This window comes from Polypterus senegalus, chromosome 18 (assembly GCF_016835505.1).
Source record: "Polypterus senegalus isolate Bchr_013 chromosome 18, ASM1683550v1, whole genome shotgun sequence".
Classification (NCBI taxonomy): domain Eukaryota; kingdom Metazoa; phylum Chordata; class Cladistia; order Polypteriformes; family Polypteridae; genus Polypterus; species Polypterus senegalus.
This window is the reverse complement of record NC_053171.1, coordinates 46621714-46744213: the sequence shown is the minus strand read 5'-3', so window position 1 is coordinate 46744213 and position 122500 is coordinate 46621714. Positions and strand designations below refer to the sequence as shown.

Sequence of the window (122500 nt, the reverse complement as noted above, 5' to 3'; positions counted from 1 at the left end):
TTGCAGGTTAGGTGCAATGGTGATTCTAAATTTTCCCTAGTGTGTGCTTGGTGTGTGTGTGTGTGTGTGTGTTCACCCTGCAGTGGGCTGGCACCCTGCCTGGGGTTTGTTCCTGCCTTGCGCCCTGTGTTGGCTGGGATTGGCTCCAGCAGACCCTGTAGTTAGGATATAGCGGGTTGGCTGATGGATGAATGGATATATATATATATATATATATATATATATATATATATATATATATATATGTATATGTATATATATGTATATGTATATATATGTATATGTATATATATATATATATATATGTATATATATATATATATATGTATATATATATATGTATATATGTATATATGTATATATGTATATATGTATATGTATATATATATATATGTATATATATATATATATATATATGTATATATATATATATATATGTATATATATTTGGTGGTTGATTCAAAATGTGTCACACAAAGGACGTGTACTAAATCTGCACCAGTACAGCAGTGGGCACTCAACATATCTCTACTACTGTTTTATTACGATGTTCTGCTAGTTACATGTTTCTGTTATACATAATAACATTTTTCTTCTTGAAAAAAAATTATGCATTTTTGGCTTGTTTTCCATGGGCAAACATACTAAGGAGGCTATAGGAATACTCCACCTAAAAAATGTAATTTCATGGAGACCAGAGATTACAAAGTTTATGACACAAAGTTTACAACATAGCAGGCTTGAATGGGGGCTAGCAGGGGTTACTCAGTCTTTGACACAAGTAATTCTCAATTAGCCCAGACTCAGTACTTCTTTTACTAAGTATTGTTAAATATGTATGTGTTTGTGACATTTTCAGCATATGCCTGGATAACTGAGATGTGCATTATGGGAATTTTTTTTTCAATAGTTTGTTGTTGTTCAATATTTGACCCCTGCTGGTCTCCTTTCAAGCTTGTTATATCATACACTTTGTGATCTGCATTCTCCATTTAAATATGAAATATTTTTTTTTTCTTGGCCATCACTACAAATGACACGGGGTAAGTAACAGTCAAATATTTTTTTTCGGTGGAGTATTCTTTTAAGGGAGACATCAGCCTATCCTCACTGACTGCATTGTTGTAGATGTCCCATATCATGGTAGCGCACCAAGCCACACAAATTCTAATGTATTTGGAAGGACAGTGCTGATTCTGGAGTTGGGGCCTAAGACTGAATGAGAATGGACTTGTGGAGATAGGTTGGGACAAAGACTCATTAACAAGGTGGTATAGGAGCCACATATCTGGGGGCATCAATGGTGGAAGGGAGCCTGTGTTGTGCGGTTTACGACAAGAACCCCTCCTAGTCAGATTGGGCTCAACTTCTTAAACAGGCAGGCCTAGAGGCAAAGAGGTGACATGCTTGTTTTACTGTAGATACTGTATGTTGTGGTTTTGTGTGATCGCTTCTCCCGTCTTTCTGGTCTAATAAAGCTGCCACTTCTCTTATCAGACAGCCCTGGCATGCAGTGATTAGCAGAGCAGTCCCACAGCTCTTGAACCTTTGCCTGGTCACATTCTGTGTGGAGTTTGCTCTTTCTCCCTGTGTGTTTCTCCAATTTCCTTCAAAGTGGTGCAGTTACATTAATTGGTAACTCAACGTAGTCAAGGGTGAGTGTGAGAATGATTGATTGTGCACTGCGGTGTGCTGCAAGCCCATTGGAGGGTTGGCTCCTGGGATAGCTTTCAGCCTCTGTGACCCTAAACTGAATTAAGTGGGCTCAGATGGATAGGCTTGTGAGATTTTTGACTTTGTGTTCAGGACTAGGTTGGTACACAGAGGTACCCTTGGCACAATACATGACGGTTGACTTTATTTAATAGTTTTACGGTGCTCATAAAAACCCTACTTACTGAAAGGCATCATTTATAATTGCTTTATTCATTTCAGGGTTCCATTGTTGTGGGCATTGACTATGACTGCAGAGAAAGGATGGTGTACTGGACAGACGTCGCTGGGAGAACAATCAGCAGAGCCAGTCTGCAGGTTGGGTCAGAGCCGGAGATCATTATCAACTCGGGTAGGTGAAGGCTTCATGGAGATTCAGGAGCCAGATAGGTTTGTGCCTGCATGTGTTGGCTGGGCAGAGATCAACGATCTTAATGTGGCATTGCTCTGAGATCAAGTGGGTATTTCTGCTAGTTTTGGAGAGAGGGTCCGTAAGTAGTTCTTCCACCCAGCACAGGTCCAGAGTCAAAGAGGCAGCAGCTGGCCTCGACTTGGTCTATCTAACTGCTTTTATGCACTTCATAAACTGAAAAGCAGCTCTACTGTTCCAAGGCCAGGAAGTCAATTATGGGATTCACATTTCGTTAGTTTCAGATAAGTGAAGATCACATGCCGCATCTAAAGGATCCTAAAATTGACACTTTTTGTTGAAAGGAATTAAGAGTGCCGCTTTGAACCGTGTAATTCCAGCATGCTTCAGTGCTTATTACAGGGCCCCTCTGCCTGGTGTCTTGTGCATTTCCGGGAGGTGGAAGTCAGAGATATGGGATACCTCACAGAGAGGGGCTGCACTGCGCTCCGTCTGCTGTTTCCTGTGTTTTAAACACACTTGAGAGCAACTGCTCTCACTCTGCAATTTTTTTTTTTCTGTCGCAGCTTTTAATAAATTTAATTTGATCTTTGAACTTTTCCATCTCTGATCTTAGGACTCCTAAGTCCAGAAGGGCTTGCTGTGGACCACGTGCGACGAAAAATGTTCTGGGTGGACAGCGGTATGGATAAGATTGAAACTGCCAGACTGGATGGCACCGAGAGGCGTGTTCTGTTTGATACTGACCTGGTCAATCCCAGGGCCATTGTGGTGGACTCCCACAGAGGGTAAGTGCCAAATGAAAACCCATGGAAGCCTTTGAACAGTCATGCCCACTCTGACTAAATTAAGGCGGTGGGTATTGCTGCTGGCTGGTGTTTTGGTTAGTTGTTGCTTGCAGCACCAGGCACAAAGTGTGAAGTAGCCTAGGATTGGTGCCAGGACTTTTAAAGTCACCAGCTGCCCAACCAATGTTGTTTTCCTGCTGAGTTGACCGATGGTGCTGAACATCAGCCTCCCCATCTCACTGGAATAAAACATTGAGTTACAAAAACTGGATAGATGAACCACTAAATGTCAGTTCAGTAAAATTCATTTGATGTACCAGTCTGTAGTACAATTACAGTCTGCAAGAATAAGCACTTCAAAATGTATTGGCAGAAACACCAAGTGACAGAAAGAGTGCATTCAGAAAATGTCTGGATGGATCAATACATTTCAGATAGAGAAGAACACAATCTGAGGAAGTAGTGTTCAGGAAACTAGAAACTAATTTCCCCCTGGGATTAATAAAGTATCTATCTATCTATCTATCTATCTATCTATCTATCTATCTAACTGTCATCCAATACCACAAACCTTCACTCTGCCAGGCCCGTCTAGTTTTAAGAGTTGCACATCAGACATTTGGGGCTCTTCATCATCTGCATGTGGGGTTCAGCAATGTCTGTTTTCCCATATGCCTTGCAAATGCTGCCTTTATAGAGCTAATCCGAGGGAGGTTCAAGACTCACTGCAGCCCACACTCACTCAGTCATTCAAAACTGGGCCATCACCATCCAGAGCAGCGAACATTTCTGGTGATCTGTCTACTGAGTTGTGGAGGGCTGGCGTCCTGCACAGGGTTTGTTTCCTGCGTTGGCTAGGATTGGCTCCAGCAGAGCCCCACAACCTGATCTCGGATAAGTGGAAGAGGATGGATGGACCCCCATGACCCTGTAGTTTGGATATAGTGGGTTGGATAATGGATGGATGGATGGATGTCTACTGAGTCTGCCCACCATAGTGGCAGATCCTGCCACATCTCTCCACAAGCCTCCTCACCCTCAAAAAAAAGTGGACTTTCCACCAAAAACTCAAATCTTCCATCAGTTCTCTTTACATGTGACCTCCTGTTGCCAACACCAGCGCTCGCCTAAAGTACTAAATGGTGGAACACTCATGTAAAAGCTGCTGACACGCTTGAGTAAGATCTGCAGTCGGGTTGGTCTCTTTTCCTGTAATTTCCATCCAGGATTACAATTAGCCATTACATAGTATGAACACAAATCTACTAGGTAACGCTGAAATTACCAGCCCATCATTAATAAGCTGAAATCAAATGATGAAGCCATTAAAACCTTTATCAAGAATAAAACAAATCAACTGGAGTCATCTGTAGTTATACACTGTAAGATATTATAGCAATACAAATGTGGCAAAATCCAAACAGTGGGGTCGAGTATAACATAAAATGGCACACGTTATTTAGGAAAGATGGCAGAGTATCTGTTTACGTAAAGCAGAAATGAAACCCGTGCCTGCTTCAAATGGGGACGAGCCACGTCTTAGTGACGATATCGGGATGTCACTGGAAAGCACCATGAATACAGGCCTGATATTGGCCGTGTGCTGAAGACCACCCAGTGCACAAAGTGTTTCAATATGCAACATTTTAATAATGCAGGGTGATTCAAAAAGATTCTTCTGATTTCAAAATTATTTATTTCACTTACAAATCATTACAGTACAATGCAGTAAACTGTAAATGATTTAGGTGAGCATAAAGTTTATGATGTAATTTTCCAAGTGCTCAATGTGACCTTCTCTAGCTGTATGGACAACATCAACGCGCTAGTCAAATTCATCCCACACTCGATTGAGCATGTCGGGTGTCACTACTCACAGCTCTTTCAATGTGATTTTGGAGATCATCCAGTGTTGTTGGGAGTGGTGGAAAATAAACAGAATCCTTAATGTACTCCCACAAAAAAATAAAAGTCACACGGCATGATCTCTGGTGATCTTGAGGGCCAGAAGCGGAGTGCCAAATCGTGGGCTCCTTAACGGCCAATCCAGTGATGAGGGAGCTCGTTGTTGAGAGATGCTCGAACTCCCTGGTACCAATGAGGTGGCTCTCTATCCTCCGGTGACAGTCAGAAAGTCTATGACCCCCTCTTTCAATTGGTAAGTGATTGGTTCCTGGGCGCCTCACGATCGTAAAAATATGGCACTTTGAAATCGGATGAATCGGGTTGAATCACCCTGTACTTACAAAGCAAGTTTAGAGGGGGATTTTATAGCATTGGAGGACTTTACTAACACAAATAACCTGGGGATAAACTTATAGCAGAGCACAACAAGAGGATGTCCTCTTTGGGACTGATGAGAGGAGAAGGTGTGAAGTGCTGTGCAGTGGACGTCGATCTTCAGTCATCAAGTGTTACGTTCACAATGGCTACTCCTGAGAGGACGATGGATTCAGAGCTTACTGAGTTCAAGCAGACGCGTCACACAACAATTCTGGGCCACTCTGAGAACACGCTTTGTGGCTGCTTTAATCCAAGAAGCTCTGGATTCTCCTTTAAGGAGTCTGCATGTGACACGCGATGGCCGTAAATGTCCAGTTGTACCGACAACGCACCAATCAAAACACAGAACTCGCCCTGTCAACTCTGACGGGTGAAAAGTGCAGTTGGATTTCACATTGTGTGTGGCGTCGCTGAAATAAATAAATGAAGGAGTAATTAAAAATATTTTAAGACACATTTAATTATTTATGCTCACATTATTTTAGTATTTATATATTGTCATTTTTACATTTATTTTTTAGTGTGTTTGTTTTATTATTTTCAAAATGGGGCAGAGTGGTGGCTCTGAGGCTATGATCTGTGCTGGCAATCAGAAGGTTGCTGGTTCGAATCCCGTAAAATGTGAGAAGTGACTCCACTCTCTTAGGCCCTTAACCTGCTTTTGCTTCATCCTGGGTATGACGTTATTCTACAAGCAAGGCCTCCAAATTACAGGAATGGCACTCCAGCCACCATTAAAACTCTCACACTGTTGCAGTGTGGTGCTGAGGTGTCACCCGCTGCACTCGGGTCCCAATCCAGGTGGCTTGCTGTGTGGTGGATGCGGAAACGCGTTTTCAGCACATGCTCCCAACCTCACTTTGTCCAAAATATTCTTCCATAGCAGACGGGCGAGTACTGAATTTTACAAATATGATAGAATTCAACGAGGAACCTATAAAAATATCAGAGCAGAGAGGCTTTCACATGAGGTGCCACATGAGAGGCTTGTGGTCAAACTAAAGAAGGCATGGCGGTGTGTAGATGGGTAAACTCAGGAAGCTGTAGTGAGAAGAACTGTTTAGGTGAGATTAAATGTGGGCTTGTGGGGGATCAGGGGCCTGATTTACAAAAAGAGGCTTGAAATGTGCACATATTTGTGGCAAATCTGACACATTTCAGAGAAGCTGAGAAATGTCGACACCCTTGATCAAGAAGGGAAATGCAGCTAAAACAGCAAAATGACACTCACGAATATAATAATTCAAATCACCAAGCCGTTACTATGATGTGCATTGATGTGACACACATATTAAACTTTACAAGTGATGAATATGATGTACATATTATATTCATCACTTGGTCCATTTGTACTTTTTAGATATTTTTGTCATATCGCTTACCTGTTGTCTCTTCTCAGGGCATTGGCCGACAGGTCAATGGTATCTCAGCCAAGCTTCCTTCTTTCATGTCCGCATGCTGGGAGCCATTAACTGACCAGTGAGGTGTTACATTCAGTTTTTGCATGCTGTGGTTATACATACATTAAAAAATAAAAATACAAAAATGTTTTTGCAGACATTAAAAGGCAATCTGTACCAGTGTCTTGTTCTCCTATTCTAAGGTAATCAAAACTCTTTGCTGCAGTCATATTGCAATAAAGACGCGTGACGAGAATGAAGCTGCTTTTGTTAACCATAAGCATTGACATTCCACTAACGCACAAGTCAACTGTGATGCCAAGATGTGACTGCCCAATGTCGTGTCCTCATGGCCAGGGTCACCCTGTGATTCATTTCTTTTGAGACATGGTGGTGCTGTATGGGCGGCATCGTGGTGCAGTGGTATTGCTGCTGCCTCGCAGTTAGGAGACACGGGTTCGCTTCCTGGGTCCTCCCTGCGTGGAGTTTGCATGTTCTCCCCGTGTCTGCGTGGGTTTCTTCCGGATACTCCAGTTTCCTCCCAAGGAAAGACATGCAGGTTAGGTGGATTGGCGTATCTAAATTGGCCCTAGTGTGTGCTTGGTGTGTTTGTGTGTGTCCTGTGGTGGGTTGGCACCCTGCCCGGGATTGGTTCCTGTCTTGTGCCCTGTGTTGGCTGGGATTGGCTCCGGCAGACCCTTGTGACCCTGTGTTCGGATTCAGCAGGTTGGAAAATGGATGGATGGTGCTGTATGTGGGATCTGGATTGTGTCTCACATGGCCTGTACCATTACACGTCATTACATGTGCCCGGTGGTAGCAGCTACCCGCTCAGATGCTGGTGGTTTATACCTTTTCCAGAAGCAACATGCAGAGGAAAGGTGTTATAAGTCCGCACATGATCGTGTGTTCTCAGTGGCGGAGCACAGCCAGATACTTTGAATGCAGGTGGCGGGGTGTCGCTGCCTCAGGTGGGATGCTATTTTGCCAGCCAGTGAAGTTCTGCCGCCTCGTGATTGCATATGTATAGGGTGGTCCAGATCTAATTATGCAATTTTCATTATGCTATAACTTATTAAGTTTATTACATAGAAAATCACCCGAAAAGTCACGGACCATCGAGAAGTGTGCGAACTTGCAACATGAAGAATCGTCTTCACGCCGAACTGGAATCGTCCCCGCATAAATCAAAGTCATCCAGACGATCTGGATCTGCATAATTATATCTGGACCACCCTGTATGAGGTTGATTAGCATGCTTCATCGATGGGTGTTTCAGGACGGCTTTCGAGGCGCACTCACTTATGGATTTTTGCAAGGTGATCGTGATTTATAAAGGGAAAATTGCGTAGATACGTGCATAAGCCAAGTTTTATAAATCAGATTTTCTTATTTGGCGTACACATTTTCTTGTTTTTTTGTTGTGTATACTGTATATTTTCACTCTCAATTTCATATGATGTTTTATAATTGAGGTGAGGCCCCAGGGTTTCTACTCTTTTTCAATACAGTGCCTAATAAAGTACTCACCCCCTTGGAAGTTTTCACATTTTATTTTGTTACCCTGGATTTTTTTTGGCTTTTTGGTGATGATCAACAGAACACGACTCTTTAACTTCAAAGTGACCTAAATGAATTACAAATACAACACGCATAATAATCGAGACTAAAGATTGTCATGGATGCGTTTACTAAAAACTGACTTAATGGGGGTGAATATTTATGTGATCGATTATTTTGTATTTCTAATTACTTTAAGTCTCTTTGCAGCGATCTCTTTTCCCTTGAGGGTCTTTTTCTGCTGATAAGTGTCAAAAAAAGCCAAATTAACTCCACTGAGCTTCAATGTTGTACAACAATACAACGTGAAATCTCCCAAGGAGTGAGTACTTTTTATAGACACTCAGCCTTGCTAAGTGTTACCTGCTAAATTGTCACATTTTTGCCATTGACAATAACCTGGAATGAGGTCAATCATTACAGGGGGTCGTGGACAGCATTCAGGCTTGGGCACATTTGTAACAGGAGATATTAAACGTAAGTAGATGTACGATATCACATGTAGGAAGTAGACATGTTAGATTTAAATACACAAGGGCAGGTGTGAAGCACCCCTCATGAGAAGGACCTGGGAGTGAGTGGCAGTGGGCTTATCGCCCACCACATCCAGACAGAGTACAGAAGTGATCAATAAGCTATGCGTCACGACGTGTGGAGTACACGCTCAAGTTAAATCGCGCACTAGTGAAGCCTTCAGAAATTGTTCACCTTCTGTTTTGCAGTCTCAGGCGTGATTTCTCTATGTAACAGATATGGCCGTGATAAATGCACTCAAAGACACAGCTCGGATCTTTCATTTTCAGTGTCCCTTTATTGCCATCATGAGCTGACAGATTCACAGAGGTCCTGCACTCAAGACAATGTTTATTAGCACAGTAGCTGGCCTTCTGTTGATGTTCATGATGGTCCACTACATACCATCCATCCATTATCCAACCCGCTATATCCTAACTATAGGGTCATGGGGGTCTTCTGGAGCCAATTCCAGCCAACACAGGGCGCAAGGCAGGAAGCAAACCCAGGGCATGGTGCCAGCCCACCACAGTATAAAGGTCACTCCTTCTTGGAGTGCTCCAACCCCATCATTTGTGGAGCTACTTGGACTTGAACTCAGGACCCCGAGCTCACAGTACTGATGGCTTAGCCCCTTGAGCCACATTAGCGCTCTCCACTACATACCAGCCTGTCTAATTTATTAATAGTCACATTTGTGCATACGAGGTTCATCCCAGTCAGATTATCTGTACAAACTCATACTGGATTTGGATTATTCATAAAAATTTAAAAAAAAAAAAAAAGAGTTGAAAATGTCACCTTTAGCTGCAGTGTGAACATAACCGTAAAGTGATTTGGAGAAGTCAAGTGAGTAGGAGCGACAAGTTTCGTTGAGGTGAACAGCCCATCCTAATCGAAGCAGACAGAGCACCGCCAGTCTGGTCAGAGAGGTCCTCCCCACTTGACGTCTTACTTGATATACAGTACGTTTCTACTGGTGTCTTATTAAATGTGACACACCAACGGCCCTTTTGTTGCTGGAGGATGACCTCTGACTCCCTTTGTCCTCCCTATCCCTTCCAGTTCCTTAACGCTGTTCACAGGCCACAAGACGTTAGTGTGATGAGCATAACGGAATGTCTCCTCGTTTGATGTGGCTCTTTGAAATGCACACGTGATCAGCACACAGACGGCTGAGAGAGCCTGTGCATCTTCCTCTCCTGCCATGGCTGGCTGGCTGGCTGACACGCAGCAGTTCCCCACTGAAGCACGGCACTCGTCTTGATTACACACTGCCGCTGGCTCAAACGTTTCCGTACCACAATGCAAATCAAAGATAGCAGCCAGCGAGATTGGGCTGTGCTAATGGAATCCAGGCAAGCGTGTGGTCCTGATTAAATATGTCCACCCACGCCTCGCTGCAGCATGTAAGCTTTGTGCAGCGCTGTTAGCTCGACTTCAAACCGGGAAATTGCCTTTCATCAGAAACGAGTGCAGCAGGATGGGTCCATCTACTTCTGATTATTCTTTACCACAGAACATCCACAAAAGAACTCATCTGCCAGGCTCCTCGAGGGCCCAAGTGTAACACCAAGGTTCTACCTCATTTTTATATGCTCACCATGAAGAGTCTTGTCTTAAATCTGCTGTGATGGCGACATCAGCTAAACAGAAGGAGCCAGCAAGTCTGTGGGTGCAGGATGGCACCTCCTCAGGCCAATATGCAGACGAGACTGGGAAGATGTTAGGACAAGTGGTCTGCTCTACAGCTGGGGGTTCCATTTAAGGAACTGTCCAAATGCTCCAGGATGACATTATTTGGAAAGGTCCCTGAAGCCTGTGGAAAATATTACAGCTCAAGCAGAACCATCTTCCTAAGCAAGCCCAACTCCCTCAGTCCCCTCAAAAATGGTTTAACATCTCTACCCCACAGAGGCACTGCACTAAAGATGAAGAAAGGAAGCCATTTGGTCCAGTAGACTTCCCCATTATGATGCAGGCTAACTCCAAAATCCCCTGGAGGTGATTCACTGCAATAGAACATTGCATTGTGGGAGTAATTACATGCCAGGGCCCGTGCACATTATTTGTGCTGTAATTACCTGGCGCTGGGGACTCCAGCAGCTGTTCAGTTGAATTTCTCCAAGCACCAAAATGGTTGATCACATTTTTTGACAGAGCAAAGCAGGTAGGCGTTTTCTAAAACATAACTTTTAAATATCCGCCTTTATATTTTAGGAACCTGTACTGGACGGACTGGAATCGGGAAGCTCCAAAAATTGAAACATCCACTTTGGATGGCGAGAACCGACGAGTACTGGTCAGCCGGGACATTGGCCTACCCAACGCCTTAACCTTTGACCATTTCCGAAAACAGATTTGCTGGGCGGACGCAGGTGGGTGTCTTTACGGTGCTGATAAATCGGAGCCCACTGCAAAGGCAAGCAGTGACCTTATGTTTGAACAGCACACACAGTCCGATTTCAGATATTTTAACTCCACACCTTAGTCTCCATTCTGGGGGTCTCTGGCATTACCCAGGTTTGTTCACAAGTAGCTTCTTAATCACAAGCTCACAGTCACTAAGAACACAGATTAGCTTCAGTTTCACAAGCAGACCAAGCACAGCCTCATTTCAGATGATCAAGCCAGAGTAGGGGGGCTGCTACACCTAAGACATAAAGAAGGTGGCTGGTATGTTCTACTTTACTTGTTAGGCCAGATCCAACGTGGAAAGAAGGCGTAGTCAGACTTGAATCTCTTGGCACGTTTGACGACTAATTAGAGAGCCCCATAATTTGGAGGCACAAGGCAGACTGGCTACTCCAATGGATCTTCAGCCAAGCAAATCTGCGCAGCACTCCCAGAATACTTAATGAACAATCTGGCCGTTTATTAACTTATCTTAGACTGCCAAGGCTGAGCAGCCTTTTTTTTTTTTCTTCTTTTTCTAAGAACAACCAGTAAATTGCAACACGCTGGAATTGTACACCTCACATTACATCAGCAAGCAGAAGGGCTTTTCCGATTCATTCTTGTCAAGTACTAAATAACAACTTCAAAAGCTTTGTAGGATGGGAAATAAACAGCGGGTCACTTCTGACTAACACACTAAGCGGTATGAGATTTGTGCACGACAGAACCCACGTAGGCTATTATTTAAAAGCAGAAATCTGTGCTGGCAGAGCAGACGGTCCTATTTGTCACAAACAGCTAGCATCTGACATGAGTCTCTAATTACTGTTCTTCTCTTGCTCTCTGATGAAAAGGCACCAAGCGACTGGAATGCATTCTACCAGATGGCTCAGGAAGACATGCGATTCACAGCAACCTGAATTACCCCTTCGGTATGACCGTCCACTCCAACCACTTCTATTACACAGACTGGAGAAGGTACGTGTCCGGCTCGGCTCTCTGCAATCAAGGCTGGGCCCTTGGCAAATATTGTGTAAATGAAATGACACAGTCGGTTCAGCTCTCCACAACTGACTAAGTGTGTTTATCGGAACTTAACATGCAGACAAAATATGTCCTGTTGTTGTCTCGTTATGAGCCCTCCTCTCACCTTTCACAGAGATGGTGTGATAGCAGTCAGCAGAGAAGCCAGCCAGCTCACAGATGAGTATCTTCCTGATCAAAGATCTCACCTGTATGGGATCACAGTCGCCCTGCCACGCTGCTTTTACGGTAAGAGAACATCAAGCGCCAGACTAAATGTGGGATTGGGCTTCTCTTTTTCTCGCTTGCTGTTCAAATTCACAAGCTGTCACATTGTATTGTAACTTAACTGGAACTCAACGCATGTGACAATTCTCAGTAAGGACTGGTTGGTCACCCAATAACACGGTTTGACTTTTGTGAACTGTGTGGACATCACCAAGCTTGGTTTCTACTAGGCGGATTAGAATATGCCATGTTAAAAAATGACAGCTCCTTACTGGCCGTGTCTGAAAGGGAATTTCTCTTCCACAGCACCCAGCACCGGTCAACAAAGCCAGTGCCATTTGGAAAGCCCCGAGTGCAGCCAATTAACGATTCATGCCCCGTACCCTCTGAAATAAACAAGGGTTCAAATTGATACCCGAGAAAATGCTGGCATACTGTAGCATTCACAAACCCACCTGATCCAGTTTTAAATACTGCACGATTAGTAGAATTATTGTAATTACTTGTTTCAGCAGCAGACAAACATTATTGCAAAGAACTGCATGGCCTTCATTAATTAATTTGTTCAATTTTATACATGCAGAAGGAATTCTGAACATAATCCAAACACAACACACCCTGGAGATGGTGAAGCTGGCACCAGAGCCTGAATGAAGGCCCACACGGGCCCCACTTGCTCCAGTCTTGGCACACGGAGCACTTCTGGTCGGTCGGTCAGCTTCATGGCCACGCGTTCAACAGAAGAAAAACAAAAAACAAACTGCCAACGCTAGCGATTCTCTGATCCTCTCTCTCCGGTTTAACCGCACGTCTTAATTTATATCCGTATCTTGTTTTTAACTTCTTTAAGGGAGAAAGTGAGGCAGACGCTGGAGGACAGAAGCATGCACAGAGCTGAGTCTGCAGGAGCCAAGAAAGGGGGCAACGGACCGAAGAGGCCCCCACGGCCTAGCAGCACTGCAGACATCAGCAAAGACCAGCAGACCCAAGGGGGCGTCTAACGAGATACCAAGACACAAATGAACTTTTCAAACACAACTTTTTTTGTATTTTTTTTAAAAATTTGTAAATTACTTTTTTATACCTCATTTTACTACTGTATTTTTTTTTTTTCCCTAAAAGACAAAAGGACCCCCCCATTTAAAATACTGCGGGGCTGTGTCACCTGAAAACAGCAAGCAGAATCCACTCGAGTCGCTTGCACTGGAGCACAGGGAGACCATCGACACGAGCGGACAGGGCAGACTGACAAACAGCCTGTGGATGAACTGGGTTTCCTCAAAATTTCTTCCTGCTTTTTCCCAGCATTTTGTGTCGGAATATATTTATAACATTAAAGATGCAGTTCAGGGCTTGGAGCAGCAGTCTCTTTCTTAACACGTCAGTAATTTGCTTAGGTTCTCATAATAAATGGGCAGCACCCATATGCGCCCTGACTCCATGGTTTCTGGGTCAAGAACTGAACACACATACTGAATCTGGGACGGCCTTTCACTGACAGCAGCCTAATATCTAGAAAGGGATTTACTGTATGTGATCGCTTTGGTTATTTTAAGAGACCGCTTGACCGAGGTAATACTGGAATACAAAAAGTGTGTAGCAAGATTTACAAAGGCGCCCAAACAGTCACACTACCCGCCTCGGCCTTCTTCCATGATGTCACATTTTCCTAAAAGCTACTTGGCCTTCACACACACAAAACTCAACCAGAAACACCAGTCTGGGCCTCGCAGTCCGACCTTCACCGGTTGTTCACTTTGCTCCGAAACCCAACACAAATGCGACCTCTTGGTGATGAACTCTCTCACTGGTTCGGTCCCCCTGGTCACAGCCCCCTGCAGCCCTTGAGGACTCTCCATGAAATGTCGATTGGATGGGTGAAGCTTGTTACGGGTTGAAAGATCTTGAATTTCAGTGGGGTTCTCTTTCTTACCTTGATAAAAAGTTTACAAATCTGTGCTTAGACTGGCAGGCTTTTAGCTTACAAGTCCCTTGTCACTTTAGAATGACAGGATGGTCAACACATCAACATCCCCAAACACGATTTTCAAAAATCATGCACAGCTACATGCAAGTGACGACGATGTTCATTTCTCATGTTTGTGTGGAGCGTGAGGTGGCAGTGTTTAGCCTCACAAATGGAGTGACGTGGCTTCAATGCCTTGCCCAGACACCATGTGGCGTTTATACGTCTACTCATCCATTTGCTGGGTACCACGTCATACTCATATCCCAAAGATGCCCGTGACCCTAAACTGGCTCTTGGTGGGCGAGTGTCCTCCAATCCACAGCTAGTCCTGGTTTCCCATGAAAATGTAGCTTCAGAAAATGGATTTTACAAAATAACCAAAACTCCAAAGTTGCAGCCCCGCTGAAATTGGAATGGCTTTAGCGCTCAATCGATATCCCTCTACATCAACCTCAGCTTGTACCCATCGCCCCACCCTGGTGGAAACTGCACTTTAGGGTGACAGAGTTGCAGCTTCATTCTGAAGTTAAAATGCATGAGGTGTGGAAGTTCTGGTGTTGGGCGCAGTGAACACACAGCATGGCGCTCTCAAGTCCACGAGCTGCGCAGAGAAACGTATCACTTCAGAATAAACGCTTAAAATTGAAAGAGGGCATTGAGTTCATGCGGTTGGTTGTGGACGCTTGTATTTTCGTGGACAGATTTGCCCCCTTTGCTGACAGCACTGTATACTCAAAGGGTCCAACACCTCCCATTGCTGCTTTAAAATCGCATTTTGAGGGAAGGACAGGAAAGTTTGGTTTCCTCTTTTCCTGCAGCTTTCTTACCCTGAAAGTACCCATCCTGAAACGGTGACCGGACTATGTCTTTAAATCATCTGCTCGTTTGGTCAGTGTGAAGCGTATCTGTAAGAACGACATTTGTGCTCTCCTCTAAATGCACAGCCGTAACCCTAACTCTCAGATCAGGGCCAGCATAAATGCCCAAGCGCAGTGACCTCAGCAACAGTTCAGAGTTGGCACCCACACAAACAAGAGGCATCAGCGTATCACCCAGGGGCCACAGCAGAACAACAAAACCCAACACTACCAAACAACCGGCATTTGGAGAATATGTCCTCCATTTGCGTACCTCCTATGTTAATAACGCACCTGCTCTTCATGGCCACCCTTACAGACATAGTGATGTTAACTTAATTAGGAACAGAAATGGCCTCCTTAATTCTGTTTTTTTTTTTTTTTTCTTTAATTCTTTTTTTAAATATTCTTGGATGGTCAACTGAATTTTCAAGTTGGCTTACATGTTTAAGCAGCCTTTGTCATTTACAGGGTTAGTTTAAAAAAAGTGAACTGGACACCATGGAGGTTTGGGGAGTGTCTCTCTCAGTCAGTCACAGTACGAGAAGCAGATCCCGGCCACAGGGGTCTTTAGGTTATCATCTGCCCACTTTACCAAGTCGGTGGTCAGTCTTGGGGTCGGCTATGATGGCTTGCACAGCCACAATGGCTTCGTTAATCTTGGTTTGTAAATCACGGAGTTCTTCTATGTGCAGTAGCCGCAGTATTTTTGCAGCCTCATTTAAGGTGGCATCTGTGAAAAATAAAGGAAAGAATAAAGACGCATTATACTCTGGAGAGCAAAGATGGCTGAGAAGACAACACACCACTCCACATTCAAACCATGAACTGTGGACAGCACAACAGTCTACACTTCATTCAAGATACATTTCACATTTAAAAATGTTATTAAAAGCTGTTCAGGCTTGTGCAGATATAACACAAGGGGCTACCATGGAGGGAGGAAGGCCACTACGTGCTGCAGAGACGTGCAACATTAACAAATCTGACTTTCTCCATGAACCCCAGGGGTGATTTAATTATATTTAGGGTGTGAGAGTTCAACGAAAAAGCAAGTCTGCACTGACCCCGCTCAGTCTGGGGGGCACAGCGTTGCCACTTGTGGGCTGCTGCAGCAGTAAGGACTAAAAGATGACACTACAGTTTAAAGCAGGGGTCCTCACTCACAGTCCTGGAGGGCCGCAGCGGCTGCAGGTTTTTGCTCCAACCCAGTTGCTTAATAAGAAGGGCTTATTGCTCAAGTAACACTTCTGCTTCACTTTAGTTGTCTCGCTCATTAAGACTTTGAACCCTTATTGCTTATTTTAGTCTTAAACTGCTGTACTCTCGGTTTTTAATACTTGGAAGGAAAGTGAAGAGAAAAAGTGAAGGACTGAGAATTACTCCTCCATTTTAGCCTTCAAATCATTAGGATGATATCCTTAGAATGGGAAAGAAAATCCAGGATACGAGAATGACCCGACATGGCAGAGTTAAAGCGCTAACAAGCCATGAAATTAAATTATTGGCAAGAATTGCTTTCTAATTAAGCAACCGGGTTACAACAAAAACCTGCTGCCACTGCGGCCCTCCAGGACTGTGATTGAGGACTCCTGGTTTAAAACAGGCGGCACATTTTAGCACCAGAACAGCTGCACTTCACTTCACAGCCAGGGTGACTGCCAAGGCCAGCAGGGGGCACCACCCTGTGGTCCGTGTGGGGATCCCAATGCCCCCAGTGCAGTAATGAGGTTGCTGGGCTGCAAAATTGGTGCCAACCTTCAGATAAGACTGCGGTCCTGACACTCTGCGCTCACAGTTGATCTCTGGCCAGCCTTCGTAAACAGTAGGCAATTTTCTGACGCCCTGGCTAAATTACCAACCACAGCCTGGTTATCCCTCATCTCCACGTTCAACCTTCAGCACATAATAGCTACGGTGTGGTGGCGCACTGGTGGGCACTGCACATTGGTGGTGTTTGAAGTGGTTCCTCACCGTCTATATAAAGCACCTTGTGTATGTTAGAAAGGCGCTAAATAAATATCACTATTCATGCCAACCCATTGGCATTGTGATACACAAAGATGTCAAGAGTGTTCTGTGGTCAGCACTTGTACGTTCATAAGGACATTAGCACTGCGTCTACATCTCTACTTTTCCACAGAGGAACTGGACGGGACTCCAGTTTGTATTTCTACAACATCTCTTCAGACAGAAGTCCATTACTTGTTTGGTTATCAAACGTTATTTGTCTTTAAAATGAAAATAAGAATTCAGCATCCAAACAAAGACCCCAGCCATGATCTCTAAATGTTTCACGATGAAGACCACTTTGTAAGGACCCCACAGACTACCTGCAGTGGACAGAGGCAGTCTCAGTTATTTTACCACAGGTGTTAATGTCAAAGTGCTAACATTTAAAGCCATGGTGGCCGGGTTTAGACGTCAGAGTCGGGCATTTCCCACAGCCAAGAAGGCAGGCTGGCCGCACTGATGGGGCCAAGTGGAATGGAGGGAAATGCCTCTGTTGGGGTGGGATGTCCGGGCACACGTCAGGACGAGTATGTGGCACAGCAGTGAAGATCAGATGGATGGAGGGGAAGTTTGGAGAAAAGGAGAGCGGGAGTAGATCTGCAGGAAACATTCCAGGGGGTCTCATGCTGTGCGCCAGTTGTTGTCAAGTTGTTCCTACTGGCCTGAACAATGGTGGGGTTCATGCTTGAGAACAGAGTTTGGGCAGCAGCCGGACTGACAAACATATATGAGCAGACCCCTCAACTTGCATTGACGCAGACAACGTTTTTCTGTTCAATGCACATCCACGTGACCCAAATAAAGGCAGAAAAAGATAAGCGGGGGTCCACTGAAGAGAAATGTTAATGTCCACATAGCGGGCAAAACTTGAGTTCCTGGATGTCTGCACGCAAAGAGAGGTTGGGTATTATCGGAGTCAAAGATGTTTGTTGGAGACATGAAGCATCACGGTGTACGTTTTAGCGTAATTTATTTATTTATTTATTTTTTAAAATAAAAGCCTACTCTTGTGCTTTACAATGGAGGTGAAGGGTACCAGGGTCCAGATGAGAAGGCACATTAAAAAAACGTACTCAATTTGTCCATTTTTCACACCAAGAATGTTATTAAGTATTGAGCGGAGATGCGAGATTGTGCACATGCTGTAAAACGACATATTGATGACATTATAGCAAGTGAAATGTAAGCCACTATAGTGAGATTCAGCCATTTTAAAATTAGACTGGCTGTTCACCTTCCTCTGCGGGGCACAAACACTCTTCACTTTGAACAGTCAGTGGTCTCCAAGTGCTGTCACTGACATTACTCATGCACAATACGCCATTGTGAATTACTCAACTAGACAATAACCAGTGGAAAAATGTCACACCATCACTCCCAGCCATTGTGCTTTTGTACATAAGAAGCTGTATGCCAGGAACAAGGGGATGAAGGATGGAGGTTAATGCACAGCATACAGAGGACTTCACTCTGTTAGAGACCCACACATTTCCAGCAGTCAGCGTTAAGACTGCCAGTCAAACAGGCCGACCAATAAACAGTCCGCAAACACACAAGAACAACTTGCCGACCCTGGTATTGTGAGGAGGAGGAGGAGGAGGAGGAATGGCTTCTCTGTGCCATCACTTTGCCAGTGTTAAAACACCTGCACTGAGCTGGCTAAACCTACAGGAATACATTTAGTTTTAATCGCGTATAACGTCTGCTTAGTTCTTGTCACTCGACTGATTGCACGCGACACGTGAGCTCCACTCCTCTTTCAACAGCTGCCACTAAACTAGTGAAGCACACGTGTGCACACAGATACGAACATCTTTGAAAAAGAACAAAATACTTTTGAGGACCATGAATGAACTCTTCATGATTCAGTATGTGTGTTATGGGGGAAATGTTCAAACTCTACTAATGATGGCCACTGCGACAAACAAGAAACAGATCCTTAAGAAAACAGCATCAAGAATCTGTGAGAAGTTATTATTTCTAATTTCATAAATGCTGAAGACGTATGTGATATGCCGTGTTACTTGATATAATGTATTAATCCGCAAAGAGAAATTGTCTTTTCGCGTGAGCTTTGGGGATCAGCCATTGTACAGCATCCAACATCGATTTTCAGGTTAAGGGCCCAATGGAGTAGAAGGCCTTCTAATCTTAACAGAATTTCAACGGCCATCCTTCCAGATGCCAGTACAGATCCCTGGTCTGAGAGCCACCACGCCGCCCTATCTGGTTCATTTAAAAGATTTTGCCTTCATGTTTGGGTCCCTGGACCCTTCAGTCCCATTGTAAAACTACAAGAACAAGTTTTTCTGAAAAATTTATTTAAAAATAAATATATGATCGTACTAAGTAGTTCTGCAGTGGTCAACAGAATAGAAGACAACTCACAAATGCAGAGTTAAAAATCTGGTGCCAGGGGTGGGCTGGCGCTCTGCCCGGGGTTTGTTCCCTGCCTTGTGCCCTGTGTTGGCTCCAGCAGACCCCCCCGTGACGCTGTAGTTAGGATATAGCAGGCTGGAAAATGGATGGATGGATATCTTGTGCAGAGTGTGGACTGAACAGGATACTCGGGCACAAGTGCGATTCGTCGAGTGTCTACTTACGGTACCTTGACATTCACCATACATGTTCATTAAAACTTTAAACATTCCCAGGATGCACAGATTCATGAGCTGGCCTCAAGTTACATAAGGCAGAGCAACAGGTGTTGGGTGGCGGCTGTAACTCGGACCTCCTCGGGCACCACATTAAGCTGAAGCAAACAGTCACTGTTCGTGGAGCACTTCTTTTCAAGTCGAGGTCCCAGTTCAAGGGCAGGGCACAACAGTGAAGAAAGGAAAACAAAAAGGCAAGAAGACAGCTGCCTTTGTAACGCAGCGGTGCAGGAGCCCTCCTTGGCTCAGAAAGGATATACAACACCAGTGGGATTATTGCGCTGACAAAACAAAACGCCAAGCAGCCGGCCCTGTCTGTGTGGGATGGGATGCAGCTGCCACTAAAGCTGGAGGTGGGAGAAGGCCCAGTTACAGGGTCACACACACAACACACTTGTGAACCTCTGCTAATCAGGCCTCCAAATGAGATGCAGTGAAACTAGCAGGGAGCGCTCCCTATTTACTAGAAAACGGGCAGACTGGACCATCAGCCCTCGTTGAAACTCACTATGCCCGCCCGCCCGCCCACACACACACACACACACACACACACACTTAGTGAGCACTTCACAGGAGATCCACTGACTTCAGAGTTTCAGCAGTGTAAAGACTGCACTTTGCCTCTTACCTCCTGTATCAAAGCCAAGGATGTGAGTGTCCAGAGAGACCGGTAAACCCTTAGGAAGGAGGAAGAGGAGGAGAGAAAGAAATAGTGAGGTTAAAACCAAATTCTGGCATTTCTACTTTAGTTCGCTACCTAAAATGAACAGCCATGGCAAAGACTTAAAAGCACAGAGGTCTTTTGTAACACTGGACTTTAAATTATTACCATGTTAGCAAGGTCTAAACTTTGTTGTGCAAACAGTACCCACCACCCCACGCCACCCCACCCCACTCAGAATGCCAGACTAAGGCCTAAACTGCTACTGTGGCCTACACGGCTCTTTGTGTACCCACACAGGATGTGACAAATCAAACTACCAAAGTGTACGGCAAAAAAAATTCACAAAGGTCCTCTCTCTGCTTCTACGAGACAGTTAAAGCTGCCAAAACAAACCAAATCAAAGGCTTGTAGGCCCCCAGGTATGATAGGTTTGGACAACGCAGAAGACAAACAGGTTTCAGATTTATTAGCCATTAGGTCTGGAATGCGGAGGGCCTTTCACCTTCAAAAAAGATACAGAGAATCCAAACTGATGCAGATAAACGCATGGCTGACATAACCTGTACTGGTAGACACTCACACCAACTGGCAATGCAAAATATAAATAAAACAACAAGACAGGGCCTCATTGACAACACCGTCTTCACAACCAAACCATTCTCCATGAAGACGAGTAGGATCAACAGAGCTAGTTTTTTTTTTGTCAACAACCACCACCTTTCAGAGCCACCAACTGGGAATGCATCATCCTGAACAAAGACAGCAAACTTTGGTGAAATGGGTACCTCATGGGAAAGCGCCATGAAGCCCACCAGTATAGAAGAGCACAGTTAAGGCAGCAAACTGAACTCTTGCCAGACTCAGTTTCCTAAAGCCATCAATCGACATCATTCTTGACAATTTCCCACACGGCCACTAAAACTATCTTAAACACATAATGGCTTTCGAGAAGAAAGCTCAGGAAAGAAAGCTGGAATAAGTAACCAACCATATATTAGGGGCGGAGTGGTGGCTCTGAGGCTAAGGATCTGCGCTGGTATCCCGAAGGTTGCTGGTTCAAATCCCTGTCACTGCCAAAAGAGATCCTACTCTGCTGGGCCCTTAACCTACAGGGCTGACCCTGCGCTCTGACCCCAAGGGGTATGCGAAAACTAACAAATTTCTAATACGAGAAATTGTAGAAGGTGAAATAAAGAACACCTAAAAAAAAAAAAAATACCCAGAAAGAGAACTCCACTGACCCAACATACAAACATTGGGGCGCGCTCTTTCAATGCCAATCCACAACAGTGAAGGTGGCACGGTCCTGAGAACGAGTGGCGAGGATGCAAATCACTCACTTAGGCTTCTCTTTTAAAAGGCTGAAGCTTCTACTTGTACATCATATTAGAGGAAAAAAAACCATCAACAAATGATTTGCGTAACGGCACCAGTATCACTAAAGCTGTGTGCCAATGGGTTTTAGTCGCCCCATTGCAGGCTCCTCTATGCCAGCCAAAGACATCTGTGTCAGCTCTCGAAGACATTAACAGAACTCTGTTCCCACTAACAGCCAGCAGGTGCCGCAGTTCTCCCTCACTGGAGGTCCAAACTGAGTTTCTAAGTTGGTGATGGTGCTCGAAGTAGTCAATAAATACCTGCTATCCAACAACAAGCATTACAACTCTAAACAAGTCCATGCATCCTGAGACAGAAGAAACATGAAAACAACGCCAAATGCCGAGGCAAAATGACTGGCGTTACACACCACTAAAGTGCACTGCTGAACCCTGCATTTGGCCAATGACAAACACGCAGACTAGCTGAGTATTTCATTAATAAGTAAGGCAGAAGGCTTCTGGGAGAAGCTAATGAAGTGGGAAGCATCCCGTTTTGTAAAGAAATGAAGCTCCCTACGGGCTTAGGAGTCTCTTGAATGCTTGTAGGCTCAAAACGTGACTACTGAAGAGACTACCCTTCCTTAAAAATACGGAGATGCCACTGCATTAAAATCAATTAAATTTGCAGAAAAAAACCACACACACACACAAAAAAAAAAAAAAATCACTCTAGAAGCTCCCACTGACTAGAACACTACAATTTTAAAACCACCCTCCTTACTGCCACACTAAGTAAATTTCTATACAAGATTTGAAATGCTGGACACTAACAGAGTTTATTAGAACACTACACAAACCAAACTACTTTATAATTAATGGGTGTGATGCGTATAGCACCAATTTATCTATCCTGACAGGTCCAACATAAAAGAATGACAAGGACCTTTGAACTTTTTAGAAGTCATGACGGAGTTAGGCCAACAGCAACAGAACGCGAGGACGGCTCCACTTCTCACCTCTTTTGATTGGCTTGCTTTTGAGATGGCTTCCTGTGTCAAACGTTCTTGTACCAGAATACGAATAGCCTGTACGGGAAGAATTGATGCAATAAGATTTAGAGAATGAAGGAGCTGGCCCAAGGACATATCCAACATTACAAATACACAAAACACCAAAATGGAATGGAGGCCCAGCGATCCAGTGATGCCAGTGCTTTCGGCTCACAGCCCCAGTGACCCAGTTTTTATTCATAGACTATTTACTGGCAGGTTAACTAACCACCAGAACAAATGAATATCTGCATTATAAGAACCAGCTTCAGCTTCGTACCCAGTGCTGCCTGCAGACTTCACTGGCTTACCAAAAATCCCATAATGCAACGCAGGGGCTCACAAAATGGATGGATTAAAAATGAAAAGGTTGGCAAAATGTACAACTTCACTTGAAGCAAATGTCACTTCAGTAAAGGAAGCCACCTGTGAAATTGAGACACCACCTGTGGAGCATTTATGTGCACAACACCCATCCACAGCTGGCCGAAACACAGATTAGAATTCAAATCAAGCTTTTCTTTCTTATTAACACCGACAGTCACCTCATACAAATGTCAGATCTGAAGGACTGGTGTTCCAAAATACTGAAATATAAAAACAATGAACAGAACTGAAATTTAACAATCTTAAGAAAATAAATTAACAATAAATACCAAAGTCTATCATACCCAGGAATGCGTTCGACGTCCCACGTGTCTTGTTGAAGGAGCACACTAAACAGAATGTCATTAAAACAGCAACGGTAAACCAGGACACCGTGAGACAGCGAGCAGTCTGCTTCAGGGAGCCATTAAGGACAAAGACCTTACAAGATCTACTGTAGAACAAACACTTCACTCCCCTTGATCACAAACACACAGATTTCTCCATCTGCAGTGCTTCAAAGACACTTTTCATAAAGATCACAAGAAGTTTAAACACTAGAATTACCAGAGCCAACGAAAAAACTCGTAAATCCGTCCCACCTTAAACTGCTTCTTAAAACCGTTCTCACCTCTCCGCCAGCATCTTTTGTTAATCTAAATGTGCTGATAAAAGAAAAGCTGCAAGTAGCCGGCTATTCCATCCCACCATCAATTTAGAACGTGCAGAAACTTCTCCCAGCTCATTGCTTGATTGATTTTCTGGGAGTGAAGCGGAGTTTAAGAGTGGAAATAATAGATTGTTACTTGGAACACACGCATTTCATGTCTGTTCCGTTTCTACAGTAATCTGTGTAAGCACATTGTTAAAACAAACGTTTTTTATATTCTAGTAGTAGATGACAAAAGGTATATACTATATAATGTATGAAGCCTGAAGTCCAAATATCAAAAGAAATATTTTCGCAGAAGGTACAAATCTAACACAACAATTGCGCTTTTATTCAAAAATATAACCGCAGAAACAAAAAGCCGGCTTAACATGCGACTTTGACAATTTATTATTATGATTTCCTCCGTGGCGCAATTGACTCAGCTACCGACTGGGAATCAAAAGGTCGTGAGTTCGATCCTACACCTCTCCATTTTGAGAAGCAAACTGCTCTTAGTCTTACTATTTTGGAATAACAACATACATTTGATTTCAGTCTGTAACAGCCGGAGAATTTATGATACTTGTAAAGGTTAGCTTTGTTTTTTTAGCCGAGTTATTATCTCAGCCACGTTCACAAGCCCAAATACACCCCACCCCGCATCTGACCCTGCTGTTTTCACATAGACGCGCTGTGACAGAGGTGAACTCAGCTCCCTTCTACATCGGAACAAGAATGCACATACCATTGCTTGCATACTAAAGTGTCAGCAGGCACTTTTCGTGGCATTACACAAAGTTTTGCGCATGCCCTCTGCACACTACTTGTGACTTTAGGCTTTAAGAAGTAAGTAAATAAATAAAGGTAAATCGTGTCATAAAATGAATTCTTCAAAACGTCACATATATTTGTCTCTTTCTTTTTTTAAAATGTACGTTGATCACCGCCAGCATGTTGAAGCATACGGCATGTGGCTACCTGCATGTTCTTGCGTGCACTGAATAAGAGACAAATATACAGTCTGACTGAGAGAATCAGACTGAAAAAAAGCAAACATTTAGAAATGCCATACTTTTACAGCTGATCGGACGTGGTTTGTTTTCAAATAATATTGCATTTGTGTGATGATGTTTTCACATATATTGTCTCTTTCTTTTAGGTGTGTAATAGAAACCACAGCATAGAGAGAAATGCAATATTATTTGAAAACGAACAGCGTTAATTATTTGGCACGGACATGCTCAAAAAATACATGTGTAATGTCACAAAAAGTGCATGCAGACATGTCCGTGCCAAATAAATAACATTCAACGTTTTGAAGAAATCATTTTATGACACGATTTACCTTTATTTTACTTACTTCTTAAAGCCTAAAGTCACAAGTAGTGTGCAGAGGGCATGCGCAAAACTTTGTGTAATGCCACGAAAAGTGCCTGCTGACACTTTAGTATGCAAGCAATGGTACGTGCATTCTTGCTCTGATGTAGAAGGGAGCCGAGTTTACCTCTGTTACAGCGCGTCTATGTGAAAACAGCAGTGCCAGATGCGGGGTGGGGTGTGTTTGGGCTTGTGAACGCGGCTGAGATAATAAAAGTGACAAAAAAAAACAAAGCTAACCTTTACAAGTATCATAAATTACTCTAGCTGTTACAGACTGAAATCAAATGTATGTTTTTATTCCAAAATAGTAAGACTAAGAGCAGTTTACTTCTCAAAACGGAGAGGTGCAGAATCAAACTCACGACCTTTTGATTCCCAGTCGGTAGCTGAGTCAATTGCGCTACGGAAGAAGTCATAACAAACGATTGTCAAAGTCGCGTGTTAAGGCGGCTTTTTGTTTCTGTAGTTATATTTTTTGAATAAAAGCGCAATTGTTGTGCTGGATTTGTACCTTCTGCGAAAATATTTCTTTTGATATTTGGACTTCAGGCTTCATACATTATATAGTATATACCTACATTTTGTCATCTACTACTAGAATATAAAAAACGTTTCTGTTTTAACAATGTATTTACACAGATTACTGTAGAAATGGAACAGACATGAAATGCGTGTGTTCCAAACAACGATCTATTATTTCCACTCTAAAACTCCACTTCACTCCCAGAAAATCAATCAAGGATGAGCTGGGAGAAGTTTGTGCACGTTCTAAGTTGGTGGGGGGATGGAATAGCCGGCTGCTTTGCGGCCTGATTTTTATCAGCACATTTAGATGACAAAAGACGCTGGTGGAGAGCTGTGAACGATTTTAAGAAGCGATTTAAGGTGGGACGGATTTACGAGTTTTTTCATAGGCTCTGGTAATTCTAGTGTTAAGGCTCGTTCTCTGTCTGGCATCTTCTCGAATGACAGATATTTCACACCTCCTTACACTTTTTCCTTCATTATAGAAGGAAAGTAAGGTAAGCATGCAGTTAATTTCGATAGATTTGATAAATCCTGGGTCACTGATGTGAATCTGAAAAAAAGGGAGACCCCACAGAAAAACAGTAGCACTGAGGGGCTTTCACGTGGCTCTTGTATAATCGCACTGTGTGGAAACGGGCGCATGCGTGCACACAGTTTACACCTGAGGCGCAGGGTCCTGGAAGCACAGGCTAACCCACTCGAGCTAAATGGAACTCCGCTTCTGACTTCTAGATGTGACTGCACGGGTGTCAAATTAAACAGCATGCCCATTTGTTCTCTCTTGTTCAGCCATGTGACCCATCACTGCAATGTTCAATTCTTTTATGACTGACTGTCCATGTGTCCACATATGCAAGAGACTGACATCCACGCTATCATGCCACCTCTCTTAGGGCTATATTTTATTTGATCTGTAAGATTCAATTAATCAAAACTCTATATTGAAAGAGTTGAAACTGAATAAAAAGGTAAGTATGAGCAGTGAGTCTGCAGATAGTGTCTTAGTGATGACAGCTGAATTTTGAGATGAAAATCAATCGTAAAAGCCAACAAAAGGAAAAAGACAGATGGTAATGTGGCATGAATTGAAATGTCAAAAGAAAATGAAGGGACAGGAATTGATTTTAAAATTAGATGTCTACAACAGTGGTTGCTGTATTGTCCAGATGCATAAATAGGTATTGTTAGAAGAGGGGAAGAAAATGAGTGTAAAGAACCAGGTGACATTTTTTTTAAATTATATATAGGGAGGTTTCTGGGTGAGTACAGATTAAAATACAGCTCTGCATGCCAAAAGAGGCAATTTGCCACATGCAAAAGTCATAAGCACTCTTAATATTTCATTTCACCACTAGCAGGTAATACCAAAGACGACAAGCCAAACCATCCAAGTGAAACAGTCCCACATACAAATGGCACTCACCTTCAGCATTATAAGATAGTCATCATGGCGCTGAATTTGAAGAAGATTTGCCAAAGCAAGCACGCCAGCCTTGAAATCTGGATTATTAACTAAAAGAAGTAAACACACAAGTTTAAGAATATACATGTACAGTAAATAATCTCATTGTTATTTGTTTAAATACGTATATGGAAAGCCAGTATGCGTTTCTTCTCTGTTGAGTACACAGTGAATCCCTAGACTCCCACCCCACACACATATAGTAGACTGGGCAAATCGTGGTCTTTAAGTGGCATCACACTCAGTGTGTAACTCTGAGAAAGTCATCAGGCCTCTTTCTGCTGGTACTTGCGCTACACAACATCACACCAAGTGCCACACCAAAGGTATCCAACTATTACAGAGAAACATACCAGGACCTGAACTTCACTTCTGACGTTCAAACTGAACTAGTCAGCGAGTCTGTGTTAACCCTTTGCCAAGTCAATCATGCTCAGACATTTTTTTGCTTTTTCCTCAATTATTGAGACTCCCATTAATTCTGAAACAAGACCTTGCAAAAGGTCCTCGGGAAACATTTGCATTAATCGTGCTGCATACCTGAGAAACTCTTGTAAATGAAAGTGGCACATTCCAGTTCTCACTAAAAAGCATATTTAGAAAACAAATGCAGGACTTCTGTTAAAAGTACACTTTTAGGTGGCAAATTGTACCTAGGCAGTAGTTAACCGTAAGTAAATTCCAATCCACCAGTGAGCTCCAGGCTGATAAAAAGCCACACTTTTTGCCAGCAGTTTAATGGAGCCACCCATCTTGCAATATTTTCCTAGGAGCAGACCTATGCCAGCATGTCCACGTTTTTAAATAAAGCCATATGATTTATTGTTTTCATAGCAAGTTGCCTAAAGTAGCTAGGAGTCATTATCTAAGAAGCAAGAGATTCCAGGATGGACTTCAGCATATCATACCATCCCAGTAGACGACAACATTTCAAAGAGTACTGACAGTTACCATTAGAGTTGTGTCCATCATTATCAGGCAGCAGTGAAACTAATTTCTGAAGATGCTCTAACTGAAAAGATTGAATGTTAAGTCTGATTTACTTTCTTTATAGAAAAAAAAATGAACTTACGAGGTGTGGCAGAAAAGTAAAGAGACTGATTTTTTATTTACCAAAGTTTTTATTTTTTTCAAACATCAATGTTATCCCCTTCAAAGTAGTTCCCTTGGGCAGGTACAAACTGATGGAGACGTTGTTCCCACTGTTGGTAGCAGCGCTGGAAGTCTTCAACCGGTATGGTCTTCAGCATGTCCGAAATGGCGTCCTTTGAGGACATTTTTCAGTTTAGGAAAAAGTCACACGGACTGAGGTCAGGTGAATAAGGGGGCTGGGGAACCACAGGAATGCCTTTTGAGGTCAAAAATTCTGTTATGGAGAGGGCAGTGTGACATGGGGCGTTGTCATGATGGAGCATCCATTTGTCTCCAATATCTGGTCTCACGCGAATGACCCTTTTTCTGAGCCTTTCAAGGACGTCTTTATAAAAAACTTGGTTGACAGTTTGTCCTGGAGGAACAAATTCTTTGTGGACGATTCCCCTTTTGTCAAAAAAACAAATCAGCATTGATTTGATCTTCGATTTGCTCATTCGAGCTTTCTTTGGTCGAGGAGAGTTTGCAGTGTGCCACTCCTGACTTTGCCTCTTGGTCTCAGGATCGTATTCAAAAATCCATGATTCATCACCTGTGATCACATGACTAAAGAAATCTTGCTCATTAGCGATTCTGTCAAGAAGATCAAGACACTTGTTTTTTCGATTGTCCTTCTGCTCAATTGTGAGGTTTTTCGGCACCATTTTGGCACAGACCTTTCGCATGTGCAAATGTTCAGTCAAAATTTGATGAACGGTAAATCTGTTCAAATTTAATTGTTCACTCAACATTCTTAATGTTAAACGACCGTCTGATCTCACAAGAGTGTTCACACGTTCGATGTTTTCATTGGTTTTCGAAGTTGAAGGCCTCCCTGAACGGTGTTCATCTTCAACGTGTTTTCTGCCTTCCAAAAGTGATTTGTGCCAGCGAAAAACTTGAGCTTGGGTTAAGATAAAGAATGTTCCCCATAGGCCTGTTTTAACTTTTCAAACGTCACACTTGCCGTTTAATGGCACAACGTTGCTCCAAATTCCGCTGTTCCATTTTGCGTGGCACAACCAAAAACACAACTTCGCTAATAGCAGTCACAAAAATCACGTAGTTAACGGAAGGAGTTGAAACTCGCACTGAGCTATGCAAGGGTACTGATACACGTGCTCTATCAAGGACAACAGCGCAGCGTTGCCAGTCTCATTACTTTTCTGCCACACCTCGTATGCATTTTACATTGTAACTTATTAGGAGTAATCAGAAGGCATTTTCTAGTAACCGTGCTTATTTTGAATTACAGCAAGCTTGTGGCAGATAGTAAAGCAGTTCCACACAATTTTTGACATGATGTGCTGTGTCAAGACTGTCGAATTTGTATTCGTATAGACTAGGGGCATCTCAAACCTGTAATACAAATGAGGTTAACCACATGGTAACCATATGTAGTTAATAAAAACCGGAAACATCTCAACAATTAACTCAGACAATGAAATAGCAAGCCGTGCCCCAAATGTAACATTCAATTATTTTTACTTTGGAAAAGTACTGTTACAGTACAAGAGTTCACATTAAAAATACTGAACGGATAAATCTGTATACAAATCTTTTGACATGCAGAAAATGATGACTTTCAAGGGGAGTGAATTCTTTTTCATGCCACTGTATGGAGACACATTTATGCCTGCTTAGGGCACCCATATTTACTGCTCTAGAATTCTGTTTATAGCTGCCTAGGCCTTATCAGCTTTCAGACTTGTGGATGCTATCTGGAATTTTATTTTACACAATCTAAACTGGAAGGATGTTTGTACAACTCAATGCCACTTATATAACTGTTTAAAAAAAATCTTCAGACTAAACGTGAATACATATTTTAAGTATATGTATGTCAAAACCTTGTCAGATTTCTCCTGTTGTAAATCTGCTTAGATACTGGTCCACTGTGAAGGTACGCTCTAGCTGTCAGTGTGAAAAGGGTCACAAAGCAGTGCTGACGTTTCATCACTGATATTTTTGGCATGAAAGCAACTCAAGAAACAACATGGCAAGTAAGTGCAAGACTATCTCCTCTCACACTGTATGCCAAAGCAGCGGCACATGTGCTTTACAGACCACCAGAATGATACATGTGACCGAGCAAAGAGTCGTCAATGAGAAAAGTATTAAAGTACCTTGATGCTTGTAGAGCTCTCTTCTAATAAGATTCCCTAAAAAAAATAAATATACTGCAGGAAACACACTTCCTGAATTTCAGATCATGGCTGAATAAGGGTTCCTATAAATATACCGTGTATCTAATAAAAGGACAAAGAAGCTTACCATCCAAGTTTATGAGAGGATCAGAAGATTTTACTGTGTTAGCATCTCCTGCCTGTGGAACACAATTCTTGTATTTGTCCGCTGTTTCAGAGAAAGAAATATCTTATTAGGCAGATATATATGCCGTATGATAACTAGAATAAAGCTTTATCAGGACATAAGGATTTGCAAACAAGATTATCAATGTAGTAGTCAACGCTACATATAAGTTTTCATTTTAGACAAACCTATTTTATAGCAATTTTACCTCGTAAACTTTAGAAGGATATGTACATATACACCAAATTAAATGGTAAACAACTAAACTCTGTACAATAAAAATAAAAACAAAACAAACCAAACCACACACATTCCCACCATACTGCCTTTATCACAACAATGGACCTCTTCCAGTATCATTCTGTTGAAATTACATATTTCATTTAACTTAAGGGGAGACTCTCCATAAAGGTTTAACACTGACATTTACTCAGCAAGGGAAATCAATTGCAAGACTCATTGAGGTCCCAAAAAACAAATTCAACTTATTTATTTAAAAAGAACAAGTCAGGTAGGCCGAACATTACTGAACACTACTACCACCTCAGACTTTGGAAAACGGGGAATAATCAAGTTTTAGATCTAAAATTGCTCAATAATAACAGCAATCTACTTTTGGACAGGAATATCTATATGTGTGTATTATATTTACAGAGCATCCAGAAAGTATTCACAGCGCATCACTTTTTCCACATTTTGTTATGTTACAGCCTTATTCCAAAATGGATTAAATTAATTTTTTTCCTCAGAATTCTACACACAACACCCCATAATGACAACGTGAAAAAAGTTTACTTGAGGTTTTTTCAAATGTATTAAAAATAATAAAACCGAGAAATCACGTGTACATAAGTATTCCCAGCCTTTGCCATGAAGCTCCAAATTGAGCTCAGGTGCATCCTGTTTCCCCTGATCATCCTTGAGATGTTTCTGCAGCTTAATTGGAGTCCACCTGTGGTAAATTCAGTTGATTGGACATGATTTGGAAAGGCACACACCTGTCTATATAAGGTCCCACAGTTGACAGTTCATGTCAGAGCACAAACCAAGGATGAAGTCAAAGGAATTGTCTGTAGACCTCCGAGACAGGATTGTCTCAAGACACAAATCTGGGGAAGGTTACAGAAAAATTTCTCCTGCTTTGAAGGTCCCAATGAGCACAGTGGCCTCCATCATCTGTAAGTGGAAGAAGTTCAAAACCACCAGGAGCTGGCTGGCCATCTAAACTGAGCAATTGGGGGAGAAGGGCCTTAGTCAGGGAGGTGACCAAGAACCCGATGGTCACTCTGTCAGAGCTCCAGAGGTCCTCTGTGGAGAGAGGAGAACCTTCCAGAAGGACAACCATCTCTGCAGCAATCCACCAATCAGGCCTGTATGGTAGAGTGGCCAGACGGAAGCCACTCCTTAGTAAAAGGCACATGGCAGCCCGCCTGGAGTTTGCCAATAGGCACCTGAAGGACTCTCAGACCATGAGAAACAAAATTCTCTGATGTGATGAGACAAAAATTGAACTCTTTGGTGTGAATGCCAGGCATCACGTTTGGAGGAAACCAGGCACCGCTCATCACCAGGCCAATACCATTCCTACAGTGAAGCATGGTGGTGGCAGCATCATGCTGTGGGGATGTTTTTCAGCAGCAGGAACTGGGAGACTAGTCAGGATAAAGGGAAACATGACTGCAGCAATGTACAGAGACATCCTAGATGAAAACCTGCTCCAGAGCGCTCTTGACCTCAGACTGGGGCGACGGTTCATCTTTCAACAGGACAACGACCCTAAGCACACAGCAAAGATATCAAAGGAGTGGCTTCAGGACAACTCTGTGAATGTCCTTGAGTGGCCCAGCCAGAGCCCAGACTTGACTCTGATTGAACATCTCTGGAGAGATCTTAAAATGGCTGTGCACCGATGCTACCCATCCAACCTGAAGGAGCCCAAGAGGTGCTGCAAAGAGGAATGGGCGAAACTGGCCAAGGATAGGTGTGCCAAGCTTGTGGCTTCATATTCAAAAAGACTTGAGGCTGTAATTGTTGCCAAAGGTGCATCGACAAAGTATTGAGCAAAGGCTGTGAATACTTATGTACATGTGATTTCTCAGTTTTTTATTTTTAATAAATTTGCAAAAACCTCAAGTAAACTTTTTTCACATTGTCATTATGGGGTGTTGTGTGTAGAATTCCGAGGAAAAAAATGAATTTAATCCATTTTGGAATAAGAATGTAACATAACAAAATGTGGAAAAAGTAATGCGCTGTGAATACTTTCCGGATGCACTGTATAAATCAACCTTCATGCTCCATTACTTCTAATTGTAAACTAAAGAGTTCACCAGTTAAACATAGAAATCAGATTTGTGTAATTCTAGCAGGAGAAAACCCTCCAAATATTCTCACACTATTAATGTAGGACAAAAGTAGAAAACTAACTTCTTAGGTTTTACTTCAGCCTCAACCCTCAGTGGGGAAACAACAACACTGCCACCCTGTGGTCATAACATAATGATTATTAACATTTAAAGTGGCCTCCAGATCATGACGATGATAAAAAAAATTGAATTACATTTTTAAAAATCTGTGAAGAACAAAAAATGTAGTGGTATAATGTGGTCATAGTGGAGTATCATGCTAATCAGGTAAGTTGCTGAAATGAAAAAGCAGTTTATTAATTTTTTTAAAGCAAAATATTTCCAGATGATACTTAAATATGAAACCAGTCACAGAGAAGGGAAAAATACATTTAATTATAGCTAATTAAAAATGAGTCTCAGATCAAGTTAAATGCCATATGTACAGACAACAAGTATTATACCTGAAAAACCATAATACCCATAACCAAATTTTGAAATAGTCTACCGCAGCTGCAATGATAAGGATAAAATGCATCTGTCAGGAAGGGAAAAAAGAAAAAAGCCAGATGTACGAAGGATATAGAGGGCAACACAATGGCCCAGTGACAGCACACGGACTCCACTTTCGCCCGAGGTCTGAATGTTACCCCAGCAATCAACCAGGTATCCTTCCAATATGAATTGGCTTGGGCTGTGCAAGTGCACAAGTGGGCCCTGTGATCAACTACCCAAAGGTCTGGCATTGGGTCCCTTGTGTCCAAAACTGTCTACAGTTCACGAAAAATTGTATAAAGTATGAAAAGGGAGGAAAATGTAGGAAGGGTCCTTAGCCCAAACAACACTGCATATGCTGAAAAAGTAAATCTAATTTCCTTTTATTTTTCCTACATTTACAGTATATATACACACACTCGTATATATCTACATGCATAATTTACATATAATATTCCTAAAACCACTTAATACAGTGCAGTGTCACAGGGGACCAGAACCTACTCATGCAGCGGGTGGATATGGCACAAGACCAACAAATGGCCTACTCACTTACAAACCCACACTTACACTTTTACAAATTTGGAATCTCCAATTAAACCTCCCTGCATGTCATTTTGAGGATACACATTTATGGACAAAATAACTCCAAAATTAATTACCAAATCCAAATAAAACATAGCAGTTATTAGCTAAATCTTAGAGGCCTGCTGATTCTTAACAAGACTCCAACAGAATTTACTCTACATAGATCACTTTGTGCTTTTGCACACATTCCTGTAGAACAAATGGGGAAAGACACCCTACTCCTACCCTGCCCACTCTCCAACAACACGTAACCCTTTCATTGTATTCAGCACACGCAATATTGACCTGGAATATTTTACTTCTAAAAATCAAAACTTTATGTAGCGCAAGTCATATGCTGGGATTTTTTTTAGTTTTCCATTTCTGAAGAAACTCTCATTTTCTTCTTCAAGAATAATATGATTTATATGAACTAAAGATTTGTGGCAGTAGAAAAGTTCAAAAGCATCCAAAGGAGAAGGCGCGTTATTCTATTGCTGCATAAATGGCACATCATATGAGCCAACTAAAATCTATTGCACAATGCATGCTTTTTATCAAGTAACAAATGCCACGGCAGAATTGAACCAACACCGCCTCTACTACTGTGGACATGAACCCACAGAAAATTAATTCTGAACATCATACCACTTCACGCCTTCAGAGGTGAGGTGTGGGTACAAAGCAGTTCGCTAGTGCATTACAAAGCTTGAGCATAACCTCGCTGGACTTATACTGTACACATCAAACTGTATAACCTAACATTCACACTGTCTAGAAGTTGATAGTGTTGAATCCACCAAGACTCCTAAATCATTCTCAAAGGTTTACTTTCGATTTTCAGACCTCCCATCATGTTTTCAAACCTAATATCTATCTCTATCATTATATATAATTTGATACTATCCGTATGTATGGTATTCGTGTCAATACCTCGACTCAATACAAGTTAGAACCATGCAATGGGACTCTGCCTCTGTAGTTAGAACATAACGTGGCAAATGCGGGCGCAATATTACATGATTGGCTAAGAAAGACGCTGCTGAACGGCCAAGTACAGTAAGTCGGTGTTGGTTCAAGCAGATAACAGTAAGTTCGGTTGGTTTTTGGAACGTTGGTTTGGTGGGGCGTACTTTCCAGGACTAACATCATTGACTGACTTAAACCCTTCAACAGCTCTGGAACCGTAAGTCATTTAGAACGTATCGCCATTTGCTTGGTATATCGAAATCCATCTTTGGGCAGTTCAGTTTTGGCATCCATCCTTCTGACATCTATTGGCAAACTGAGTAATGACAGCTGGGTATTAACAACGGACATTGTTTAAATTTTTGCCAATCTCAGATCTAAAATGACCACGCCAACATAATTATTACTCCGACTCTGATTAGAGTCGTAAAATACGGTTTGTTTTGAAAATTTGTTTGCGGGAAAAAATCAAATGAGGTGCACCAAAGAGCTGAGTTCACGTCTCGCAGCCCCGTTTAAACAGGACTCTTCATTACATCGGCCGAAAAGGTCTATTTTAAGCACAAATCAGTGCCATGGTAACAAAATAATTTCAAGGACATAAAAAACAATTCTTTGCAGAGAAAGAATGGATTTCACAAACGTAGAATTAATTTTTATTATACACATATATATATATATATATATATATATATATATATATATATATATATATATATATATATATATATATATATATATATATATATACACACACACTAGCAGAATACCCGCGCTTCGCAGCGGAGAAGTAGTGTTTTAAAGAAGGAAAGAGAAAGAAAAGGAAACATTTTGAAAATAACGTAACATGATTGTCAATGTAATTGTTTTGTCACTGTTATGAGTGTCGCTGTGATATATATATATATATATATATATATATATACAGTATATATATATATATATATATATATATATATATATATATATATAGTAAAATACCGCAGAGCGATGTCATGTGTTAAAGAAGTTATGAAAAAAAAAGGAAACATTTTAAAAATAATGTAACATGATTGTCAAAGTAATTGTTTTGTGTATTAGGCGGCAGCGTCACGAAGTTGTTTTCGGTAGCTGCATCAGAAAATGTACCACGACGTCTGACTCGCCTCCTTTTTAGTGTTTTCTCACAGCTTGGATTGCTGCTGTCATATATATACACACACACACATATATATATATATATATACACACATACATATCTTCATATCTACATACATATCTACACACACAAATTATATATATATATGTGTGTGTGTATATATATATATATATATATATATATATATACACACATACATACATATATATATACACTTACATATACTTGTGTGTATGTTTGTATGTGTCTATATGTGTGTGTATAGCTTTGGTCACTGAGTGCAAGGGAAAAATAATAAAATATAGTCTATAAGTTATTAAACAGTAAAACATTAACGTTTTAAGAAGTACAGGTACATTGAGCACTACTGGAGTGGTTGCGGGTAAACTACATTTTAAAGACTGTGTAACACAACAGGTAAGTAACTAACAGCAGCTAAAATATATATGGATCATCTCTCGGTAGTAGATCCCTTTTGAAAGGCGCTACACGACGGCTGTGGTATAGAAATTACATTTTCTATGTGAACGTTCAAATTTCTGCCTCTGGTAATGTGCCTTACCGGCAATTAAAGAAAATTATTTTTGTTAAACCTGCTCTTTGGCCCACTCCACTCTGACATTACAGAAATGTGCCATCAAACATCACATCCAAACTGCAGTCTCTGCTACTATATAATGGAGAGGGAAGGGAAGATGTCTCAGCAAAAAAATAAATAAATAATCACAAAATGTTCTTGGGTTTTGGACTTTACAAATAAAATCCAACATTTCGACTCCAAATGTAATACCAGAGTTAACAGGCCTGTCTTCCAACTGTAAAAGTGAGAAGTAAAAATGTTGTACTTAAAGTTGTATGGTGCTTACTGTTAAAAAAAACTCTGTATAAATATTGTTTAAGTCAGAAAGTTTTTAATCTTTTGCTGCTGAATTTTATGTTTTTTTTTGTTCATATGAATTATTTATGAACACTATGAAATCACTTCTGGTTTTTTTTGGTCTGGTGCCTGCTGACTTAATGGTGTGAGAAAATGAGATACTGATCACTCCATCGCGGATTTTAAAAGTAAGCATATCTAAATATATATCACGGATTTTTCGCTGGTTTGCGGACTTCTGCAGACAATGGGTCTTTTAATTTATGGTACATGCTTCCTCAGTTTGTTTGCCCAGTTGATTTCATACAAGGGACGCTATTGGCGGATGGCTGAGAAGCTACTCAGTCAGAGCACGTATTGCGTATTAAATAAAACTCCTCCATGATATACAATATGCTTCCCTCGCGGTACTTCGCACACTTAAAAGCTCTAACAGCATGTATTGATTTGATGGTTTGCTTTTCTCGGTCTCTCTCATTCTCTGGGGCTGTTTGCACACTGGTCTACAGGATACGGACGCTCCTCTAAAAAATGCTGAAAGACTACCTTCAATTTGCTTCCTTCATTGTGCCGCTTTATTGCGGTGCTTCGCATACATAAAAGCCCAACAGCCCTATTGATTTTTGATTGTTTACTTTTCTTTCTCTCTCTGACATTCTCCGCTCCTTACGCGCACTTTGAAGATAAGATATGTTTGCATCCTTTTAATTGTGAGAAAGAACTGTCATCTCTGTCTTGTCATGGAGCATAGTTTAAACTTTTGACTAAAGAGTGTTATTTCATGTCTAGAGGGCTCTAATAATGTTAAAAACGTATTTAGAAGGTCGTAAACAGGTTTTCAATGCTCTAACTGCGAAAATATTGTTATATTATATGTTATATGTAATATTATTATATTATAAATAAAGAATCCTACTTCGTGGAAATTCATTTATCTGTCTGGAGCGGATTAACCGCGATAAACGAGGGTTTACTGTATAACTGTGAGGAGAATATTTATAAACAGTGTGGGAGAGTTTATAAGGGATTAAAATATATAAAAATAACCAAACAAACATATGGTTTGTTTTTCGCGGATTTTCATCTATCGCGGGGGGTTCTGGAACGCAATCCCTGCAATCGAGAAGGGATTACTGTATTTCAAGGTCATCAATTACAAATATGATACTATTTTTGAGCTTTTACTAGGGATACCACCTCTGTCAAACAGTAAAAAAAATAAATTGATATTTCAATTGAGGACGTTTAACTCAAACCACTTACACCTGAACACCAGTAAGACCAAGGAGCTGGTGGTGGATTTTAGGAGGCCCAGGCTCCTCATGGACCCTGTGATCATCAGAGGTGACTGTGCAGAGGGTGCAGACCTATAAATATCTGGGAGTGCAGCTGGATGATAAATTGGACTGGACTGCCAATACTGATGCTCTATGTAAGAAAGGTCAGAGCAGACTATACTTTCTGAGAAGGTTGGCGTCCTTCAACATCTGCAATACGATGCTGCAGATGTTCTACCAGACAGTTGTGGCGAGTGCCCTCTTCTATGCAGTGGTGTGCTGGGGAGGCAGCATAAAGAAGAGGGACGCCTCACACATGGACAAACTGGTGAGGAAGGCAGGCTCTATTGTAGGCACAGAGCTGGACAGTTTGACATCCGAGGCAGAGCGACGGGCGCTAAGCAAACTCCTGTCAATCATGAAGAATTCACTGCATCTACTGAACAGGATCATCTCCAGACAGAGGAGCAGCTTCATTGACAGACTGCTGTCACCATCCTGCTCCACTGACAGACTGAGGAGATCGGTCCTCCTCCACACTATGCGACACTTCAGTTCCACCCGGGGGGTAAACGTTAACATAATACAAAGTTATTGTCTGTTTTTACCTGCATTTTTATTACTCTTTAATATTGTTTTTTGCATCAGTATGCTGCTGCTGGAGTATGTGAATTTCCCCTTGGGATTAATAAAGTATCTATCTATTTAGACTTTAAATATTTAAAATGAAGCACTAACTGTATTATTTAAAATATCGGACACAACTATTCTTGCTTATTATACACTTTAACCTCATTAGCATTATCTCTTGTTAATTCAGTCTTTTAACTTTAAATTGCAAGATATTGCAGAAAAATATTTTAGGAATTTTGAAGGTTTCTGTTTCTTAAGTCTATTCTTTCAAACCTTGTATTTGTGTGTCCAATGGTGGCTCCGGCATTCTAAAACTAAATAACAGAACAAAGGCTTTCAAGACACTGCATGGACAGATACACACGACTATAACGCTTTGTGTTTGCATCCGCCACCGCCATCCAAAAATGTTACTAGCGAGTCAACAATGGGCGAGTACAAGGGTCTCTGATGAGTCTGTGACAATCCAAGGATATGATCAGCTGGCCACGCAGGCACACAACCCAAACACTGGATTAATCAAGCATGCTAGGAAATGGATGGAAGGGTTTAGGCAACAGGTAGATTAAAAAAAGACTTTCATACAATGGATTATACCAGTTTTGTCTTTACTAAAATGATAATTAATGTTTTCTTAGGACACAGGAAACCTGCTTAAATTTTATTTAACTTTACTGGGCAGGCAATATTGTTTAATGGTTAAGGCTTTGAACTTCAAAGCCTTTGTGACCATGAGCAAGTCAAGTCACTTCACCTTTCTGTGCACCAACTGGAATAGAAGACGACAAACTAAAAAAAATGTTTTTAGTTGCCTTGGATAAAGGCAACAGCCAAAAAAATTAGTAATAATTACAAGCTTTGTGATGGTGCTTTCTATAACAAGTACCCGACTGAAAAACAATTCACAAAGAGATCACTTTAAAACAAACACAGCAATCCTAAGAACAATTTTCAACGAAAGCATTAAATACAAAAGAAAAAAGCCAACCCAACAAGAACAAAAAGGCACATTACCGTTGTCTCCATACTCGAAGCGCACAGCCAAACCCAGCAGCCAGTCAACGGTTTCTTGCCGTTCTTGAACTGTAAAGGGGCAGTTCACATCTTGCATATACTGGAAGGCAGGCAAACAGAACACAGCACATGGTTACTAAGCCTAGTCCAAAAATATATATCTAAGCAGAGGTACGGTAAAGGCGCAATGTAACGATTATACACAATGAGTTGTACCTTTTCAAAATAGTTTGGCCATTCTGCGCTATGAATGTTTCTTAAATTGCCGCGATCCTCAATCTTGTAGTGTCGAATTTTTTGATCTTCTAGCCAGACAATAAAGTTTCTGAACTCTGTTTCATCTGTCAAAGACAAGAGAGTTAACATGTGAGATTATACATTGAACACTGTACCTCTCCTTAGGTGTTTGGCTTGACTGTCACCTTTCCCGCATCTTGGGACCCCAAATCGTTTATTTCTGATCAAAGCCATTCAGTCAACGGGAATACAAAGGCTACGCTTTCAACGGCCTATTTTACTGAATAACCCTTTAGCCTAGACACAGCAACACTCCAGTTCTTACTTTTACAATCAAACCCTGAAGGATTGTGGTAATCCAAAGCCGCCAGTTTCCTGCGAAACATCTTCGGACCCAGTCAATAAAGTTAACGAAATTACAGCACGAGCGTTCAGGCAAGGCGTGCAGCGCTACATCAGCAGCTTTGCAATCAGGGCGCACAAGAAAAATCGGTGCCCCTTTCGTGATTGACAGCTCAATCAACCAATTAGCCTTTGGAAGGGTACTCGGAAACGGAAACTGATGGCCACCGACATTTTCCAAAAAGTCAGAGTGGCAACTACTGAGCCAACATGTCGGAAGTAGCTCGGCAGAGGGAAATCAGCCATCTTACATAAGTGGTATGTAAAAGTCAGTTCTGGTTTTCTTTCTCTCTCTCTCTGTGTTTTAATCTTACAGTGAGCGATTTATTTACGTATTTATCGTATGGTGTTTATTTTTTTCCTTTATGACGATAAATCCCCTGTAGTTTTTTAATGATGGTAAGTGTTTTATTTAGTTGAAAAGCAACCAGATTATTTTTAGAAGCTATAATGTTCACACTAGATATCCAACTCTCAGCAAAGACCTGCCATTAAATGTGGAAGATGTCGCCAGAGCCCCTTTTTTAGGTTTTTATTTTAATTTCATATGGTACATATGGTTACATTTTAATTTTACATTTGGCCTGTCCGCTCAGAATCATGGTGCAGCGGTAGCGCTGCTGTCTTACAGTAAGGAGACCAGGGTTCATGTCCTGGGTCTGTGAAGGAGTGTGCATGTTCTCCCTGTGTCTGGGTGGAATTGCTCTAGGTGCTCCTATGTCCTTCCACAGTTGAAAGACATGCAGGTTAGGTGGATTAGTGTTGTTAAATTGTGTTTACCTTGTGATAGACTGGCACCCCAGTTCAGGTGTTGTTCCTGCCCTGTGCCCTATGCTTGTTGGGATAGGCCTTAACTTCCCTGCGACCCTGCTTTGGATAAGGTAGGTTTAAAAAATAAATGAATTGGACGATCATCTGCAAGTAGAGAAGATTTCTAACAACTGCCAGCTGCTCCAGGCCAAGTTCACCAGAGCAAGTTCAGTACAAGATGCTAAAAGGTAGCTTTAAAAACCCCAGAATTGTATCATAAGGCCTACAGGTACCTCTTGCCACTTTTAATGTAAAGTGCATAAGTCGGCCATTAGAAAGAGACTGCACAAAGTAGATATACATGGAAGGAAATCTTTGCTATGTCTAAAGAGCATCAGGACAAGACTAAAGTTTTGCCTATGAACACCTGAGCAAAGATCTGGACATCAGTAACAATGTGCTCTGAACAGATGAGGCAGTTGATAGAGTTACCTGGCCACAGTACAGGAAGATATATTTGGCAAAAACCAAAGGCAGCATTTCAACAGAAGGACCCAAAACCAAGCGGCAGTGAAAATATTTTGATTTGGGGCTGCTCTGCCGCATCCAAGCCTAGGCAGCTCACAGTTACAGAATCCACTATGAATTCTCCATTGTACCAGAGGGTGCTTGAGGATAACATGAGACCATGTGTAATAAGTTTGAAGCTGAACTGAAAGTGGACCTTGCAACGTGATAGTGACCCTAAACATACTTAGAAATCCACTATGGACATGGTTAAACAGAAATGGAGAGTTCCAGAATGGCCAGGTCAAAGTCCGGATTTGAATCCCATTGAGATGATATGAGTTCTTGGGTATCCAGGGTTCAGTCCACCAAGGCACTTGCCTTCTACTGCTGCTCAAGCCCCAATGTATTGGACTCTTATGACTCATCCTAAAGGTGGAATTTAAGTGGAATGCCCTCTACAGGTTGGGGATGGGATGTTGCATAAAGTGAAGCACTTAAAGTACAAACCGGATTCCAAAAAAGTTGAGACACTAAACAAATTGTGAATGAAAACTGAATGCAATGATGTGGTGATGGCAAATGTCAATATTTTATTTGTAATAGAACGTAGATGACAGATCAAACGTTTAATTTGAGTAAATTTATCATTTTAAAGGACAAATATGTTGATTCAAAATTTCACGGTGTCAACAAATCCCAAAAAAGTTGGGACAAGTAGCAATAAGAGGCTGGAAAAAGTAAATTTGAGCATAACGAAGAGCTGGAAGACCAATAAACACTAATTAGGTCAATTGGCAACATGATTGGGTATAAAAAGAGCTTCTCAGAGTGGCAGTGTCTCTCAGAAGCCAAGATGGGTAGAGGATCACCAATTCCCACAATGTTGCGCAGAAAGATAGTGGAGCAATATCAGAAAGGTGTTACCCAGCGAAAAATTGCAAAGACTTTGCATCTATCATCATCAACTGTGCATAACATCATCCGAAGATTCAGAGAATCTGGAACAATCTCTGTGTGTAAGGGTCAAGGTCGTAAAACCATACTGGATGCCCGTGATCTCCGGGCCCTTAAATGACACTGCACCACAAACAGGAATGCTACTGTAAAGGAAATCACAGAATGGGCTCAGGAATACTTCCAGAAACCATTGTCAGTGAACACAATCCACCGTGCCATCCGCCGTTGCCAGCTGAAACTCTACAGTGCAAAGAAGAAGCCATTTCTAAGCAAGATCCACAAGCTCAGGCGTTGTCACTGGGCCAGGGATCATTTAAAATGGAGTGTGGCAAAATGGAAGACTGTTCTGTGGTCAGACGAGTCACGATTCAAGTTCTTTTGGAAATCTCGGACGCCATGTCATCCGGACCAAAGAGGACAAGGACAACCCAAGTTGTTATCAACGCTCAGTTCAGAAGCCTGCATCTCTGATGGTATGGGGTTGCATGAGTGTGTGTGGCATGGGCAGCTTGCATGTCTGGAAAGGCACCATCAATGCAGAAAAATATATTCAGGTTCTAGAACAACATATGCTCCCATCCAGACGTCATCTCTTTCAGGGAAGACCCTGCATTTTTCAACAAGATAATGCCAGACCACATTCTGCATCAATCACAACATCATGGCTGGGTAGGAGAAGGATCCAGGTACTGAAATGGCCAGTCTGCAGTCCAGATCTTTCACCTATAGAGAACATTTGGCGCATCATAAAGAGGAAGGTGCGACAAAGAAGGCCCAAGACGATTGAACAGTTAGAGGCCTGTATTAGACAAGAATGGGAGAGCATTCCTATTTCTAAACTTGAGAAACTGGTCTCCTCGGTCCCCAGACGTCTGTTGAGTGTTGTAAGAAGAAGGGGAGATGCCACACAGTGGTGAAAATGGCCTTGTCCCAACTTTTTTGGGATTTGTTGACACCATGAAATTCTGAATCAACATATTTTCCCCTTAAAATGATAGATTTTCTCAGTTTAAACTTTTGTTCCGTGATTTATGTTCTATTCTGAATAAAATATTAGAAGTTGGCACCTCCACATCATTGCATTTAGTTTTTATTCCCGATTTGTATAGTGTCCCAACTTTTTTGGAATCCGGTTTGTATCTCAGGATCTTGTTCATGAGTGAGGGATGAAGGGAGCTGGAGATGGAGAAGCAAATTCTGTAGACATGTGAGCAGTGAAGTAATTGATGATGAAGAGAGCGCGGAGCTGAAAGACAATGCTCTTGTGCTTTACTGGTTGGTCTGTGTTCCTGCCTTCACCTGTGGTCACAAGAAGGGGGTAGTGACTGACAGAACTAGATTGTAGATACAAGCAACACAAATGAATTTCCTTCGCTGGGTGTCTGGGTTCAGCCTTAGAGACAGGATGAAGGGCACAGACATTCTAGAGGAGCTCAAAGTAGAAGCACTGCTCCTCCACATTGAAAAGAGCCAGTTGAGGTGGTTTGGGCCATGTCTAACCGCGAGGAGGCCTCATTGTAGACCCAGGACATGCTAGAGAATTTATATCTCCTAGCTGGACTAGGAACACCTCAGTAGGGTTCAGAAGAGTTGAAGGAGATTGCAGGGAAAAGGGACAATCGGGCATCTTTGCTTAAACTGCTACACCCACACCCTGGATAAATAACAGAAAATGGATGGATGCTGTGGGGAGATTTGAAATGGACTGTGCATGGAAGACCCCCCTCAAACGTCATAGAGCTGAAATAATCCTGCATGGAAGAGTGTGAAAAATGTTCTCCCAGTTTAAACGTTTATAGGGAAAGCCTACTTGAGGGGGTAACACGAGCTATTTGAGTCAAGGGTTGACTTTTTTTCCCACATAATTCTTCTTTCCCCAGTCTAAACAGCATGCCAGTTCATTCTGAATTAAACACACTGTTGCAAACCCAAATTTTCATTGGTTCCTCCCAATTACACCAATTTTATTTAAGGATACTGTTTAAATGATTATCACATCTTGATACGTCCAGAATTGTGAAAAAAAGAAAAACAAAAAAAAAAAAACACACATTTCTCATGAGGTCTCCTTACCTTTTTCACATTACTGTAACTCCCAAGTTTTTTGTATCCACATTAGCTTCTAATTAAGTTGAGACGCTTAAAATTCTCTTCCTGGCGTTCCTCCCATTCATTCATATTATGGGCTCATGAATGCCAAAGCTCCAGCTCACATAAAGTTTGATGTCATTCCTGTTGACTATTAAAAATAAATAAATAAAACCACTGCTTTAAACTACAAAGACCAGCAGCTATGGAGAAGTCTGCCTACGGTGTAAGGGATGTCCCATTGGTCTTCATATTTAAGCCTCGGTTTGTTATTTCAGTATATCAGCAGGTAAGAGCCAGTGACATCAAAACTTGATAACATACACCAGAATGGTCAGGGAGTGGTTGTGCTGTCTTAGTCAGCTGAACATGGACTCGTATGATTCGAAGGCTCCCAAAGATTTAACTTTCTTTCTGAGATTCTATCAAGATGGAAGCAACATTTGAGGTTATCCCACAATTAATTGACTATATTCTTAACTGTATTAATGTCTTTACTTTGTTCCTGATGAAAAATTAAAGCTAAATAGTTACTGAATTGTAAATGTCCTATTAGATGAAAATCTTTTTAAAGACATAAGAAATACTCATTAACAAAATGGCGAAAACTATGCGGTTGATGCGGCTCTAAAAGGAGAATTCTCACAATTACCCCACTTGGGAGTAGCTCTTATCTCTCGTTGTTATCTGAGTTAGATTCCCTTTACTCATCCATTCTATAATAACACGCCTAATTAGTGACATTTGATGTCAATGTGTGCGTCTCTCTCACTGTACACATTGTTACACTGTTGGCAAGAGAGTTGTACCAAATGTATTAAGAACATTAAAGACACTGTATAAATACAGAGTAGTAAATATTATTGAAATGACCTACCTTTGTTTCTTGTTCCAAAAGATACCACAGCCAAGTCATGCATTTTCACCACCATTTACAGAAGTCTGGCTAATCTCCCAGCCCTGTGAACACAGTTTACTGCCTCCTGGACGTTCTCATTGCTCTGACGGTTGTAAGCAGATTCTCTCTAATTTTGTATTTTTCTCAGTAGAATAACTACTATTAAGGTTAATCAGCAGAGCCGGTGTTTCTGTCTTCAATGGTTTATCCATCGTCTGTCACTGCTAGCAGCCATACAGCCATCTGATATGCACTTAAAGTTATGCATGTATGTCAGCTAAGAGGATTTCGTAAGAAATGTAATCACTACACACTGTCGAAATAACATCTCTTTGTCAGCCATTTTCTCAAGATGGACTATAAATACATAACTGAGGCAAATTATATTCTATTTTATTCAGGTGTAGCTTTGGAAACTGAAGGGAAGCCTTTAGGCTCCAAAGTGGAAACTGTCAAGATTCAGCTTTCTAACTTTTCCAGTAATATTCTCTTCAGAAAAGGAGTGGGAGAAAATAAACCTAAGAAGGTAATGATATGCACCAAAAGGATATACTTTAAGAGAATATGTAAAGATGTAGTTATTTGATGTTTTTATCTTCCATGATAGTGTATCCTAGTTTTCAGTACAGTTTCCCTGCAGTCCATGTAATTTCTTCATGGATCTGCTACACTTACTAGACTGCACAAGCTGCACCTCCATATAAACAGCTCTGTGGTTTAGAACTAAAACAGGCATTGCCTTGAGACTTCAAAGTGCTTATTAACATGCCCATGTGGCATGAGACATAAAAGACAGAAGATGTCAACACAGTAGCTCTACAGCAAGGAAAGCTAGAAAAAAGTGTCCCTTCTCATGCTTCAATTAACAGTTTTGGAGCAGAATTGATGCAATGTAAATCTAAACACAAAATACATTACAGCTACAAAGTACAAGCAGTGCGCTGCATCCTAATTACTGAATGGGCAAAAGAAAGCCGTAACAAGTTAGAGAGTCTAAAAGTGCTATAATCCTTCATACAATGTAGTAAAAATGTATTCCTCATCAGCAAGAAACACACACAAATCTAGAGGTACACCTTGAGTCTGCCAATATCTTTGTCCATCATAAAGTAAAGGTCTGCACTCTACAGACAAACAGCAAGTATTCATTGCCACGTGCTGTATCATGGGTTTCTCTGTAATGCCAACAACGGAAATTCAGTAAGCCATGAAATCCCTGGTCAACATTCCTTCACTGTAGACATAAAAGCACTGTTGGAACATGACAGAAAAGGAAACTGGTAACAGAATGTGTCAAATTGTCATTAGCGAGAAGATGATATAAGTAAAAAGTTAGCCTCCATCTTAAATTAAGAGAAAACTGCTCACGATGAGTACTGGCCAAACCATGCCATCCTTATCACATATAATCTATTGTTGAGGCAAATAACTTTCAGCTTTCACATGAGGATTGCAAACCATTATATACTGAATAGCAGTGGGCATAGAAAACCATCCTGCTGACAGGTTGTAAGCCAGAAGAGGGCTTCTGGGACTGCAGGAGTGTAAGGTAGAATTGGCTATTCTGTTTTGGGCCAGGGATAGGCAAGAACTCTGTGTATTTGGACCGGTGTACAAAGGCCATTTAGTTTTTGTGAGACCCAGCTGCACATGGAGAGAGAAAAAAGTCAATTTAAATTAACTAAAGCCTAAATATAGGACTCTGAGAATAAGAAAGGCAAATGATTAATGTCAGAGATGACAAACTGTTAGAATTTGAAAGAGAACGTGAGACGTGCAAGAGTGTTTTAGTGACATAGCTTCTATAACTTCTAGCCAGCAATTTTATGTTGCAACACAGAAAATTTGCTTTTAATTCATAGTACGTGTGTGGATGGGGCTTCTTGGGATCCCCGCCACATAATGGAGCCTTGTGACACAACCAGCACATTATTCTCATCCTAAGCTATGACTGGGTCAAAATGTTTTAGAGGTACTCATTAGCTTTTAATTTTACATGCAACTGGGAAAAACAAAAACTCACTAAAATAAACCAACCACATGTGCCTTAACAAAATGTTGGAAAAAACACTGAAGTCAAGACTCTAAAAACAATCAAATTGTTCAACATTGGCCTTTACATCCCATCTAGTATGACAGACATACTTGTGACAACATTTTCCAGTTTTGATCCCACCTTACACATATGCATTTGAAGAAAAATTTGAAAGGATGCCTGTTAACATTCCATTGACCCAGAAATTACAATACAGTAAGTGCGTACAGTGAACTGAGGTAGGACTGAAGGTTAGTCAAAGTTTCTGTTCATTTAGCAGACCTACACGTGAGTGTAGATGTGTGTTCTGCAATGGCGCTGCAGCCAGGGCTCCTGGTATAAGCACTACCTCCATGTAACTCTGAGCTGGAGAAGACAGAAAATAGCTGCATGTGTCACTAGCTAGTAGATGCTCACATGAAACATGGCATACATTAATTAACAGAGATATACTGTATAGTATTGACAAAGTCATGTCCTCAGAGTAGTTTTGACTTTTAGAAGATTGCATTATCTGGTGCAGTTATAATTTTATATTATTTCAAAATACAGTGCCCATGAAAATGTATCAGACTCGTCTGTCTGCATTACTGTCACAGAAGATTGTCAAGCAAATACATACATAAAATGCATATTTTTACATACATTTTGCAAAAATTATGCAATAGTAGATTGCCTTTAAAAATTGAGACATGGAACTACAACTGCACTCTTACTGAAATTATTGCTCCATCTTTCACAACTGTGGAGAAAGTTTGGCCAACTCCAGCAGAACAGCTTGAGCTCAGCAACATTTGTGTTTTCAAGCAAGACCTGCTTGTTTCAGGTCTGCCGAAACATTCGAATGACATTTGTATCTGGACTCTGACTAGGGCATTTCAGAAACGTACTATTCTGATGCGTCATGAACAAAAGTCCTATATAAAAAAAAACTGATTTCAGGAAGAACTCATAACTAAAACTAAAATGTAGTCAGCAAATACACTTAATAAAAACAGCCAAGGATTTTTAAAAATGGAAGGTTTATACCTTAGTTCTACAAATATTTACCATATATGTAAATAAAGTCAAAATTTACTTCCTGTGGAAAATACCTGATGGGTACATTTATTACATCAGTGTAATGGCTAAATAAGTAGTCTTTTCTAAATTATATCAGCTAAAAACACTGTACTTCTGCCAGAGGATCCGGCCCATCTATAAAAAGAGAATAAGAGCCAAGCCTAATACTTTTAAATTTGCAAAATGCTTTAAGAAAAGTAATTGTAAATCAGTTCTAGCTATTGTTTCTTTCTCTGAGGGTGCATGGATTCAATTTACCAGAGCACTGCATAATAACTATAGTTATTATTTAATTACGATACTTTCAGAACACCATAGTATTTGGTAGCTGATAAAGGAAAAGTCATTTTAAGCACATTTCCATTTCCCCCAAAACCAAACAAAGTTTAAGATTACTGTATTCCAAACATATTGACCACATTCCCCTCCAGCCTCCCCACTGAATAATACACTTGCACATCCTAATCCAAAACAGGATAATACACAGAAACTCCCATTGCATTTATTAAGATAAAATAGGAATGATGATTCTGTTACTAAAACGACATCTCAGTTTAATACAAGTTTATTTTCCCTTTGTTCTTAAAACTTGTACAAGTCATGAAATTGAGTAAACAATATTTATTATTTGTTATACAAGTAATGGAGAGAAACTTCTCCAAGGGCTGGAAAAATTCAGAATCATTTCTCTTGGCACTGGGAAAAATGTACTTAGGAAAAAATCTACACCCATAGCACCTCTTCCAATACTGTTAAAACATCCCACCCACCCACCAAATAAAAATCAAATTGTAAAGAGAATATGAAGTTAGTCTTTTAAAAATACGTAATCTTACAAACAATCAGGCACTGAACACAGCACAGTCATGAAATACAAACATTAAAAAGAACACTAGTATCATTACAAAAAATCTTCAAAAAAAGTACATTTTTAACATAAAAAGGCAAGAGAAAATCAGCTCCTGAGGCTCATAAAATGTTGAAAGTAAAATCAAACAAAAAAAAAAAAAAAAAAACACTTTGAAAAAAGCAAATTACAGAACAATGAAATAGTCCTAATAATATTCAAGGAGCAAAAGCAAGAAATGAAACACTTTCATATGAAATGCTGGTGCGGCCTACGTTGGCACCACATTTGGCAGAACCTTATTACAACAAACGCTTTACCACAAGCAAACGTTTTGTCTGCTGTTAGTATAAAATGACTTGCAATGGCAATTAATTAGTTTTTCTTTTCATCCCTATTTAAAACTGTTACACCACATAAGTGTCCAATCTTCTTCCAGATATTATTTTTAATGTCTTGTAAAAACAAAGACTTTCTAGCATTTCCCAGGCCTTGTCCAATCTTTTTGTTACCATTGTTTTTATTATTTATCCCCAACCCCCCAGAATAACATCAGGACAAAAAGCTCAAGGCGGTAACTGCTCCTTGGATTAAATAAAAATTTCTGCAAAAAGAGTTCACTGGCACATTCCTGGCTTCAGGAGGGGTGGGAGGGCTAAACAGTGAACCTTATAGGATGGCACAGAAGAATTTCTTTTCTCGGAATGGGTTTTCAGATGCTGGGACAGGAGAGAGAAGTGGATCTTCCTTAGCATGCGCTTCACAGTATGACATGAGGTCTGCTGCAGCTTTTGAGACCTGTAACACATGGGTGGAAACATAACTTTAATTCCAAAATCTTCAAATAATTCACTGTACGTACAGACTGGAACAGGAATCCCTTTTAAACTTATATATATATATATATATATATATATATATATATATATATATATATATATATATATATATATATATATAAATTAAAGTAACTGGAAAAGTGGAATATGAGTTTTCTTCCTGAAGTGTATGGTCCAAAAATACAGAACATAGGAGCTTAGCCATTATAATTTTCATACAAGCAATAAGGAAAATACAGTGTAGAAGGACGATTCAGTTCACATTGCACATTTAGCTATTTACTTGCTAACAGTCACAAGTATCTCATTCATGACATTTATTAAAAGACATCAAAAATACAGATATCAATTAAATCCACTGGGAAGTTTGCGATAGAACACCAGTTGTGCAGAATTGTTTCATGTGGATTTTTATTTAAAATAATTTTTCTTATTCCATTTAAGCTTGGTTCTGTTTTCCCTGCTATGGAATTTATTCTGGCATAGCATAAATTTTATTAGTACTTCCAGTAGAGGTGTTCTTTCTGTAAGTATGCCAGCCACTGAACAGGTATTTCTAAGATTTCCCCAATGGGCTCTCATTTTAGCAAGTCTACTGCCCCCTTTAATGGGCATAGGTGTGTGGTTTTATGGTGCCACTAAAAATGTTCCCTTCATTTTATCATTATTTTTCTATAGTTTACTTTAAAAAGAGGAGAATCCTGTCAAAAGAATGACCTGCATAACCTCACTTAATTCTCAAAAGAAAGTTCCTGTGATTACTATAGCAGAACTACGTTTTCTCACCTTTGACTGGATTTTTTTCCCCCCTATAAAACTACATTATATTAATTTACATTTAGATAGAAGGTTTTTGCAACAGTAAAAAATCCAGGGTCAGCTGTGTGTTTTGTTACTTGGCTTTACACTCTCACTTCAGTAAAGCTTCCCAATTCGATTCACTATCTGCTTCTTGACCTATAAGTAAGTAATGACAAAGATTGCACATGCATTTTCTAATATATAAAGCAAGACTACATTTTTTTGCAGGGTGGTCTTATGAGTCTAGAGCAGAAGTCAGAGTTTCCAACATGCAAATAAGAAAAATGTTGAGTAATCTAGGTAACTTAGCCCATTTTTTATTTTCACTTTTCTTTCAAAAAAATCTACTGCAACTCACAGCTTGGCAGACAGTTTCTAGAGTGGTGCTGATCTTTTAACTGGCTATGGTCAGCTGTAGTTTAACTTTAGAAATTTTAATGAACTGTTTTCCCCAGGTATTTATTTTCTGTAAAAAGTTTGCAATCTGAAGTTCATGGGGTCCCCACCTCTGTTACTAAATGGTCATATACTATGTTAAGATTAATTAATGATGATTTATTTGAAGTTTCTATAAGTATTTGTTCTTATTCTTTTAAACTAATACATTTATTTTCTCTTTACTTATTTACTTAGTAACTCACTTTTACTTGATCTGGTATTACTACCAAAAAAATAAAGCAGAACTTGATGAAAAGGCTCTGAAATGGAAAACTAGTCTGGTAGCAAAAGAGATGGGTACATGGCCAGGCAGCATGTGTGGTAGTGGTGTTGGGAAAATGTTTTGCTTGTCTGCTGGCAGAGAGTATGACCTTTACTTACAGAAAGTGTGTGAAAGGGGCACAGGACAATGATGTAGTATGACTTAATTTAAATACCAGTAATACAATTTTTTCAGAGAAAGTAGGGAAGATTTGTTAGTTAGGCACTATGCTGTGTGCAGACAAAGATGCAGGACATGGCAGTGATAGCAAGGGTTACTTACAAATAGTTAAAAGTAACAGAGATTTCATTGAGTGAAGAAGTTAAGGCATATTAAGAATAATAATTAATAATAATGGGATGCACGACCCAGTGTGTTTCTTCGTGCTGGTCCCAAGCCCGGATTAAATTAGGAGGGTTACATCAGGAAGGGCATCCAGTGTAAAATTCTGCTAAATCAATATGTGGACAACAATACAAATTTCCGGTCAAGCCCCAGGTTAACAACGACCGCCACCAGTACTGTTAGCCAACAGGGTGCTCGCAGTAATTGGGCTGCTGTTGGCCGAAGAAGGAGAAGAAGAGGGGGGAGATATGTCCAGAGACAGGAGGAGAGGAGGAAAGTAAAGGGAGTGGAACTGAGGGTAGGAACTTTGAGTGCTGGTAGTATGACTGGTAAAGAGACAGAGTTGGCAGATATGACGGAGAGAAGATTTTTTCAGTATTGTACCAGTGAAAGAAAATCCTAGGAGGAAGTAAAGCGTGTCTGGAAAAGTAAAGGCTAATTATAACATTACGACAGTGAAGAGTGGGAGTTCAGGGTGCAGTTTGTAGATAACTGCAGAACTGGCTAAAATACAGGAAGCAGAGGGTGATGGTGCAAGGAACCTTAGCAGAATTGGAACTGCAATGTTCAATAGTTTATATTTATATATATATATATATATATATATATAGGAAAAGAAATAACCTAGTTAAGTTTGCAGATAGTACCAAGCTAGGTGTATTGGTAGACAATCTAGAATCTGTTGAATCATTACATAGGGACTTGGACAGCATATAGGCTTGGATGGATTTGTGGCAGATGAAATTTAATGTAAGTATAGTTATTGCATTACACATAGGATGTAAAAATGGTAAGATTTATATACAGAATGGGAGGACTGAAACTTTAAAGCAGAAGGATTTAGATTTAGAAGTCATAGTAAACTCATCACTCTCAACTTCCAGATAGTGTTCAGTAGCCAGGATGTTAGGTTAGCACACAAGACAAATGAAGGTATGCTTAAGCTTTATAATGCACTGGTGAGGTCACATGTGGACTGTGTGCAGCTGTGGTCTCCAGACTACAAAAAAAAGACATAGAAGTACTAGAAAAAGTACAGATAAGAGGAAGTGGGTAAATTCAGGACTGCCTGGGACGAGTTATGAGGAAAGTTTAAAAGAGCTGAGCCTTTTCAGTTTAAGCAAAAGGAGATTAAGATGTAACATAATTGAAGTGTTTAAAATTATGAAACAAATTAGTACACTGAGACTGTTACTTTAAAATTAGTTTAACAAGATCACAGGGACACAGTTGGAAACATGTTTAGGGAAAATTTTACAAAAACATCTGGATGGTTTTCTTCACGTGGACTAATTTACCAAGTAGCGTAGCAGACAGTAGGTCTTTAGGAACCTTTAAAGCTAGATTTGATGTTATTTTGGAAAAATTAAGTGGATAAAACTGGCAAGCTTTTATTGGTTGAATGACCTGTTTTTGCCAAATTCTTTTAATGTTCTGTATAAAACCTGGATGATTTATAAATCTGAACAGAGTGCAGAACAAGAAATAGAAAAAGAGGCAAATTTCTAATGCTAGGTCAACAGAAATGCTATAAGGTTTCTACTGTCAATCATCATGCAGGGACTGGACTTCATTATAATCATCAGTAACTTTCACCCTTGCATTTGTGTAGTAGTGAAGCTGCCACTCTTGATTCTCATAATGTTAGCCTCCCCATGTCAGACTCAACCATGTTAATATCATCTTCTTCCCTGCAAATGCTAAATCCAAGATGATTGAGGCTTTGTCTTCTATGAGGAAAATCAACTGATTACAGCCACAATTTGGAATGTGACTGCATTTGTACACTTTTTCTTTTTGTCCATCCCCTAGTCCAGGAGCTATAAACCTTTTCTTTTGTACTGAGGGCTGTAGCTCTAGTTGTCAACAGGCTAAGTGGGCTCCACAATAAGAAATCAATGTTTCCTTGAAAGGACACTAAACGTTAGGCTTACACATAAACCAACTGCCTGGAAATGGCATCAATATGTATTTAATATTTTTTTTTTTTTAAACCAAACCTTAAAAAACAAATACCAAAGGAAAAACAGCATGGAACAATTCATTTGAACAGCTTTCTAAATTAAATTGTCAACTTTTCATAAATAAAAAATGCTTATACTGTATTAGTAAACTTCCTCATGCTGTCTAGAGGAGATGAATTCTGACAACTTTGATGAAGGTGAGTGACTAGACAACAAAGTTGTTATTGCAAGTTACTGTCCATGAAACGGGGCATATATCTATTTTCTAAACAAATAAACACTGAATGAGTCAATAAATTGTTACTTTACCAAATGACTGGTGGTGAAGAAAGACTTTAGACTGTGAAAGGCTTTCTGTACTCTAATGGAGTTTGGCAAAGAAAAGAATCAAACAGAATAGTGTTTGCACGTCCAGTTTCTTTGGAGACATTTTTGTAGCAATTTAAACCGAAAAAAAAAAAAAAACCCTGAGCAAAGAAGTGCAGAGCAAGAGGGGACAGAATGAAGACATCCAAACAGCTGAGTAACCACAGAATCCTCTACATGTGGATTTGTGCATGTACATGATTTGAAATTGTTTGTAACCATAACATAACACTTGAAATTTCTGTTAGATGCAAAGCACTTCATAAAATGGTCTAATAAACTAATCTGACAAACGCACACATTATGGACCTTTAGATAAAGTGCATTGTTAAACATCTGCTAATGATAAGCATATGGAGAAATTACCAAAGCAAATGATTTGTGATTGCATGTCAATAACATACAGGTGCTGTTCAGGCTACATATTCAAGACAACTGTCTGCAGACTCAGAACCCTGCACTAAGCTGATGCATGTTGATTTCACATTCTCAAATAGCACTACCACAGGCTGTACAGAAAATGAGTGCTTAGAATGTCAACCCCTACATGAAAACTTTATTTCTTTAGGGCCTTAAGTTACTTATTTGTGAGGGTTTTTGCTTAATTTTAATTGAACTGGCCAATACAGGTAAGCAGGTGCAGTCAGCAAGAAGCTTATGTACCTTGAATCCGGTATTTCATGTTTAGGTTTTTTTCATGCAGGTGCCACTCAGGTCCTGGTACCCTTGGGCACTTACCTGAATGTCCATATGATTAATCCAGCTCTGAATGTATGGTATGAAATGTCACATTGTTAAAGAAGGACCAATGCAGGGTTGAGAGAAAGACATGGTGTGGAGACAATGGATGTTGAGCTGAGGAAAAACATGCTAAGGTGGTTCAGGCATGTGGAGCAAAAGGCGGAGGATGATTGGGTGAAGAGTTGCTCAGTGTTGTAGATGAAATTGTTAAGGCCCAAAGGGAGATAAGAAGAAGATAAGAATGGAGGTAGTGCAAATACATAAGAAAAATAAGTCTCATCCTAGTGGAGAGAAAAAAAATTAGGACAACCAGCCAGCCTTAGTAAACCAGGAAATGGCTGTTAAACAGAGGATGATAATGAAAGGTTTATTTTCTACTTGTCATTTTAATGTTTCTTGCTTTACATAAACCATCATATTGATACAGAATGTTGCAAATAAGCTTAATAGTCATACATACCCATAATTACCTAAAGAAGCCAAAATTGCAGTACCTTTATTCTATCGATGTTAGCTTCCATCTTCAACTGTTCCACCAGTTTTCTTGCCTGGGCAATGCTAGCTGTATTATTGCTGGCCATTGAGCTAGTGAACGTTCAGTAAAACAGATTCTGAAATATCAAGTAAATAGAGTGGGTTAATGTCTTTTTATAGGGTACATTTTATGGAGTCAATACAAGACTAAATTACATCACAAGAATGAATCTGGACAGGATCGAGAAAGTATGCTGTAGTGCATTATTAATGTAGCCAATTAATAAAACTGAGTAACAGAAAACAAAATAACTTAAGTGTAAATCCCTGTTCTCACTCTACAATGTTTGTAACATATGTGTATACAGTTAGAACAAAAGAGAAATCCCACCCTTACAATATGGGTATGATTAAACCAGGATAAATTAATCCTCAGTGAAACTATATAAATTACAATTGGTGCAGGAGCTTTTCTATACTTGGGTTGTACCGAAAAGATCAAAAGACATACTCCCATTTTTTTTTTTTACACACTTTTCTGGATTTTAAGGACCTCCTGAACACTACACATGTACCGTATATACTTGTGTATAAGTCGGGTCGTGAAACGAGAAAAATCGATCATAAAATCAGACCCTTATACAGTCGTTCAAAAATGCAACACTTAATTTTTTTTATTTTTTTAACATCTTCTTGCCTCCTCCAATCTCACATCAGTTTCTCAAACGCTTGGAACTTTGTTGCAGCAGTGCAGTTACCAATTTTTTTCACCACTTCAATGACGTTTAATTTAAAACCAGCTTCACATTTTCTTCTGATCAAACACTCCATGGTAGATAAGGGATACTTTTACGATAAAGGTGTATGAGGGTGTGAGATACAAAAAACACAAATCAGTGCAAACGTTGCTTCGGAATAGTTCGGGTATTACCATGTTCTCATGTACGTACAATAGAGAGAGAGGTTAGGAGCACGCACTGATACAGCGCATTGTCGCACCCACATAGAAAAAAAAGGCAGTGTGCTCCGTGGTTACTCTCTCAGGTGGGCGTTAGCATATCATAATCTCTTGGATCAATAGCGTGAGTTTTTCACATTCGACTTATACAGCCGACATAAAACACCAGAAATTTTAAAAAAAAAATTTAAAAAAAAAAAAATTGTAAAATCCAGTCCCGACTTATCCGCGAGTATATACAGTATGTCAAAGTATAACGAATACAAAAGCTTACCAGAAGCAGTGGAGCAGAGGTTTGTATCAAAAGGAATTTTGGCAATCAAGTTCACTTTTCACGCTAACAGATCAAAAGTCCCTAGAATGAGAAAAGTGACAGTATGAGTTTTCAAATTAACCAAAAACACAAAACATGTTTCATGGTTGTTTTTAAACAAACATGTTTAGCTTTTCAAATGTCTAATAAAACGTTGATGCTGGTAAAAAAAAAAGAAAAAAAAAAAAGACATCCGCATTTCATAATGCAGATTATGTGCTTAATATCATCAAAGTATGGTTGGCAAAATGGTAGTGATGCTTATATCACCAGAATGATCAAGATAAGGTGGCAATGCTACATAATACAAAGTCAGGAATTTTGGCACTGGAATATTCTTAAAAAAGTGAGCATATAGCCAGGCCTTTGACAGGAGTAAGCTGCAATGATCCACGATTACAATGCAATATTAAACAGGGCTGTTATAGAACTCAAATGTGCTACAACACTACTTCACCACTTCGACTAATGTCTACATGAAAACAAACTATAGTAGCTACTGATCCATACATACAAGTTGTATATTACATTGTTAAAAATGAACCAGTGAATGAGCTGAAACAAATACATAAAATTACTTTAAAACATTTTTCATGTTGTTGTCCTACTACTGATTTGTGTCAATACATCAGAGCTTCCCTTATACTAAACAGGGTGATTTTCATCTAGTTTAATTTTACCATATAGCTCAATTTTTGAAAAACTAAGGCATTTACTGCAATGAAATTGATCGCATTAAATTTATTTCCCTTTGCTGAACAAAACTAAAAACAGGGTTCAGCCAAATTACACTTATTTCACCCACATTCACAAACGTTTAGAGAGAACTGGTTTCAACAGTAATGTTTCTTATACTGCACAAACTTCCCCTCCTGTACAATGTAATTCATCACCTTATGAAATAAGACCTGATTTTGTTCACAGTCATGAGCCAGCAGACTGTGTCTGTTTCTCTTTATATAAAATTATTTTTTTTGGAAATAACAGCTTAAATGAATATAAAAAATTATATAAATATGATTCTTCAAATCTTGCAAATAATACTACAGGCAGATTTTTTTTTGTTAGACTCAATATCCATAATTGGTAGTAAATTTCTACAGTTAGAGCATAAAGCTATAAAATCTTGACAAAGGCATGACATAACAGAGCACTCCAGCACTACAAAGATTTGTGCTTTACTTGTGCTGTCATGCAAAAGATTTGCCAATATGGATAAATGAGACAGTACACATTCTCATTTAAACAGTGTTCAGAAAACAAAAGAATAACAGGCCAAATGCTGTAGAGATATATGTTCCATATACTGTTATTACTAGTCTTGGTCCTGCCATAACACAATAAATAGGATTACCTTATTCTGTCATATGGGTAGAAGTACACATAATGAATTTCCTGATTTGTTTTAACAATTTCTTTCTGCATGAAAGAAATTCAAAACTGATTCCTCTGGGTAAATATATAAATGACTTTATAACTCAAAGTTTTTAATGTATAATATTTATAATTGTCTCATGTATATTACACATTAATTCTATCTATATATCTATATACTGTATATCTATCTATCTATCTATATATATATATAACAACAACAAAATTTAATTATATAGCACATTTTCATACAAACAGTAGCTCAAAGTGCTTTACATAATAAAGAATAGAAAAATAAAAGACACAATAAGAAAACAAAATAAATCAACATTAATTAACATCGAATAAGAGTAAGGTTCAATGGCCAGGGGGGACAGAAAAAACAAAAAAAACTCCAGACGACTGGAGAAAAAATAAAATCTGTAGGGATTCCAGACCATGAGACCGCCCAGTCCTCTCTGGGCATTCTACCTAACATAAATGAAACAGTCCTCTTTGGATTTAGGGTTCTCACGGAAGGGCTTGATGATGATGATGATGGTCACGTAGAGTTCTGCCTTTTAATCCATCCATCATTGTTGGAGCATCATGAAGCTTTGAGTAGGTGGAGGTGGCGCAGGCCACCACCACAAAGAAACCGGAAAAGAAACAGAAAGAGAGTAGGGGTATATATATATATATATATATATATATATATATATATATATATATATATATATATGGTTGAATAGTCTTAAAAGTCAACGTGTGTATGTATGTATGTATGTATGTATGTATGTATGTATGTATGTTCCAGCATCACGTCCGAATGGCTGGATCGATTTTTGATTTTCATGAAACTTGGTACATGTTTCTCAATGGTCAACTAAAATTACTGCAGGGTGAAATCAGCCCTAACCCACCACCTCCTCTATTAAATAGAGTTCTGCGTGCAAGTGTGTGTGTGTCTGTCTGGCCCGGAAGTTAGTACTGAGTCTGGTGAGGGCTCCAGCTCCAAGGATACGCAAGCGAGTCCAGCACACTGGCAAAAGGAAACCTCCTAAGAAAGACAGTCACTTAGCTGCTAATGCACAAACGATGCGAGCACGTCGGCAACACAATTCCTCCTAGCAAAGAGATGCCCAGAGTAGTTCTGATGATTTCAACACTTTCTAGGATCGGGCTTACACAGTTAGTATATAGCAGGCGACTGCCAGTATTCTTTATGTTTGAGCAGCACCACGCCCCTGTTGCTTTTCAAATTAAATAGAGTTGGCCGGTTCCAAGCATTAACTGGATGATAACATACATACAAGACCGCAAAACAAGCACAATAGTGAGTCTTTATTGTTTGTTAATTTATTTTTAAAGTTCTGTTTTTTTTACTATGGTTTTCTCAAACAGTTAAAAAAAAAAACACTTTATTTTCCTCCCGGGCAACACTGGGTATTTCAGTTAGTAGGCTTTAAAAGAAAAGAAATCATTAATTTGAACCTGAATTTTAGACAGACTGAAATAATTTATGATGGCACAGTGACGAGCACTGCTGCCTCATGGATTCAGAGTCCTTAGCTCAAATCGTGTACCCAGTCAATGTCTGTGTGGAACCTTCCTGGTCTCTCCATGTCTATGTATGTTTTCTTCCCACATTCCCTAAACCTACAGGTCAAGTAAATGAGAATTCCGAATTCGACCTGTGAGTGTGGTTTTGTGAGTGGGCTCTGAGATGGATGGGCTTGTTGTTTAGGACTGGGCCCTGCCTTAAGCCTAATTGCAGCCAGACTAGGTTTAAGTTTGCTGTTGACACTCAAATGGACCAAGCATGTTTAAGAATGCTTTTTTAAAAAAAAAAAAAAGTTAAAGGTTATTTTCACACTGAAAAGAAAAGGTGGTAAAGGACACAGCATTTCGGTTATAAAGACTTCATCAGGTATGCAACTGAAAATGAAAAAGCAGGTAACATATATAGGATGGTAAGGAGGGAATAAAGCCAGGGTAGATGAAAGGTGGAAATGTGAGAGTGTGAAAAAAGCTGCCGTTAGGGATGATAAAGGGAGAGATTAAAAAGTTAGTCGGTCATTAAGTCCTGGAAAAATGTGTGATCCCAGGCTGAGAATAAGCTTAGCTTCTTCTGTTTTTCACTGAAAATAGTCTTTAAAATCACTGTAAAAGAACACAAAGTCATCAGTGTGGCTATGATCAAAGGACGTGAAATGTTCCACAATAGGCTTTTTAAGATCTTCGATGTTAATGGCTCAAATGTGCTCCCTGAAATAGTCTGCTAGCCACCTATCTGTTTTACCTCTGTAGGAGGCAGGACACTTCCTACAAGAAATGCAGTAAATAACATTTTTAGACTATAAAGAAGCCCAGAGTTCAAAATTGACCAGAGGGACCACAGATAATGGTATTATTCGTGATTTTAAAACACAACATTCTTAAATGTTTAATGGAATGATTCAACTAATCTTAGTTTTCCTGGGGATAATTAATTTTGAAAAGTGTGCATTTTATAGTTATACCATAAATCCCACAGTAATTATTTTATAGCATGTTTCAATGTGCTTAGTTATATTTTTAATTAAAAATACTTTTTATTGGCTATGTATATATTTACACATATTGTTAAACTATCAACAGTGCTCAAAGTTATGAGTATCTATCTATACTTTGGTCTGTGGTTGTACTGTATTATTAAAAAATACTGAGATTTTATCATCCTTTGTGACCACCATTCAAAGTTGTTTGCAGCTACCTATCATATTTCTCATTATTAGAAAATCTTGGAAATTAGGAATTGATGTCTATAATGTCTAGAAGAGTACAAGAAGCTTAATACAGCTGTTAGTTTAAGATCTACCATACACGACACAGTACCAGTAAAACAACAAAACATTGTAAATGGAGTAACAATAAGCTCAGTATGACATGCAAGTTTCTTGCCAAGGCTCCTGACAGTAGCTTATTATGAAAGTGTGACATTATTGAGGAAAACATTTATGAGTTTAACACAATGGTCATTTATTTAAAAGACAGAAAAAGTACAGTTGACGATCAAAGCGGTAATCTGGAAAGTGAAGAAATTCTGCACAGAAGTGAGTAATGAGAAGACATTAAAATATATAAAACATCATGGGAAAACATCATTCACCTATTGCAACAACCTGTAATATCAGATCTACTGAATGAAATAGAATCCAGTAAGGTTTACTATATCAAAATGTGATAAAAGTAAAGGGTATGCAGAGATGCGACAATTTTAACAAGCAAAATGAATACCATAGAATGGTATTTGTGGAAGCTAGATTGAAGAGAATAGTATATGTTGTTTGAAAGAAAGAATGGGAATTACAGATCAACTAAAGGTTTCACTGTTTGTTAGATAGCTGCCAGAAGCCTTTTTGAAAATTGACATCAAGTCAAGAATTCTGGAAAAGCCTCTGTGAAAACTGAAGAACTAAAAAGTGATATATGGAACAGGTTCTGCAAGGAGGATTTAAGAATATATTTTGGAACTGGACCAAGAGAATAGTCAAATGGGGCTGTGGTTACACAGAAAATGAAGAAAAAAAAATGACGACTTACAGAAGTGCAAGAGGACATGGAACACAAAGTAACATACAAAGTCAGATAAATATTGAAAAGTTTCAGAATATCAGAAATTTTTAAAGTGGGGAGGGACTTGAAGTCTTCAGGACAATTAGAATAATGAGTAGGAACAGGAGTAGGGTTCTAGAAGGAAATCTTTTCTAAAAGGAAAGGCATTAAAATGTACAAAATAAGAATAAGTGCTGACAGGTTCTTCAGTCACAAACAGATCTTTTTTGTATAGTCGCTCCACTGACTATGTATTACAGTGGTCATGGAACCAGCTTACCAAGGTCTGTGTATCTTATACAGTATGTAAAATATATACATTATTTTCTGTGAGTATCTGTTGTTGGTATTGTATTAAAATCAATAATCTCTAGGTGACATGCAAGTAACAATTTTGTTGTACAATATGCACAGCAGCATACTTGAACTTTTAACTCCAAAACCAAAAACCATTGCATGTACTATTCACATAAAAACACTATAAACAGTCATTTGTAACTTGAAAGGCCAGTCAGTCATCGTCCAACCCGCTATATTCTAACACAGGGTCACGGGGGTCCACTGGAGCCAATCCCAGCCAGCACAGGGCGCAAGGCAGGAACAAACTCCAGGCAGGGTGCCAGCCCACTGCAGGGCACACACACACCAAACACACACTAGGGAACTTGAAAGGTACATACCATAATATATAGTTACAATCTTAGTTAATGTCTAGAGGAGTCCATGGCTGCTGGTTTATATTCCAACCCACTTCACAATCAGTGCTTCATTCTTGATTTCAATTGTTTAAAATGTTTAATGTTTTAATGAAATATTTAGATGATCAAAAATAAACATATCTAAATATTGATAACTAGCAATGAGCAGTGCAGACACAAGTGCAAACAACACTGAATGATAAAGGGGAGAAGTTCCTTCACTGCTGTCTTCACTTGTGTTCTCATTAAGAAACATTTCTTAATGCAGACAAGTGAATATGGCACTGAAGTAACTGAACCTCTTTAGCATTCATCAGTCAGCATTTGGATACAATTAAGAGCAAAAATATGTATATTTCAGAATATTATAGAAGTGAATAATAATAAAAAAAAAAAAAGTACGGGTCACTAAATAATTAGGTCAATTAGAAGATAAGAATAATGTACCAATAGTGAAATTAGTTGGTATAAAAACAGTCACAGGGGTCCCCCAGGATGACACTTGGGAACTGCTGTTCTGTACTATTTCGACATTTCATGGAAGTTGCCAAATAGCAGACATAAAAAGGAAGGAGGAGAGCAAGCTGATCATAGTTTACATTGAACTGGATAAAACAATTTACATGTCAGATAAAGACAGAGAAGTAAGCAAAATAGGAAACAGAAATTTAAAAAAATGAATAAGTGGACCGAGACATGACATACAAGAAGTGTAGAAAGAATAGGTTACTTCTGAAAAGGGAGTCTATAGTGACTGAAAATTTCAGAGAGACAGAAAAATTAAAGAGAGTAAGGAGACCAGACAAATTAGGAAATTCAAGATGAATACTTAAATCTGATGAAATAACAAAAGTTTAAAAATAATTTAAAAGATTTAAGGAGTAGAACTTTTAAGTTCATGCTGAATGTTCTTACATGGTCCAGGAAGACAACAAGTTGCAAAATAAGGCTGGCTGAATAGAAACATTGTGTCAACAGCATGGAGAAAAAAATATGGACATAGACAAAAGAAGAAATATTTAGTTGGATGACAAGTTGAGCCCTGTGCCGTGCCATGCCATGTCCCAGAAGATAGTGCAGGGTGAGAAACTTATATGAAAAAGACATCAGTGCTTGGCGTTGCACAGTTCAACAAGTTTAAAAAAAAAAAAGTTTCAGTCAGTGCTAAGAAATAAAGAGAAAGGTAAGAAGCACAAGCAGTAAAGTAGTCAGCTCTGTCAGAAAGTAACCAGTAGTATTTTGGAACACCAACAATAAACAAAGATATTTAAATGTGTACACTTATAAGTATATAGTAAAGGGTTTGTTTATGCAGTATGTGTACAGATCTATGAGTGTTTTTGTATAACTGTATTACATAAGTAAACTTGCATAATAAAGGAAAAAACTTAAAAAGATGTGTAAATTAACACCATGTGTAATTAAAACATATCATCTTCAAATATCATTAATAACCTTAATCATATATTATTTTTAAAGGCTGGTCTCATCTCTGCCACTGAATGAACAATATGATCTGTTTTTTTTTTTTGGTCAGATCTAGTAAACTCCAATGAAGTATGGTTCAAATAGGCAATGCAATTACAATTGCCATTACAAAGCTTTCCAGGAGATGGTGTAAGGAGCTAGGAGAAAAAAACATTAGACATAAATAAGAGGACTGCAGGCAAATGCTGAAAATGGTTATGTGAAATTTACTCAGGCCAGGATGCTCTCAAGTTATTTTAACACTTCTGCAGGAAATATAGTGAACTACCCAACTCAGCATTGCTAGAAGCCAAAGAGTGTCATTCTAAACCATCAATGTCTCCCCATGTCAGACTTAATTACTATCAATTACTGTATGTCCCTATTTGCCTAGTTTCCTCCTCTCCACCCTTTTCTGAATCTTTATTTCCAGCAGCTTTTGTTTACAGTTGATTTTTGAGCAAAAGGTGACTTTAAGCGGACAGTATCAAAGATTAAGAGTTTACTTAAATATCACAACTACCCAATGAATGTCCAAATTCTACCACATGCACTTGAAAGTTGTGGAAAGCAACAGAGTTAATGTAGTTCTCTATATTGGGGAATACTGAGCTGAAACAGATTTCAAAATTTCAGTTTCTTGCTTCACATGAGACACCAGAGAGCTACCTTTTATTCCTAGCGTACATTTCTTTTGAAACGTTTTTTTGTATTGTATTGAAAAACATACATTAAAACTCCTACAAGGGAAGAGTGGTGTTCCTTTTAAGCTTTGCAGTGATATCTCTTTTCAACCTGAGAGAATTTCACAACATTAGACTAAACATCCCTAAATGCAAACAACCAAGATTCTAACCTGATGATGTACTACTTATACCAGAAAAATTCCAATCTAATTACTGGTTTTGCAATGATTTAGATCCCCTCCAAATAAAATTTGGAAGATAAATGCAAGGTTACAAACATTTTCCTGTTTGGTTTATAACTAAGAAATCCACTACATGGTCAAATAAGCCGAAAAGACATTACATAAACACTGAAAATGCTATGGCTCATGCTATAATTTTTCATTGATTGTCACAGGCTTATGACTACAGTAATTATAAAATAAATTCTCTAAACCACAGCAGATATGGCAGAACTAACGAAAAAATTAGAACACATTTATTTATCTTTTTATATAGTTTAGGTCTTATGGAAATACATTGCTCCTCCACTCTACATGTACAGTATTTACAGTATTCGAAACTGCAATGTAAATGTTCTGTCTTCACGTGGGGACGTGCTTTAGCTCAAATTAATGCACAATATGAGATTCTGTATTTATAGTTTCAATATAATGTAATATATTCATTTTTCTTTTACAGGGTCCTAAATCGAGGATTTAGTGCAATGTGCTTCCACCTCTATAATAAGACCATACACTTCAAGCTCTATGTGAACAAAGTGATGCACATTGCATTCTTTTGTCTCTACAGCATTTTATAAATTAATATCTACATTTAAAGTACTCCTGTGTGGGATGCTTATCACAAGATCTAAAAGTACTTTTTGTGGTTGTGATATTAGTAAAGATATTAGCCAGATATCAATTAGGAATTTCAAAACACCTCATACATTATCAGTATCCATACTAATTGAAATATGAGGAAAACACAAAAACAATCACTCGATATTCCCTCATAAGACACAAGCTACGCCTTCCATATTTAAGAAGGTTGAAGTTCTATTGGAAGAAAGAGTTACATGCCAAGAGTGAAACAGCAATATATCTGTTAGACAAAGTATTTTGCTTCAACCAGCAGCTTACATTATTTAGAATCTAGAAAGTATATGTTACATCACAAGTTTGACAAACTTGTGGCACTTTAAAGAAGGACTTGTAAATGTTTGGCAAATGACAGCATTTAATATGCCAACTTTCTAAAACAAAAAGCTGATGAACTGTAATTGGAATTTGCTTGGGTAGAATAGCAGGGGTTCCTTTCTTATGAAAGAGCTTATTTACATTCCTGAGGTATTTTTGGGATGATTTGTTACATACTCAAAAAAAAAAATTTAAAGGTCAATTGTTTATACTAATTCCCCTTATAGACAAACTGGCTTTAATGGGATGCTATTCATCACCTCGTTATTTTAACTACTAAATGAAAGTGAAATATAAGTATAAATAGCTGTATATTATTTGTCATTTCTCCAAACTTTAAATATGATAAATTCAACACTTAACATTCGCTAACAAACATTCCCCACACACTCCATCCATTTCTACATTATGTCATGTGCTTTTGCTACCTCCTAATGATAATATGTAAATAAAATATGCAGTTCATCTCAATAGCTGCTTGGACTAAAATGAAACCTTCCAACTGCTACTTAAATTACTTATGTTTGCCAGTCTAATCCTCAGTAATCAATAAAAATACTGTGCTTTAAATACAAACAGAACAGCACATTAAATACACTGGGTAGTACTTTAAATACTACTGTTAATTCTTTAGTAATGATTTTAATCCATGGCTTTCTGACAGATATGCAAAAAATGTTGCCCAAAATTGCTTAAGTCTATAGCATTCCCAAAACAAATGTCCTAGCAATGCAGGTGCTTGATGACAATGCCCACAAGTTGGACCTTGCCCTGTATACATTGTAAACAGTTTTAAACAAGATATATGTGATCAATTCATAATTTTTAATTTAGAATTATGGCAGGCTTGGTGCATATTGAACTAGGATATATTCTATGAAATATTTTTTACATTGCACTGTCTATATATAAAGTATATCTAAATCTATATATACTGTGTATGTATGTATGTATATCTATATCGAGAGAGAGAGAGAGAGAGACTGACTCTTCATCCAAACTAGTCAATATCATCTCAGAGACACATATGGACGAAAGATGTGGAGAACTGGGTAAGTCAAAATTTGTACATAAGAAAAATGGTGTTTAGCGCGAAGATTTAAAGGTGAAAATACATTTTCAACATAGAGATCTCCATATATTGCAATCCTGAACATTTACATAGGTTAAATACTGCATAGGTTAGACAAGGTTAAAAAATGTGATTTGTTGTTTAACTATTCTGGGTGTTTTATTCTTTGACATTTCCTTTTTTAGACCCTTTGTGACTTGATATACTTTTGTTCTCAGGTGTACATTTTGAAATATTGACATTTTTGACTGATAATCTGGTTCTGTGTTAAGGTTATTTTGCATGAAAATACAGTATTTGCACAATTATTTGAAATCCCTCAACTCTGCTGCCCCTAACAATGGCAGCTGGGAAACAGCTGAGATGAGTCCTTTTTTCTTCACCCTCTGTAACAGTTAATGTGTATCTGAAAGGTATTCCTTCTGCTGTTTTCACTGTACAGCTGTGTATGTTTAATTTGAACCTTCAGGGCAATAGCTGCCATAACATGACTGAATCTCCACAGAGAGACAAAAAAATCTGCTAAAAATGATCAGACTGTGTAAATGGATTTGTACTGGCTAAGACACTGCTCTCTCCTCAGAAGGAGTAATCAAATACAATGGAATTCTGCCCAACATTTTTGTTTAAACAAAATATAAAAGGCTTAGTCTGTTTTGCCAGTGACTATTTTATAACTGTAAAGCCTACAACAGATTTGAACAATCATTACAATACGAAAAGCTGCTTTTAAAAGATTTTAATCATAAAGAATCTCTAAAAAGGAACTACCATATTTGCTAATCCATCAGCAATTTAAACTGCAAGCTTGAAGGAATAAAACAGGCTGAGTGTGGTACTATTTGGGACAGGGCTACAGGATTCAAAAATCAAATTAAAAAAACAGGACTAAAGCTCCCCTTTTTGTTAATACGTCAGCCTACAGATGGGATAACAAGTGTCTATGAAGTAGTGGCAAAAATTACTACTGTCATACAACAACTGAATACTTTATTACTGGGCTTATAAGGGCAATTTAATAAAATAACAGACAATAAAACTCAAGAATAAGTGCAAATATAGTATAAATTTAAATATTCAAAAGATACTAGATTTATTAAATTCATTGATCCACCCATATTCTTAACCAACTTAATTCAATTTTATGGTGACTTGTAGCCAGGTCATATTCCTGGATAGGGTGTCAGTCCTGGTCAGGGCACACTAATACACACCAACATTCACATCTTTGAGATATGAAAGAACAGTAACTTGGTTAAATTGATTCTTATGACAGATGCTTCTACTTATAAGTCAAAGATGCTATACACTATTACATACACATGATGTACAGTATATAGAAATTGCAATGTACATGCACAGTGTACAGAGATATACAGTACATACTGTATAAGTACACTTTGTGTTTTTTAACCAGTAGGTTTCTTAAAGCATCAAAAGAACAAGGCATCAGAATCCAAGTGTCCTAGGTCAGCCAAACTCCCAGCTCTAATACAGCTACTCTTTCTCCCAAGGTCAGGAAAAAGACGACAAATTAGATAGAATACATTGATGATCTGATGATGGACCTGCTGTTGGCTACCACATTATCTACTGAGGTTCCACTCCAAGATCAGAAGGGATAGCTTCATAAAACTGGCAATGATACAAAGTGCTAGCACTGAACAGGAAAATGAGAAAAAGACTTTGTAGTCATTAGTTAGACAGACTGCTAAAAGTTACTTATAAACCAATAACCAATCTAATCTGTAAAAAACTATTAATGGTTTGACTCCCTTTAACCTTACTGAACTCCTATTCTGCAATCACAATGCACAAGCTATCTTAAATCCAGGGGATATGTAAATTACTACATTCTGTATGGCATTCTATTAAAGTGCCATCAAGGTGGTTTGATCAGCTGTAAAGTTCAGGGACCTCAACCAGTTTTCATATTTATATGAAGTCTAAAATTACATTATCATAGTTTACTAGTGACCTAGTCACTGACTCTGGGTTTTGAAGCTTCTACTTATACAAAAAAGCAACATTTTCAGCACTTAATACATTAGAACACTCTCTCTTAATTGACATGGTGTAAGATGGCACCTCTCAGCATATATTGATATTGCTGATCTCACTGTTTCTGAATTTGTTTACGTTTAGATTGTCTAGCTTTTTCAACTCAAAAATTTGTTTTACTCATGGGAGTTATGTCTGTCCACTAATCTTACAAAACCAGCCTGCCCAAATTATCCTGCTGTCCATCTTTAGGTCTCACTAACATATTACTTAAAGCTTGAATATTTTTTTTTTTTTACCAGTAATGGCGTACTGCATGATAATGTGCAGTGAATACACTTGACTTGAGCATTCATACTCTTTCTCTGTTTAGCATTCGTTTGCTCAGAGGTTGATGCGCTTGCTGCTTCCTGAGCAGCTCTTCTTTTCTCCACCCTAGCGGCCCACTGCTTCTCTTCTTTCGTCGGCATCTTTTCACGTTAAAACTGATTAAGTTAGTTTTTGTGTTGCAATTACTTAGTACGTTTTCTTTAATTTTTCACTTAAGCCTTCAATCTTACTCAAGAATGATTAAAGGTATGAAGAGGTAGGGGAAGTGACCGCGAAGGTGGTAGGGAATAAGAACGGCGCCCATATACATGCGGCGCAAGGCCGCCCTGCTGCACGCTGCCGGGAGTTGATTCTACAATAAAATAAAATAAAAATAAAAATGGTAATAAAAATCATCACCCTGAAAGCTGATAGTAGACGTCACATAGTATATGTGTACCAAATTTCAAGTCAATAGGTAAAATGGTTTGCGAGCTACAGGTGATTTAAAATCCTGGACAGACAAACGAACAGCCATGGTAGGGTATTATATAAGATGATAAATTAATCATGTGCATTATTTTTATTTAAAAACTTGGTGAAACCCAAGCTGTATATAATGGTGAACAAAGTCTTTTCCTACTATATTTATGTTCTTGGCCTTTAAATGGAAACTTCATCCCTTTAAACCTGAATGGAAAATCTTTTGATATGATAGTCTTTCAGCTGCTTTTCAAATTATGACAGCCAACAAATTAACAAAATGGAGATTATTCATGTTGTGCCACTAAAAAGAAATAGTATATTTACATTTTTGCACAAACTGTTATGTGCCTTAGTTTGTAACTAAAAAAAAAATGTTGTACAATTTAAAAAAATTCAGTTTACTTCTCTTTTATTTTAACAATGGCCACAGGTGTTGAACTGAATGACTGAATAAATTATTTAATTTTAAAAGCCAAAGTCTGGCTCTATCTATCCATCCATCCAAACTGACACAGGTTGGTACCCTTGGGGTTGGGAAAGAGTTTGTAAAAATCTGCTGTATGACATTGGTTATGCTTTGCATTAGCGGACAAAATCAACCATCATTATGCTAGTTACATATGTTGCTATCTGGGCTGGACATCGGTCCTAAGCGGTCTGCCTATTTTTTGTTTTTTATTTATTTATTCATTCATTTATTTATTTATTTTACACTCAGAAACAATTAAACTGTTTGTTTTTTTAATTATACCAATATTGGGCAAAGTAACAAATTGGGTTAATACAAAGATTTTCAAAAGATGCTTCTGGAGTATCCTTGTAGAAAGTGAGCTTTTTCCTACCAGTTTGTTTTTAATGCATACTATTGTAGTTAACTTTACAGCCTTTACACTTCACACTGTGTACAGTAGATGGAATTTTATTTATTCTCAACTTCCATGTCCATTATTCAAAGATATTTGCATCCTCAAAGTTTTTTTTTGCTGCATATTTATTTTTAGAGATAACCATGACATTTATTGACTTTAAATACATTTACTTCCTCTTCACGGGCTCATGTAAACCACTTCAATGTTTGATCTTTCAATTTATCCTAATAAAGGCACACAGTAACATAGCACATGGAACATGTTTCATCATTACAGTCTTAAATCGGAGTTGGACATTTGCCTTATCAGTACAGTGGCCAGATTACACCTGAAATCACTAATCGTAATCGCACCACCAAAAACCTGGAGTCCACATATGCTTAATGAATGGCTGCATCAATATAGTAAGTTCATATCACTCATAATGTTTATGTATTAAAAATGAAAAAGGTGCCTAAGTGTTCTTAGCATTAAGATATCATACATAACACATATCAAATTGGTTGACAATAACATACTGTAGCTCAGTGTCAAATCTGCAATGTTATGCGAGTCAGTTTTACACAAAACAACCAACCATTCTGAATGACAGCATTACTTTAAAAGACATTTCTCTGCAAGTCATCAAACTACTTGCTGGACTGCTCACTATAGGATTAGATCTAGATTTTCTCAATGAAAATCAGGCTTGCAGTAAATAACTGAATATCTAATTTTTGAACATCAACTTTGCTCCATTCTTGGAATGTAGGTAGTGATGCTTTTTAGTCCTGCTCTGCTTCAAATTAATGACCATTCCAGGATGCACAGCTTTTTTTTTTTTTAATACTGTTAGATGAACCATCAACAAGGATCATAGACATACACCAGAGATTTATAGTTTATTCTGGAGATCCTGAAAACAGCTGTTGCCACTGAGCTTGTTTGTTTCAGAAAAGAAATTCATTTTGTATTAATGGAAAATCTGCAAGTCAGCAAGTCTATAACTCAAAACAGAAAGAATGGCCAAATCAGACTAACTAAATTCAGATGATATTTTGTTTTCAGAATGACAGAAAAGAGCAAGAAGCAGCAAAGACATCTGCCTAAATCTCCATAAGAATTGTATTAACATTAAGCATACCTGAAAGGTGTGTATCTGAACTTTTGTTATTGAGTTGTTGTGAAAATTTGTACAAAAGGCTATACAATCGAGGTAAGTATGTGGCAATGCATGCTAATGTTATATTCTATTAGAGATACTATGAAAAACCTAATGCAAGGTGGTCCTGGACACAAGACAACTGGTGCATCATCATAAACCAAAAAGTATTTTTTAGTACACAGTAGAAAAGATCTCTGCTACAGTTTATTAACAAAAATGTCCTTCTGAACAAGGACGTGTCACTCATGGCATATATAATGCTGTATTCTGTTTAACTCAGAAGCTAGAAGTGAAATTGATGCCACACCCAACCTGACCGCGTATTACTAAAACATTCACAAATGTCAAGGTCAAGGTTACATTATTGTCATCAGCGACTGTGTACACATACTGTGAGATGAGACAATGCATCTCCACGAGTACCAGTGCAACATATAGCAGCATACAACAAGGTGCAGTAGAAACCTACAATAAATAGACAATACACAATAAAATAAACAATACAACCATATAACAGTATAGTGTGAAAGGGATTTAATCCTTCCAGAATAAAGTAATATTGCATGATAAGATATTGTACAGAGGCAGTTTGCAGTATTGAACTGCATCGAGTGTGTGATAAGTATAAGGTTATCAAGCCACATAAAAGGACAAGAATGAGCCAGGTTTTTAAGCCCTGTTAAATATCGGTTTGGTAGATATAATAACTGCAAAGTGAAGTCTTTGAGCATTATTCATTCGATTAAGCCACTGTATGGTAGCGATATTGCTGAAATATACTGTAGATTAGATTTGAATACTTTCACTTCTGCTAAAGGATAACAATACTTTCTGGCAGGCATATTCAATTATGGCTGTTTAAGGAGGTTGGAGAGGTACACAAATAGGTAACAATTTGGTATGAACAAAAAGTAAAACAAATAGTACACAAGGGGCAATAAAATATTCCAAAAGAGTACAATCTGAACACTTCTAATGTTAGCCATTTCTGATTTGTGCTTAATTTAGTACAGTATAATAAATGTAACAAATACCCCTATTATATAATTATATTTTTGCAATTTATGGGTACTTCAGTATAATTAAGCATAATTAATTAATAATTAAGGTGAGGTGAAGCAGTAACAAATGTTACAAAAACTAGGTATAGACAACATTATTAAGACTCACTTAAAATTAAGCATAGTCTTTGTTACATATGTATAGAAATACTGAGACACCTTTCAAGTATCAAAACCAATAATCTTTTCAATATTTTAAATGCCTAACAGTAATAGGGAATACTAATAATAAACGTATAGCACAGCCAGTATATTGGTTATTATTGCATATTAAATGTAAACATATGGATGTATTTTTGTAAAAACATAATAAGCAAAATGTTGTAATTTCAATAGTCTTTACATAACCACTGAAGAAAATTTTATTTTGTGAACACAGGTTCAAAAAAACACAAAAGCAGATACTACATGGACTGCCTTCATTCCTTTTTGGATTTAAAACCTACTATAGATTCTAACAGGAAGAGCACATTTGATCTCCAGCCTTTGACTTCAGACAGCACACAGCTCTGACAATTCAAGCTGTGTAGATCTGAGCAGTACCAGACTGTGCAAACCAAGAGGAGCTCTGTAGACATAAGCCCCCTTGATTATATCCAAAGCAACACAAGCAACACATTGTAAACTATTACAAAGTCAGCCCTTTCTTTGTTGCCAAATTTGACCTTTAATCTCTTGACTAATGCGGTGGGCAAATTTTGCAAGTATAATGAGAGAGAAATAAAGGTTTCATGCATAGCATCAAGTCAGCAAGACTGCAGGTCATGCTGAATTTATGCCTAGGCACTAGAGAATTTTATACTGAAACCACAATATACTGCAGTGATGGTGCAAGGGGTGTGTTTTAAGCTGAACTTGCCTGGAACAGGTTAAATTCACTGACAACAATTATTGTGTGCAATGAAAAGCATTTGTGTGTGAGAATAACAACATCTAATCAAGACCACGTGCTTCTCTATTGTCTTATTTTGTAGAAGTTACATGTGGAGCTAAGCTTTGATACTGAATTAAGCATCAGGCATTAAACATATAAAATTTAACTTTAAGGGGCAAAATTTAAATTTTCTTTTTTTCATATGTATAACAAATTTGGGAAGATGGAAAATGGCACTCCCTCTCCCTCACTCCTATTTTTCAAAACCCTGCTCTTTCAATAGGTGGCTGGACCTGTCTATTTCCTCCTTGGCAGAGTGCTGGAATTAGTGTGCTGGGATAACTTAAATAGTTCTGGGGTTATGATGTTCCAGTCTTTAAAAGCACATTTTAATCTCCCTGGTTTCAGTTTCTTTTTCTACCTTCAACTCCAATCAGTGCTCAGGACATGTGGAAATTCCCTGACTACTCCCATAACCAAATCACTCTTTATACTCTGTTTTGTTTTTTCTCTCCCAAGAAAAAAAAAAAAAACTGTCTCTACCTTTTACTCTTTACTTTGCAAAGCATCCTGTAAACCTCTGCCCTTGATTTCTCTTTTGTCCAAAGACCTTTCTCCTCTCCTTTCACCCCTTTCATGGGACACAGTTCTCTCCAATGTAAGGATTTGTTGTAGAAACGCAAACTACCAGCACACCCAGTGCAAAATTCTACACAGACTCTATCCTACTCCCCGCCAATGATTTCTGTCATATATGTTCCCTTGGTTTACATAGCTCTTTTCTTCACATTCTGGCACTGTTCCCCTGTCTTTTCGTTTTTCGGAAACAAGTATATCACCTACTTTCTTCATTTCTTTACTTCAATATTCCAAATCTTTCTTCTTTTAGACCTTTCTAGGCTTCCACTCAAATTCTATGAATGCAAGTTATTCTGTCTGGGTTCCCTTGCAGCCAAACTAACTACAGTACTGCCTTCCGCTGGAAGACACCTGAATGTGTCACTGTTGACAACTGGCAATCCTCCTCCTCCAATTTAATACATTTGGAGTTGTCCTCAGCACAGATTAATGGTGCTTCCAGTAATGTAATTGAATCCTGGTCTGCTGTGGCTCAATTGTTTAAATCTCAGCTTGTAACACCTTGATGTTTTGTTTAATAATCCCTTGGCTCAGGGTGGGTGGAAGAGGATGGGCTATGTTACTTGGTATGTTATGTCCGTTCATTCCTGTCAATTTGTGTTTGCTCAATAAAATGTTGATAGCCCAAAAAAATAAAAAAATTGTCAGGATGGTTCTGTGTTGTTTTTTTAGTTACCTGTATGTGTTTCTCAGATGACTACAAACAGGCTACATAAGAAATTATACATTTTATATTCTTGTTAATGTAGCTATATTTTATTTTGATAATATTGACAACAATACAACAACTATACCTGGATTGGGCTAGAATCCATCACATGGCTCATTTTCTGCTCTGTCTCTCATTCTTGCACACATGCACAACTGGGCTGATACAGACAAACTAAAAATAAATGGCTTTCTTATGCAGAAAAAAACCCACATAAAAATGGGAAGAACATGCAAACGCCACTCCACTGGCAGATTCCTCAGTGTGTGAGGAAATATAACTATGCACTACACCAATGTGCCATTTTAGCAGTAATTATATTTAAAGCTGATATCTATTTATGATCTGAAATAGTCATAACACTAAGTTTAAGAAACATAACTATGCTAAGCACAGTTCAGCTTGAAAATGAGATGCAATGGTAGCCAAGTAGGAAAGAGGATGTATAAGGGAAAGTTTGGGAAACAGAAAATTTAAAGGTACAAAAAAAATTCTCCAGAAGCAAACTATGTGAATTAGTTAGTACAGTATTTCTTATATTTACACACTGCACAATAACCCCTACTCTGACTCAAGACCACACGGTCACCACAAGGTTAGTAAAAATGTGGCCTAAGTAATTGCATTAAGCAAAATTGCAACATTAAACTATGAACTGGCATCCACACAGTGCTTCTGGAATGGATTTGTGCTTCCCATTAACATTAATAGATAATGCAGATTTAAAACTAATTAATAATAATGCTTACAAGTATATGAAATTTTATATATATCTATATATATACACACACACAGTAATCCCTCGCTATATTGCGCTTCAACTTTCGCGGCTTCACTCTATCGCGGATTTTGTATGAAAGCATAACTAATTATATAACGCGGATTTTTCACTGCTTCGCGGGTTCTGTGGACAATGTGTCTTTTTACTTCCTGTACATGCTTCCTCAGTTGGTTTGCCCAGTTGATTTCATACAAGGGACGCTATTGGCGGATGACTGAGAAGCTAACCAATCAGAGCACGCAGTTAAGTTCTTGCGTACTGAATGCAGTGTTAACCAGGAAGTCTCGTCTCGCTTATTCAGCATCAACGTGTTTCGCTGTGTAAAGAGTTGTACTCTTTTGTGTTTATCTTTGTGCATAGTCAAGCCCTTCATTATGGCTCCAAAACGATCTGCTACTGCTTCAGGGGCCGTGCCCAAGCGCAAACGGAAGATGTTAACGATTGCCGAAAAGGTAAACATTTTGGATTTGTTGAAGGCTGCGATTCTTTTTATTTAAAAAGTAGGAAAGGAATATAAGATCTACGGCCGCAGTGTCCTTTTAACCAGGGTGCAAAACGAGTTGTAAGTGGATGTAATAAGGCAGTAGTCTGGATGGAATCTGCTTTAGGGATTTGGATTGAAGAAGTGCAAAACGAGTTGTAAGTGGATGTAATAAGGCAGTAGTCTGGATGGAATCTGCTTTAGGGATTTGGATTGAAGAAGAACAACGGCAGTGCTACACAATCGCCTTTGGAAGAGCTGTAACGCTGTCCTTTGTTGTGCAGTAAAATTAAACTCATTGTTATCGGACAAGTCATCGTGTCATTGTTGGTGAGTAACCATAATTAATTTTCTACTTACAGTACTTAGTACATGTATGTACATTTAGTGTCACTGTACACACATTTACTGTATACTATTTTTCTTGCATTGTACGTATTTATTGCTGGTGGCCTGTCTATTATAATGGCTGTAATATATGTGATATCAGAGACACTTGATATCTTTAAAATAATATTTAGGTTTTACTGTATATAAACAGTGTGTTTATATACATAATTTCAATGAATCTTGCCTAATATCTAAGAGAATACAAATGGATTATGCTGTATAACTCTGCGGGGAATATTTATAAACAGTGTGGGAGAGTTTATAAGGGCATAAAATATATAAAAATAACCACACAAACATACTTTTCTACTTCGCGGATTTTCACCTATCGCGGGGGGGTCTGGAACGCAACCCCCGCGATTGAGGAGGGATTACTGTATATAAATAAATAAAAATAAGTAATTTATGTAATTTGCTATGCTAGAAAACTCATTTGAGTTAGTTGTTCATAAGTGCGGAAGATTAGATTGTTTTAAGTGTTTCTGCTGACAAAAGTTGTATTATTTAATCTTGAATCCCAACTTTCTGTATCAAGGAAGATTGAAGACAAGAAAGGCACATTTATAAAGAAGCTGCCAAGACATGAGAGCATGATAACAGTAAAATAAAGATGGAAAAAAATCTTAAATGTACTTTACAAAGTAAATATTTAGAATGCAGACAAATGGGAACATTATTTCATAGGACTACTTAAGACAACAAGGTCATCACAATGAAATATAAATGTCATCTAGGCATCCGCCTTCAAAATTGTGCTAATCTTTTTCAGGGTTGTGGAGGGGCTAGAATCTGAAACTATGTACAAGGCAAACACCAGTTCTGGACAAGATACAATTTGAATACAAGCCGCTTCACACAACCAAGTTCACTAAATGACCAGTTACAATTACCAATAAATCTAAATATACAGTATTTGTGATGCTGGAGGTAAAACCTACATTACACTTGGGGAAAATAAGCAAACTCTACATAGAGTTTTCCCACTGGACAAATTTTGTTTCCTGAAGCTGTGAGGCTATAGGGTTAAATACGCAATTATGCAGATAGTCAACAAAACTTTTTTTTTGTTTAAAAAAAGCAATCAATGCTCACATAGGGAATTCATAAAAATAATGGTATTGCAACAATAAGAAAAATCTCCTTAAACCTAATACAGTGAGTCTAACCAACAATTCTTGATCATGAGTTACTAGCAACTGTAATCCCTAGCAATACTGGTTAAACACAGGTAGAGGTTCATCTATGGAAGAACCCTATTAAAACATTTCTAGTAAAACACAAATATGAGTAACTTTTCTGAAATCCTATTTTATAATACTGCTCTAAATGACCAGTCAAACTTGAATACCAGTAAAAAAACATAGCAGGACTGCGGATAAAGCATTCTTCAATAGAGGAAAACATCTTAGTCTGCTGTACAGTAAATCAATAATGATTCTGAGGTTTTCCTGTACAAACTATTCACCAGCCTTAGGTATCCATGAATAAGAGATACTTTTACACCAATAACTGCACATGTGAACTGCTACCGTAAGACTTCCTGCATCTTTAAAAACATACATGAATTCACAGTATATTTTAAACAGAATAACATAGGTGGCGAATATCCCAATTTTTAAAATCGGGAAGGAGTCCAGGTTGTCTTCACTCATTTGTCAGGCACAAGCTGCTTTCTGCAAAGACTGTTATAAACCAATGGCAGTCTAGCTAGACTGGTCCCTAGTGAGAGGTTAATGGACACAGCAGAGCTAAGAAGGTATTGCTTGAGTGTTCCAAGACTGTTGTCTCCAAGGGAAAAAGCAACTGATGAATAATTCATTATGAAAAGGGCAGATGGCAGAGCCATGGATTAAAGCAGCATATTCCTTTTTTGATTACTGATCCAAACATGCCAGATGTGAATCATCAGCATTCCTGCCCTTGATGACAAAGGCCAAAATGTGTATATATACAGTTAGGTCAAGACTTCAGGCTGTCATTGCCAGCAAAGGATTTTCAACCAAGTATTAGAAATGAACATTTTATTTCCAGTTATTTAATTTGTCCAATTACTTTTGAGCCCCTGAAATGAAGGGATTGTGTTAAAAAAATGCTTTAGTTGCCTCACATTTTTATGCAATAGTTTTGTTCACCCCACTAAATTAAAGCTGAAATTCTGTACTTCAACTACATCCGAGTTGTTTCATTTAAAATTCATTGTGGTAATTTACAGAACCAAAATTAGAAAAAAAGTTATCTGTCCAAATATTTATATATACTCTCTTATTTATATGTACTCTTTTTATATATTAGGCAACTTCCCTTTGTTCTCCAGGTCTGTTAAGGAAAACCAGGTAAGGTAGCCAGTGAGATAAAAAGATGGAAGATTCAAAGAATAACATCTACAGCAGAGAAAATTTATAGACAATCTCTACTATCTGGTACAGAAACATAAACATTCTGTATTTAACAACTTTCACAATTAACAATGCATAAAAATTACAAACACAATGCATACATTATTTATTAACAAATAATGTATACATTTTTATTACATTTACTGTATAAATACATACTGGCACTGCAGCCTCACAGTTCCAGAAACACAGACTCAGTTATATGTCTGACAGTGTCAAATGTGGTTGGAGACTACATATTCTCCTTAATTACTTCAGGCAGCCAAGTATTCATTCATTCATTCATACATTCATACACCCACCCTGTAATGGGCTAACAAACTGTGTGGAACTGGTCTTCTGTCCAGCTAAGATAAGTTCTACCTCTCAATATTCCAATGAAAATACTAGGTTCATGAAAGGATAAACAGTCAAATAATAAGGATAAAATAATTAAAACCTATTAAAACCTGTCTTTAATAGATAGACAAATATTTTTTGGACTTAAAAATGGTTTCTATGTGCATCCTATATATATTGTCACTAAGATGTGGTTTGCCTTTAGCACAAACCATTGGCACATCCTACACTGAGGATCAAATCCAGACCACCTTGCTCAGACATCTGCATATGCATGATGTACAGGTTAAGAGACAGCAAATTGAAGCAGGGAAGTGTTTAACAGAATTGCTTGTTATAGTGCAGTGATAGCTTCTTTCCATCTGGTAGCAGTGAAGCTAAATGGTCAGGGTACATAAGGGTTTTTTTTTCTGTTGGCTGGTTAGGATATTTTGTGTTTCTGATCCATAAAAAAAACATGTGCATCAAAGATTTAATTAAACCTAAATGGATGAGGAATTTTTAATTATTCACTTTCTCTTCAGTTACCTTCTGAGTGTTTAATTAAGACAAATAGTAAACGATTAATACACATGGGTGGAAATGGAGACAAGCTAAATGTAGAACTACTGGTTCCTTTGTCATTTGCATCTTATTGCTAATAAGGAGCAGTTAAAACAATAAATACAGCTGTTTAAGACATAAACAAGCAATCAGGGTTCAAAATCTTAACAAGTGAGAATAATAATGCAGAAAAATGTCACTTTAGCAATAAATACTTCATCAGTAATGAATGTTTTCTCATGAAGCAATTCTCTCCAGGACCGATGTTGTTCAGCTCCAATTTAAAGGGGCAGAGTCTTAAATAGCAAATAAATTTAATGAAATTAGTTAGTAGCAAAAACTAGTCACTAATTAAGAAAATTGTTAGAATAAATCCTGTAACCACTGTGGCTCTCCAAGAGCAGAGTTGGCCACCCATGCTATATATAGTTTTTCAATACTAAAATGTAATTATGAATCATCAAGCTCACGGCAATCACTTAAAAATTTAAAACTCACCATTATCAGCTGGGAAATGTGGAAGTGATGTATGTCAGCTTTGAGTTTCAAATCTTTTTGTTCAAGTGCTGCACATTTACTGACTGAGAATTTAGAGTAGGTAGCAGAATATTGAAATGTGAAGTTTTAAATGGCTTTTAAAAGGCCTTTAATGACCTCTTTGGCACAGCCAATCAGCAGTGTGTGTGTCTGTCTGTGGAGAGAGTGTCGACCTTTGAGAGGTGTACTTACCTTGGCAGTGACATTCATAGGTGACTCTTCCTATGAAGTCAGTAGACGGATTGGGAGAGCAGACTCCTTTGGTACTGTGTCTCTCCAGAAAATCCTTAGGTACCATTGTTTTGACTTTGTGTTGAATGAGCGGTTGCTCATGGAATCCCTAATGAGGCTCATTGCCTGCATTGTGAGGATGCATCAGTTACGGCACTATGGCCATGTGGCACGAATCCCTGAGGGTGATCCAGCTTGTAGGATCCTCATTGTTGTGGACCTGAGTGGCTGGACCAGGACAATGGGTTGCCCACGTAACACCTGGCTGCGGCAAAGAGAAGGTCACTTCCAGAGGGTGGGACTGGACCGCATATCTGCCTGGGAGGTTGCCAAATGGGATCCCGAACTGTTTCGTCATGTGGTGTGTGCAGCAATGCACTGTACCAGTGCATGCTCCCCAACTTGACTTGACTTGTGCACTTTTGTGCAAAATGCAGATGCTGGGAATCTTTCCAAACAAAGAGGCTCACTCTTACACCCAGAGTGTCTCAGTACCGGGCCGAGCGATCATTTAAAAATCCTTCACTATATCATACAGGTAAGGCATGCCACACACTGACACAAACAATATATTGTTTGCAAGCAATGGGTGTCGACTTCACACTCCTAATAATCAAATTGGTATAACATCTACAGTTTACTTTTAATCTGGTATGAAATCATGTGTGGTGTTTCATAATTTATCAGGAAATGCATTTGAAAAAATCATAGAAGTTATTCTGTATAAGGAATACCCAAGTGTTATGCATCAATCAAAAAGTCCCAACCAACAGATGTTAACCAATGCTACGGATCCTCCCACGCACCAAGTTAACACAAGCTATGGGCTGAAAACCGCCAACAGCATTACACACACTCTTCCAATTTTTCAAGTGCAAATTTACTTCACCAAACAAAAAATACTTCTAAGTGACACATCAGTACTTACAGGAGATTCTCCTGATCAAAATAAGTCCAAGCATATTATGGTATGATGCATCAATCATGAAATATACTCTAAATAAGAGATGTTGTGAGGCAACCTTTGGCAAGTACACCTCACACTCAATAGGTCACACACTCACAAACCTCATACCATTGAATGGCAGCTACTGTGATGTCTTCAATGGTTATAGTTGTCCATTTATGGACATAATGAGACACAAGTAAGAGTTTGCACAATGAAAACACTATTTGAAGCAGGAACAAAACAATGTAAATAGTTTAATGTAAATTTGTAGGTGGGGTAGGGCGGTTCTTAGGTGTAAAAGTGTATTATGGGATGAGGCTCAGAGTTTTTACTGGATTTAACTTGTTTTATGTGCAATAAATTGATTCTGAACTTGGATCCACCATTCGGAGAGATTTAGATGGGGTGAGGGTGCCGAACGCTGTAACTACTTCTTTGCGTTATCAAGATGATACTTTAGATAGGCACATTTGACATGCCTGAAAACAGCTCAGAGCTGAAAAAACTGCCCTGGCATTACCTGTACATGAGATTTATTGTACCAGAAAACAAAAATTTGAAGAAATTACTGTAAGTGCCTATTTTTTACCCTAGTTTAGCAACTGCTTCTAAGTAAAAGAATGTTTAAGCTTGACACAAACACAGATTCTATCACATATGAGAAGTTATCTGTCAGGTTTTAGTGAAACATTGATATCCTACCTTCATTTTTTAAATAACAGTTTATTTTGGGGTACCCCCTAAGGTTGAGATTGCTGAAAAACGCTGTGTTTTGTGCCTCACCAGCTGTTCTGAATTGCCCTTTTCTGAATTTGCCCTGGTAGTGGGCTACAAAATGAAAGAACCTACTTTTTAGGGAGTATGAGGTCCCACAAAAAAAAAAAAAAAAAATTAGTTTCAGCTATGTCAAAATATGAAAAAAGTAATTGTCTATAGATAATTGATAAAATTTTCTTATTGTGTACATGTATAATTAATCAGTCATATGTACTCATTTTTATGGTAACACATCAAGCCAAATCAAAATAAACTTTTCCCAGTCTTCGCAATTTATGTGAAGTTCACTACCTGAGTGCATGAAAGAATCTACAAATGACCAACATTCATAGCAGGCACCACTTTACCCAGGAGTGGGCCTTGAATTTTCTATAACAGCTGATCATATAAAGGCTCATTAAACTCCAAGCTATCTCTTGCAGCAATAAATGTCAAACCTCAGAAATTCCACCACAAGTATATTACTGATCAGGAACGTTTTTCAAGGATGTATAGAAATGAAAATTAGTGCCCTACAAGAAGAACACTGTTTCATTATGTTTACAAAAGAAATAAAACACATATCTGTGCTCTGGACAGTTACCTTAAAAGTGGTGATGTCAGTTTCAAAATCAACTAATCTGCCTTAAGCAAGAGAACCCCCAACATCAAGGGGTTTTAGTAGTGGTGGTGACTGAAGGAGGAGCAATGGCTTAAACCTGCTGTACACAGAGGATGTAAGAGATGTAAGAGTGCTACCTTAATTTTTTTGAATAATGCCTTATTTTGGGTTACCCCCCTCAGGTGGAGATTGCTGCTGAAAAATGCTCTAAGGGTGTAAGGGATATTATTAATATGTGCATGGCTGACGGTTCACAAGCAGATTTGTATTATACAGATAGGAAAACTGTGTGTGTATATGAAAGCTGAAACAAACAAAACAAATCTAGAAAAGAAGTCAACATAGTTTACCAGAATCTTGAATGTAAGATGTCTATAATATGTTTAACTACACAAAATGACAAGTTAAAAATATCTGCAAATTAAACAAGTTCATTATCTACAGACATACTGTATGATAAAAGGTCTATGTAACCAAGGAAAGATTACAACACTTAAAAGTCATTCTGTCCCTTCACTATAATGTTACGTTGGTTGGTATGAAGAGAAGTTAAAATGTAGACACATTATCATATAAACTTTTGATTATCCAGGTTTAATTTCCAAATATATAAGCTATTACTAATCAAGGTAAAAATATATAACATTAAAAAGTCAGAAGGATACCTGTTTTTTAAAAGTTGTAAGTCATCAACCAAGCCTTTTTATTAGTTTTCTGGAAAGAGATATGAGGTTCATGTATGTTATCCATAATTATAAATAAGTATTTATTAGGATCACAATAAAAATCATAACAATAGCAAATTTTGAAAATGAGTTCATCCTGTGTAACAGCAAAAGGAGCTTCACAAAAATGATTTATTATTTTGATTACTGCAGAGTGCTCTTTTTATAAATGTATTGTAATTTAATGCCAGGTTGTTTTAGCTGGCAGTGTTAGAACTAAATCTCTTATTCCATCAAATAATTACAATTGCATTAAAATGACTTCCAGCACAAAAAGCTACAGTAACTGACTAAGGCGTCACTCATTACACAAGTACAGGCTTTATATCAATCAGGTAAATCCTCAACAGGCAGAAACCAAAACAAACATGCCTATAGGTGTTTAACTATGTGTTAGGAAGCAGTGCAAGCCTAAATTTGTGGACTTTTGCATAAATGCAAGGGGCTGCATATCTAACTGGATGCTGGGAACAACATAATGATAACTCTTGTCAAAACCGATAGTACAACATGTCTTTATGTTTCTTTATAAGAGGCACAGTGTGACCTTGGTAATCACTCCTTCCTGATTCAATAATTCAGGACGCAAGTCAAATATAACAGCCATTTTTGATCAACCAGTTATTCTAACATCTTAAAGGTAAAACTTGAAAAGTAACTTCATTTGAAACAATTGCCCAACATTTAGTACTTTGATTAAAAGGGTACCCTTAAATCTTTAATCTCAAGAGCATTGTAGTACACAGAAAATATAATCAGTAATCAGTCATTGTGATTGTATTCTTTAAATGGCCATGAACATACAGTATATGTGATATTTGCTATATTTACATATTGTATATCTAGTTTGCATCTATATGCACATATATATGTATTCAGCTAGTAGTATGAATGTGGGATGCTTAATGGGCTGCAAAACAATTCTACTTTCAAATAAAGACTCCTAGAAAAAAACTACAAAATTAGGCAGAGACAAAGATCAAACATATTTCATAACATAAGAAATTGTGAAATATTATGGTTACAGAGATAAAGAGAGGAAAGAAAGGGTATGTTTTATATGACAATTTACTATAAACCATATCTCGTGGTAAAGAGAACAACTAACTCACCCTGCTGCTCGCTGGCTAGCAGTCTATCAGACCCCTAACCCTAACTGTCTTGTTGAAATTTATTGAGCCATACAGCCTCTGTATAATATGTTTTCTCTGACCAGCACCACTTGGCCAAAGCTGAAGATCAAAGCTCAGCAATGATCCTGATGTACCAAAAACTCTTCCTCAGATTATGTGTTCTCTTATTGTGACTTGAACACAGCATGTTTCAAGTTGTTAAGCCAGTATTATGACTTTTTTTTAAATGTTGAAGTGTTTTGTGACTCACCATCTGTTCTGAATTGCCCTTTTCTGCATTTGGCATGGTAGTGAGCTACAAAATGAAAGAACCAACATTCATAGCAGGCACCACTTTACCCAGGAGTGGACCTTGAATCTTCTCTAACAGCCAATCATACAAAGACCCATTAAACTCCAAGCTATCTCTTGCAGCAATAAATGTCAAAACTCAGAAATTCCACCACAAGTGAAATACTGATCAGGCATGTTTTTCAAGATGTACAGAAATGAAAATTAGTGCCCTAAAAGAAGAACACTGTTTCATTATGTTTACAAAAGAAATAAAACACATATCTGTGCTCTGGACAGTTACCTTAAAAGTGGTGATGTCAGTTTCAAAATCAAAATTATTAATCTGCCTTAAGCAGGAGAACCCCCAACATCAAGTGGTTTTAGTAGTGGTGGTGATTGGAGGAGGAGCAATGGCTTAAACCTGCTGTACACAGATGATGTAAGAGATGTAAGAGTGCTTAGCATATTAAAATTCCTCCAAAAAACCATAGTTCTGAAGTAAGTGCTAATAAAACATGGGACAGAATTCCTTTCAAGTAATGAGTTAGGATGCTTTCACACTGCAACTAAGTCACTCAATTGTAATTTTTGGTTGATGTCTAATTTTCTTTTTATTTGACTACTCAAATTCATTTTCCAAGTGGCAGAAATCCAATATGCTTTTACACAAATATTTATCCTAAATGTTCCCTGCATGTGCAAAATTACTAAAAACTAGTCAGACCTATAGAATCTAACAGACTACCACGGAAACCAAAATAATGCTGGGTTATTCGCTACTTCACATTGTTTTCTGTTCAGGATGTCTGTAAATCGTCAGCTAATAATCACAAAGAAAAGAAAAAGAAATAGAACGATCAAAGCTATTGCTTTGAGTACAATTATCACTGTTATATCTGTACATAGAAAACTATGGAGAGAGTCATACCTTAGGAAGAGGTGAGATGTGGAGGGTTTTGATGCCAAACTGTAGTAGGCCAATTTCTGAATGTCAAGAGGGGCATTCATGCCAAATGCATATTAAGTCCATAATCTTTCTTTCTTTCTTTTCACGGATATAATGACAAAGTGCTGTATGTTAGTTAATGCAGCGATATGACTAAAGTTAAATTAGCACTGACATAAAATTAGCAGGAGAGTGTACATTTCTAGACAATTCCATTTTAAGCATTCAAACCCATATTACCTTCATATTACATGCATCAAATTTTGTACCGCCCTGCGGTGGGCTGACGCCCTGTCCAGTGTTTGTTTCCTGTGTTGCACGCTGTGTTGGCTGGGATTGGCTCCAGCAGACCACTGTGACCCTGTGGTTAGGATATAGCGGGTTGGATAATGGATGGATGGAAATTTTGTACCACAAACAAAAATGGTCTAAATCTGACAAGTTCTGATGTCGTGTGGTTCATCTTTGTTAATGCTTCTCTAAAAGGATTGGATCTACATCACATAAATTAAAATGAAGATGCAGTGTGAGCATAGTCTTAAAAAGACCACCTCTTACTAGAATCTTAACGTAATATAACAAAATCAATTTGGGGTATTGTTAAATGTGGTATCACAAATTCCTAATTCAATTGAACTTACATTTTCAGGAAATATATTTAATGTGGGGCGGCACGGTGGCGCAGTGGTAGCGCTGCTGCCTCGCAGTTAGGAGACCCGGGTTCGCTTCCCGGGTCCTCCGCGAGTTTGCATGTTCTCCCGTGTCTGCATGGGTTTCCTCCGGGCACTCCGGTTTCCTCCCACAATCCAAAGACATGCAGGTTAGGTGGATTGGCGATTCTAAATTGGCCCTAGTGTGTGCTTGGTGTGTGGGTGTGTTTGTGTGTGTCCTGCGGTGGGTTGGCACCCTGCCCAGGATTGGTTCCTGCCTTGTGCCCTGTGTTGGCTGGGATTGGCTCCAGCAGACCCCCGTGACCCTGTATTCGGATTCAGCGGGTTAGAAAATGGATGGATGGATATTTAATGTGTTTTTTTTTTAAATAAATTGAAAAGAACACTCATGTTTGTTGTCAAATATGGGTAGTGTATCTTCTGTTTGAAAGAGATAAAGATCAAATGCATCCGAAGGGATGTACTCCTATATTCACTACACTGTTCTACACAAATTCTCAATATAAAAAAAGAATAGACATGATCCTAATACTACACCCACAGAGACGTATTTTCTTATTCTAACAGACAAAAAAGAAAAAACAAAAAACAAAACAAAAAAAAGCATTAAAACAATACGGATGGTATTTAGAAGGTCAAGGGATACTGTAATCCTACCCTGCCAGAGATAATCTCCATCTATTATGGTTCAGATAATCTGTGTTTTACACAGGAAATTGCTAATCATACAACAATACCAACAGTTCTTATTTATAAAAAGGATACAAGGTAATGGGCAAAATATGCAGACAAAAAAAGACAGTTGCTTACTTATTAACGCATTGGTACAGTTCTAGTTGCAGTATTTAATTATTAAATTGCATTTTCTTATGCATTCTACAAATATGTTTTAATAAATAAATGTTCAGTTTTACTAATTAAAATTTAAAGAAAATATAAAAATACCAACTACTTAATCTTGGATATTTATTTACTTACTTAAAGAATGCATTTAGTTGTATTCAATTTATGCAATTTAAGATATACTAACCATTGCACTGATCTTCTAATGCCACAGCTCTCCTCAACTATTATTTTACTTCAGTCAAAAATCTACCGACACTAAAATAGCCCAGCAGAGTATTCTATGACCAATTAAACCCAAACAAAATTTTCAGATCATTCCACAAAATAGCTACTCTGCCACATAAAACAAATTTAGCAAGAAGAAACTCTGTCACTAACTCAGACTATTACCTTACCTTACACATCTGCTGGTCCACCGTCAATCTGTCAATGAATCTATTTGGATATCTTTTAGAACTAATTATCACATTCCATATTTACCAAATACCGGTACATAGTATAGGCCAAAATTACCTGATATTTCCTAGCACACTTAAATACAGAGTAATACTTAAATCTTTTAAAATGAATACATGTACACCCATTCTTGTGAACGTAATTTTTATATAGAATGTATGGTGTTAAACATGGTCCATATACCAAAGTTTTACCATGTTGTTGTCTATGCAGAGTCTGCATGTTCTTCTTAAAGTCTCCATTTTTTTCATAGCTCCCAAAAATATGCATGTTAGGTTAATTGGTAAATGGAAAGACAGGGTAATAATCCATGACAAGGATTGCTAAAACTATTGAAAAGCAATATAGACAGCAGCAGCTCTGTCATGAGCATGCCATACTAAAAAAAAATGGATTTCAGAATTTATTTAGAAAGTTCAAAAGTCCTATAGCCAAAGGTTCCGCCTCCCATGATAGTTTTATTTATCCTGAGAATTTGATCAATACCTTTATTTTATTAATGTACGGTGCACCCTTTAGTAATGTGTATACTTATTTTGTCAAAATAAAATAAGGCTAACCCCATTTACAACTTTCAAAAGCAAGATTAAAAAAAAAAAAAATCACAGAAAGACAATTCAATGCTTTAAGAACAGGAACTAAGTAGTCATACTTCCTACTTATGATTCTTGCATCCATGGTTTCAATTAAATAGTCTTTACTTTTACACATGAAGGGTTAATATTTACAAATCCTATGTGCGGTTCATATAAACCGATGGATCGTTAGAAAAAGAATCAAGTAAAAAGAAATGACTGACATGCAGAAATGAGTAGCGTATTATTATTATTTTTTTTTTCTAATAACTATGGCAACTAAGCATTACTCTGACATCTGCTTTGAGGGATCTTTAACCTTTCTTACTTGCAAAACTGCTTCAACTGGGCAACAATTCATGAATGTCTTGCATTATCTGACTGCTTATTGTTTTACCACAACCTTTTATTGGGTTGAGACCTGGACATTGAGGGTGTTATTTCAAAACATGAAGTTTCTTCCATTGAGTTCATTCTTTGGTACTGTAAAACACTTAATGTATTTATCATGCTAAAGAAACAATTTTTGGCTAAGCTTATAGACAGAGTCTGATGTTGTCTTCTGTGATATCTTATTATAATAATAATAGGTTTTGATTAAATTAATGTTTTTCTCACTAAAACTACATTGTGGTTTACTGATGTTAGCAATTGCCCAGGGGTTAGGGAATGTTCTGATCTAACCCCAGTCCTATAAGGTAACAGTGAGACTTTTTTGTTTAGTTCTTACAGTTGCTACAATTTTCAAGGGTTAGTACTACACTGTGTACACATATAAAAAGGTTCATAATCTATGGTACATTTTAGGGGTATTTTATCTGGTGGTTCATTGTGTGGTGGATGTAGCAACGTATTATCAGTACATACTCCCTCTCTTTCTTCTTGTTCACCAATAATTGAAATAAACCCTAGGATACTAGTATAGTGCCTTTCATGGACATTCTCACAATAAAATATCTACTACCACATTTTTTCAGTTACATTAAAAATACTTAGAATCTGTAAATAACCTGCATCTATAGAATCAAGCATGTGTAGCAATTGTGAAGTTAACGGAACAAACTGGGTATGATAAGAGAATTCTTAGGGAAATGGAGCAACTCATTCCAAGTTTGTTGCTGTGATTCTATAGAGTTTGATTTCAGCAAGGGATTGCATGTATCACAACTATTATGTATCAATCTTGCTTGACTTAATGAAGTTAAAAATGGGTTGCTCTTTTAAGGCTAAAATGGCTTTTGTTATTGCCAGTATTTACCAAACTATGGAATTAGTACAGCATTATTGGCGTTTGCTGTGCTAGGATACTTTAACTTGTGTCAGACATTTCAATGAGTGGGTTACAAATAATTGCAAAATAAATGCTTTTTAATGCAATACCATAAGTAGCCCCAATAAAGGAAGGAAGGCTTCCTATTCATCTGAATTTGATGGACATGGCTACTCTTGGCCTTTCAACTATCTATTCTATCTATATGTTCTATTCAGCTTTTTACATTGTCTTCTAATCTACAAAATAAAGAAAATGAGCTGCTCCATATGTTCATTCCAAAATCTAATTTTGTGTTTGAAAACATCCAATGACCAGATACTTCATTTAGATCAGCACGAGTCTGAAGCACAAGAAGACCACTCTTATGATACGATTTACAATGTAATAACATAAGAGCATTACTGCTGAGAAGCAAAGTTAGTGCGGCTGTTTAAACAGCATACTTCAATTGTCAAACACTAAATTTGTATTTGGACTTTATTAGAGCATCTATTAGTAGATTAGTTAAGGAAAGAACAGGATTCTGTCCCCAGTTATGAGCAGTGAGAGGAGATATTAATCAGTCCAGTTTTATGGCTTATTCTGAGTTAATCAGTAACTAAGTCTTAATATAGATACAGGTAAAATTTTGTTACAAAGAATATCTTTACAAAATTTTCATTACAACAAACTATTTTTATGGTCCCGACAGTTTCCCGATATGACACGAGTCTATAGAAATCTCGTTACAACGAAGTACATTCAGCAGATACTTTCATTACAACAAAGTGACCTTGAAATGCTTGAATGAATCATCCACAGATCAGTTAGTTCCATGGTCGCAGCTCAGTTGTGCACAACGATTCCCAAACAGAAACATTGTAAAAAACATTTTCTTTCTTCGGACTTTTTGCCGTTTTTGTTTACGGTGGTTTTCAGCGATACCTTTTGCTTATTGCTCATCAACATTTGAAAAACATCCATTGGAATTTAACTCATTGTCACCATCCTATAGAAACGGCAGACACGAAAAAACAGTTCATATTAGAAAAAAAACTTTACATTTTTGCACCTCTCAATTGCGGCAAAAAGAAAAAAGACGTTGCCAGTGAATTCGGAATTTCACCATCGACACTGTCGACGTTCTTGAAAGACAGAGCAAAAAAACAAGAAAATCTGGGCTTGCAAATCTATGTGCACTACTGCATTTGAAGACACCGAAAAAGCAGTTATGTGGTTCAGTTATACTTGTTCAAGAAACATTCCTATTAATGTGGAACTCATTCAAGAAAATATGACGTTTCTAAACTCTCTTAGGAGCACCCCCAATTGGACAGCACACCAAAGAGTGTCCCGAAGTGCAATCACTGCGTCTGTGGAAGACTGTTTATCTCTTGCCGGGGCAACAGCAGGCTCACTGCTCTGATGCGGCTCGGCACTGACTGAAGCAAACAGAAAAGATCTCAATAGGTGATACAAGGAGCATTGTAAATGCAGGTAACAGGATTACTTGGCCATTAACCTGGTCATAACCCTGCCTGACTGCTGTGTCTGTGTATAGAAGAGTGACAGATCCCGCTACAATAAATAACCATGCTGTTCCTGTTTCAAGCTGAATAAAGCTGGTTTTGCTAAAGTACTGAGACTCAGACTCGTGTTTTGGGGTATAAGACAGGGACTTATAGCGCGCCCACAACCTTTTAGGATTCGCTTCTGTGGCGCTTCACTGCAGCGTGATGTTCTCATTGGGTGGGGAGGATCCCAAAAGAGTTCAGAAGAAGAAAAGGATGTTTTGGCTTTTGATTGATAACTGTGCTTCCCACAACATGCTTCCGCATTTAGATAATGTTCTTGTTGTATTCCTCCCACCCAATTGTACAGCAGTGCTTCAGCCATTGGGTTTGGGCATCATTCGCACCCTGAAAGTGTATTATCGCAAGGAAATGCTGAGAAAAATTCTCATCAGCATAACTTGTAGACAGGAAAAGACTAAAATTAACGCGAAAGAAGCTATTGAAATGATTGCAAACGTCTGGATGCAAGTTAAAAAAAACACTTTAGCAACAAATACAGAATCTCATTACGAAATTTTCATTACAGCAAAATATTTTTTAGGTCCCTGAAAGTTCGTTGTAATGGAATTTTACCTGTATGTTGTTTTCAAGGTGCTGTATAACAGAAGACTATTTTAAATTAATTCTGACATAATGGATTAGTCTTCAATTGAAAAATTTGATTTTGCTGATGTCAAGAAAGAAGAGAGAAAGATTTGTAACATTAAAACATTAGTGCAATATTTGAAATTTTAAATTAACTTGACTTATCCATTAAATATTAACCTTCAGTAAGAGTTATTATCCAGCTAAAGTCTCTATTTATAGTGATGCAGACATAAATATCATTGCAAATGTCACAACTCTGACAACATCCATCCATCCATTTTCCAACCCGCTGAAACCGAACACAGGGTCACGGAGGTCTGCTGGAGCCAATCCCAGCCAACACAAGGCACAAGGCAGGAACCAATCCTGGGCAGGGCGCCAACCCACCGCAGGACACACAAACACACCCACACACCAAGCACACACTAGGGCCAATTTAGAATCGCCAATCCACCTAACCAGCATTGTCCTTGGACTGTGGGAGGAAACCCACGCAGACACAGGGAGAACATGCAAACTCCACGCAGGGAGGACCCGGGAAGCGAACCCGGGTCTCCTAAATGCGAGGCAGCAGCGCTACCACTGCGCCGCCCTCTGACAAACCTGAGTTGCAAAGAGTTTGTCTAAATGAATATCCTGAATAGTCTTGCTATGCACCAAGTTATGTGATGCTGATATAATGTTTTAATTTGAATTTTTTAGCATTGATTTTAGGTAGTGTTTATTTTTGGTTCCATTCCTTAACTTGCATACATTTACCATGTGTGTAATGTAAATAAATGATAACCCTTGTTTTAAAGCATACCATGGTCTAGGATCTTCACATGGGGTGCATTAAGTGTTCATTATTAAGTCGTAATTCATATAAATGTGGTTAAGTCTAACTTCACATGCATAAATGATTCATTCCTAGAGCAATTATTAATGGAATGTATAAACCATTTAGTACATATAATGGGTAAACATTCATGCTAACAATTGAGATTAATTGTGTTTATACTATAACCTGATGTGTATATGATTAAGGCTAACAACTATTGCATTCACTGTAATACTTGGTCTTTCAGAGAAAAACTATATTTGAACAGAAGAAATCTGACTAATGGAAGGAATCCATTCAGTCCATCAAGCCAGTTTGTTTAGCCACTAGCTAAGCTGTCCCAATATCTGATCCAAATGTTTATTAAGGGTTGTCAAAGTTCTGCTTCAAGTACTTGTCTCAGTAGTTTGTTCCAGATTCCAACAACTCTTTGCATACAGAAGTGCTTCCTGGCTTCAGTCTTAAATGTACTTCCCCTTAGTTTTCACTGATGCCTTTGAGTATGTGATCACCCTTAAACTGAAAGAATTCTGCTGGATCTACCTGGATAAGGTCCCCACACATTCTCCACTTGCTTAAAACTAAACAGGTGTATTGCTCCATGTCTGTCCTTTAATCCTAGGATGTACTTGGTTTCTCTCCCCTGCAGAGATTTAAGTGCTACTATGCCTTTCTTGTACTGTGGTGACCAGAACTGCACACATTACTTCAAATGCGGTCTTCCTAGTACATTATATAGTTTGAGCATAACATCCCATTAATTATATTTAACAGTTTTTATGATATAACCTAACATTTTATTTGCCTTCTAAATTGCTTCTGCTTAGATTATGAAAATGTTGGATCAATATACTGTATACCCCTAAATCATCTTCAGAGGTTGCTTTCTGTATGACAGCATTGTCCATCATTTATTTATAATTGATGTTCGATTTGCCCATGTGGTACGCTTTGCAGTTTTCTACATTAAACTGCATTTTACAAGTGTTCAACCAGTTCCGAAACTTGTCCAGGTTTTTTTTTTATTAGTATTGTTTTTTCTGCCTTCTTAATGCCAGCCATCTCTCCAACTTTCATGTCATACACAAATTTCACAGCTTTGCTAACTATACCAGAATTAATGTCAATAATATAAATCAGAAAAAGTAATGACAGACCCCACTGCTGATCTTAGTCCATATATAGCATTCTCCTCTTATCTGTACTCTTTGTTTACCGCCAGTTAACCAACTGGGGATCCAGTTTTATAGGTTACTTCTGATGCCTACAAGCTTCTTGTTTTAGAATTAATCTTTGGTGTGGGACCAAGTCAAAGGCTTTTTGAAAGTCTAGGTCAATTATGTTGTATGCCTAACTACTAAACATAGCAATAAAAAAAAAAAAACTTGCTTGCTTCACCCCAAATATTGCCCTATTTCAACTGTACAAGATCTAATATAAACCTGGTAATCTCAAATCTGCCCCGAATCTGCAAAAAATGACTACTTTATCCTTATGATGCCTTTTGTACTCTTGTAATACACTGCTCTGTCATTTCAAGGTCCCTCAAAGTAAGCTGATTAGCTATATGGGAAATTCTGTCTTTTGACTCGAGGTGTTCAATATAAAACTAAGACCGCAACAACTTTTGGTATCGAGTAGGTGATTTGTTGCTTTTTATGTATGTCACTTTATTGAACAACAGTAAAGTTAATCACATTTTGAAGTATGGAGGAGGTGGCTGATGTAAATAGGGTAGAAGGTAAAAGACCAAAGAACTCAAAAATATTAAGCTATTTCAATTTTGATAAGAAATTTCAACTCTGGTAAGAAATGTCTCTGTTGCAAGATCTATAAAAATGAGCTCACTCAGTACAGGAAATAACTGTAATGATGAAACACCTGAAAAGAAAGCATTAATAGAACGGTGTTCCTCTCTCTCTGAATCAATCACACTTAGGGATAATCCTGAAGCACTCTCAACATGACTTTCTTCCATTCTTCTGGCAGCTCAAATTCCTTATCTGATAATAAAAAATGCAAGCCATTCACAATATATAAAATATCTTTTGCAAGGTATTTGTTTTGATGATAGTAACAGCTGGTATTTGTAAAGAAAAACAAAGCTTGAAATATGTAACATTCAATTAATTGTGCAGTCTTTGCTGCCCTCTAGCACATCAAAATCAAATAATACACTCTAGGCAACTTTTGTTGACGCTTCATATTGCTTTCAGCTCTCTACCCTTTGACTTCAACAACTGCCCAGAAGCTTGCCCTTAAAGTTAGTAACAAGACTTGTTGCTATGCACCTTTTTGGCAAATGTAATTTTACAGCATACTTGTACTATTGTTATGAAAAAAGCACAGTGCAAGGAATGGAAGTTTGTTTTTGAAAAAAATGCTTCTTTTTTGCACATACACTGCATTAATACACAATTATTTGAAAAAAATAAAACAACCAATTGATTAGCAAGATAGTCATTAGTCACAGTCGGCAAAGCATAACCTAACAAAAGAAGGCGTTAAAAATATAGAATAACATTGGAATGATCCTTTGTAATATAGGTTGATGTAAGAAAATGGTATTTCTCAATAAATGCTATTTCTTTCAGAACTTTCAGAATTAGTATCTGTTCACAATTTAGGACATTATGAAAGTATCCAAGGCCACCAGAATACAATTAAATGGAGTGTTTACACAGTCCTTGTGGAGTTTGCACATTCTGTCAATGTGTGTTTTCTGCCCAACCCCCCATAAATTTGCTGGTTGTATTGACCAATCCAAAAATGGCCCTGTAGGAAAAGTGAAGATATTTTCATTAGTGAACTCTGTAGCTGACTGGCAAAATATTGAAAGGCTGTCTCCTGCTTGGTGTTCAGTGCTACTTGGATAGCCTACATCCTTCATGACCCTGAACTGGACTAAAAAGATTGGAGAATGTTATGTACTGTAAATTATAACAAATCTTCTGGACTCAGAGACACCGATCTGAAACCTTGTACTACTCTCTGCACCTGTGAACACTGCATGGTAATGACATTTCATTATTTCCTGTTGTTAAAACTAAAAATTTGCAAAAAATGTGCTGTGCGGAGGTTTGAAATAGTCTGTACTGTCACTCTGAAACAGTCATTAAGCCTCCTCCACAGTTTAGTGGCACAAGGCTAAGAAAGCCTAAAAAAAGAATTCAATTTCATAAAATCATGCAACCCATAAAGGCTAACTCAATTTATAATTTATTACATGTTATAGAGTAAACATAATACTAAAGACTTGCTAAAGAAAAAAAGCCTGAACAAAATATTAAATTGCACTTCTTCGAGGAGTGTATATCTTGTTTATATATGAGTCTCAAACAACATTAAAAACATTGTCAGTTTTTCCACTCTTGTTAAAACATCCCACTGGAAAATGTATAATCAAAAGCTGCTTTCACTCAGGTCTTCAATCATACCTCGCTATGGGTATATTTAAGGAAAAAAAAAACAGCTGCTGACCGTTTGAACTTTAAGCTTGCTTATCTTTAAAATTTGCTTTACCCCAGGACTGCCCTACTGTATGATGCTAATCAACATTAGCATTGTATTACATTCCATCCTACAAAGAGACAAGGAATTTGGTGACTTGTGTAACTAAACAAAGGAAGAGGTTTCCTTTCTGTTGCTTGTGCAGCACGCATTGGCAACAAAGTGTGTGATAGGCAATCTACAGCATTTCTCTGAACAAAATAAAAATATTTTTCACTCTGACAGCACATCTTACATGTGCAATTCAGGATCCCATTTCTCGTTAAACCAGCAATAAGACCAATGCCTGTTAAAATCAGTACACCAAATTCTGTTATTAAAACACAAAAAAAAATACAGTTGCCAATACAAAGCTCTTCCTTTTCTAATAAAGTTAACTACTGCAGTCACAATAAGTAGAAGTATATGTATTCATCAACCAAAAAAAAAATACAGTATGACACAAATATCATTCATCCCGATATTGCCAGTTTTTGGTTACTGCTAAATTACACAAGCTAAATCAAACAACATACTTTACAATGTAGTTTAGACATAAAAAAGAAATTACAAGCACTTTGCAATACTAGGGTGTTGTACCGTGTTAGCCATTATGAATGTAGTGAAAAGTCAAGCAAAATGACACCTTTTATTGGCTAACTAATAAGATTACAATATGTAAGCTTTCGGGACAACTCAGGGTTTCTTTGGGCAAGATATAAGCACTTTGCAATAAATAAATAAAAGCTAAAGAGTTCAAACACTGAGCAGTTCTAAACCAAAATAAATCAATACACTCAACAATATACCCACCAGCTACTTCCATTTGAAGTTTTTTAAGTAATAAGCAATAGGGCTTCATTCTACATCACAGAGCATAACAAATGTTTTCTTAGCCTTCACATCCAAATATGACAAGCATGTCTTACTGATTTAAAGGGGTAAATGTACCAGAACAGAAATACAATACATGTGCCAAATTGCCAGTTATTTTAAAAAAAGACTGATTGTTGCTTCTTTGTGGCCCACTACAAGGAAAATCAGGATGAGAAAATGGATGGTTTAGCTATCAGTATTGTATGTAAATTCAATTAAATTTCAATAGCCAGCCACACAGAAAATTATATTCCATCCTACATATCACTTCATTCTCATACGATGACCATTCCCATACTATACATTCAGGCCTTTTCATGTGCCACCTCCCACTATAATCAACTAAACTCCATCCTTAATGTATTATTATGCACAACCATGTTGAATTTTCTCTCCGAATAGTCAAAACAAACTAGATACCCTACTAAATAGGTTTTCTTTTAACAGCAGCTAGGTTCCATTCTGCTTCTGCACCCAAAACTGCCATTAATTAGATCTCACTGTACCTATACATCCATTACCAACAGTCACCAGAAACCATCCCGCATCTGCTTCCAGAATAATCAACAAATGAAAACTATTTGCCTCTATTTGCATTATCAGCAATTTTTTCACAGTTAATCAGAAATTAAAATCATCCAATCATTTATAATACTACTAGCAATCATGTTCCATCCCGCAACCAGCTCCCAGTGTAATTAGCAACTACAGTCTACTTTATTACTTCTATTGTATCAGAAATCAGGACCAACTCAGCAAGCACTGGCTGTACCAGCACAAATAAATCTAATTATATACCGACATCCAAGCACTATCAACAGGCAGGTGTAATTTTGCCTTAAGTATAACCTGAAACTTGGCCACATCTCATTCCTGCTTTCAGTATTACTAGCAACCATGTTTCATTCTTTATGTTTATTGTATAAATCAAAACTTGAACCTTTAACATTCTCACTGTAATTACTAATAATACCCTGTCCTAAACCTGCTCAAAACATAACAGGCAAAAAAACTGTTTTTTAAGCAGCGCTTCCATTATTACCAATAGTCCGGACCCAGAATGTATACCCCTGCCAGCTCTACGTCGATTATTGCCAGCCTTCAAATCCAAGTATAACCACACGGCTTCCATTATTACTATCGTAGGTAGCAATTAGATTTCACCCTAATGCTGATCTAGTTATAACTGAAAACTAGTTTCTGTCCGCACGTCTTCCTTCTCTAGCGTAACCGAAGACCTGGTTCCTGTAAGCTTCTGTTCCCGATATAGTCACTGATAAGGACAGATGCACCATGTCTCGTCTCCACTCTGCTCCAGCAACTCCGTGCTGCTCTTGCTGTTGACAGACAAAGCGTTGTGGGGAGTGTGGGCACACCGCCGCCTAGTCATTAGCCAGACTAGAGCCAAACGCTTCCCGCCTTACCTCTGCCCTCGCGTTCAGCAGGCGGCCTCTCCAAGCGGACAATGCTTACCTCCCTTCTCTTCTTCTCTCAACTAGAAACAACAGCTGCCGAGCTCGCAACCGACCACTGCCGTCTCCACCCAGCCGAGCCGGCTATTCAAGTGAGTGAACAACAGCAGCTCACAGGCTACAGGAAACAAGACTAGCGCCCGCTCGTTTCCTTCCCCCCACAAACTGTACGCGCGCGCACACCAGCGCGCTACCCCGGCGAGCATTCTTTCTCTGTCGCGCGCCTCTGATACAGCTGCGCGCAGCGTCCGCGTGTCTTTACTATCCACCTCCCATCCTCATCATCTATGTCTGCAAAAGAATGTAAGGTCGAAAAAACGCCCAGTTCCTGCTTAATGGTTGCTCCGCTTGACCGACCTACGGCATCCACCTTCTACTGCAGAACCTGTCTTTCCGGATCCAGATCATTAAAAACGTGTTCCTTTACTTCAAAAGTGGCATTTATTCCCACGATTCCTGCCCGCGAGTGTCTTCACAATGGCTCCCTGCTTTCATATTGTTTCCTCGAGGCTCTCGTCTTCTGAGGCAAGTTGTTTTTTTTTTTTTAAAAAAAAAAAAACAGGTTTCAAGATGCGATATCTTGACATTTCTTTGCATGGAGCTACTGCCACACAACTCAGAGTATGCAACCCAACCGGCTAAACGTTTAGGTACTTTTGTTCATCACATACTGGAAGGTTAATATACAAATACAGATTAAACTAAACAAAATCCTAGCTGCCACAGCGACATATCCAAGCTGTACCCTTCTTTGTTTGCCCACTAAACCAAGTAGTGAAAAGAGTACCCAGAGCTAATGCCACAGTAGATCCTTTTTATTTTCTGGCAGTAAGCTTACACCCTAACCTGGGACACACTGAGTCTGTGTGATGGGCAGTTTTCATGGTCTAAATAGTAGAAGAACTGAATATGCAAGCACGTTTCTACAGCTGGGGATATTTCTTCTCTGTTCATACAAGCAACTATAATTCTGCAAGTTGAGCTTTTACTGTCTAGTCGCAATACCGTCTGTTGCACTGGGGTCAATGGCTTCGAGACCTACAGTGACTGCTTTGTTTCATAAGGTTTTATTATTAATATGTTTGTTAACTGTACATCATAATTAAAAGCTTAGTGGTGTTCTCATTCACACAAATTCCATTAAACTCAATCATGACTATTGATTTTATGTAGCTTGACATATCTTATTGATGGTGGTCATTTGTGTAATTGGACTTCATTTAAGCAGATCTAATTTACTTTTCTGCACTAGAGCCCATCAAATTTTAGTCCCCTAAACATGTTATTTAACTTGGTTGCTCTCTTAACTTTTGTATTTCTTTCCTTTTCTTTCTTTTCTTTTTTTAGCTAAAAAAGATATGGAAAATGTAAAGTACAGTACTTCATAGAATAGAATTCTAGCAGTAGAATAGTAATTGCCATGGGTGAGGCGGAAAGATGCAGTCAGTCACTAACAGAGAGACAATATATTGCAAAGTAAACAAATAAATATAAATTCTTCAGAACACGTTAACACACTGGTGTTTGACACAGTGCTTAATCTGGTGACCTCACATCTTCAGAGTTTTAAAGGTTCAAAGCCATTATGGCATTTGCCTGTTCTCCTTGAGCACATATTGACTTTCTCCAGATGTTGCTGGCACATATCAAGGATCTGCAGGTTATGCTGATTGGAAACTCTAGATTGGCCTTGTGTTAGTGTGTGTGCCCACTGATGGACTAAAGCTAAATTCTAAGTGTTTTCTGCTAGGCACCTGCTGAGAAGGACTTTGGTATACTGTGAACCTGCATTAAAAAAAGATGGATTTGGAAAAATCAGCAAATAAATTAATAAATGGTAACAGACATACACAAAAAATAAATCTCAACAGTAAAACAAACAGTAAAAAAAGGGTTGCATTAAATACAAAAGACATTTGAAATACTCCAGATACTTTTGAAATCATTCCACAAGCTTGACTATTTTTTTTTGAGAAATGCTTGTTAGTAATCAATATTGCTTACCATATATTATATTACTGGACACCCTGAATGCATTTATTTGCCACAGCTGCTATGCCAGGTCCAGGCATTTCCACTTACTAATACACTTCCACACTTCTTGTTATACTATATTCTTTTGTAAATCTGAGAGGGTCTGACACATAAATTTAAACTCAACATGTTGTTTGTTATTCGTGCAATTTCTCTTTGACTGCAAAAATAAACACTTGTAGCCTACTGGTATTTCCCTTATAGTGTAATATACAGTATATAATCATGCTGTTCTGAGTCTGCGCCTTCCTCTTTTCTTTTTAATTTCTCCAAATAGCCAAAGTACAAAAGTCAGGCATGTAGAATGGCAGAGTTAAATGAATAATAATGATAGGTCAAATTAGTGAAAGACAAAGCCAATTAAACTCACATGGCTCAGTTTAGCCACAATCCAGTTCAGCATTTCCCAGATGGAACTTCAGTCAGCTTCATTCAGCTGATGTTGCTGCCGTGAGAACCCCAATTGAGGGGCCTATAGACTGTGGAAGCACATCATCTCCAAGTTGGAGCAGCAGCTGGCACCCAAGCAAGATCTTCATTATAATCACTTTCCTATATTTTGGGACTCTGAATAACATGGAAGATCCAGCTTTGCTGGACCTTCTATGCGTAGGTGTGCTGTCAGAGATTGTCAAGAACAAAAACAACGCTAAAGTGATACAGGACATCACACTTTCTTAAATTCCAATGCAAACAATACAATGTATTATAGATAAAGAAAAACAAAATTGCAAGTTTACTAGACTGCATGGACTGCATAAATTAAAAACTATAAAAAGCCCTTTACATGTCCTTTTCCAAATTAACAGATGATCAACATCAATAAATCTGGATCATTTTAGAACAATTGATAATCTACGGCATGTCATTTTCTAACTGGCTTGATCCATACCAGGCAGGGAATGATGGAGCCTATCCCAGCTAGCTCAGGGCACAAGGCAGGAAGAAACCTTGTCCATCACAGGACAAACACAGACACAAGCACACACACACACACACTTAGGGTCAACTCTCCTAACCTTTGTGTCTTTGGACAGTGGGAGGAAACATGTGGATTAGCTATGAAAGAAGAGAGATGAAAGTAGTGAAGTCTATCAGTAGTCCCAGTAACTCATAATTCATTGGAAGAAAAAAAAATGCAAAATCCTAACAAGCAAATGAGCTAAAGTTAACCAGAAAAAAACCCAAAAATGGAATGTTTTGTGGAACTAAAAGCTACTACAACAAAACCATCTTTAGAAATCACAAATGTAAGTAAAGTGCACATTGTGTTTGCCTTTGCTGCCAGCAGTATCAATCTATCTAAATAAATGAGATTTTGATTTTAAATAGTTTACTGATTACTCAAATTGATTGGAACAAAAAAAGAAAATACAGTCATTTGGGGCCAACCTAAAACCAAACATGACATGGCTTATACTTATTGCAATTTACCATCTTATTTCATCTCCAGAATTTGCTGATGTACATTTTCCAAAAAAACCAAGTTCAAGTATGAGGCACAAATGCTGGTCTGTTACAGGCTGCTATGTAAGTCTTTTTCCATTAGTCTCCTTTCGTGATCTTGGAATTAACTCTCGATGTGCAATAAAAAAATAATTTGCTGATCTGAAATATAAAAACAGTTATGGAACTGAAAAACAAGAAACCTATGACTAACTTCTGCTTGCATACAGACCTCAGGTTAGTTGTAGCAGTTCTAATAGACCTGACATGGCTAAACCTTTGATGTACACTAAGAATATTTACAATTATCTTTCTGCTTTTGTACATTTTTATTAGTAACATTGTATGAATATGTAGTGTACTGATTACTTTGCTGCTTACCTGATGCCATGCACTCAATTTATTGCATTCTCTGCAGCAGACCCTCTTCTTGCACTCCTCTGGTAATTTTGTAGTTGCCATAGAAACTATTTCATGTTCATCTGGGAAAATACATGATTGATTGAGAAAGAACTCTAAATACAAATAAGTGATTTTCAATCACTTCTATCTTTTTTCATTTTATAACCTACATAAACAACATAGCATTTTGAAAAACATATACTGTATGTATATATATATATACATACTGTACATACTGTATATGTGTGTCTGACTGCATAGTGTTAGGGGCAGGCCTCTTTCTAACCCTTGCAAAAGTGCCAAAATAAGATCTTTATAAAAATAATCAAGTTTATGCACAACAAAATGAAAACATGACCTGAAAGTAAAGTAATAACTAAAACAGACAGGAAAGAAGCTCATACCGTTAACTTCACAATAGAGCTTTAAATCCTGTTTACTTGATGGACACATTCTCCAAACAAATTGAGCAAACATCTACACAACAAAGACCGTCTTTTACTCACCTCCAATAACACCTGTTCTAGCTGCACTATCTCCCTTCCATCATCTCCCAGTTTTAAGTTTAATCTTTCTAAGCAGGCATATTTCTTCTGTGAGATATTTCAAGATATTCCACAGAAGTACTGCTGGGGCCAGAAATGTTCCTCTGAAGGTTTTCTGGCCCAAATTCCATAACTTTCTGATGATGCCAGGTTTCCTTCCTAATGAATTTTTGTCCACAGAATAGATACTCTCAAGGCACAATATTTTTGCACCAACTACCAGTTCACAGGGACACTGTGCTCTAAATATGGCTCTGTCCTGAGATGTTAAAATGATTTCCTGACTCTTTGTGGTCAATAAAGATTCCTGAGCATCTTTCAAAAAGAGTAGGGCTTATCCTAATGTCCTGGTTAAATTGCCTGTCATGGCCATGTCCATTCTGGCCCCCTAATTATCCCCTGTCTCCAATTGGCTATATCTCTCACCCATTCAGCACCTAAGTTCTAATGCGTGGTGAGTGAACAGGTACAATAAAGACTGCTGTCGCATCATCCAGATGGGTGCTACACATTAGTGATGGTTGAAGTGGTTTACATCTGTCTAAGCCCTTTGAATAGCAAGAATAATGCTATATAAATTTAATTTTTACTATTATTATTATATGGTCACCTACCCATGTTATAACCAACCATGTCCACTAATAACTTATTTATTAAGCAATCAGCTTCCTTTAATAAAAATCATCTTGGGATTGTTATCATGGACAGAGGTCACCCTAAAATATAGATAGGCTACTCACAATAGCTTCTTCCAATAATACATCCTAAGACAGTTATTTAAAGGATCAGATACTAAGTTTTTTCTGCATATGCAAGTTGTCCTCTTATGGACTCTGCACAGCTCCAGTGTTCACTTGTTGTAGTCAGCCACCAATGATTTATAGTATGGAAGATTCCTGTACAGACTGATTAATATCTATTATTCCCTGCCAATGTCTTCCCTACCACCCACGAAACGTGACTACTGGAAATTGTTAATGGATAAGCAAGCAGCAAGCAGACAGCCAAAACAAAACAGTAAATGGAGTCAGTGGAATAGTCACTGAAGGAGAGCCCAAAAACAGAGAAACAGGAACAGAGAAGTGCTGGGTAAAGAGTGTATCCTGAAAACAAGGAGTTTTTATGTTTTCTGATTTTGAACAGTATTTGAAAAAGAGAACGAGTTCCCGCAGACCAAAACTTATTTTTTACATTTTTTTCATGTAAACAGTAGGGAGGCTATGAAATGTGCTGTGAGTAAATTCTACAAGAGCAGAATAAATATTAACATTATAAAGTGTTCTGGATAGGCCTTATCTTAGAATAGAGTCCAGCTCTGGTAGTGAGCTTAAATCAACAACACTGCAAGAATAATATCTGGAGACCTAAATAATCAAAATGATGAAAAATGGTCAGAAGAATTACAAACATGTCATACTTTGGAAAAGAAGCAAACTATGAAGTCTTTCTCTGCCTGGAAGAAAGAAAACTGGTAATATAATGAAAGTCAAGCTTAGCTTTTAAAATATCTTTGTTTATCATATTTATTTATAGATCTTGGAAACATAATGGACAATAGTTTATTTTGTCTCCCATAAGTCACAATGTGATTCTGATTTTGGACATAAATTTCAGTATCTTTCCATTAAATTGTCCATCCTTCTTTTTTTCAGTCTCATTCTTCTTCTTTTAATTTTGACTGTCCTGAGTATCCTAATTTTTAGTGTCCTCTTCAACAAGTTGCCTTTTCACATTAATAAAATAAAAGCTTGTGTTTCTGTTGTACTTCTGGTATGTCTAATATGTGCTGATTTTCCTTCACTTTGTTTTCTTTATATTCCCTCTTTTACTAGTACATCTCTGCATTTAGAAGACCACTAACATTTTCACCAGTTTTGAAACAAAGAAGTGTCTCCTTATTTCATGGTTGTATGACTCTGAAAGGGAGAAATCTTTTCCAATCCATGCTGGATTATATACTGTATAGATCACTTGGTTGAAAAGGTCAGCTAACCTAATATTGAAGTACCAGCTCTACTTTGCACTCTTTTTTATCATCATCATCAATATTAATTTTATTAAGGGAGGTATGTTGTTGTTAGTACTACTGCTTCGTTAGTCCAAAATCTATGTGGTGTTTGCTTGTTCTCCTTGCGTGTGTGCATTTGTTGAGTATCTTGCCCCTGTCCCAAAGGCACACATGCTAGACTGAGTAAGGCCTGTGTTAGATTTTTATTTTGTCCAGGTTTCACTCCTGCCTTGCGCATGATGCTGACAGAAAATCCCATCACCCTGCATGAGTTTGAGGATGTTATGTTATTTTTTTCATTCACACTTTGAAGCATTCTGTATATATTGTTTGTTTATAGTCATATCTTCTATTAGCAGTTGCTTGACAACTGCGATTACTTAACACTTATTATGATCCTTTTACTTGTTAGCAATATAAACATATTTAAGGCCTGCAATCTTTGTTAAATCTTTGTTTTTTATGGTACAGCTGTAACATTCCTCATTCTTGCCTTTATGGTATTGTGCGTGATGATTTTGTTTATGTTTGCTTGATTGAATTTTCATCTTTTTGCCTGGTTTTTGCCTGAGTCATTGACTACTTCCTTATACTTGCTTTTTGCTGATTAACTGCTGATTATTTTTCTGTTTCACCATGTCTATTCCTGGTCTACTAGGAACCCATGTTATAATAATTGTAATCAACTAACCATAAAAAGAAATACACATTTTTATGTCAATTAAACAGGATAATGATTTGGCAAAATTGGGGCAACTCAGCTTGTTTTAATGTTCTAGATCTCATGTCTGTTTTTGAATTTTGGCTGAGGAGTAGGAGCATCGAAACACTGTTGGGGGCTGCGAACAGGATTTTTCACAGGGAGGCTGCAGAGAGATTTATGGGCAGTTATACATCGGAGCTACAGAGAGGAGAGAGAGAGAGAGAAAGAGAGGGAGAGAAACATGAGTTAACAATAGCAGGAGATGATGTGAACAACTGAAAGATGCAAGAGAGATGCTATAAGGATGCAGATTTTGCCAACATCTGACAAAAAATGGTTTAGAGTATTGACATGAAAGAAGAGTTGGAGTTCCCAAGTTATTTGTTTGAGTCTGTCAAGTCACAGCATGTGAGTACACCCCCCGTGTAGCTATCACAACAGGTTAGTATACAGCCAAGATAAAAAGCAGGGAGTACTGAGGAAGTCCACTGAAAGAAATACTCAATTTGTAGGTGTTGCATGGGTACAAGTACTTGCAATGAAAGCAACAGCTCACTACAGGTGTAATGAGCATTCACAGCTTGTATGAAATGGGACATGGTAGAAATGAAGGTCTTGGAATGGACACGCTTGCCTCATAAGAAGATGGCAAGAGGTGACTGTTATCACAAAAGAGTGATAACTAATGTCACCTGCAGAGACTTCACTAGGGTTTCCTGAAGATTCAAAAGGTCCATGAAAAAAAGGAGCTGTAAGCATAAAAGTCTGGCCAAGAAATGTTTGCCTGTTTTGTTCTTTTTTTTCTTTTGTTGAACAAGTAAAGGGTCCAGAACATGTTTATAGGTTTATAGTTTATAGGTCACAAGAAACTTGAGCAATTACTCAGGCCTACAATGGTCTGTGTTGTTAGCTAACTTGACCAGATCATTTACTTTGTAATTATGTAATGTAATAGACAACATTCATGGGCTTTCGCCTCTGCCGGGATTGGCCCAGTTTCTTTAACTCTCCAATACAATGGAGAGATCAGGGGTAGGCACTGCATCAAGGCTGTGTGTTCCCCTGACCTGCTAGAAGATAGCACCCCTGGGCTTTGGTACCCATTTGGAAACCTGCAGGGAATGTTGGGAACTGTAATCCATTACAGTTGCCCTTTTGAAGCCTGTGGGTGCCCTCATGGGATTCTGCAGGGAGTTACACTCCCTACTTTATGTGACTTCTCTATAACCCAGACGTGCTTCCAACAGGCTATGCCCTGGCACTGAAAGTTCTCCTGGGTCTTCAATTAAAGAAACCCCACTGCCTTATCCTGGCGAGTCAGAGCCAGAAGATGAGACAGGCAACATTTGTATGGAAAGAGTAGAAGGAGGAGAAGGCAAGAAGAAAAGAGGATTAAATTACTGTGTGGAGGTATTCTGTTCAATTAAAATGTGTATTAATTAATGCATTGGTGTGTTTGTGTTTGGGGTTTAGGGCTCTGTGGTGGACCCTGTTGATCATAGTAAATGCATATAGTTGCTAATCTTTCAGTAAAGTGTGTCATTAGGATCAAATATTGAAAACATTTTGCTAATGAGTGGCAGAGATCAAAAGTGGTCTTTCTTTGGGTGCAAAACAGAAAGATTATTATTGCCAATACCCAAGGTCAAAAATTAATAGTCGCTTGAATATACACCAATGATTTAAGATTAATGATTCAAGACCAAAACTGAAAAAAAGTCAAATACTAAGCACCCATCTTGAATATCATGTCTTGGTTCACATGCCACCGTGTGCTCGGCAATCATGCTGCATCAAAGCAATCAGGTATACAATACAGTGGCCCCAATAAAAAGCTAAAAATGTAAACTTCTGGTCACTACACACATAAATACACAAAATGGCAAAGGAATGACATCATCAAACTAATGATAAAAATACAAAGAATGAAAAATAAATTAATAAAGACTGCTAAATTTTAGAAGTAATTCTTAACATGTTCCTGTCACAACGTAAATGTCTTTTTTTTTGTTCCCAAACCAGTGGTTAATGTGAAACCAAATTACAGGTGGTACTCTTTTTATGGCAATAAAGTGACATTCAATCAAAAAGTTTTTTTGAGTGGGGCCCTCCTCATGAAGATTTGAGCACCGGGATACTAAAGGAAAGGGGGGACTGCTGTTCCCCAATGGAGATTCAATAAAAGGTCCCTGTGCTCACCAGTATGCTAAGAAAAGCTGCTGGAAGTCTATGTTGAAACTGGAAGAGGTGAGGGTACTACCAGCCCACTCCAACTACTGTTCCAAATGTAGAGTGTTGGTATAATGATTTCTGATATTGCATTCTCAAGCTTAGTCATGTCTGTTAGTGATTTATTTTAAAACATTTTAGTGTAGGAAAATGCTTTTAATTCAAGCATGCTGTCACTAGCGAAAACAGCATTATATGTATATAAATATCATGTCCTTGTTTCAGGTGAAAAGGAGTCAAAGCTTAGCTCTTTAAGTAAGGCCATGGCAAGGAGTAAACATTTCACAAAATCACAAGCTAGTCTCATTATACTGTGTTTTAGCCAAGTCTTCTGTGTTCACTGTTCTTCACGCAGTCAGTGCCAGAATTATAACAGCACCAATGGGCCTTAAGCATCAGGCTGACTAAGTGAAGGAATACATGAGTCACTTACTGTTGGGCCTAGTTTTACTGGGATTAGTATCAGCTTGGTACAACCTAGGAGGCCTAATAATGGAATATCTGGCATCAGGAAATGAAAGGATCAATAGTGCATACAGATTTAACAAATATAAAGCTGCAATTATGTAAAATGAAAAGTGAAATACTGCATACAAATAAAAGCAATAAACAATATGCTATAAATAAATCCATCAATTATCCATCCCACTATATCTTAACTACAGGGTCACAGTGGTCTGCTGGAGCCAATCCCAGCCAACACAGGGTGCAAGGAAGGAAGGAAACCCCAGGCAGGGTGCCAGCCCACTGCAGGCTATAAATAAATCTAGATAGTTAATTGAAATATTGATGTTGTTTCATCTAACTTTATATAATTTGAAATGGGAGCCCTGTGGTTCTTGCTGAACTGAACAGAGCAGAACTCATATTTTACATGTATTTTAGGAAGGTTGCTTCTGGAAGAGGTATTGGTGAGGCCAGCAGGGAACGTTTACCCTGTGGACTTAATGGGGATCCCAATGCCCCAGTGCAATGACAGGGACAGCGTGCTGTACAAATGGCACCGTCCTTCAAATGAGATGTCAAACCGAGGTCCAGACTCTCTGTGGTCATAAAAGATCCCTGGGCATCCTTCATGAAGAGTAGGGTGCATCTCGAAGCTCTGGCCTAATTGCCCTCCTCGGCCTAGTTAATCTTGCCCCCTAATCATCCCCTGTCACTAATTGGCTATCTCTCTCTTACCACTTCATCATCTAACAGCTAATGTGTGGTGGGCATCCTGGCACAATAATGGCTGCCATCACATCATCCAGGTGGATGCTGTATATTAGTATTGATTGAAGTGGCTCCCCACTCACTAAAGTGCTTTGAGTTGTGAGAAAAAGCACTCTATAAATGTAAGGAATTATTATTATTATCTCTTGATTTTAAAAAAGGAGCAATGGATAAAAGCACAATGAAGCCTTAGCAGTAATAAAAAAATAATGCAAATACAAAATATACACAATGATTATTCATTATGTATTAACACAAAAATAATATGATATTGAACAAAACATACTACCATTTTTTTATTATGAGTTTGTGTATGTGTGTGCTTTGTAATGTTCTGTTATCCTATCGAGGGCTGGTCCATACTCTGGCTTTAATATTGTAGGCCTATTGTAAACTATGTCCTAGGTTAAAAAAGTTCAGAAAATGATTAATTAATGTTACTTCAATAATCAGCACACGTGGTCATGCCTCAGCTTTTAAACCCACAGCGGTCCAATATCTGGATGAGCAATGAGTTGTCACCAGCAATAGTTAAAGATTTTTGTAAGTGGAAGGACAATAAATTCACTGTAAAACATACACACACTTTTGAAAACATGGTGTTGGCAGCCAAAACAAAAACAGAATAATTCACATGCTCTCATTAGAATCCATTGTGGCTATTCAGATGGCACCATTTTGTATCACTTTCAAGCTTCAGCATCACTTTTACATCCCTTACACTCAAAATGAATTATGATTGGCAGCCCAGCATTGAGCAGCTCATGTGGTGTCCCCATCAGTCTTCCTGAGCCTCGACTACCTTAATGTTAACATCTTGATCCTCTGGCAATGAGGAGCTGACAAAAAGCTAAATATGAAGTAAGCTCACTAAGGGCCCTGAATGCTTGGAGTGACTTAGTCATGAAGGCCAGTCTCAGCATTTCTATCTCACCCAGATCTCTGAGCTTCTGGGAAACCAAGGCAAGTGCCGTCACTAAACAGATTTCCTCTTTTCTGTTACCTTGGCAACTCCAAATGAGCGAGTTCCTGTTCAGTAGCAAAAGCTTTAAAAAAAATGGTAGTGAGGATAAGGTGATGCTTGTTGTGTTTGCTGTGTATAGCCATTGTGATAAAACTCCACTGAATAACATCGTGTGATTGCTCACCAATGTCTCGTGCCATGATGGACGTGAGGAGAGTGAGTGTGCTGACCGTATGATCTTTATTTATGATCCACAAAAAGAGACCCTAACAACAAATTTCAAAGTGGTCCTACAACCAGAATTCTCAGTGTAGAAAATATTTAAAAATGGAAATTCTAGGAACTTGTGTTCAGTGCTCATTATTGTTCTATTTCATATAATGAAGGTTCATGCAGGATTCAAATTCTCTACTGTTTTCTTCCGTCATAGCAGCCTTATGTTGTTTGCCTTTAGGCCACCAAAGTTTAGCTTTATCAGCTGCCTACAGCCTGCAGGGCGTGCCTACGAGGCTTCATACAGCTAGTGATGCACAACAACAAGCAAACAGCTTCCAAGATTAAATTGCACCAGCCCTGGAAACAAGGATTCAATACTTAATTGTCCTAAATTAAAACATTAGAACAATCTAGATGAGAAGAGGCCACTGAGCCTAACAAAGCTTGCCATTCCTATCCATTTAATTCTTCTAAAAAAACATCAAGACAAGTTTTTTAAAGTCCCTAATGTCCTACTGTTTACTAAACTACTTGGCAGCTTATTCCAAGTGTCTATGGTTCTTTGTGTAAAGAAAAACCTCCTAATTTTTGTGTGAAATTTACCAGTAACAAGTTTCTAACTGTGTCCCCATGTTCTTGATGAACTCATTTTAAAATAACAGTCTCGATCCACTGTACTAATTCCCTTCATAATTTTAAACACTTCAATCATGTCACCTCTTAATCTTCTTTCGCTTAAAACTGAAAAGGCTCAGCTCTTTTAATCTTTCTTCATAAATCATCCTGTGTAGCCCTGGACTCAGCCTAGTCTCTCTTCTCTGGACCTTTTCTGATGCTACTATGTCCTTTTCATTGCCAAAACTGCGTCTGGTATTCCAGATGAGACCTCACCAGTGCATTATTATATTGGACTTGTACTCCACACATCAGGACGCTATATAACCTGACATTCTGTTAGCCTTCTTAATGGCTTCTGAACACTGTCTGAAAGTGATAGTCCGCTACAACTCCTAAATCCTTCTCATAAGGTTTTGATTTTTAGACTTGCCATTGTGCATTCAGAACTAACATTTTTACTTCCTACGTATGATATTTTACATTTACTTATGTTAAATTTGTAAACAAACTAGTAAACTGAGTGGATGGATAGGTGGATGGAAAGATGAATGGATACTTTTCCAGAAAGGAGTCTTTTGAAATAACCATCCATTAATCAGTTTCCAGCCAGGGCTCTCATTTCCTGCCTTAAATTGCCGTAGCAGCTGCTTGTTTTAGCATCATTCAATTAACAGTAGCCACTCGCTCAGAGACTACACGCTGAGGCAGGGTGTCAATCTTTGATCCTTTGGGCCTGCTTGTTTTCTGTTTAAGGGAGTGGTAAGATGATAGGCTTAGGCTTCCTTGGAAATTGAAAGCTCATGGGTACAAGTATCCCAGCGGCTTCCAGAGGGAGTTACATCCCTGTGTCCCTGTATCAAAAAGTACAGTAACATTGCCCTAACCCAGGGCTCCAGAATAGGCTTAAAGCCATCTCGCTGCTAAAGCGTCTTTGTATCTAGAGTTGCTTGCAGATTGGGGAAGAATCCTAAATGGTGAGAAGAAATAGCCATGGTAGATAAAAAGAGAGAGTGAGGAAGCAAGCCACCCCTAGTCTAGTAGATAGGCATTGAAGAACCATTGAGGCAGACTCAGATTCAAAATCCAATAGCCTTCCAAACAAGCAAACCACCCTGAGTGGCAACAATGGTTTTATTTTTCTCTCTTTCCTTGTGTATGTTGTGTTCTCCCTTTAGTATACCCCTCCCTTTAGCCTCCTTGGCGTTTTTTTGGAAAGTGGATGGTTGCTGCAGAAGTGTCCTCAAATTGCTGAAAGTTTTGTCCCAAACAGACTTGTGCTAAATGATGGCCTCTCTTAGTACAGTGAGCATGTATAGCAAGTAGATGTTTCTACTGTGGAATTGTGGGGGTTGTAATGTTGTGAATCTGACATAAGATGAGCAGTCAGTGCCTAATCTGAGATTTTCATGAATGAGTCTGATTTGAATGTGTCCTGCATTGGCCTGGCCTCTCATCCAGGGCTCCTTCCTTGACTTCAGCTCCTAGTGACTCTCAGTTGGACAAGAACTGGTTCAGAAAATGGATGGCAGGACAAATGGTACTTTAGCTTTGATGTACACCTGAAGAGTGTTGGGGAGACATATGAGTATGTTAGTTGAGGGTATGGGGGGGCAGGCCAGGTTTAGAACTGTACATGAAGGAACAAACAATCGCGTAAAAATAAAAATGCATGGTAATGTAAATTTTAACCCAAGGTTTAAATTCAAACGTAACACATTAAAATAGCTTGCCTTAATGCTAGAGTTATCAAAAGTGAAACAAGGGAGTTAGAGTTGTATTTGGCTGAGCATATTTATAATAATATAGCAGTAACAGAATCTTGGGTAAATAATAAAGATGGCAATGAATATAAAATAGACGGATACACAATTTAGGAAGGATAAACAGAACAGAAAATGAGGTGGGGTTGCTGTTTATGTCAAACAGAATATAAACTCAAGTCCTCTTCAGTTGGATGATAAGCCCCATCTTAGTGAGGACATGTGGCTTTGCCTGGAAAGCATTAGTGAAAGAGGCCTTATCTTGAGAGTGTGTTACAGACTGTCCAATGCAGACAATAATTTCAACACACATCTTTTTAGATTTTACAGGGGGATATTATAGTCATGGGAGACTTTAATTATCCGAATATTAACTGGGATAACCTTGCAAATAGCGGAGCTCAAGAACAGGAGTTTTTAGCACTGATCAGTGACTGTTTTTTAACTCTGTATATTAAAGCAACAACACAGGGTGAAGCCTGTCTGGATTTAGTTTTTTGTAATAATCAGGATAAAATTGAGGGTGTAGAGGTGATTGAACCACTAGGGTCAAGTGACCATAATACTGTATAATACAATTCTCAGTGTTTGGGAAGTGTGCGGCTTCTAAGACTAGAACTATTAAGTTTGGTAGGGCAACTTTTGATCAAATGTGGCAAAGTCTAAGGAGGATAGATTGGGATAAGCATTTATGTGTAGAGACAGTCGAGAAGCAGTGGAAAGGTTTAAAAATGTTTTATATAATACAGGGCAGGTACATACCTACATTTGGAATTAGTAGGAAATTAAAAAAAATCTGCAGTGGGTTAATAAAGAGTTAAAAAAGAAGCTGCAAAGTAAAAACAGCTGTATAAGACTAATAACTCCAAAGTGAATCATAAAGAGAATCATATGAGGGCAACCATTAAGAAGGATATTAGGATGGCTGAAGGCAGTTAGAGAGGAATATAGCAGTCTTTCAATATTTTAGTAGTAAAAGAACAGTCAAGGAAGAGGTGTAGAGCATCAGGAATAGTAAAGAGGAATTAAAAAAATACAGACAGTGAATTGCAGATTCTCTAAACATGAGGTCTTCACATGTAGGGGAATAGATAATCTCCCAGTGGTAAAATGGACTACTAAAGAGGTACTGAGTGATTTGGAAATTGTAGAGGGAGAAGTGCTGCTCAGATTAAACAGGGTGAAATCAAACAAATCTCCAGGACCAGATAATATTTATCTTTGAGTGCTTAAAGAGGTTAGTGAGTACATATATAACCCTTGACTCATATTTTAGGAAGTCACTGCACACTGGGGAAATGCTGAAGGATTGGAAAATTGCAAATATTATCCTGTTATATAAAAAGTGTGACTGGGAAGATCCAAGCAACTACAGGCCAGTAAGATTAACATGCATCACAGGTAAATTAATGGAAGGAATTATTAAGGTTAAGACTGAGCAACACATGACAAGAATAGGAGTTTTAGCATGGGTTTAGAAAAGGGAGGTCGAATTCATGCTGAAATTCCACGAGGAAGAAACAAAAGGGTTTGATCAAAGTGGACCACATGATATTACAGTATTTACCTTGACTTTCAGAAAGCATCTGATAAGGTGCCACATGAGAGGGTGAGACTAAAAGAAGTGAGAGTTCAGGGTGATGTTTGTAGATGGGTGGAGAATTGACTCAGACACAGCAAGCAGAGGGTTATGGTGCAAGAAACCTAATCAGAACTGGCTGATGTTAGGAGTGATCTTCCATAGGGGGCAGTGGTAGGGCCGCTGCTGTTTTTAATATATATAAATGACTTGGATAGGAATATAAGTAACAAGCTGGTTAAGTTTGTAGATGATATTAAACTAGGTGTACTTGCAGATATTCTCAAATCCGTTAAATCATTACAGTGGGACTTGGACAGCATAAAGGTCTGGGCAGATTTGCGGCAGATGACGTTTAATATAAGTAAGTGTAAAATATTACACATAGCAAGTAAAAATGTTAGGTTTGAATACGCAATGGGAGATCTGAAACGACATTATCAACTGCCAGACAGTGTTCAGAAGCCATTAAGAAGGCTAACAGAATGTGAGGTTATATAGCGCCCTGATGTGTGGAGTACAAGTCCAAGGAGGTTATGCTGAAGCTTTATAAAACACTGGTGAGGGCTCATCTGGGGTATTATGGACATTTTTGGTCTCCAGATAAGAAAAAGGACATAGCAGTGCTAGAGCTACAAAAAGTTCAGAGAAGAGCGACTGGGCTGATTCTAGGGCTACAGGGGATGAATTATGAAAGAAAGATTAAAAGAGTTGAGCCTTTTCACACTGACAAAAGTATAACATTGATGTTGTCCATTCAACGTAAATTTTCTCTTTCAAGCAACTTAAGATTAGTCATTTAGTGTTGCAGCTTGAAATATTTGGTTTCAGATCTCAATCTCAAAATTGTTTGTACCAAATTAAGTTATGGTGGAGGGAATAAACGTAAAAATCCTATTTCATTTAACTTAATATTTTAGGTTGTCCATTGTGCTGTGTTTGAGGGGCCGTTTGTATATTCTTTCGGTCGAACTTTCCAGTTTGATGGCTTTCCAACTGCCAAAAAAGAAGAACAACTTAAAAAATAGATTTACTTCAGTAAAAAAAACAAGTGAATTACACCCAATCACTCTAAATGATTTGCCTCAACTTAAAAATTGTGAGATCAATAAGCTAAAAAGAATTATATTGGTTCAGATTGAAAATATCAAGTGTGAATCATCACATTTTTTTTTCAGTGCAGTTCAAGCAAAGGAAGATTGATATGTGACATGACTGAAGTGTTTAAAAGTATTAAGGAAATGAGTACAGTAGATTTAAAATGAGTTCATCAGGAATACAAGGACACATTTGGAAACTTGTTAAAGGTAAATTTCGCACATGGAATAAGCTACCAAGTAGTATGGTAGACAGTTAGACTTTGGGGACTTTCAAAACTAAACTTGATGTTATTTTAGAAGAATCGATCATATAGGACTGGTGGGCTGTGCTGGGCCGAATGGCATGTTCTTAACTAGATTGCTCTGCTGTTCTAATGTTCAGCATAGGGCTATACAAGCGATTGGAAAAAGAACTCTGCCAACATGTCAAATCAAGAAAAACCCTCTCTGATAAGAAAACACTCATAACAGAAAAGACCAACAGGTGCGTTCTGTCTAAATGAATAATAAATGGACACTTTCCATGTCTGCACAATAACATTATTGCCAGGCAGCTAGTTATAATGAGGGAAGTTCTTTCGACTATATTGCTGGTGGGCCACCTCAGTCCCGAAGGCTGTTGAGGTTGTCAAGTGCCTCACTCATTATGTACTGCTGTTATTTCTTCTTTAATTTCCATTACTGTCCTCATGCAGACATTGACAGGGTGATTTTTCATCACTAAAATGAGTATCTGGTGAACTGTCTTCTGCTCACAGTTAGAGCGACAAACCTCCTGAAGGCAGTTCAAGTAAGACATCATCATTACATTTGGGATTGCTACTGCTGTATCTGAGAATTACTGTCAGTCTGCATTGTGTATTTAGATCTTATTTTCAGTACCATAGTCATTGCAATTATTGCCAAGTAACTCAGAAATTTGAATCACTTGTAGGAAAAGAAGAATTCAGATGCTTCAATATAAATTTCATGTTTAGCTAGTAGTTCTTGTTGATTATAGTACTGGAGAGTGCCGGCATGTTGGTTAGAAAAAGAAAGTAAGAATTTCACTGTAAACCTAAACTTGAACCATCTATCTACAGATTCTACAAAAGGAATTACATTTCATAACCTGAAACATTTCTCTTTACATTAGTGAAATGTATTCATTTTTCATTTTAATTGCCTGAGAGGGGTTTTGAAGTCTCTATGCTTAGATTGAAAGTCAAATACCCTGCCAGCTGAACAAACCACAAACACTCATGCACTTTAGAACAGAAGCTCTATTGTAAGTAGTTACTGTCAAAATAACTGTGTGTAGCTGTCGCATAAAACAGATTGCTTTATGTTAGCCCAGTGGCTTACTGGTTAGTACTGGTGCCTCAACCACTCCATTGACCTGGGTTCAATTCCCAGGCCAGTTGCTGTCTGCAATGATCTTACTGATCTTTCTAATTCCCACATGGGGTTTTCTCTGGTTTTTCTTTTCATTCATTAAGTGTGCCCCATACAAGACTGGTTCCTGCCTTTCACCAGACGCTGCACGCAAAAGGCTTCAGCTCCTGGCAACTGAAAAATTGGATTTCCTGGACTCACTACACTGATGAATGTGTGATTTGGCGTGCCGTCTAATTTGTGCCTGTTTTTAGGCTCCAGCTCCCAATGAGCACCAAAGAATTTCTTTATAGTTGAATATGTGATCCAGCCAATTAATAGAGTCCTATATTGCTTTCTTGCAATAAATACTTGCACAAGACACTCAACTGTCTACACAATAATTTTGAATTTGGATTCTGGTATAATGAGTTATTGTTGTGGTTTATAATACTGTACATTTTGTGTTCACACCAGTTTCAAAAATGGGGTGGATGACATCAAGTAACATCAAAATGTCGTTCACTGAGCCTTGAAAATGACAGGCAAGAACACTGTTTTTTTTCTGCTGAGGACATTCTGATTCTAAGTTTCAGTTATGTTTTATGTACCTATTTTAACTTTTAGGGTGAGTGTTAATGCTGCTGCTTCACAGCTTCAGAGTCCTTAGTTCAAATCCTGGCTTGATCTTTGCCTGGCAGAGGACTGCATGCTCTTGCCATGTTTTTATGGTACTTGAGGAGATGGCCCTCTTAATTTGGTCCAGTATGACTTAGTACATAGTGTGAATGGATTGCTGCACTGTTCAGGACTGGCTCCTGCCTTGTGCTTAGTGCTGCCAGAATTGGCACTGGCTTCCTGTCACTACGAACTGGCTAGTAAAAAAGGATAGATGATCGGATGGTGTCACTTTGTTTAACGCAGCTGGAGAAATAAAGCATCTGTGGTTAAAAGACCGTGAGTTTCGTTCTTTTGTCTACAGTGCCACCTACTGTCGAAACAAATGGTATACTTCTTTAGCATTTGTGGGCTTAATTGAACATCGATAATGGAAGAATCGCTTAACAAAAAAAACAAAAAAAAAAACCGCACACACACGCACACGCGGACAAATTCACATAAACAATGCCTGACTAATCCTGCAAAATGTAACAAACTACTGTAAAACACATCTTTAAAATAAATAAACCCCTCAGTGACAATCCAAACATCTAAACTTCCAGTATTGAATATTAATGTTTCAAAAGAAAACAACTATGTCCAGCTAAAGTGGTATTTAACGTGCTAACTTGCTTACAATTAAAATATCCACTACTGAGAGGCTAAAATCCTAATCAATTTGGTCGTCCGAGGAATAACAGGCTGGTAGAACTGTAGCACTTTTGGGGTGCCAAACCGACTGTTCCCATTTACCTGCCAAAATGCACAAATAAAATAACGCGCGATGGCGTGTAACAACAATGCAAACAAAATAACATTATTCCTCTACAATCGGGTAAACAAAGCGTTATATCGATGGCTCGATTTTAAAGTTCAGGGACTGTAAGGGGTGGGATTAGTTGCCATCACTGGGCGGTCTTTTTGTGCCGCGGAACAAAGAGAGAATAAGGTAATTAGCGGAGGCTCCGCCCCCTCCTGGTTTGGGTTGGTATCACCTACCTGTGAAGAACTAGGACTGTGACATTTTGACGCACATGCGTGACACAACAACATTATAAAAAGCAGCTACTTTTGACAGACTACTTATAATAATAAAAATAATGATAATAATAGCAATAATTAAAAATTATACAAAAAATAAAACATAGCAAAGAATTAAAATAGGAGAGGAATTATGAAAGCAAAAAACAAAAAGGGGTCTGTATCTAATGCATAGAATTCCTGCTAAAATTTCAAAAGTGCTTGAAATAAATGTAGGATAAAGCCGGGAGGCTCTTCTGGTGTGTAGTTAGCCAAAGCACAGGTTCTGAAACCCAAACACTGCACAACACTTCAGACTCTTCTTTATGCTTAAACTCAATCATAAGCTTCTACTTCAAATCAGTTCAAGTAGACGGGCTTCATCCTCCATCTGAGCTGATGTATTTGTCCTCCAATAAAGAGAGAGAGGTTGGGAGACTGCACTGATTATAGCACGTTGCCACACCCACCACATGACGGTTTGGGACCCGAGTGCAGTCGTGCAAGTGGTGACAACTGGAACAGTGTGAGGTTTTTATGGTGGCTGGAGTGCCAATCCTGCCACCAACCCCCAAGTTTTTCCCTGCAAGTTGGAGGACCTAAAGGACTGGATGCAAGTTAATGTATAAAAAGATCAGAAATTCTTTCATAAATACTTTTGAAGCCAAAAAGCTCCAGAAAGATTCATATTCACATCTGGTGAAGCACAGACAATCGCCTTGTTACTCAGGCCTGCTCTACTCCTACACAAGCGCCTGAATGGTGTTTTGTACGTCACAGCAAGCTGCAATTAAATGATTTCCATCTCCTCATGGGCCGCTCCCAAACACTTGCTGTTTTTTTATATCTTTAGTTTAATCAGATGTATCTCTAAGCTCCCTTGTGCCGTTTCATGACTGCACTGTGGCACCTCCATATCAACCCATGTCACTTACTCCATCACAAGTCCTTCATTCTTCTCCTAATGCCATGCAAATGAATGTAGAATGTTGTCTATTGTTTTTTGATAAGATGATGGCTGACTTACTGATTCTTGAAATGCTACATAATTGTTTCTAGCATTTGAAACATAGCCTTTTGTTACTAAAACGGATGGGATGACAACTGGATTTTGAATACTAGGCACATCCTGGTACTGATATGCACTGTTCAGCATGTCTTGCGGATCTTCTGCAAGTAAAAGTGATAGTGAGAATGATATGCCTATAAGAAGACTGCTGAGAAAATTTGAAACCAATAATGATTCCACCTGGGAGTAGTGGTCTGTCTCATCTGAAGTCCAGTGGTAGCAATAGATTGTTCATAATAAACTGTATGCTATATTCTAATGCTTGACTTTACCTGTTGCTAGAGTACTTTGGACCAGAGGTCCATGATAGCGTAACCTGATTGGAGGCCACAAATACTGTAATCACCTGACTAGGATCTCAGCTGGACAGATAGGGACAACCAGCAGATGTTTTTGTTAATAGTGAGTTTAATTCTGGCATTTGTAATGGCTTCTTTAGATATGGATTCTAAATAACACCTGCTGAAGTCTGTGAAAATGGAGGTGCCTCTAACAAGATTTTCTGGTCAGAGCGGAGTGGTGGCTCTGAGGCTAGGAATCTGTACTGGTAATCAGAAGGTTGCTGGTTCAAATCCTGTAAACTCCAAAAGTGATTCTACTTCATTGAGCCCTTGAACAAGGGCCTTAACCTGCAATTGCTCCATCCTGGGTATGATGTCAATCTGCACCCATGTAGGACCACAGAGCTGCAGGGGAAAACCTGGGGGTTAGTGGCAGAACTGGCACTCCAGCCACCATAAAAACCTCACACTATTCCATCTAAACTAGTGTGGTGCTGAGGTGTCTCGGGTTCTAATATTGATCTGCCACGTGGTGGGTGCGGCAATGCGCTGTATCAGCGTTTGCTCCTAACCATCCAACGTTATGATGTGTCATTCATCAGAGGTCACATGACATAAGGAAGCCTAGCAGGGATGTTTCCATATCTGACAGAGGCCTACCAGCAGGTTAGAAAAACAATTGCTGTGTTGGTGGCCAGAGAAACTACCTGAAGCCACAGAAAATGAGGAAGTGCTGACTGACCACTTGGCCAGTCAAAGAAGGTTAAACCATGGTATTTTTGATGGGCAGATGCCAAGAGCATAGACTGGTTTCAGAGTGTAATGCAATTTCGTATTACGTGGCTTGCAGAAGCAAGCAAGGGTGAGATTGAGTGTGTTTCTGGTCCAGAGGTCTGTGAGTCAATTGTAATGGTCAAGATGAATGAGATCAGGCTGGAAATACAATGATGCTCAATCAAGTTGCTAGGATTTGTGTGGATTTTAGTTTGACATTTTCCTTTTTCTGTGCTGAGATGGTTTCAAAAGAAATGCTAATAACTTTACAGTTACTTGCCCCACTAAGGGTTTTAAAATCCTTATAAGTAAAAATTTACAGAGTAATTGATTTAAATTATGGCCTGTGCTCGGTTTTTAATGCTAGTGTTATATAATTAGGCAGTTTGCTTTTAGGCTACTGCATTTGTAGCCAGGTCGTCACTGAAAATGAGATTTAAAATCATACATTTTTCCTGGTTGATAGCTAAAATAAGAAAAACAAACAACTGATGACATACTTTCTTCTTTCAGTGAGATGATCTAAATGTGACCAGACCTGTTCAACTCCACTGTGACTAAATGTTGTCCTGGCATCTGTCATTTAGCGATGACCCTGTAGCTCAGGCTGTTTCTACCTCAAGCGTCACTGGCTGGAAACAACAGCAGTATCCTTCCAATGAAAGTGTGACATAGGTTGTGTAGGCGAGCTGCTTGAACATTAAAAAAGGAAAAAAAAAATATTGAATTCAAGTGACATTTCAGGGGAAAAGCATTCTAGTACCTGTGCACACAGCTTACTGAAGATATAGGCAGGACCCTGTGGAGGCTGAGAGCCTTGGCTGCCTCCCTCAATGTAAGACAGGTGAGCCTCCGGAAGAGTGGGGTGTAGAGCCTGGGGGGCCTTGGAACCAATCGTTAGCGTCCCTCTGTCAGAAATAGAAGTATACAGCATATGGTTAGGATTTATACAGTCAGCCTCTGGAGTTGTTAATTCATGAGAGAGACCTGTAGGCCTCACAAGAGGCCTGGCTATTTACTCCAAACCTACAGATAAATGTGGGTGAGAACATAAAGCAAATTTAGATTTGCAAAGCCCATAGAGGAAATAATCCAATCATTCCTAAACACGCACACTAACTGACTCGCAAGAACATTTTGGCTATCTGTAGAGAACCCAATGTTTTTTTTTTTTCTTCTTCACTAATGGAGCAATCTCATGGCCTTGAAGCCCAGAAAAATCATAAGAATACAGAAAATGCAATTGTTATGATTCCTGACACAATGAAGTAAAACTTATTATTTAAAGAATTCACAAAAGGATTAAGAAAAAGGCAAAGCTGGAAAAAGGTCAAAAATAGGTTTTGTCTAAAAGGCAAACAAATCAAAGTACAGAACCAAATAAACAGTAACTTAAAATGAAGCAGGGGTCGAAGCCAGTAAA

The 122500-nt window shown here is 38.4% G+C and overlaps 3 protein-coding genes across 4 annotated transcripts in view; 1 reads left to right on the top strand and 2 right to left on the bottom strand.

Annotated features, from left to right (window-relative positions):
• nid2a (nidogen 2a (osteonidogen)) overlaps positions 1–13633 on the top strand; it is a 95127-nt gene extending 81494 nt beyond the window's left edge. Inside the window, exons 19-24 of the mRNA XM_039742182.1 lie at positions 1936–2065; positions 2700–2871; positions 10848–11005; positions 11879–12002; positions 12184–12296; positions 13126–13633. Coding sequence (XP_039598116.1) covers positions 1936–2065; positions 2700–2871; positions 10848–11005; positions 11879–12002; positions 12184–12296; positions 13126–13136 — 708 coding nt within the window. The 3' untranslated portion in view covers positions 13137–13633. The remainder of the gene's footprint in view (positions 1–1935; positions 2066–2699; positions 2872–10847; positions 11006–11878; positions 12003–12183; positions 12297–13125) is intronic.
• A 1951-nt stretch (positions 13634–15584) lies between these two features.
• Positions 15585–40691, bottom strand: rtraf (RNA transcription, translation and transport factor). Of its 2 annotated transcripts, none has more exons than XM_039742183.1 (8): positions 40510–40691; positions 40164–40288; positions 39948–40047; positions 30594–30674; positions 27150–27238; positions 22768–22836; positions 20397–20445; positions 15585–15834 (listed from the first exon to the last, which is right to left on the bottom strand). In XM_039742183.1, the coding sequence occupies exons 1-8, from the start codon at positions 40568–40570 to the stop codon at positions 15680–15682; spliced, it is 729 nt and encodes a 242-aa protein (XP_039598117.1). In that variant the 5' UTR covers positions 40571–40691; the 3' UTR covers positions 15585–15679. The 2 variants fall into 2 exon arrangements, with proteins under 2 accessions (XP_039598117.1, XP_039598118.1); XM_039742184.1 differs by lacking the exon at positions 40510–40691 and adding an exon at positions 40370–40464.
• Positions 40692–49435: 8744 nt separating this feature from the next.
• On the bottom strand, positions 49436–99252 carry LOC120518541 (guanine nucleotide-binding protein G(I)/G(S)/G(O) subunit gamma-2). The gene is made up of 4 exons (XM_039741386.1): positions 99103–99252; positions 57196–57276; positions 55984–56100; positions 49436–50531 (listed from the first exon to the last, which is right to left on the bottom strand). Exons 3-4 carry the CDS (start codon positions 56068–56070, stop codon positions 50403–50405), a joined length of 216 nt encoding a protein of 71 aa, XP_039597320.1. The 5' UTR covers positions 56071–56100; positions 57196–57276; positions 99103–99252; the 3' UTR covers positions 49436–50402.
• Between the last annotated feature and the right edge of the window lie 23248 nt (positions 99253–122500).

Excerpts from the sequence above, each read along its gene's own strand:
- LOC120518541 (XM_039741386.1), bottom strand. The coding sequence starts at position 56,070 with ATGGCCAGCAATAATACAGCTAGCATTGCCCAGGCAAGAAAACTGGTG. Across the intron at positions 50,532-55,983 it reads CTAACATCGATAGAATAAAG|GTCTCAAAAGCTGCAGCAGA; the intron begins GTACTGCAATTT and ends CATGTGTTACAG.
- rtraf (XM_039742183.1), bottom strand. The coding sequence starts at position 40,570 with ATGTTTCGCAGGAAACTGGCGGCTTTGGATTACCACAATCCTTCAGGG. Across the intron at positions 40,048-40,163 it reads GGCCAAACTATTTTGAAAAG|TATATGCAAGATGTGAACTG; the intron begins GTACAACTCATT and ends CCTGCCTTCCAG. Across the intron at positions 22,837-27,149 it reads ACTATCTTATAATGCTGAAG|GCTATTCGTATTCTGGTACA; the intron begins GTGAGTGCCATT and ends CTTCCCGTACAG.